Here is a 144,179-nt window from a genome sequence, read left to right on the forward strand (position 1 = left end):
AAAATTTCTACTTTGTACTCGTACTTGCTTTTTGTACTCCAGTGGTACTCGAGGCATTTTGGAAACCTATAGTATAGATACCAGTACAAGATTAAGTACACCTAATCACGCTTCTAAAGAGCCCTCTCCTCATTTTTATACGCATACCAAGGAAATTTCTACTTTGTACTCTTAATCGCGCTGATTTACAACATACTTTATAATTTCAAACAATATAAAACCACATTAATTCCTCAAACCATTAAAACCCCTTTTTTGATATTTTGTAATTTCATGCGTCATTCCGGGGAAAGTAGTAGTCTAACGCAACTATCTACTTTAAAATAATATTTTCGTATCTACTTAGTGAATAGCCCGTTCTGATAAACAAATATTACACTAATTTCAGTTCCTCCTTTATTTCCCCTTCAAAATTCTTTCCTCGGGAAAGTGGCAACTCTTCTTCATCCAACTCTGTAATTGACATGCGCCATGTAGCTCGGTAAAGCACATACTCATTATTTCTCTATTAGCACCGAAGTCGAAGATTTCCGAGATTACGAACCTCTGAGCATATTCTCGTCCTTTTCATTATTATTTGATAAAGCGACTGAACGCTTAAGTTCAACAACTTCCACTGACGGGAAATGAGAAACTATGAAAGTGTAGAGTGAGTTTGAAAAGTCCTGGATGATCACTGCAAGGCAGCATAGACTGAGATAGATATCAAATTAAAGTGAAAGTATACACTTTATTCCAAAAAGTGACAAGTCACTCTTTGAGAGTGTCTTAGTTGGTCACTTGGTCACTCTATACAAAAAAGTGAATTTCATTGTGATGAAAGAGTGGTTTTAATTGAAGAAGTATAGTGAAAATCGTTCAATCTGTAAAACTTACAGACTTTCTAAGAATTCACTCCGAGGGAAAGGTTGTTATTCTCTCCACGCAAAGAGTAATCGCTGTGGACACTCTCAAAGATGAATTCTCACTTTTTGAGAGTAAGGGTTGCATTACGGGTCAAACTTAACTAACAGTTTAACCCCTCCCCCGCCCCCGCCCCGCCCCCGCCCCCGCCCCCCGCCCCCCTCCAAAGTGAAATGAAAATTCAATTGAAGGCTCGTCTCATATTTCAACTTACGAATGTGCGTGTCATACTTCCGGTTAAGGTCACCGTGATACAAACGTTTAATTACATGTTACATTTCTAATAGCGTGTCGCGTCCCTATATGCATATGAACACAACAGATGCGATTTGAAATTATTATTTTTTCCCTTCTCGTCTTCAGGGAGTAATTTGGTTACTTTAATATCCCATTACATAGTGTCATAGAGACCCCCCGATGTATAAGTAACTTTATAGTAACTATAAAGTTATTTACTCCCGTATTTTTTGAATCACGGAAGATTGATTAGCGAACGTATTAAATACTTCAATGGTGGTAACAGACAAATTTCTTGTTTGTGTCACGCACGGTATAAATTGTGTACATCACATAGTCCAATGCGTGACACAGACTCCTTATGTCTATAAGCAAATACAAATTATCCTCTATTTGTGCTTTAAAGTAATGCTGCTTTCTTCACAAACCCACAGACGTCTTCATAGTGTAATGACATTGAACACTGCAGAATGGTGCTGTAATAAATTTCGCTTTTATTTCTAAGACCAAAAGCTGCACCTGTCAACAAAGCATGAAATATCCATATTGATATTACACTTGATTTAAAACAAAGAAGAAATTTGATATCATAGTCTACTTTTGTAAGTCCTCTTTAAATTTAGCCCTTCTTTTATTGAGTGACATCAAACAGACGAGTATTCCTTTAAGTTTAGTTAATAATTGCCGGTCAAGTGCTCGCAGAGAAGAATGGGATTAAAGTTTAATAAGACGTTATTAAAGATTCATAGAGAACAGGAGAAGAATATAAAGACCAAATTTAAGTCCAATTATGTGATAAAATAAAAATAAAAACTGTTTGATGGCAGGAAAACGGGTGAAAAAAAAGCTAAATCCTAAAAGCGATAGGCTTCATGATATAACTTGCTATAGTTTCTGAAAGTAAAATTCGAAAACCATGAAAGTATGTGTTATTATTGCGTACAAGGGCAATGTAGTTGCTTTAAGTACCATTAACACATATTAAGGCAGAACTTATTAGCAATTTTAATCGAGGAAGTTGATCGATCTAAAATATGCTGAAAATTTTCTGCATGTTTAGGTAAAAACCACAGCCTAGTATTTTCTTCCTTTTAAGTTGTGCGAACATATTCATTTGTCAACTTGGGTAAGATTTAGTGAATGCATCTGACGACCGCAGAGTAAATGACGTCACCACCAGTGGCGGAGCTAGGGGTGTTGGTCAGGGGGGGGGGCGAGAATGGTCTGTAGGGGCGCTTTCGGCACTATCTAAGCGGAGCGCCACTACAGGTTTGCGCGGAGCGTGCAGACATTTTTTGAGTTAAGATAGATCGCCGGAAATGACCCTTTCCGGGCCTTGCTAATTTGCAGATAAACGAAGAATAAATAGCTGTTAGAGCATTTTGTCAGACAATTACACCAACAAAATGTGACAAATGCCAATCGGTAGATGAGAGCGCAATAAAAAAAGGAAAAAAAAGTGGTAAAAAGCTGAAAAGGGCGCCAGCAGTCTATTTGAGTCCGTCAGGGGGGCATTCTGCCTGATTATATGGACGCTCCGCCACTGGTCATCACGGCAATTGAGCTGAAACTTGGTATGTGTTCCTTGATAATATTTAAATAATTGACAGCTAAGCAAACATTGCCAATAGTGTGTCACATTTCAAGGCTAAACTATAACATTTATTGCCTTATAATGGAAAATAATGCATTTAGAAGAATATCTACATTCATGACAATCACAGGCCACCTATACTGTGATCAAATTCCTGGACTATAAGAGGAGGTTTAGCCAGTCAAATTAAGTTAGACCTATCTGCAAATAACCATAGAGCCTTAACATCGAGCTATGAACACGATACTGGGATGGGACTTTCAACAAACAGGCCAGAAATACCAGTTCGCTTTAAGATAAACATTTTCTGTTACCGGAATATCTCTTTAGCCTTGTTGAATAGGTCAGTAAACCAGTCAGACGAAAAGCAGCTTAATTGAGTCTTGTGTGAACATCTCAACATAAGATTGTTATTTATCGAACCTGTCAAAAGCAAGCATATAGATACGATTCATGATGTTTTGGATATGTATCGAATTATTTTCCCTTCATTCCATTCTCAAAATCCGTCGCCCGGCAAGTTGTCATACTGTGTAGTTTCTCATGCACCTGGCAAATATAACATTTCTTACGTTTTTTTAAATTTTCGATATTATTTTCATTTTCATAATATCTTGGAGAATAGAGAAAGAATCGGAAACTAACGAAAAATGGGTAGCCTACTTAGTAAAACGTTACACGACTGCTAAAATTGCCTGCTTAAGGCTCCTTTCGTTGATTCTTAACAATATATACCTCTTCTTCTCGGAAACGGCCCCAAACCCTGCCGGCTTTATTCACACCTCCCATTATGTACCTCTCCCTACTTTTGGAAGCTTCTACCTGCCCCAGTTATGTTAGACATGCGCCATTTTAGTAAAAAAAAAAGATACAGCTGTTATACATTACCTGATTAACTTCTAATCGAAGGAAGAGACGAGCTCAAGGTCTCCTGAATGTTTATGTATATTTAAAATCGTGTGTGCAAAATATGTAGTTTTTATTCAGAGTAGTTGTACGAAAATTAGAAAATTAAATTGATACAGGTTGTCAGGCATGGAGTGACAAACTTCAACGTTGTCGATAGCTTCAGTAATATGTATCTATATATTCTCTTCCCCAACTCCCGGTTCCATTGGGTGCCGAGGCGTGACATGAATTAATGTCGTGGTTACAAGGAAGCCTAGGTTATATCTACTGTTTGAATAATTATTTTAAAATTTAAAATTCATAGTCCAATATTTGTGTGACTTTATTCACACCTCCCATTATGCACCTCTATACCTACTTTTGGAAGCTTCTACCTGCCTCAGTGATAGTGTTAGTTATAGTAATAGTAAAGAAAGATACAGCTGTTATACATGACCTCACTAACTTCTAATCGAAAGAAGAGACGAGCTCAATGACTCTAATGTTTATGTATATTTAAAATGGTGTGTAAAATGGTGTATAGTTTTTATTCAGAGCAGTTGCACGAAACTTAACAAGTTCAATTGACACAGGTTTTCAGGCATGGAGTGACAAACCCCAACTTTGTCGATAGCTCAAGTAAATATGTATATAGATTTGCTCTACCCCCCCCCCCCTTCTTCCATTGGGTGCCGAGGCGTGACTGAATGAATTAATTAATGTAGTGGTTTCAAGGAAGCCTAGGTTACATCTACCGTGTGAATAATTGATTTAAACTTTAAAATTCATAGGCCAAGGTTTCTGGGAAGAGGTATGCTAAGTAAACGTATGTCCTAGTTTAGCTAGTTCGAATTAACTCGTAAGCATGCCAGTAGCAGAACAGTAATAAACATTTTCTTTCTCACAGAGTCCATTTTTTAATTAAAAGCAGAGATGGAGGAGAGGGGCGGGGAGGGGGAGGTAAACGAAGTTCGTAATATGGAAATAAAATGTCGACTTGTTAGTCACAATACCGGTAGAAGATCATCATTTTTCATACTAGCCTTGTTTAGAAATTTCGTACTGATGTCAAGATGTAAAGAATTGTGTTTGCGATGGCCATGTGAAGTGAAAGGGACGGAGTGGATGGGAGAGGATGGGAGAGGATGGTGAGTCTCCAGTAACGTTTGATACGTAATAGTAAAAGCTTTAAGGAAACCAGCGATGATAGAGAATGATCTGTAGCCCTATACACACAGTCCTTCATCATTCTTCAGTAGGCCTGTAAATGTAAGGTAACATCCACCCCTCCGCACCCACCCACCCCCCTCCCCCGGTTATGATAGAGTCGTCAGTAGAGGCTAGTTATGATTTTAAACCGTTTTTTTTCATTTATTGTAAGGCTATGTTTAATAGATTGACAGTTCTTATACTATTCTTGACCAATTCACCCATGTCTTTTTGTTTCTTTTTCTCCTCAGAATAAACAATATACGTAGCCTTCGATTACCAGTCGTTCGCATTCAGACATGTCAAGTATAAAACAACATTAATAGCCGCCCTATCACGGGTATTTTCACAGCATTACTCTCATTACTGTATAACAGCTGGAACAACATGTGTTACCATGTTCATCCCATGCCAGCTAGTAATAACTGATGAATGACACAAAAACATAACCAGTTTCTACTGTTAATTACTCTATGGGATCCTGACAGCGGTTCTATAGGCTTATGCTTCACTGTAAATCCTTATCCGTGGTCATAGCTTTTCGTTCAAACGTATCCACATGTATAATAATCTTGCATATAATCAATAAATATAAATAATAGATATAACTGGTCGGTTCTGACATTTCAACCGAAGGCTCCGAAATGTGATCAAAGTAAACGTTTCTTTGGTAAAGAAGTAGTCTTGTCAAGAAAGTTGAAATAAGGCCTAAAGCTTGGAATCGATCGATAACTAGAACACCATTACGACCTTTTTCATATCGTATGTTTTTTAATTCGCAATATGGTTTAGTTTTCGTACTTAAGCATGAATGATTAATTATATTCCTTGCTGTAAGACATATTTTTATGCAATATCATTTTACTTTTTTAATGTTTTTCTGTGAAGGGAGTTGAGAAAATGATGAACGGAGGTGGGTGGGTTTTTTTTTTTTGGCCTCGGTTAAGTGCTCTCAAAGAACAACTGTGAACATCCATTTGTGGTACACTGTCGCAGAACTCGCTCTTTTGTATTAAAGGTACCAGTTATGCGAGAGTTTGTAACTTGCAACTTGAACAAAAGAGTGTACTTTGGGTACACAATCTAATAATCCAAGGACTCCATTCATGTACTTTGCAAAGGAATGGAATCTTGTAACAGAGGCAGTATACGAGCCGAAGGCTAGACCGCTCTGTCACTTCAGTCACTTCATGCTATGAAACAAACATGGCGGATCATGTCACGTGTTTCTGCGGTAGTATCATTACTCCTTGTAGGCTATGTACATTCTACTACCAACGAATAACACAATCGCTGAGCTAAGCGGAGCTAAATCTCAACCATTATTAGCTTCCAAACCTTAGCAATCAATCAAAAATGACTTATTGTCTGTGGCAGACACGTTGGTCCGGTATGTTGTATACTTATACGAAACGCCCATGATTTCAGAACTTATATGTACCGAAGGGTAAAATAACAGGTCAGTAGTACCGCAGTGCACATCACGTGAATGATTGCTATGTTACCGTGATAGGGCGACGTCCAGATTTTATAAACGTCCATGTATGACACACCTTGATCTTATCTACTCTGTATTATTTCCAGTTTAAATTTCACAGCTTGCATACTTCTCTGTATGTAGAATTTAATCTGCTGTTACCAGATGTATACCCCAAAATGTCACCAAATTTGACAAATTAATATTTTCCCATACAACAATTAGGATACATGGGATTTTCCAGTCAGTAATTATGTGAAGCAATTCGCTTTAGTATTTAGAAGATCCTGTGAACAGATGGGTAATATCTGTCACTATACAGTCAAGCAACCCATCTCTATGGAACGCAAAAAAAACCCGACAAAAATGCATTAATGTAAAAATGTAAAAATGATGTAAACCTGTAAGTCATTGTGTGAACACAGAGTTAATTTGTTTCTGCATTTTTGCGGTTTTGGCGTTCCATACATCTCTTCAGTTGTATTTTATATATGTACTCAGTGATTCATCTATGGTAGATGGATAGTATTAATGATGACAATGATCACTGTATTACGAAAGTAAAGCAGTCTTGACTAAAATCTGATCAACCCACTGTTGGAGATAACCCGTCCATCAAAGGTGACTTGAGTGGTAGATTTATCTTGGAAATACACAGCCAGCTTTAATATTCATAAAAGACCAAGTTTGAAGTATTATACGAATTGTCACGTATACAGTCAGGTGAATTGAGATGACGCGTCTTTTAAATTTTTAATTTGGCAATCTTTTTAATCTATAGTCGTGCGATTCGAAATGAAAGGTATCCCCCTGAAAGTAAAATCTGTTATCAATGACTAACTCGGAATGATATATATAAGTCATAAGATTCATAGGTGTTAAAATGAAAATGTAAAACATGATCTTAGAGTTGGGGGACATGAAATAGTTTTGTCATTCGCTAAGACCATAGCATTAGACAGTTGGGGTTGTATCTTCCCATATAAACATAAAGGTACAGAGTTGTGTCAAACTCTGGGTTTTTTTATTTTGTGTGTTTTTGTTGTTGTTGCTATAGTAGTGGATATTTGAACATGGCTGGAAAGGAAAAGTTCAGTATAAGGACGTTGTCACGGACATAAAATCGGGCAAAAAATCATTAGCCTTACAAAACCTGTCTAAAAACTTGTCAAATGCACAAAATCCGTGAGGAAATATTAAGAATAATTCATAATTGATGTGTTTATTCATTTATTTATTTGATTTTCATCTGTGTTTTTATTTTTTATTTTCTTATTTTTTTGCTATTGAAGTGGATATTTGAACATGGCTGGAAATGGACAAGTTCAGTATAAGGACGTTGTCATGGACATAAAATCGGGCAAAAAAAAATTACCCTGACAAAACCTGTCTAAAAACTTGTCAAATGCACGAAAACCGTGATGGAATAGTAATAATAATTCATAATTGATGTGTTTAATCATTTATTTTTCGTTTAAAAGGGTGACAGTTGAGATATAAGAGTAGTGGCGTAGCAAGCCCAAAGGCAGGGTGTACTATATGTGATAAATGTGAACCGAATCAATTATCCTTGCAAGTAACTTAATAGGAATAATATATAGAACTAACTTTCCATTACCAGCCCAGAGTAGGCTTGAGTGTGTGTGTGTTTGTTTTTCTATCTGACCGAGGACTTGAACAAAAGAATTCCAGGTCCTCGGTTGTGATTTCTAAAGAATCACCACGTCCTCGGAAGAATTTCTATTGTATGAGGTATTGTTAAGGTTAGGGTACGTGGATTTGAACAATGGAAAATACAATGGGGTCCTCGGTTGGAATGTAAAACCAACATGCGTGCGTGTGTGTGTGCGTGTATGTATGTATACCTTAAACATTTAAAAAACATTATAAGAAGTTTCTAACACGTCTCTAACATGTTTCAGTAATCCATTTAATGTAAAACTATTGAAAACTTCTTTGCCGTTCGTGAATTAAGCATCCATAAATCGAAATGAATTGGAGTGGTTTGCGATTAAATTACATTTTCTTGCAATTTATGATATCCCGTGCTCGATGAATCGTTCAATGTAATAAACCAGACTTTATCAAATTACGTGTTTATGAGACAGGTCCATTGCTTTGAACAATTACAGGATAAAGTACCGTAGTTGCACGTTCCACAGGCTATGCCGATACCTCATAATGTCTAATGTTTAAGTATTTATGGTATAACGCGGCGTGATCTCATCGTAATTGCTGTTGACTAAAAGACTGCCATGAAGCAACATTTTAGGCATTGACTGCACGAAATTGGATTTCATATTTCATTTGATTTGTTCTTGTAAATTGATGGTTTTAGATTAAATGTTCATTTACAAGATTTTGTTCAGACTTATAAAGTCTATATATATATATATATATATATATATTATATATATATATATATATATATATATATATATATATATATATATATATATATATATATATATATATATATATATATATATACATATCACAGTTAGATGGGTTTTCATCCAAGTGCAATTTCTTTCGCCGGCATATGAATTGACTTTCTAAACTGAAAAGATTCCAACATTGTGTTAAAAATTTTGAATTGGAAGTCACCTGACGTGAAAGTTCTAATCCATTAGCCCTTGCGGGCTTCTCCCACTTTCGTGGGCGCTTAAGCGTCGTAAAAAGTTACTGCTTGATTATTTTTGTTGTCATTATTATGAATTGTTAATTGGTAAGAACTATACTTAACCTTGAACTCATTCAACATTCAAATAAAATTAGGCTAGCTACATCCATTATGTGTAGTAGGTTAGGCTGTAAGCATTAGTGTATATTTACAAACGCAAGAATCAAGAACAAGAAATCCATATGCATACATGAGAATAGCACGAAAATGTTAGTCCAGAATTAAATCTGCACCATTTTTTATTACAATTAAATGAAAATCATTTATCATTGTATAACTGTATACATAACCTATGACGAGACCTTTCATCAACCAAGAAAAAAAAGGAAGAAGAACAGGTTCTATGACAGGGCTACTGACATCATGATCCATATAAATCGTTTACTTATAATAACGTGTTCAGGGGATATCATTGCGACTTCACAGGTATCACACCACAATTAAAGTAGTGCACGTCCGCTTGAGAGGTTAAAGTGGAATAATGTATGATTTGTGTGGCACTTTCGGAGTCAACACCATTCTTTTTTATGCTTGGATGTTGAAGAGGGTGAAATAAACCACTGATGGTCTAAAAATCTGGAGGATTGAAGGTGATTTATGGTATTGTAGAAAATCTTGAGTGAAACAAGAAAATTCCGCAGCGACAGCTGGCAGATGGGTTGGGGAGCACTATGATAAACATTGAGCTCTTCTAGCTCAAACTTTTAATTGTAATGGTGGCAAAAGATGAATGTTTTATGATAGCCCAAGCCATTAGCTGTCATATGATGGGTAGGACTTGTCAGTTGAAAACTTCTATCTATGATCTATTAGCCTTGGAAATTGACGAGTTTAGCGTGTAAGTCAATGGGAGCAATTAATTGTGGTGCGATACCTTCAGACAGACTTTATACAGAGTTTTACCTACCACGGCGTCACAGACGTAGCATATGGCAGCACAACTAAGAACCTTGTTAACTCAAATGTAATCGTATAGTATTTATCACGTGTACTGCAGTTGGTATATCATTGTGACGTGACAAAGGCGTTTGTACAGAGGATATCCTACCACGGCGTTACAGACGTAGCATATGGCAGCACAACTAAGAATCTTGTTTACTCAAAGTAATCGTATATGCTATATCACGTGCACTTATGGCATATCACTGTGACGTGACAAAGGCATTTGTACAGAGGATATCCTACCACGGCGTCACAGACGTATATTGCAGGAAAACTGAGTCTTAGTAGTAGTAGTAGTAAGTTGAGTCTCGTCTATCCGACATGCTCAGTGATTAACCTCCGCCACGTATCACGATCTTGCGCAAGGTTTATTGCTTCCGCGAAATTGTTAATGTTAACGTCCTTAAATTGCGACTTTATTTTTCTAAGCAAGGTAGTCACGTGCCTTCCTACTGGTTTAGCAGTATGTGCTTCTCTTAAAGTAACCTTTGCTGGAGCGTCCTCCTGCAGAGTCTTGCTACATGACCGAAAAATCTCAATCTTCTATGTGCGACTACGGATGACCAAGGTTTTTGGTTGGCTTCATTGTAGAGCTCATCGTTTGATAACCAATTGTTATTGGTCCATCTAATGTTGAGAATATTACGAAGTAGTCTCCTTTGAAAAGTGTCACTTTTGCGATCAAGATCCTTCGTTGTGCCCCACAGTTCGCAATTGTACAAAAAAATACTCTTTAATAAAGCCTCGAAAATCCTAAGCTTTATGTTTCGGCTAATGTTTTTGTTTGTTCAAATTTAATCGTAGGATTTATCACGTGTACAGTTGATACCATTGTGACGTGACAAAGGTGTTTGTACAGAGGGATATCCTTATACCGTAATGTTACAGCTAATTCTACAACTTGGAATGTGGTCACTGATTTTGATCCCAAGGTGTAGGGAGTCACTTTATTTTAAAGATCGAGTCTAGACATTACCATTTACCTCTTCTGACTCGAGTTGATCGAATCATTGAATCACATCACCGAATTAGACTCGTTAATTAAGGAGGAAATCGTTCAACTTGTTCGAGTTTACTTCAATTTTTGAAATTAAGTGATTCGAGTCCTGTCTCGTCATAACATAGTGTCACTCTTCTCAGTTAAAGAAATTAGGTGTCGACACTCTCTCTTTATCTGGTATATATTACAAAGTGTCTAAAAAAAATTGTACTTCCATTACACGTGAAATAATGTAAGCCTGTTAGGAAGCTGTTAATGTAAGTTGATGACAGATATTAATGCAACCCATCCATCAAGCACTGCAAAGAGAATCGAAAAAAAAGAGAAAAGTTTCCTTTTTTCTTTCTTTCTTCTCTTTGAAACCATATGGCAGAGTATTTGAATGTAAAACTGGATTTCAGTCGTAGTCTGTGCGGCCTTTTCTATATTTCTTCAAATTTTTGCTATTTTTGTATTAATTTTTTTAATTTTCAATCATGTAAGAAACATTAGTTCATTTCCATAAATGACATTAAAGATAATTGCATTCTTTAATCTTCCATTAATCTTTCACTAGTCTCTATTAATGAAATAAAAAAAAACATAAAATAATAATTTGATGTTACTCATGAGGTAATTTTGTCTGTCATAAATATATTTGTTTGCTTTAAACAATTTTTCTTAAGTGAAACGAGAATTGAGACAGTGAAGCATATTAATATTGATGGATGAATCAGGGATCAATGCCTTCCAGACTAACTTGAGCCATATTTACAATCAGGGGCGTACTTCCAGGTTTTTATCCCGCACCCCAAGAATAAAAGAAAGGGGCTCAGAACACCCCCTTCCTACCACCACCACGGGTGGACAGGAAAATTCAAAGAATTTTAATGTACAGTTCATAAATATACAATATGAATATAAACTGTACAACCTAAACAATTGAAAATTCGTCAATAATGTTTCAAAGTATAGCAAACTATGGCACCTTTTGCATCTAACCACCGTCCATTTTACAAACATTTCTCAAAGGGGTTAAGCTCTCTCTTCTGTTATACTCCTTCCTTGGACGATATAAAATCTTACCCTCCACCCCCCCCCCCTTTCCCCAAGTACAAAATGGTTGTTTCACCTCTGTTTACAAACGGAATCAGAAAATCAGAATTGTTTGGGGAAATATTTCAAGGTAAATGTAAATTTAGTTTCTTTAAGACTCTCTACATGACACCCTTTTTGAGTATATTAATCTTTTGAAATGTTGAATTTAACACAAAAATAAGGGTCTATAAAACAGCTTGTACAAGCAAACGTATATCACCTCAAGTCCAACAGCCTTTCGTTATAGGTGGAAGTTTACAATCAAAGTTTTGTTGAAATAATCCAAATCGATTGACCAGCGAATCGATTATAAACTTGACAAGAACTGTATTTCAGCTTTAAAGTTCCTGGTAATTTGCATATAATGTCTGTTGTTCGTCTTCATTCACATAACCTCTATAAGCGATACTGTACATATATTGAATTCATTAGTATAGCCTACCATATGAAATCTTAGATGGAGACTCGGCCTACATCTTTGCAAGGGAAGCACCAACTTCGACTTAACCACCATTTTAAAAATCTTGAGGGTTTAGGAACCTCGTGCCATCTACATTTAATGATACATCTAAATACTTGTTTAAAATATGGGTGTTTCGTAGCGTAAATCACAGGATTGATACAACTGTTAAACAGCATGAGCGAGGCTGTGTAGGGCATGGCTGGATCGCTGGCTTCAACCAATAGGCAGATGGCATAGGGTGTGACGCAGATGACGAAAGCGCTGACGACATAAAATAGATTCTTTGTGATCTCCACTTGCCGCTTTGATATGTTAGTTTGTATGTTACTGTGGGTGGAGCCTGTGTTTGGGCTGCGTTCGTCTGCAATTCCATCGACCGAATGGCTCGAGTCGGAGACGTGAACTTTTCTGAAACGAAGAAGAGAAAGAAAATGAAAATAATTATGGAGCATAAATATTATCAAGAATAACAGTGGTATAGACGTTTTGCATATACGATTATGGACATTTTTGCGCATTAAACATATATCGAATTACGATTCAGTCAATTAAGCATGAGTTTCTAAAATATGTGTGGTACTTAAGGCCCTAAAATGAAATGACGTTTTAAAAGGATTTGCTATTGGCTGAAGTTGATTGCTTAGCAAAATGACGGGAAACGTTCTAAATCTTAAGGCGAAAACTATACATTCTCTTAGCATCTTGTATTGCGAAGATATGAAATTTAAAAATTTAGCGGTATTTTGCATCTGGCAACAGCAGACTGGATGATGTCGTCGGTGCAAATCAGCTGCAAATATCTTTGTTTTTTTTATAATTTGTCAATCATATTTTCACAAATAAAAGAATATTTCTACAAGAAAGATACATTTTAATGAGATTATAAGTACAGAGAACTTTGACAGCTATGCAAACATTCCAAATGAATCAGGTTTGACGGATAAATCAACACGAGGATTAAAAGAGCCTATAAGTAAGATTTTGAAGAGCATTTGCCCAGATGACATCACAGACCCCCTACTGTGATTCGACTTCCTGGAGTAGTTGAAGGTTGAGCCAATCAAAAATAGGTTACATTCAATCAAACATATCTCGAGTTAGGGGTAAGATATTGAGATGGGGTTTCAACTAGCAATGATGTGGAATATTTTTCTAATATATAAGTTATATTTAAGTTTAAGTAACTTGAACTGAAATTCCGAAGCGATATACAAGTTTGGAAGAGGTGTCATTAAATCGAAAATAATGCAATAATTTTGAATGGCGTTTTCTGTTTGATCGTACGGGATATATTTAAAAGCGTGGCGGTGATTAGGTCCTTATACTGATATGTCTTAGCTATAGGCTAAGCACAAAGATGAGGAATCTCATAACACGATAAGCATATATTATTATAGCAATGGTATATAGTATCATTTAATGTGTGGTTTATTCAGAAAGATATGAAAGCATAACTTCGTTGTAGTATAATAAGTGAAAAGCATTTAAGCGCGCACTTCTGACTTGAATGCTAAAGTATTTTATTTTATACAAATGTCATCACCACGACCAGAAGTTATGACATAAAATATAAAAGTCACATGTCAAAAAAGGAATGTATTTTTTCTTCCGATCTTTGCTTAAGGTTTTTTTTCTTGCTTCAATGCTATAACCATACCAACACATCTCACGCCAGAGGTTAATATACTTTCGATCCCTAATGACATATTATATGCTGCATAAATAAATAATGTTTTGTTATATTCTAGTAAACGTGACCCAAGGAGAGATAAAATCATCAACGAACAAGCAGGGAAACATCATAATGAGCGCAACGGATGTACCAACTCGCATCTCGGCATCTGAGATGAAGTGCTTTTAAATATTACATCTCGCTGCCATGCCTCATCTCCCCATCCTCTATAACGTTCATCATCTGCTTGATGAGGTAATTTCCTCCGAGGTATATATGTATAACAGCCTAGTATAGATTTAATGACAACTCGGATCGTGCGTAGACAAAACAGCCATCGGTATCGCTCAAGTATGTTCCGTAGCATTCGCTATATTGCGATGACTTTACCGAAAACCTTGTAGGAGATGCTAAATCAGTTTTTTTTTCTTTCTTCTTAATGACAACTATGAAACTATAGGCAAAACAAATTCCCAAAATAACTAGACCTTTATGTATATATGTATATATATCGTGCTTTTTTGAGAAATCGAATATGAAATCGGTGAAAAGCATTTATTATTATATTTTCATTATTTAAGTTCATACAAACCTGTCCTAAAATGGCCTAAATATATATATATATATATATATATATATATATATATATATATATATATATATATATATATAGAAATGAAAATCGCAATGAGTTGGAAAATCAAGAACAGTGAAAAAACTTTAAGCCTCCACCGGGATTCGAACCACGGGCCTTCCGCTCTGTACGCGGACACCCTAACAACTAGGCTATGGACGCTGATTGTATGTCCAGAGGTTCGAAACCGGTAAGGATGGTCGCAATTCCACTGTAGGCGTTTGTCACCTGTATCGAACAATACTAGTTCTGTTTTTGGTGACATATTTTGCCTTACTCTAGAGATCATATATTTATATATATATATATATATATATATATATATATATATATATATATATATATATATATATATATATATATATATATATATTTCTGTCATACCATGCACATACGACACATTCATTGATGTACAGAAGGAAACTTCAATTAACCCTTGTAATTTGTTGTGATGAAAGTTTACCTGCCAGAGAAAATTGATTGGATTGTTCTAATGTGATTACATTTATGATTAACGGTAGACTGAGGGAAATACACTTCAATATTGTCATTCAAGAAAACATACAATAGGGAAAAAACCTAACCAAAAATATCAAGCGGTATAAAACTAAATAAAAAAAATAAAGCATTATTCCCGAGGTGAGTATAATATAAACGGAACACGTGATTGTATGTTAAGAGTATTACACGGGAGATTGACTGCAGCTATGAGGACATTCAATAATAATCATAATAATAACTTCGGAATCAATCCATAGGGATCTGAAATTTACCTTATTCTGTTCTAAAGAGTGTGCCATTGTCCTTGAAATGTAAATATATAGCGTCAAATAGACATTTATATAAGCAAATGAATATGTTCAAGATTTGCTGAAGTTGATTTATTTATTTGGTTTTTTTTTTCTCTCTTCGCAGGCACAAGTTGAACGACACTTGAAATTGAAAATTAGAAACTAAAATGAAGAAGGAGAAGAAAAATGTAGAAATGAAAGCAAAGAAAATGAAGGAAAGAAATAACTTCCCCTCGCTGGAATCCCAAAAATCAATGAATATCAAAAAAAATTGTTTATGCAACAACTGCAGGCGATAGAAATTTACCGTTTGTAATCAAGGTGTAATACATAAAAGAAATGATTTGAAATTTAAGAAAATTAATTAACTAAGAAAAGTTACCCAAAGTAGACATTTCTCCCTTTACATTATAATGCAGCTTGTTGAGTTTATTCGAAATTTTGCCCGACATAAGTCAGTTTTCTCAAAATCCTTCATTTCCCATGCATGCGATAACCAAACATTGTGCAATATATTTCCTAATGTAATATCAAATATTATTCTTTACGGAGAGGTTTTCTGCCAGTAAGAAGTGTTATAGCATATTACCTGTTCTTTTTGGTCTTTCCATATAGAAGACACTGATAGCCTATAATTGTATCATGCAAACTCAAATAAATCACTGAAGCAGGAAGAAATAAATTCCCCGTTGAGAAGGAATGTCGCGCATCTGGTCTTATAAGTGTCTTGTATATGTGTTATTGCTTAGATTACTCTTAATTTAAGGTATCACACCACAAATAGAGTAGTGCAAGTCCGCCTGAGAGGTTAACATTGTCGGGAAATGGTTTTGCATTTTCTGAGTCATCACCATTCTTTTTGATGTTGAAGAAGATGAAATAAACTACCGATGGTCTAAAAATCTGTAGTGTTGAAGGTGATTTAAGGTATTTTAGAAAATCTTGGGTGAAACAAGAAGATTCCGCAACGACAGCTGGTAGATTGGCTGGGGCCCAAACCATCAGCTATCATATGGTGGGTCTGAGGACATGTCAGTTCTATCTATGCTCTAGCGGCCTTAGGGTGGCATACTCCTATTAGAGTCTATATCAATCCGCTCGATTGTTCTCCTTTCTCAGGAAAAGTGCCAAAAAGCAGCAGGAGAACATCTTTTGTGACCTGATATCAATCATAATCTAGTTTTTTTGTGGCTTGCATGTTGAAGAGCATGAATGGAAGTACATGTGGTGAGAAAATTGGGTCAATTGAGGCAATTTTAGACCCCTTTAGGCCTCCCAGGAGCAGCGTAGGAAATTTGTTTACCACTGAGTGAAGAGGTTTGTTTACAAGTGACGAAAACTTCCGGCTCGGATAGCAAAAACTCTACATGGTCATGATACAAAACATTGATGGTGCCATGAAAGGCCAACTTGTCAGCTATCCGGTAATGGGTAGCGTTTAGCTAGTGAAAACTTCTATCTAGACTTAGAGACCACATTACTTTTGTGATTTAGTGTGTAGGTCAATGGGGCTTTTAATGGGCGTATGCTACCTTAAAAAGTGACGGGTTCAGTGTGATAGTCAATGGTAACAATTAAATGTAGTGCGATACCTAAACATGTAGGTTAGGTATTATCCTATATAGTACAGATAGTAAGATATAACTTGCATAGACCTTTGTCCTCCTGAATATAACTTAACAAAGTAACGCAGAGTCTCGTGCCTTCTCTTTCATTTTTCCTACATTCTTTTGTAATTCATTCAGTATCAGTAAACAAATACAGTTTACCACCCCCCCCCCCCTTTCCACCCAAAAAAGAGAACACAAGACAATAAAACAAAGCAAACTAAAAAAATATACTGTGGCAACTGAAACAGCAAATAAACAATGTTACCAAGGCAACGAGTCTTTGATTGTCAAATTAAATTAGATGTATACTATAATTCACAAAAGAGAAAGATTCAAGATTTTCAACAGATATTAAAGAAAAAAGAAGAAAAAAAGTTGGAGAATCATAATTGCTGTAATGAAGAAAGCAACGCCCCTTCAAGTATCCTTTTGAAAAGAAACACGCTATCATCTCGACATATCAATTTGACCAATTACATTCATTAGGGTGTCTGCGTCGCGGGAAAACTTAGTGCCATACGCTTGTCATATGTCTTAATATCAGGAATGTGCTATAACAGTAAACTATGCATTGAGGCTATATACATTCGTGTGACTGCAGGCGTTCCTCCGTATAGTAGCAGAGACGAGTTGGTATATAAAAAAAAAGTTGGAGAATCATAATTGCTATTATGAAGAAAACAACGCCCCTTCAAGTATCCTTTTGAAAAGCAGCACGCTATCACCTCGACATCTCAATTCGACCAATAACATTCATTAGGGTGTCTGCGTCGCGGTTGCCATACGCTTGTCATATGTGTTAATACCAGGAATGTGCTAACAGCGAACTATTCATAAATGCTATATATGTGTGCCTGCAGGCGTTCCTCAGTATAGGAGCAGAGACGAGTTTGTAATTAGCCTCAATAAGTTATACACATCAACATCATTATACGTGTTTACCACTGAACGAAATATGTTATCATCATTAAGTAAATATTGGCTGGCATTTTTTTTTAAGGAGATTCAGGTTTAAATATTTATAATTTATAGTCATTTTGTGCTTTTTATATCAATAATTGTATTCCTATTTATGATCATCACTGAATCTGAGTTTATGTCGTACGATGTATGAAATTGCAAATTAATGAAAGTTCAAAAATGTCTACTAGTCAAAACTGAAAAAACAAAATACAAAAAAAAGAGGATTGCAAGATTAACAACATATATAGCTTCTGAGTTGTAGATATAAAATAAATATTAAATACAAAACTATGACCTTGAACGGAACATTTTGATAAATAACCAGATAACCATATACAATACCAGATAAGAGTGACATGGGAAGGTATAAAAGTACCTAAATCCATCATTACGGACAGAAATGAAAAATATTAATATATTTATGCTTTGGGTTTTTTATAGCCTCGTTAAGTGTTCCAAACTATATATACTTAAACGAATCGAAGAACCAACAATACTGCCCGATAAGAGATCTTATCGAATGCTGCAGAGACTGAAATATTACTTAAGCTACTGACTATATCTAATGAACAAAACGACAGAAATTATTCAGGGAAGTTTTTTTTTTCTTGTCAAGAATGACATTCATATGAAAACATCGGAGTTCAATAACCGTGTATATTGTAACTATACTGTCATTTTCGATCAATCATCTGAGACATATTTCATGCCTATCTAACATAAATCTAAACAAATTCGCTGCGACGTGTATACCGACCGGTTTCCGTGAGTTATGATTCATTATAACAATATCGATCTGCTTTACGAATGAGATCCTCTAAGTCTGCGGTGAAGATCTTCATATTTCAAACATTTATTGACAAACGCGAGCGAATGCAAGAAATTATAACATCACCAATTTTTGGTGTTGTTGTAAAGAATTGTATGCAACTATCGTATGCATTCATTCAACATCTTTGAAATGTTCACCTTAATAAATATGTTGGGAACGGCATAGAACGAACACAGACTGAGTTTGAAACTTGCCAAAGAAGGTGTGGCATATAGCCTTCTATTGTATATTGAGATTAATTACTCTGTTCACCTATAGGAAATAGAAGCCTCAAAACCTTTAAAGGTACCCACGCGACAGATTAAAAGCTAAGTCTCAAAACTCCTCGTTTACTCCCAAGAGTGAAAATATGTGCAAACAAACTGATTGCTTGTCATCTAGTTTGCAACAAAACAATCTTATATTTGTCTTCCCTAACAGCTAACCTTTCGTCCGTAAGGACAAGTATACCTAACAGATGCCTCGCCTTTCTTAGTTTTTAAGATTTTTGAGAATTTAGATTTTTGAAGTTTCATTAGAACTCGACACGTATAGGAGGCCATGTGTTACATATCAGAAGGTTAACAGAACAGTTACTCGACTTTGGTTATTTTATCCCTGGATAGAGAAAAAACAACTTTAGCACTGAATACAATACTGTTTACGTTATATGCTGTTATATATTATACTACATATTGGTCATGTCAGCAGTTTTGTGACGCTCACCGAAAGAACAACATTTTCCCCCTTCTCATTCGAAAAAAGGCATATCGTTATTCTGTATTGTAAGTGGTATCTCCCACAGCTTGATTTAAATGTAATCAAATTTTGAAATTTATTTCCAAGAAATGTTTAAAAAAAAAAACCTGTTTATGTTCATTATAGATGTTATATATCTTCTTATTCCAAAGGCACGGCATAAGTGGATGAACTTCCATAATATAAACGAATTTAAACAGCAAATTTATAAAAAATAATGTACAGGTTCAAAATATTTACGAAAACGAATAATATTTTTACACGGTTGAAAAGCAGATGTTTATTGCACTTTCGACATATTGTTTACAAATACAGGTGTCTTTACAACAAGCGATGACAAGAAAGCAAGACTTTGTTTATTATTATTCTTATTAACTACTACAACAGTTTTACTCATGCGCGAAGGTATATCGGAAGCAGTGAGTTTAAAGGCATTGAAGACTCGCCCCAACCGCGTCCGGCCATCTGACATGCTGTTGCTTGCAAGTAACGTTTTGTTCGTGTCGCTACAAAATGCAGACAGTACAGTAATGAAACGTGATACCTTGTTATCTTAAGCTGGACCTGAGATGTCCATCGTTCTATCGTTTATACACTGCGCTGTGGGTATTGACCGCAGCTGTATGTACTTACTGTACACTGTGTCTAATTATCGACGGTAGCAAGCTGTGTCTGTATTTTCTGGGATAGATGGTGGTGTCTAACACTTCTGTTACACCTCATTCGAAACTAGGTCAGGTTATCGGCATTAGACGTTTCTTTTTTTGCGCGAGTCTTCACACCCTTTAAACGATGTATGTATCACGCACGAAGCTTTAATCCCAACCTTTAGCTGGGTAGGAATAGCCTTACATGATATATACTATTTATTGATTTATTGATACCGACAGCCACTAGTATGAATTATAAACGTTCCAATGTTATCTGAAACGTAGAAATTCAAGACATATTTCTAGTGTCATAGCCTCGGATACTCCATAATATGTTTAATCCATTCAGAGATGTTGCATGCCTTTATTGAACGTTTCTGTTATATTTCTTAGTTTTATTAACTGCTGGTGTTCCTGCATTGCATTCTTTTAGTTTGTTCCTTTATTGTCATCTTTTATAATATTCCTTGATATTATTCATTTTTATTATATTCCTTCATTGCATTATTTTCATCCTTCATTTGATTCATTTTATGTTTCATTGGATTGTTTTTATTTCATTATAATTATTTCCTGTCATCATTCAATGTTCTCTTTTCATTCTATTCATTTTTATTGTAACACTGCATTGAATGTATTCCTTTCTATTGTCATCTTTTATTGTATTACTGTATTGTATTCCCTTATATTGTCATCCTTTATTGTATTACTGTATTGTTTTCCTTTCTATTGTCATCCTTTGTTGTATTATTGTATTATTGTATTGTTGTATTGTTTTCCTTTCTATTGCCATCCTTTATTGTATTACTGTATTGTATTCCTTTCCATTGTCATCCTTTACATTGAATTCCTTGAGGTTGAAATCAAATTTACTGTTGTCCTTTTTTCCCCTTTAATTGTATGCCTTTTATTGTCATCCTTCAGTTGATATGCATTCCTTTGTACTTAAACCCTATACTTTGCATACAAGTTTCTCACTCATGTGATTAATAATGTTCAGCATCCCTATGTGTATCATAGTATGATGCATATCAGTTAAGCCGACCATCTATACCGTGTTACGCATCCTATGGGGATATGTATATAAAGAACAGCTGGTCGTTCAATTTAACGAATCAATTATCCAATTCATATAACCATGAGGACCTATCAATTATTTTCAAATTCGGAATTATATATATATAAATATTTTAGTTTCATCATATAAATTGTTAGATGTCACTTTCACGAAATTTCAGCACAACTGGATTCATCGTACCCTGACGAGTTGGACTGTAAATAACAATGTTTTTAGCATGAAATCAATTTATATTCGTTCAAATGGAATTCCGACATGTCTGTTGAGACCTTCAATGACTAAACTTTATCCATTTCATTACAGTGGAAGCTCAAAGGTTTGCATTCCAACGACATTTGGTAATATTTAATTGACCAGTTATGCGTAACATTGTTTACGCATGGTGATGAACACATCCTGGTGTATATGGCACGCATATGATGCTCACTGATTAAAGTGAAACCTCTAACATCAGTGGATATAATGGGATTATCGACCGAGAAATGGATTATCAATCGAGAAACCAGGTGTATCGACGGATAAACAATAGGTGTATAATAACCGACAAACCATTTGCGACGGATAAGCCTGCATTAAGTCTTATTACTGAGTCATAATGATAATAACAATCATGAAAATCATAATAGTCATAATTTGTGTTTATCGGTTGATAGGTAATAAACTCGTTGTGTTACTCCATAATCCATGGGCATTGGTATATCTACCAACTTTATCACTTTATATATAAACTATATTTACCTAATTTTTGCACATTTGGCCTGCCATATATCGTTCGATAAATCCAGTTTATCGAACTCTCATCCAGATTTACCTAATAACATGACCAGTTGGTTTATCAGATTTGTTTATGAAGCGCCTATGGACGTAATACGATCTTTGGAAATCACATAAATATTATCATTTCAATCTAAATTGTTTTGGTATAGCTGTCACAATGTAAACATCAACATAACCGTTATAGGAGTCATATTAGTGTTGTGAGGTAAAGCTATAATTTATGCAAAATGTCCGCCATTCTGTTGTACAAAACATACATAACTTGAATATGATCTAATACTGTCATCGGTAATAGCCAACACAAATTCCATGTCATTTGTTTCAAGTCGTAAAACTAAATTATGAAAATACGTCCGACTTTGTAGTTGAATAAAATAACGTAAACATCATTTCGTGTGATAAAATACACAATCGTTCCCCAGTGAACAATATATTCACGTGCTGAATTTACCTATATCTCTATACATACATACCGAATTTTTTACATCGCAACAGCGAAAGTTTCTCTTAATTTAAGGAGCACAACATATATTTGTGTTTACAAAGTAAGATTCACTGCTACATATGGCCTCGGGGTAATTAAAGAAAGACGTTTTTTTGCTGGTTTTAAAAATTATTTCCAGTAAATTGGACGATAAACTTGTTTGTAGATAAATCTTGGGACATGATTCATGCTCGACATGCATAATGCACCCAATGAGCTGTTTAATTATCAAGCTAACATGAAAGGAACATATACCGAAAGATGGACGCGTGTGAGATGTGAATAATAAGTTAAGCACCTTGCAACACGTTCACTTCAGTTAGGCATGAAATGCAGACAACACTAGACATTCGATCATTCCATGTGCACAATTATAAGTAAGCGTAGACAGAAAAAGTGAGTCATTACATAGTGGTATGTACTTGTACTCGATTTCGTGGCTTTCTGCTCGTGACGTAATCAGTATCCATATTTGGGGTCGTTTTGGAAAATCTGTGTAGATAAGTAAGTACTCGAACTAGTGCTTTGAGCCTTGTATTGGTACTCGTACTCATATAACAAGAATAAGTGTACTCGATACTCCGGTACCCATGTTTCTTGTACTCGGTAGATCAGATTAAATTATTGTATGATAGTCATTAACAGTATTATGTTCGGATAGATTATTAGTCAGAAAGTTATGGAATAGAGGGAAACAATAATGATATCTCTTATAGAGGGTATTATAGATATGGTAAATCTCTGATCATGATTTTAATACTAAACAGTCAAAAGCAAGCGGTTCCCTGTTGTTTAACCTTCTTTATCAAATAAAATCTGATCATTTGGTTCACATGCACATAAACACGGTGATAAAACGTGATGGCTGCCATATAGTTAAACGTATCTCTCTTTTTGAGAGCGTGGTGGTCAAGTGGCTAAGGCGTCGGACTTGTGACCCAAGGATGGCTGGTTCGATTCCTGCCTAGTTCATTACGTTGTTTCATTGGGTAAGATGCTTTATCTCACTTGCCTCTCTCCACCTAGGGGTTAAAGTGGTACCTGCGAGGTAACTTGTCATTAGGTGCAGTATATAACTGCTGCCGACTGGAGGGTTTGTCTCTGGGACAGGTTATCATTAACCAGGGGTAATAATACGCCCTTAAAGCACTTTGAAGCCGATCGCTGGTATAAAGCTATGTACATTGAGCATTTTTTTTTAAATGGCTATAACGGAGACATATGTAGGTACTGGAAAGGGCACGTGTAAAATATTCACTATAGCCTATACTTTCATATTCGTATTTGACGAGTTAGCAGTATGAATGTGCCTTATTGTGGCCACTCCTTTTCTTCATTATGTAAATTATATGATGCGTGAACCACAGCAAATTCTTAAGTTATGAATAATACATATGTTTTTTCATGCATACGTAATTACCTAAATACGGCTAGATTCCACTCGAATGTTTCAGTGCAATCTCTCTTGTAGTGCCTTAAATATATAATGAAAATGTAAACACATCACCCTTTTCCACCCCCCCTCTCGACTCCCTTCCCCTCCCCTTCCATAGACAAACGTCTGTCCTGCTCATATGGCGCATACACAGAAATACAAAATACAGCTCTAAAATTTAAAAAACCTGTACCATTCTCTCAAATTTAATTAAAACAATAAAGTCAACACCGCCTTCGGTTGTAATCCTTTCATGTTAATTAATGTGGCATAATAATGATAATAACTGAGCATGCGCAGTATATTAATCTGAAGCTTCCATACACTGTGCGTTTGGAATGTAGTCTCAGTTGATTATCGATACAAGAAACGATGTTATGAATCATGGCTAGTTCAGAGAAAATGGACCTGTCAGGTGATATAATGAAAGACATATAGAATAATACGTCAGACTAAAGAGATTGCCGATTTTCTTGTATCATTATAAGTTCTCGGTATTGAAGTTAATAATGAATAACCAATTCTCTATATTATGGTTGAATATGAATGAATATTTCACTAAGAAAAGAAGAGGGGCGGGAGGAGGGTGGGGAGAAATAAATATAAAAAACTAATGTAACGCATAAACTTCGAAAGTTCACTAAAGATGAACAAGTTTGTACAGAGTCTTCTCTCGTTCCGACGCTTTTATTATGATACATCAAAATCAAAATGGCGGATTATGTTTTCAACGTCAAATTAACATAATTAATAGGCAATATAATTATTCACATGCGTGTTTGGCACGTACAGCACTTGAAACTACCACGGAAGAAGAAGAAAAAGAAAATAACCGGGTTGATATTTGAGTTTGATGTAATCAAATCAGATCCCATCTAAGATTATGAATATCAAATATGTAATGAATTATTTGCCTTGAGAGCGTTGTGTTCAAGTGGTTAATGCAGTGTACTTGTGATCTAAGGCTTGTTGGGTCGAGTCCTCGCCAGATCGTTGCATTTTGTCCTTGTGCAAGGCACTTTATCTCCATTGCCTCTCTTCACCCAGGTGTATAAACGGGGGACATTTGAGATAAATTGTCAGTTGGGCGCTGTTTAGCTGCTGCCATGTGGAGGGTTTGTCTATATGTTTAACAGGTTATCGTTGACCAGGGTCAATATTGTTTCGCGGCTTCAGCACCGTTTACGTTATCGGTGGATATTTCTGCACTATATAAATCCTCATTATTATTACTAATATTAATATTTACCATACGTTATAACGTTGTATATTATCGCGAATACTCGATGAGCCTTTAAAGCATCCCTGCGTGTAAATAGTGGCTGGTACATATGCTTTCTGACATTTCAGAAAGTTATTGGAGCGAACGAAGCCCATCACAGCTGCCAATAGTATGTTGTGACGTAAATGCCTCTGCGGTAGACTTCTATAAAGGCATCTAGTTATCTCCCTATGAGGAGCCAAGATTGTAATTATTTACTACTGAAAGAGCAATTAAATTATCCGTGCATGAAATTTGAGAGTAGACAGTGTACAGTAAAACGTTGATCTTGACATTGGTAATGTTGTAGTTTTCCAAGAACCAAAACCCGTCGCAATTTATCAAGACATTATACAATACTTCATTTACTCCAATTAAAGGTCCGTCAGTGCTTTATTTATGTAGGTCTAAAATATTGTTAAAAACCAAACTGATGTATGATTAATCCAGTTTCATCTTTAGATCTCTACGCTTTTTAATGACGAGATATTTCACCCTTTGAAACTTCTCAGCTGAACAATTTTTGTGCCAACGTTAGAGAATCATCATTTTTTGGAAGAAAAGTTAAGTAGTTATTTCTGAGGTCAGTAGATGATTTATTGTCAAATTTGTCAGAGTCTAACAAACCTTTGATACTTAATTCTTGAGTTTTCTGAATGCGTCAATGAGCTATATAAAAACTGTGCTATAGTAACGGCGCGGATCGCAAACAGACTCAACTTGACCGTGGCAAAGTTGGTAATCGTGCATGGATAGATGAGTAGTGTGGTTATGCTTATAAGACTACACGACTGCCGAAGATTTTAGCCAGTTTTACGTTGCGTCGGTTTCAGTAAGTGAAAATCAACATGTCAAGTTCGCCGCTCACTGCCACGAATGAGCGCGACCCGACTCAAATCAGCTGTCAGGACCCAATTTTCGATGGCCGTGAAGACACATGCTTTTAACAATGACCCCCCCCCCCCCACACACACTGAACGACTTAAAGTGACTCAAAACTGCTAAAATCGTGATTTGTCGTGGTCTTAATCACACGCAAAACTATTCACGATTTTTTTTCTCCACGTAACGACGATCGAGGCGAGTCGTGATCGGTCGGGCAGTGTGGTCACGTGTTCTCGACTGACCAACGGCGATGGTCGTTCAATTTGTCAGATCACGACTAAAACGGCCCAGATTATAGAAAAATAAACAAACACTGGGTCATGACTATGAGACCTCATAACCAACACATATACAGTACATGAAGGTGTTTGAAGAAATAAGCCCCCCCCCCCCACTCGACAATTGGTCTGGTAATGGTAATGATAACGTTTGGCCTGGTTACATGAAGATCAACTGTCGTTAGTTTACGTTATGGATGGGGACATGTGAGGGTGCGAAGGGGGGGGGGGGGGCTCACCTACACGCGTGACAAATATCTATGTTTGTTATAAAGAACGATCCAAGAAGTATGAGAATTGTTTTAATTTCCTTGTACCAGGTATACTTGGCCTGGCGGTGGTCTGTGCAAAGAGGGAGGGGGAGACATACATGGCACAACCTCCACCATGAATTTAGTAGGCGGACTTTATTAACATTCAGTCGTGGAAGTATTAGACCACTGCTCCGGACACAGGACGCTCTTCCATATAGGTTCAATCCTTACCTAAATCAAGGGGATTTAGAATGTTCTCGCCTCCAACGCAACCCCCCCCCCCCCCTTGAAATCCTGTGCACATCAGTGTACCAATGGTTACTGAAAATTGTGTGTGTTATAAGTGAAGACCCATATCCAACTTAATCCACACCCGTCACATAAACCTTACCTATATCGCGCGCACTCCATCCCCACCCCCATCGAATTGACCACATCCCTGATTGAATTTAACCGAAAAATTAAATTCAACTTGGTCACATTTATAAGATCTAAAAGATTATATAAAAAAATCATCGATTTCAAGATGGATTTACTTCTCAAGGTAAAATTTCACTGATGGATGGGAATTCTTAACCGGAAAAATATCAAGGATATTAATTTATTATCTTCCCCCTATATTTTCAGTTATATCTAACGTTGTCAGCAATAAATCAAACTTGAGTTTGCTCATGTATGCGTGTCAACCTCTCTACTCTGAATATCTCTCTGTACGAAATGATTTGATTTCTGACGGCAGAGAGTCAGGGTATACCTGTCAAAACACGTTATCGATTAGGTAATACATTGGTCAAACAAACCGTGAAAATTTTATTTTTTTCGGTGGGGGAGGGAGGGATGTCTCTGCAGCAACTTCGTAGAGGAATATGTTATCATCAAAAATGTATATTTCTATGAAAATATTATAAGAAACACCTGATTTATTTATTATGCTGATTTGGAAGGAGTATGTCGTAAATAATATTAAATTTATTTGTTTACAATTCGACTAGTTGTTATCGTGATATTTATGTTTTCTTTTCGTTCTTATCAAACGTGTACAAGAATGTAATCTCACTGGACATTGAAAACTAAAATCTGCCGCCCTGAAATTACTTCTTTTTCATAGAATTTGTTTGATTGTCAAAGAAGTATTTTCTTTGAACAATCTTGTTTGACAAATCATTTTCTTGAAAATTCCCAAAGATCCATTGTCAAAGAATTTCTTCGAAAAATTCTGACAATTTGCCAAAGAATTTCCTTGAATTCTAAGGCAGGTCTAACTCAAGGAAAAGAATTATTAACACTCCAATAAAGACTGCTTGGAAAAAGTGGTTATACTTTCGAAGATGCGAGAACAATTCAACTATGAGCATAAAGCGAACTCATTATGCAAACTCAAATGCATTTTGGGTAATATTGCATTCTGGTATACTCTATACACCGATCGCAATGAAGAATGTCATTTTATGGCGTGAAATGGTTACAAAATGTCCAAGACGTTCATATCAGAAGTGGCAAAATATTCGTGTGCTCACATTTCCATAGGCCTATATCTTTCTTACAATCCTAGTAAAAACACCCATTTTTCATTTTTTTTTAACGAGATCACATTTACCTGGTGAACAAAATCATGAACATTGTTTAAAACTGAACATTATAAATATTCATCAACTTGTGAGCATGCGTATTGCCGACACGATGACGTATCAAAGGTTTTACATAATAACAGGAATTCGTTCTTTAAATGAGTGCTCTTTACGGTTTCGTATCAGCCTGTCTGTGGTCACGAAATATCATTATTCACGATCCTCGATACTTAATTAACCAACTATCCACATTTTGAAAATATTCATAGAAAATGTTCCTTTTTGAAGGATTTATGCGAAAGAAATGGACATTTTTACATTACTCCAGATACATTTCGTATGAGATGATTTAGATTTATTTTGCTGTAGCGTCAAAATCCTCCGTTGTCATGACAATGTTTTCAAACTGTCAGTTTTGTTGTTTCATGTGATGGTTATAGCGATGAACGATTCCCTAGTTTCATACAAATTTGTAGTAACACCTGCTGATTATATTATAACCTGTCTACGATAATCATACAGGGATCGATGCGTTATGTTTGTGGAACAGACAAGTAAAAACTACCGTATGGTAACTGGAAAGGTTATTTACATTATTTGCATATATACATCACAAGGGGACTGGGAATCTTCTCGCCACACTATTTAATGCTTTATGAATATTCATATATCATTATACCGTTCGCTTAGGTAGCATATATGACATGGAACCCCTATCTGTGTAAAACAGACATAAGTTCTCTGAAAGCATTCGTAGTGTACTTAAATGATAAATGATATGATTATAATATTATTAAATATTTTTAACATTTATTCATATAATATTTGTCTTGTGGTAGACATTTACTAGAGACTTTTCGGTAATTTTGTTCCCCTGCTATAAAATCACTTCCCAGATTCCCAACTTGTGTGTGCAAGAGGGAGAAAAACGTTTGATAAGTGAACCCCCCCCCCCCTCCCTCCTTTCTTTTTCCATATACTCACCGTTGGTTTCACATTTTTCGTGAAGCAAGTTATTTATTACTTGACACAGGTTTTCTTTACCGAAACTGCATACATAAGTCTGATTCTTGAACTATTGCAGCCGGAAAAGCATACAGAGCCCTACTTATAAAAACCATGGAGCTATTATGTAATAGCTCCATGGTTCGATCAACCACGGGATTCTGCAAACACACATTTACTTCACAAGTACAATGTTCCCTATATATATTCTACTAAAGTAACCTTACACTTAGCATCTTTCTTAGACCAAGTAACATATCTACACACACACAAACGCGCGCACACACATACTGTATATTGTAACCATTATGCATGTGATTATGGTTTGGCATGCTGTGTGTTAATTGCAACTATATTAGCATCGCTAGTAGTCTTTTGTTTTAGTTCAAGTTGTTTGCATGCGAGATGATAACACCCAATTATATTACACTTGCAGATACTGACATTACTCTGTGTGATCTAGATCTTAACATTTATTAAATCAATCAAATATCCCAACATTGAACAAATACGGATTTCCATTCAACGTTTCTACCAGAACAAAAACATAATGAATATCTCACTGTACTAGTATGAAGCAATATGCATCTTAGGACGGTAGAGTGCTCAGACCAAAGGCCTTTAAGAACCCGCGTACCTGATTAATGGCAGATCATGGGCCATTTCTGTTTCGCGAGGCAGATTAAATTCTTCCGCGGACCGGATTTCGCACCAGTGCCATCCCAATAAGACCCCCTGTGTAACATGTTTATGTACCGTCGTACACCGCACATACAATATTATCGTACTATATAATATTGAATACGTTTATTAATTACTTAAGACAAACTCACCGTGGACCCGTGTATTCCTCGTCTTTGTCATTTGCTGTTTGTGATTTATTCTCAGAGTCTCTCTTGATAACGCCCGCATTATGTTTCCTCACGTATATGTATATTCGAAGATAACAGATTACAATCAGTAACAAACTCACAGGGTAAAGCCCCACTGCTTGAGTGAGGTCGTATGCGTTGGATACATCAAGCTGTGCGCACACTCCATACTTGCTATTGTATCCTATTTCTCCTGCGCCTAACAGAGTGGGGATGGCTGTCTGTAAGAGGGGAAGCGCCCATAACATAACTACCCACGCTACAATGATACGGTCTGTAAAGATTCGTCCGTACCACATAGCCTTCGTGATTAGTATAAGTCTGTTAAACGCGATGGAAGCTAATGTATAGAGCGAACAACCGACACATGTAAACATTGTCCAGGCGGCGAGGGTGCATAGTTGAGATGGCCCGGGGTATCTTTCCATCCCTAAGAGGGCCATGACGTTAAAGGGTAAAGTCAAACCTGTGACCAAGTCAGCAAATGCTAGATTTAATACAAATGCATTAGTAGCTGTCCACAGTTTCTGCGATATCAACACCGATAATACTACTAATGAATTGCCGATTATCGATAACATCGCGATAACGATAAAAAACATTGCAACGACACACCGTTGTTCATAGGTAAATTCAAAAGCGTATTGTGTCTGGTTTTCCATTTTGAACCGCGATGTGGCATCGATTTTCTACTTCCAGGTGAAAGAGCGGTTGGAATTAAAACAGAAGACTAACGAACAAATCGATGGACAGTTTTCATTTGATTTTCTTCACCTTGGCCAAAAATTTCACAGTTATAGACAAATTTGTCTATTTCTTTATTCCAGCGATGATATTGATTTTGACCAAACCTTGTCCCGATCACAAAATCAAAATATTATGATGCGTTATTGATTAAATAATATATGTGGTCGACGTTATAACTGTATTATTATAAACTCAGCGAGACAACCGCACCACAATGGTCTTGTTTAGGAGCGTCTTTAAACGTTCGTTCCACATGAAGCTCTCGTGATAGGTAATGAATTCCAATCAGTGAAAGATGACAAGCTCATCCTTAAGACATCCCAATCATATAAACACCGTGATCACTGTAAATGATTTAAGAATCATAAAAAGAAACAATTCCCAACTATAGAGTTGAGTTTTTTAATACAAATATTCCATAATAAGACGTCACAGCTCTCTATCTTCCAGTAGGCATATTCAATAACATAACTTTCAAAAAACGAGAAATTTTTACTTGAATCTTGTCTTCAATTTTTGCTTAGATTTTCCAAATTTCCGGAGCAAATGTTATTGTATAAAATCATTTCTCACATCACGAGATATCACGACAATATAACATCCGTGTTTGGATATGATTTACAGTTATGCACCGATTCAAATCCAAAAACAACCCGTTGTAATAGTTGCAACTAAATATATAAAATTTAGAGGAAAGTAAAGAAAGCGAATTCTTTACAAAGAAAAACTTTTGATAAATAACTTATACTTTGATGTTTATCTCCCAGGAATTTACCTAAACCAAACTATGATCCTATTACATTCGTTCATCTTTTACTTAAATTACTAATATTTCAGGTGAAGATACGACCAGTAAAAATAGTTTTGGAAATTTGAGATGATTAAAAAAAAAACGGAGTTTTGTCTTTGAAGCATAAAGCTAGCTCACATTTTCATCATGGTTATGATTTATAGCCATAGATAGGTAATTACTGTAATGTAATACCATGGAGCTATATTGCCACTACACAGATACACTGTCAGTTTCAACTCCCGAAGGAATAAATCTTAATATCCACTCACGGTGGTAGAATGATAAATCACAAGTCTAGACTTGCCTGACTTACTTTCCGGTCCTTAGGTATTCATTTCCTTCCAAAACAAAATGTATCCCTTTGACTAAAATGTTCGGATATTATATTATGTTACCTATATGTTGATGCAAAAAGTCAAGAGGTAGCCCAGAGTGGGAGCTATACACGATACCAACTCCCCAATGAAAAATCCCAGTAAAGTCGTCAGTGTCTGTATAGCAACAACAAAAACTATAAACTTATCTTTTCCAGTTCGAAATGATCGTGTTCGTTATTTTCTTCTTCAAGAATAATTCACTAGAGTCTTCCTCAGTGTCATATTCAACTTGCTTTTATCTTTAAAATCAAGCTTCAAACAATTTTTTTCACTCGCTACAAAACCTGAATAGAAACAGAAAACCTTCGATTGGTCTTCAGACGATGTTTCTGTCAAAATATGAAAGATATCCCAGTTAAATTTTGCAGCTGATAGTATTATCCAGGGAGAGAACCTAAAATAACAAGCTTCAGTATAACCTTGTCTGATTTGCCGACCACTCCAATCACCATTAAACATCAGATAAACGGGTGGAAAAAGTCAGTCAAAATCTTCTTATATATCCCCGTAACCGGCGATTCCAAAAAAACACTTCACTCCTCACTGACAGATGTTGGTGAGTAAGTAAGCGTTATATATGCCGTAGAACAGCCGGCTTTTAGTAATAATCTTCTACAGAGAAACATCTCTTCACGACTCATTTGAAATTAAACACTGACCTCAAACAAAGATCTGCTTCTTACAGTGATATAGTTGTTACCATGCCTGGGCATGTGTAGTTAGCTCTATGGTTACCAAGAGATTTAAGTCGTCTGCTTAAACTTGCTTCAAGTCTGCGACCGATATTCATCCACAGTGGAAGATTAAATACTTATGTGTAAGTATAGTGTGTTATTTATGCGATAAGCTTAGAGCATGATGACTTCGTCTATATATGACTGGTACTTTAGGTATAATACGCGGGGAAAAGCACGATATGTTTTGAATAATTTATTTGAAGATGTAGGTTATGAAGTCAGAGAAGATATTAGTTCAAAATAATGATTAAGAACATATTTTATTTACAATATCACTAAAGAACCAAATATAAAAATGCAAATACTATTAAAATTTAATTTTAAAGTGCATGGCTTTTGCTATGAGTCTGACTGTCTCAAGATATGTATTAAATTTATTAACTTATGTAAAAAAATCTGTAAATTTTATTTCACTTATATCCGTTTTCGCATTGAGCTCTGATAAAGGCATACGTAACGCACTAGCTTATATTTTATTGAATATATTACGGAAAAATTAATGAGAAAAATTGAGTTTAATAACTATTCCATTTCTAAATGTGTCGTCTCTATAAACTATGTAAAATATAAGTTGTGAATGCGCTTTCCTTGTAAAATTGGAAATGACATCAGCTTGTCAGTTTAAAACTTAATAATTTATGTTAATTGCATGCATAATTGCACAAATGCGATACTAGAACAGATACCCAAAAAAATGTATAATCTACATTGATGGAGGTGTTTCGTTTTATAATGTCCTATATAAATTATCAAACTCATCTTGTGACTAATATCCTCCGTTTGGAGAACAACAACCAAATAAGACAAGATATTTAATAAATTGTTATCAAACTGTGCCCTACAGGATGCTTTCCTTGTAATGAATCTAACAGACATATGCAATAAGCAGTGTGAGGTGAGTTATGTCGGTGTTTCCTTTCATGTTTAGATAGCGATAACAAGCATACCTATATCTACATCAAATCCTATGCCTGATGTTTGCCATCGAGAGACTTTTAAAACAATGTGCTAATACGTCACAAATGTATACATGTGTTTGTGTAATTCAATGTTCAGATAATGATCCCTGATGAGAAATCGCGTTTAACTTTCCATAAAACATTTTAGTTCACTCTGAAAAGTGGAAACTTGATATGAACGGCATTGAATCATAACAAAACTTATACATGTATATTACTCGATTATACACATTTGAGAATCAAAAGAAATTTATAGTTTATTCATTAGTATTAGTAATCATTCATATTAATAATGCTGGTAAAATATTATCATTTTACGAACAGATAAACAACTGTACTGAAGACGACGAGAGATGTAACCTAATAATTTACACCAAAGATTTGCATAAGTTAAAGTTACTATGCGGACACCCATACAATTTGCGCCATATTAAGTACATTTGTTGTGTGTGATAATCTCATTGTAAATCTGTTGACATTTTTTGAAAAGTTCCTATCGTTTACATGATATGCACATTTGAAGTTTTGATAAATCTGGAGAAACTCATTTAATATATGCAAACTATGACGTAGAGTGTAGAGTTCATCAACTTTTCTTATTTCAGGCCCTTAATTAGTTAACCTATTATAAGAAAAGCCCACATATATCATTAGAATAATGTGATGTTCCTCTTTTCAAAGAAGACAATAAATATTTCCAAAATCGCCTTAGGCCACGAAACTGTGTTCAGTGTCCTTCAAACAAAGGTTGTGAAAACAAAGGAATAACTTAACAGAAAATTAAGCAGTCACTCCTTTCACATCATCAATGTGAATAATTAGCTAATGATTATTCATAAATATAACTTTAACTGAGAAAAGACTTGTATAATGGTCAATCTTAAATGGATTTTGATGGGCGTTGCAGCTATTTTCATGATTTCTAATAGAGTGATTAGGACAATGTCGTCCATAGGTGTCCGTAGACACTTCATGAAAGAACATATCACAACAGCATGATATCTACAACTGAACAAAATTTCTCTTATAGCTGTTTTTAGGTAGATTGTTTATGATGATAAAATATCATGATCGTGAAATTGATGAAAAAAAAACGTTTAAATTCCATTTTCAAATTCTTAGTTCCAATTCAACAACAACGACCTCACGAAATTGATTAATCTGTTACCATGCATAGCCACGAGTAGTTATCTCATATAAACCAAAGAATGTCGTCTGCCAAACTTGGTTCAAAGTTTACCAACTATATTCATCCACGGTGGATGAACAATACATGTAATGTGCTATTAGAATGCGAGATGAGAGAGTATAATGGCGTCGCACATATGTTTGGTTGTCCTTTAACTTATACGAGATAATAATTGGAATTTCTGATTAATTTTACATCAAACTACTGGAATAATGTTGTGACATCATGGCGACAACAAGTTCGTAAAAATATGCAATTTCGTTCTCTTTGTTTATTTCTTATTGTAACCCGTCGACGCAGCCAATATTTACTACCTCGTCATGCCAGTGAAATTTATTCTCTTCTAGCGCCACGTTGTTCCATTCCTAAGTTAACCATTTTAAAAATATCACTGTCGGTCATGTAGTTTTTAACGAGCTTCATAATTTTTCAAAATCAACGTTAAGAAAAAACAATTTTATGTCCTTCTGATAACGTCTGTATTATATGTATTTGTATGCGGTGTTGAATTTCACCGCTCAATTCAAGCTAAAATAAAATGTGAATAAAATCACTCAAACTATTACACACTGCAAGCTCGTTTACTTGAATAGAAAAGAAAAGAAACTGCTCAGAAAGATTTGAGATTAAGATATTAAATGATATCGCCTGAGGCAACATTTGGAAGGGGGGGGGGGAGAGATTTTTACGCACTGTGCCAGCCGCAAAAGTTACTCAAATTCTTTTATAAGGAGAGTTCGTCAACCGGATATTGTGTTTTATTCATATCATCTTCTGGTTTTTGAGCAGACTGTTGGGAATAAAGAAAAAAATCTTAAGTTGATCGGCAGTGTTTTCAGTAAAGTGGAAGTTTATTGAGCCGGGTTTAATGTAGTGTGATTCATAAACCAGTTAAGTGCACACAGAAATCGCCAGCACCAAGGCCGGATTACTTTAATCCTTTGAATAAAGAATAAAAGTAATAGAAGAATATCTATATAAGAGGACGTAGCTAAGAGTGATTCCAACTGTCCCTAAAAATAATAGAAACGTACAAAAATTCTTACACTTATCTAGCGTCATACTTTCATTGTGTTACATTTTGTACTTTTCATTCCATGGCACTGCCAAGTATTTCTGACAAAGGACCCAGGGGGGCCGAAAATTCCAATATATTTTCTAAAACAGTACTCCTTATTTGTCAATTATGAGTCATATCTTATTTTTCTGCTTTTGTCTTATAATATGATTTTGTTATGTCATCGCCCTTTTCCTTGTAACCCATAGTTTGATGTACGAGAGCTTCTGAGTTACTTTAAAGTCTTTCCAGTAAAATTAATTAACTATTTCTTCACCTACAGCAAAGGCCCAGAGGGAAGGGGAAGACTGAAGAGTCTAACCTGTAGATGATAGAAGGGTTACTCCGCTAGTAAGGAGGTTATTCGGTCCTCGTGTAAATATCTCGAAGAGGAGATGGGTTAGAGTCAAAACAATCAAATAGTACATCAAGGTTTAGCGGGAAATTTAATATGGAAAGCGAAAAATGAGGTCAATCGATTAACACCATAGGAAAAACTACGGAAAGATTCAGCGGACCACTAAAGAATACATTGATTGGTGAGATACAATAGGGTTACCCTAAGGGGATAAATGCAATCAAGACAATCAGAATAAAATCATTATTACCTTCAGCTATGAACTATAATATATAGCCTATATATTTATATATATATGTTTTCAATGAATATTGAAAAGATACCAGAAATATAGTTAACTCAAATGTCATATTGTATGTGTTATAGTTAAATGTCGAAAAATGACTGCAAAACTACAAATGGAAATGGAGAAGGAAGACACCAACGTTATCATACACACACCTATATATATATACACACCCATATATATATATATATATATATATATATATATATATATATATATATATATATATATATATATATATATAATATATATATATATATATATATATATATATATATATATATATATATATATATATATATATATATATAGATGGTGTGAGGTAATGTTATGTAACTTTTAATGATTTAAATACCATTTTTATGGTATCACGTCATAATCCTAATTATCCTAGTTACAAAACCTGTCCTCGACCGAATGAAAACTAAGGTGAATACAACGAATTGCTATTAAAACACACAAAAAAAACACTTTAATGGGAAAAAAATATGCTCCTCCTTCACCTCCCATTACGGTATGTTATTACTTTCTTTGAAATGTTGTTCACTTCTTATTTCATAGTAAAATGTAACCAAGAAATTGGTCATATTATAAGTAAGTTTACTGCTATTTCTGACATATTCATTTACTAATTAATTAATTTAAATAAATATAATAATACATCAATCACCAGATTACCAACTATTCGAAATTCTGAGAAATCTAATGATTTTATTTTTTTGCAATCTCCATCCATAGCACGCTGTTATAATAATCATTAACTTCACTTTCAGCTGTGACAGCGTATAAGCTTTCAAAAACGTGTTGTTGTTGCTGTAGCATGTATACGCGCTTATTCATCTTACGTAGATGAGCCACATGGACTTTGCTCACGTGACGAGCAACGTTATCACTTTCTTGATTTGACATATATCTATCATCTGTTCAAATTACTTCATGCTCGGTCTGTAGTTTACTCAGCTGCTTCCAGTTTCTCTTGGGGTGGATTAATAAGAGATTGGTGTCCCCACAGATATTAATACCATCTACCTTAATGTCATTCGGCACGTTATAAATGCGATAACAATCACCCTCTATAGTGTATATGTATGTCATGTTAAAGCAGTATGATCAACGTGTTTGTACAGCATGCAGGAATAACTGATTATCCCGAGTAGTTAGAACAAGCCTAAGTGTCGCACTTGCAAATGTTAAGTCAGTGGCGTTCCCGAAGGTGGATCCAGCTGGCCATGCCATTACTCCCCACCTCCCACCGTTGGTTGGGAGAAAATGATTCTGGCAGGGTGTGGGAACTTTTTTGCATTCAGCCCAGTACTACACTTTAGAATACATCATTTGTCTAAACTTTCTTCTTTCTTCTGGAGAAGAACTACTACAACCCCTACACGGGAGTTGCCTTCAAGACCCCTACTTTATGAAAATCCTTGCTTCACCTCTGGTGCTCCTATGAACGTTCAGTCCTCTATCTAAATCAGTCGGGTGATTTTAAATTCATTTTTGTTTACTGCAACAACCTTGTGTGTAGAATTACCTTTAGATGTAATTTACATATTTAACTTGTACATAGCTTATAGGCTATATGTATGCCTTAGAATGCCCCAAATTGATGTCGAGTTTTAGATAGAGGACCTCCAGACACGTTTAGATGGGATTCGAGTTCAATGACCACTCCTTTTTAACATCCTTTTTTTGCCTATCGTCCTTCCATGAAGGTTCACACCTCTAACCTAAATTAGTCAGGGAGTCATTTATAATTCTGCGTACGCCACTGAGTAAAACTTATATTTTATTGGTAGTAGCAGAATCTTCTGTAGTGTTACAAAATAGTTCTTAATTGTCTGTATAGCTTTATGTAATCTTATTCATTAATACATTGACGTATAATACGACGATGTAAAACTATTATTCCGTTATTAGTTGAACATTGAACAAACTGGATAAGGACTAATTTGTTTGTATTGATATGTGTCATCATGACATCACATCGTTACAGATCACCCATCCCCTCCCCTCCTCCCCTCCCTTCCCCTCACACCCACCCCCCCCCCTTCACACACATTTAAAAGCATATTCCGGTTGCAGACATACCGTAATTAAGACATTTTTTATAGAAGAGAAACAGTCTTCCACAGTGAGTTTAAAAAACTAATCTCAATATCTTGTCCCCAACTCTAGATATGTTTCTGTTGATGTTAACTATTTCACAAGATAAACCCTTCCCTTACTCCAGGATTTAGATTATATAGTATGACGTTGTGTGACGTCATCATCACAGATGTTCTTCGAAAACGTTACTTTCCTACTATACTATTGTCGTTGATGTATCCTTGAGGATAGGATAAATTATTTTTCTTATCGTCATTAAGAATTTCATAATCATGCACTTGATTCGTCAAATTAATATTTTCCTTAGTAGAGAAAAGATTCTTGTTGCATTAAGAGAAAACCACTTACAGCTCATCTACCACGACAACGTCACCGTTGCGATAGACGCATTCGTAAAAATTTCAGCAAACTTTACAAATCTCGACGATCATATAAAATGCTTCTAGGATGAGATTTTCGACCAAAGGATGAAGAAGACAAATTTCAGCAAAACAATTCAGCCAACGGAACATCCCTCTCACATACCTCATGAAATTTAAACATCTTTCCATTTCATACCACACCTTCCAGAGACGAGACGTTGGAAAACAAGAACAGTCGTAGCCTTCTAGCAATCAGTCCTTATGTTTAACATATCTTGGTTATTACCTGGCAATTTTGAACACCTGTATATACCCCAACCAAACCACGGTTCCCTTTAGGCCGAAATGATTTATACCTTATACATGCCTTTACTTGGAATATTAAGAACAGGGACTTATTCTTCGAGGAAATGTAAGTTTTAATCAATATGTGTCTCTAAGTGCTAGATTCGCGTCGGAAGACATTTTTCATCCCCTCAGGGCTTATCGCTACAAATGTAAGAGCTTAAAAGGGAATGCACTTATAACTAATGTGTTAAATGTGATTTTAGGTGGGACACGTATTTAAATTATTTAAAAGAGAAAATAGTAATATATAAGAAAGCCATACGTGGTCTCATGTCTTGTTTTCCTACAGTGATGAAAAACAAGGTAACCGGAGGGAAGACATTTAAAAGATGCAGAAATTAGCGAGACAAACCGTTCTTGTTTAACAATCATTTCCTTCCTCGCGTGCATATATATATATATATACATTCGTTCATTGAACACTAGTTTTCCTACTAGATTCATATAATGAATAAAACATTAATCCAATTTTAAATCAACATAAATTTATATTTTAAAATAGATAAATGCCGTCCATTTTAAAGATAACGTAAAAGCGACAAGCAAAATAACATGTAAATGTTATTCAGGCAATGAATACCTGAAGACCGTTTTCGCACCTTTGTTGTTTTTATATATATTTTTTTATTGTATTTATTGATGGAATTTGTGATAAATTAAACACAAAGATTGATATCAACAAGTCCAAACATAAGCTGTCAACGCTCTGCCTCCCCATCAGAAGCTCCTGAGGGAGATTTATGCAGAACAGTCAGAGAGGACAGGAGTTGTCGGTCAGTAACAAAGAATGGAGGCTGCCTTTGTAGATCTCACACCAAAGAAATGGTCACACATGCTCTACAAATTACCATATCTTTGGGGATTTTGAAAAGAAAGTAATATTAGTTAACAGTATAAAGACGGACGTATTATCTGCTGATCAATTTGTCTTAAAGCTACACAGTATAGTGTGCAGAATGATATATTTCCGTCACTGCGCTGTGTACACAGTTATAATACATATATAGGCATACAGCGCATGTGTGACATACGGTACCCTGTACGTAACTTTCACTGTGCGATGTTATCGATTTAATGCCTTCACAGAAAACTTCGATCAAAGTAGATCATATAATACTAGTGTGCCCACTGATATGTCTAAACCAATTCCAAACATATCTTCATACATTTCCGAAAAGGTTCGGGTAACTTTTTGAAATGGAATATCTTAGTTGCAACGAATGGATGCAGACATTTTGGTAACCTCGAAGTGAAGGTATCTATGGTGATGACATAACTTTTCCGACCAATCATGAGCGACTATTTACATACAATTGCAAACCTGCCTGGGGAAGAAAATTCCCGAACCGGGCTGGCTTGTGTTACTTATGTGTCAATGTGATGAAGTTTGTGCACAGTTTGCCTTGAATGAAGATATCCCATCCAGTCTATTAACTTGGCGATCCATGAGACCCGTCAACTCTCCCGGTTTTACCGGGAGACTCCCGGTTTTTACCCGAATCTCCGGCCTCCCGGTTTCATATTCGATTCTCCCGGTTTTTTAGGTCTCATCACTTGCGACATTTCTGAAAATAGCCAACAATTAGTCCTATGCTCAGTAATTTCTCACAGTAACGCTGAACAGGAAAGGCTATTCAGTGTAGTTCACAAGAACAAGACAGACAGTCGGTCAAGTCTCAAGCTTGATGGGACTCTATCTAGCATACTAGCCATGAAGTCACAGTACCCAGAGACCACTGTTCCCTGTTTCAAATGGAAGCCTACTAAAGACACCCTGTAGAAAGCGAAGCGAGCTGCTGTAAACCACAACAAGAAACACTGAATGGATGATTCTCTCATTGTATTGCATAAGTAGACTATACTTATTTAGGAGTATTTATATCATTTCAGTTGAAAATTACCAACCTCCTATTTTCCCCTTGTTCTCCCTATTTTTTGGCCCTGAAAAATGTTATTCTACCTATTTTGGGGTCAAACAGGTTGACAGGTCTGATGTACTAACCAATAACGGGGCTTCTTCACATTCGTAATTCAGATATCAGGTATAATGCAGGTCAATTCTCCGCACTTTCGATGATTCACTCCAAAATTAAGTAAAATGAGAGCAAGCATCGCTTTCCTATTTCTTTATTTTTTTATCCACAGAACACCGAATCCGATATTTTATATATACACAGTAATTTCGTTAAATTGGAAAGATAAAACCTACGATTTACCTAATTTATACTGCTAACTGGAAAACAAAGACCTAATTCAATTTGTAAGCAAATATCTTTGGAAGAAAAACAACCAAAAATATTTACCGACCAGAAGCCAAAAAAATTGCTTTATCCTAAACAAAATACGTATACGTTTTCATCAGCGTGGTTCTAATTTGAAATAGTGGCGCACTGCCAGAATAGTAAGTGCACCTGATGTTGCCACATGGGGAATCTACCAGTGATGTATGGATGTACGTTCGTTAGGGATTCGATTTAACCATCATGATGGAGTATAAAATGTAAAGAAATTCTCAGTTATTTCACCAAAATCAATGACTTTAGTCGAGTCGAAGAAATCTCTCGAAAATTATTGGACATAATTGGACCTTAAAATAAAGTAACTCGTTAGAACTCTGAATAGCAACTGTCTTGATTACAATACACAGAACAGGCTTTCTGTAAACTCAATTTCTTTCTTCGACAGTTTGTTAATGCATTGGAGCAAGCAATTGCAACACGAATGTAAATAAGGGCGAACATGCGCAACACAATTTGATTTAGTTGATCCCAAATTGCGTTGCTAGAATTCTTGGAACCAAAGCAATTAAATTATCCGTTAAATAACATCATACCGCTAGCGCATCTAAGCCTCATATTGAACCAATCTCTCGAGATTTCAGTGTATTGGTTCCTCATTTCTTTGGCCTATTTTCACATATTTAATGTTGTTACCTACATTATCATTACAAACATTTGTCGTAATGGACGTGGTTTACAGAAAGGTGGCACTATGTCCTTAATGTAACAATAACTTATTGTCGGTGTACATTAGATGGCGCTATTAATGATTATACGGTGTCTGTTGCCGATTTGCGTAACCATAAAATAAATTACATTAAAACATTTAATCTCGGAATACTGTATTAATCTATGTATTCATGTCTTAGCTTTTTTTGGTAATTTCCAGACAAAAGATATGAACCTCACAACTATAGCAATCAATGTAAGGTCGGTTGGATGAAATTAATTTCATTTCTCAATGACAGAAAATATTTGACGTTAAAAATTGAATGCTCGTTCTTAAAACTTTGAACATAGGTGACAATTATTTGTTATTGTAGTGAATTTGGTTAAAATATTTATTAACCTTTAATCCATATATTCGAAGCACACTCATGCATTATTTCATTTTCTATTGTTCCCTCAATCCATCGAGCGCCTGTCCGCGGGATATTACGACTAGATTTAATTTACCTCCAAATATTTCGGACATATCTCTGTCTGTTCATTTGACCGATGATCCATCTTCACGGTCTGTTACCTTGCACGGTCAATTAACATGTAATGTGTATTAAATAATAACAATTGCCTGATTCCGTCATAAATTTTAATTAAAAAGTGGAGGCATTCACTGGTGTCTTCAGTATACAGTTATTAATTCACGGTTGTATATGAAAAGTGATGAATTGGTCCAGGCGTATATTGAAGATGACATAGCAAGTATACTAACACAAATACATAGGTAACTACCATTTACACTTAAGCTTGACTAGATCAGTTGGTCAATTGCACCCAAATTTTATTCCTGTTATTTAACCATCTGATCCAGTTTATATGCAGTAGACCCTTGAGTCTTTACACGGGATAATTACATTAAAATGTAAGCATCAATAGTTGAAATGTGAAATAATCCATTTCCAAACCTGTCTGTAAAGCTAGGATTTGTAAGAGAGTTGACATGTGGTAACAACAATTAAGGAATTATATCGCTTGCGTGATAGGCATATGTCCAGTCATTGAACAACAACAACAACAAAAAACCCGCTTGATTCCAAATTTAAACAAGATTTAATCCTTTTCATGTATTAGTACATTACTATTACAGTTTTTTGTTATTAGCAACTCTCACCAATAATTAATAAAAGGAAAAGATTTAATTTGAGAGGAAATTACTTTAGAAGATGTATATCTCGGTTTTGAAATGCTGCTGTCATGCGTGTCAATTCTAGTATTACCGTTGAGCATGCCAGTTATACTGTTTCAATATACTGCCCTCTATTTTGCCATGTTCAAACCAACGCCATACCGGAGATCTTGGGTCAACACCGTAACGACTAGACTAGTTGACGAATGTAATTACTGTCTGTTAGGTATTCGTTTACGGCCATGTTGTGTCTAGTTTATCACAATATCTGCAGGGCATATATCAGTTACAACATTTTTTCTCTCAGTGATTTATAAAGTGGGTTGGATGATCTCATCCTTTTCCATGTTACAATAGTGAGCAGCAATAACATCTGATTCATGTTGTGTGAATGTCAGTGTGCCATGCAAACGCACTGCTGTATGTGTATGTACGCATTTGTTGTGTTTTGCCACTGAGAACTTGAACAAAGGAATCCCAAGTCCTCAGATGTCATTTGCAAAGAATCACCATGTCCTCTGAAGAATTATATTGTTAATGGGTATTGTTAAGGTTAGGGTTCGTGGATTTTGAACAATGGAAAAGAAGAGAATGGGGTCCTCAATCTGAACGTTAAACACACCAGTGCGTGTGTGTGGTTGTGGGGGTGTTTAACTTGTTTTTCGTTCGTTCGTCCAAGTTATGCGCGTTATTTGTTACATATTTCAAACTGACCCCAAACAACCTCTAACCAGGATCATGTTTCGCATGTATTCCGTAAATAAGATAGTCATGTGACCTCACTTGGGGTATGACATCATCATGATCACATGACTATTTCGTGGCCAGGCTCTTCCTTGGATTTTTTTTCTTAGAAATATCAAATAACAAAGGATTACAGAACAACATAGAGCAGGAAATGGATAAATTGACCAATCATCTTGATCGCCAGATAACGTAGATGTACTACGTAATAGTAGCACGATGAATATTCATGTAACTGATTACCAATTCAGCCAGTTGGAACAATTTCCTAATGCTAATACCTCTCTAAACTGTCCGCTCATATCATGCTTCAAAGCACTCGTATTGACAGTACAAACAGTTCCTAACATTTATCTGATTGAAACATGATATTCATACTGCTCATACTACTCTGAAAAAGCGGGACATGACAGTACAGTATAGTAAACATTGTCCCAACTGGGTGACCAATTATCCACACCCTTGGTAGGACATTTCCATTAGATATAATATTCCTTGCAAAGGATATGTGCGATTACCATGTATTTGGTTAAATTTTTACTGTGATAAAAAGATGGCCGTGAAATATTATTTTCAACAGCCCGAGTACAATGTTACAGGTTGTAGTTGCATTGCATATCAATGCAACTTAGATTTTCTCTGTCAAAAACAAAGAGCAAAAAATGTTGACGTTATGTTCCTCACGTTTTCTGTCGGCAGGGTATATCATTTAGTCTGATTATTTATATGTACTACGTGCGTGTTTATTTTTCCGAGAATGCACAGCCAAGGGAGTTCAACCCGTAAGGTTCGTTGTAGTGCACTGAATGTAACGGTAACATGTATACTCATTATGCATGCGTACAGTCACTGTCTTGTTCCCTACGCTTGATATATAGTCAAGTGTATATATAGTATTACTTTCACACTGAGATATTTCATATAAATGTGATGTTGTGTCAAAGTTTCCGTACTACTTAGAGATTTCAAAAATGAATTATTTTGTGAAATTGAGATAATTTTTGGGGAAATTTGTCTTTTGTTTTGTAGCACTCCCTAAGGAAGCTTTGCAGAGTCACCAATTTACATTAAATAAACCCTATGAGATCTACACGGTAAGTACCTTTATCATTTGCACTATCACTTAGGGATACCATTAACCTCAAAGTTTCGCAGTAAATCTTTCCTCCAGTTGAAATAATCTTCCAATTTGTTAAAACGTTGCTCTATTTGATTTGATTCTTTACATAGCTACGTTAAAATACATTTATTGGTTTCATACTAAAAGGTTTACCTCAGAGATTTAAGTTATATTAACTATAACGTAATGTTCTTCTGGCTATTTACGTCCTGTCATTCGATAGCTAATTATGACGGAAACTTTAAAGTGCCATTCAGTGGTAAAATGTTGACACGATTTATAGCAGCGACTTTCTGTGTAAAGCCACTAACTTAAAACTGTTGAATATAATTACCTCTTGAATCAAGTTAGACTTCACTTTGAACATAATGCAATTAAATGATGATCGATTTCATAACTTGCCACGTTCTTGTAATGCAGCAATTTTGTGTAAAAAGTACTTATTTCGCTCATTTACAAAATTGAAGTCTCACCTTTTGTGAAAGAAATATTGGTCGATTGACTATTTTTCAATCGGCCAATTTAACATATTTTTATTCGCAAAATGGTGAATCACAGAAGTGAGTATTTAACATTTTGTTGCAAATTGTTCATAGAAAATCTCCACTATATGGTTAAAAAACTTATTGATTATTGTACTCAAAATTTTCAATTGCGAAAAGAAATAACTTAGTCATATTTTAAGTAATGATTTGTTAATCACTACAAAATATACGGAAATGAAAAATAATTTGTGCATAAAGGGAACGGTAGGCTATATTATGTGAAAAAAATAGTTTTTTGTTGAAATTTTTTCGATTTTATTTTCCAGAGAGATCTTAACATTTTCAGGGCACCTTAACGTTTCCATACATCGTCAGTCATGTCCCGAAGTCCCTATTCACTCTTTCAAATTTTAGTAGAAAAGTGAATTCTTGGCTATGGTCACTTTTCTTGGCATTCACTTTTTCTTTATTCTTTTATCTCGGCATATTGCCAATTCTGAAACCTAACATAATAACACACACGAAAAAAAAACCTGATTCAGTCAAACCTTGGGATGAAAACATTTTGTTATTATAACTGCACAGCTGATTAATCTAATTGTCAAAATAATGTTTGATTAAACCCCCTCGCATAGATTCTTGAAGCACACTTCAAATGCTTACACGTCACTTAAGGCTATTAAGATAGTTTATGTATGCTTTTAAAAGCACGTTCTGGGGTTAATGTTGACCCTTACCACATACAATTTACGTGATCGAAAGATAAATTCTTACAATTTGTGAAAGTAATTTTCTAAAAATGTGACTTAGAATTCTTTAATATGTTTATCGAATATCGTTTGTTTTTTCTTACGTTGAATTGATAAACAAATACTTAAGACGTCAATGTATAATAAATAAATTACTTTTGTTTACTTTCAATAAAAAAGACGCCAAATACTACAGACGTCAAAAAGTATAATAAATAATTCCCTTTTTTCTAGAGAAGAAAAAGAAAAACATCTCTAGCGGTTTCAAAGAACTGTCTAATTTTACACCTACTTCACAAAATGACTAAAGCCAACACTGCGAACTGCAATGCGATGATTTATTATAATTGTCCTTAACGAACGTATCTGGCAACAACAAAGCGCGCGAGTGACGTCATCACAAGAAAAAAGGTGACAAAATAACTAAGTAAATTACTTTGAAATGAACAGATTGTGAGATTTCTTAGGAATCAACGGTCTCAGGGGAAGAACACCTAATGGAAAGAAAGTGTCCATTTCTTTGAAATGTACTCGTTACGCTTAAATATGTTTACAGTTAACATTACAATGGTATAAGTATAGTTATAAATTTAGCACATATCACTATACTTAGGAAGGAAGAATGACATAAACATAAACAAACATTTCTTCTTTCACGTTTTGAATTGATTTGTTTCCTTTTACAACTAAGACTCCACAAAATACTTCAATTTTTGATTGCTCTGGTCAACGTGGATCTGTCGATATTTTATCTTAAATGAAAAAAAAAAACATGTTTTGAAAACTCTCGTTTTGAAAATTCTTAAACAAATTTACAAGTGATATGAGTTGAGGAAGTTTTTAAACTTTCAGCAACGTTATATTTAATGTATTAGTCTTATAAACATCTTGTTTCCACCAGACTCAAATATAACCAAATATAAAAATTAACTAATAATTAATTAATCGAGAATATACATTCGCTTCCCAACCCTTCCCCTCCCCAACACCATTTAATCAAATACTTCCCCAACCTCCCCCCTCCCCTCCTCCAAATCATATCCACATTGGGGTCTTCAGGATCCACTATTATTTATCTTCATAAGATTTTATAAAGAAACTCAAAATTTCATAAACAGAGATACAGTAAATATCTGTGTTTAAATGTTATCTGTATTAACCCCAAACAAATGTTATAGAAATCAAGCAATTATCACTCGCGGTGGGTTTTTTTTCATCCCAAGAGCGATCTACGGTTTTCCCATCTGAAATGACTTTCTAAATTGAAAAGATTCCAAATTTGAATTAAAATGTTGAATTGGAAGTCACCCGACGTGTAAGTTGTAATCAATAAGCCCTTGCGGGTTTCTCCCACATTAGTGGTCGCTTAAGCGTGGTAACATTAACTGTTGATTATACCGCCCTCAAATTGTCGTTCCTCACTGAAACATGTATTTGTCCAAGTTAACACTCTTCAATTGTCAGGAAGATGTAGAGCTAAATCACGAGGAAATTATTTCTTGAAAACTTTTAACCAATGAACAGAAAGTGACTTAAGTGCTTTTTGATTCCACTTATTTAGAAACTTCAGCCAATTTAATTCCCCGAAATTTAACTTTCCAATCTAAATGATTGATTGATCGATTTAGCGATTGATTGTGGTATAACGCCAAGTCCTTTTTATATTTTATTATTAAGCTCCTTCAATCGAAAGAATAACTTAGACGGTTTCGTTTCTTTTAAATGTTAAAATATAACGAAGAATGATTTTACATCTGCGCAACGGGAAGTGTAATCTAGTTTAATACTAACAATAATTCTTATGTTTTTCAGTGCTGTTTCTCTAGAGCAGCAAGTTAACCAAATTTCCTACAGGCAAACGGCGATCGTTCAAGTTTGCCATTAGAAACAGAATGAAAAAAGGGGAAAACAGGGGGTAGGCCCGATCTAGTCTAGCAAAAAAATGAAAAAAAGAACAATCTAGCTGTCATGAAGAAAAAAATGTGGATCGGTTCATTAATGGTTAAATAGAGAGGGAGATTAAACGACCAACTCATTTAGGAGCGGAAATGTCCGTTGAAAGTTTTATGAACCTTAAGAGTCTGGTCAATTGACAGTTTGAAGTATTCCTAGGGTATTCTCTGTTTTATTCGTTCGGCAATTGTTCCAGGCCTATAGTCAAAAGTATTATTCAAAATGAGCTTACTATATCGATCAATATAAGCAATCCTTTCCCTTTGTACACAATTGGCGATAAAACAAATAAATGAATTAAAAAAAATCCTTCAAATGAATATCGATAAAGGAAGTGAACAATACATTCGATTTAATTCATTTCTTTGTTTTATCGGAATTGTTTTGATCCTCGATACAAAGTAATGGAGGGGTGGAGGTGGGGGTGGGTGGGTATGGGGGTGGGGTGGGGACGGAACGTTTAGTTATAATGTGAAAAGATCCATGATGGTTGATTATTCAAATGCATTGTTATGAGAATTTGGTATCGATTTGATCCTCAACATTCCGTCGCCTGGACACTTATTTATATCAGCATAATCAAATACAAAGTAATGGAGGGGTGGAGGTGGGGGTGGATGGGTGAAGGGGTGGGGGAAGGGGTTCGTAGTTATTATGTGAAAAGATGCATAGTTGATTATTCAAATTCATTGTTATGAGAATTTGGTATCGAATAGCATCGAAACATTGATAATACAATTTTTTCACTTAAAAAGGGATATTCTCAAATGCGTGTCTTTATTGTAAAAGTTCCTTTCACTACATTTCAACTACATTTCACGCAGACATAATATATAACAAACTGCTTAACTTTTATTCGTAATCATCCTTATTTCGCAGTGTGGTAAACTGAAATAACCATTGTGATGTTCTTTGATCACTAGTTAAGATGAATCTTGCAACAGAAAAATAATATGACAATGTGTCACAATATAACTAATTATAATATCTTGGATAATGGTACATTTTAAGACCAGTCACACAAGAGAGAGAGCCTGGGTTTATGACAAGCAAATAACTTAACCTCACTCTGAACCCTAGTCACCTTTCATAGAAGCTGTAACTGAGTGTCTGATCACGATAAGGTCGACAGTCTCAGAACACATATCCTAATTTTCGATAAATGTAGTATCTCCCCCCCCCCCCCCATGACATAATATCGTTTTGAATGGGCTTGTAGTACAGACTTTGCTTCATAATTATGACAAATGCCCTTCAGCTCTTATACTGTTATCTCATTACTATGATTAAACAAACCTATTTCTTTCCGTTAATTAGCATTATTATAATGATTAAGCAACCCCATTTGTGGTTCCTTAACTTCATTTTCTTTGTGATTAGGTTTTATTTTTGTTCAATATTAAAAATTGAACAATAGAAGCATAGGATCCGTTTGTTTCATTATTATTATTAATTACACAATGCATTCTACGTTTTCTCATTATTATACGTTATTTCTTCGCAATGAGATGTTAGTTAGTACAATTACCATATAGGATGGAAACGAGATTCGTCTTGAGTTTTCCACGCCTTATACCCGTTATGTATAAGGCGTGGATACGGGTTTATGTAAAAGTGTTACAGATCAACTTTAGGTTATAGAATTGACTCCAAAGAACTAGCCCTATCATTTAATGATAAAAGCAACTTTCGCCTTAGTGTTCCATGCAAACTCATTAAAGCTAGGCGTGGATACGTCTGTATGGGAAAGTGTTACTGGTCAACGTTAGGCTATAGAACTAACTCCAAACATATAGCCCAATTATTTTAATGATAATAGCACCATTTCGCCTTGAGGTTTCAATGCATGTACATCAAGGTTAGGCCTGTGTAAGTCTGTATCTTGGAAGTGTTACATAGTAATGTTAGGCTGGGAACACATCAGAGTAATGAACCGGAATATAACGTTAACTCACATTTTAAAAACTTTAAGCGTCTTTCATTACACGTATATACAGCTAAGCCTATACCTGATGATATGTAGTATTATGCGTTAGTGTGTCTGCGAGAGGAGAGAACTTTAAACTTAAACACAACTATAATAGCGTAGTTAATATTCTGAAAATGGTTCTCGAAACCGAAATTTGAAACTTTTCAGAAGTCATTTGTATATCCATTTACTGAAATTCTTTCAACAAAAGACGTTATTCTGTTGCTGAATTTATGTCCCATTACTCATTTCTCTGATTAAATACAAACAAACACATCGACATTTTTTAAAACAAACGCGAGTTCCCATTTTGCACAGCAAATGCATGACGTAAGCAAACGTTAACTTGGCTCATTCTTTATTCTTTCTAAGTATATGAGGTGCTTTCTGCCCAAGGAAGTTCACGCTCTGTGTGTGGATAATGCTTTCCCGTCTTAAAGCTTTCTATAAAATTAAAACAGTAACCAATTCCATTATTTTGACAGGTGAATTAACACCGCCAACGCATTTGTCTTTATTTTTAGGTTTGTTTTTTTGAATATTTAATGCATGCGCCTGACCGGCGATTCGACTGGCTAAACAGATTAGTAAATTAACCGGAAATATTTGTATTGGTAATTCTAAACGTGTTTGTAAAAAGACTATTAGCTTGAAATGATAATATATTGACTGATAAACAAGGCTTAAAACGGAGTTTGTGGTGTAATATGTTTTGAAAGTTCTTAAAGGAGGACATTAGTTTGTCATCCGCCTATACACGTAGCTTAATATTTCATAAAGCGATTTAGGAGAAGAACCGAAAGATGAAATAAATCCCTTTAGGCTTAATTGACGGGTATTTGTAGTATTTATATATGATTCCAAAATTAGCATATTTAACGGAAAATATGTAAATATCACATTTCGGTGTATTTTTTTTTTATGTCAATGAGAGCTTATAATAGCTAGAGCTTATTACATTTGTTCGTAGTCGATACTCGTGGTGTCGCCTTGACAACAAATACCCAAACCAAAAGAAATGGTTTGTTTGGCAAAAGTCAGATTCTACACAACACACTTCCCGAACTTGTATTGTTGAATAATGATCAAACAACTGAAGACTTGCTTTTCCCCGATAAAAAATACGCAAACTAAAATTACTGCCAGTTCCCGGGGAACATAATTGTTAGAATATGAGGGAGGTGAAAGGTTAATCAGATGCCCAATACACAGTGTCGGATATGGAATATCGTTGTTGCTTCGTGGATATAGGTCTATAATCACTGAATTATCATTATTTTATGTGGATCTGTTTACAATGATGGAATGTCAAACATACACCTCAATAATTTTCTACTCCCCTGATTAGAATGTCGAACTAGAATTCCTTACTGTTGACTTCAAGTTGACATTTGAAGGACGCTCTGATTGAATATACAATTACGCACAGGGTCGTAGCCAGAAATATGAAGGGGGGGGGGAGCAGAATTTTAAAGGGGGCACTTCTTACAAAGTAACATAATTACATTTAACGGAGCGCCATGATGAACAAAGAATTGTTTTGCCCAAAATGCCTCCCACGTTGCAGTAAATAAATAATAATAAGAGTATTATATTAGCCCTCTTATTTTAATGATAATATCAACATTGAGGTTTCCATGCATGTACATCAAGGTTAGGCCTGCATAAGTCTGTACTTGGAAGTGTTACATAGTAATGTTAGGCTGGGAACACATCGGAGTAATGAGCCGGAATATAAAGTTAACGAAAGTGATGTAGGAGAAAAACCGAAAGATGAAATAAATCTCTTTAGGCTTAATTGACGGGTATTTGTAGTACTTATATATGATTCCAGAATTAGCATATTTAACGGAAAATATGTAAATATCACATTTCGGTGTATTGTTTTATTAATGTCAAAGAGATCTTATAATAGCTAGAGCTAATAACATTTGTTCGTAGTCGATACTCGTGGTGTCGCCTTGACAACAAATACCAAAACCACAAGAAATGGTTTGTTTGTCAAAAGTCAGATTCTACACAACACACTTCCCGAACCTGTATTGTTGAATAATGATCAAACAACTGAATACTTGTTGCCTTTCCCCGATAAAAAATACGCAAACTAAAATTACTGCCAGTTCCCTGGGAACATAATTGTTAGAATATGAGGGATGTCAAAGGTTAATCAGATGCCCAATATACAGTGTCCGATATGGAATATCGTCGTTGCTTCGTGCAGATATAGCGCTATACTCACTGAATTATCATTAATATAATGTATCTGCTTACAATGATGGAATGTCAAACCTACACCTCAATAATTGTCTACTCCCCTGATTAGAATGTCGAACTAGAATTCCTTACTGTTGACTTGACGCTGACATTTGAAGGACGCTCTGATTGAATATACAATTACGCACAGGAACGAAGCCAGAAATTTGAAAGGGGGGGGGAGAAGAATTTTAAAGGGGCACATACAAACGAAGCTTAATTACACTTAACGGAGCGCCATGATGCCTCCCACGTTGCAGGAAATAAACAATATAAAGAGTATTATATTACGTAGCAAACGAACTTTCAGGGGAAAGATTGAGATGGGTCGCTTTGCTTCCTTCAACCTGAAAGAGCGCTTTAATGATATTTTCTGCTTTTAGTTAATCTTTATTTTTCGGGATACTCAAGGGGGTGGGTGGGGGCGATCGCTCCTATTGCCCTCCCCCCTTGCTACGTCCCTGCTTACGTATACAGAAGTATGCCTATATTATGAGAATCCATATATTTCTCGCTAAACTGATACTATCAGGGGCGGATGCAGGATTTTTGACAGGGGGGGGGGTCTGACTGGTCCAGCCGCGCCTGATCGAAAGACTATCTAAGCGGAGCGGCACCATCGGTTGGCGCGGAGCGTACCAGAAATTTTTTGGCTTTACAAACCCCCCCAGATGGCCGGAAACGGCACTTCCCGAGAATTCTAAGCTGCATGTACCTAGCCTGAAAATACGGATCTCATGTCTGCAATTTCTCAATTGATGAGAAAAAAACAATCTATGAAATATGGTAATACATATCAGATGATTTGAGATGATACAAAAATCATAATGCCTTTAGCCACCAATCCCCCTTCCGTTCCGTCACCACTGTTTGATGCAGGGCCGGATCCAGGATTCTGGAAGGGTGAGGGGTTTGGCCTCCAGTGATCCTAGGGTCTAAGGGGAGTGGGTTTCCCTCTATCCATTGTGAAATTCTTGGATATTTAAGTACAACAGGGAACCCCCTTCAATTTAGCCATTCAAAGCACCTACAAAAACTCACTCGAAATGTATCTGCATCAGTACGAGTTAGCTAGTTTTATTGATGATCTATTCATGGTAGATTGGAGAGAACAAACGCCGTGGATGTTTCTCAGTGAACTTTCGGACCACTTTGTCAGTGTCGATAGGAGTGTTATAATACGTGTTCATGAGAACAAGAGCTGTGAGACGTTCCTTGCCCATTGTTGATCGGAGAACAGTTTTATGCCTTCTCACCGCAGAAAACGATCTCTCATGAAGAATTCGTCGGCGCATCCTATGCAGCCTACCGCTCTGCCACCTCACCGCCCAAAACAATTCGAACACCACCTCAATTTTGAAACTTTTCGGTCTGAAAATTGAGATTTTTAGGCATTTTTTGCACGTGTCGCACGCGTGCACACTAAAATTCATTTGACGGAAAAGATACACCTGGCTGACTTGTAAGGATAACCGCCTTCTGACGTCCTACATGTTTAAAATTGGCATTTAATTTAATTATTTTTTCTCTCTCTCTTTTTTTCTCTCTTTTTTTCCCCTTTTTTTTCTCTTTTTTTTTTGGGCAAAGAGCAGGGGGGGTCCGGACCCCCTGGACCCCCTGGATCCGCGCCTGACTATACATTTATCTGTTATAAATCTCTGCAACTTAACTATAGGCATACCACATGTTACATACCGTATCCGACGAACCTATTCCTTTGTTATAAATGCATTGCACTTCTCTGCGGTGTGTTATGCTTCATTGACTTCCGTGACTCTAATGAGGTTATGTCACATGAAATTGACTGACATATTTCAAATGTTGACATGCGATATCAAACATTAATCTAGGTTACCATGTAACGACTCATAAATAAACATTAATCAACTGTGTTAATTAACAAAGGACAAGTCATAACGTGAGTCGCAATAACAGAATTATGTTTGACTTTATAGGTTTCAAACAGTACATAACCTTAAGTCCAAAGTTTTTACCTCTTTTGTTCTGATGATAAAAACCAGTTAGTTATGGATTGAATGTGCGTACTAATAAAAGATTAAGGAATTGAGATAATTTACTGTTAAGAACTCTCTGGGTTGTTTACGTTAATTTTGTCATTTTCAATCATCCGGAACGGCTGTTCCCGAGACTAATTTTCCTTGGCTGTGTATGGAAAGTATCAAATACTGAATAGAAACGAAACCGTCAGAAATAGGAGAAAATTAAATCAGCACATTCACTTAAGTAGATGAAAGCCTTCTACTATTTATACAATAATGAACCTGTACTCCAAATCCCTTGTCCCTTAGACTTTTCCCTCCGAAACCTACTTTTGATTTGATTGAGTATTCTCCTAAGGCCTATTACTATACCGGATTGCGGAATAACAAGTTTGAAATTTATGGTACAGGAAATTTAAAACTCCGCTTTGTAAGTGACATTTTGAGTGCGGTAATATGTGATTCGGTCGGTATAAGGGTGCATTTGTGTGACAAAATTGATTGATTCATTGAAACATGTCGAATGACAACCGAGTACGCAATGCTAATTCGATGGCGGTTGGAGTAAGACATACGATTTCATCAGCAGCGCTGTCCCCGCCGGTTACAGTTGTATGCATCGGTAGGCTTAACGTTATCACCATAACGGAAACTACAGTTCATTGCCAAAAAAAAAAAAAAAACTGGCGTTTCAACCATAAGTTATTTACTCTTCACAAGGGCGTAGGAACCGGGGGGGCTGGGGGGGGCGCCAGCCCCCCAGTGAAAAATGTGGAGGGGCGGAAGTATCATTCCGCCCCCCGGTTCGCAAGTCAGAAAACCCCTTTTTCATTTCCAAATGAGAAAAAAAATCTCATTTGGAGCACCAAATTGCATCTAAGGCCAGGTGAAAATACGAAATTAAGTTTACAAAATGGAGTGGGTGTTGAAGTGTGCTATATTGCACCAAATTGCATCTGTGGCCACCTGGAAATGCAAAAAAATTCCAAAGGGGAGGGGGACACCCCCTCCCCTTAGACCCCTCCCCCATGCCGGCTGTCAGTCTTCAGCCCCCCCCCCACTCAAAAGTACCTTCCTACGCCACTGACTCTTCATATACCTTTCAAGCCGATGAAAGTTCTTTCTCATGTCAAGAATTTAACATAAAGCTACATTATTCAATCACAAACTGCGAAAAGCTCGTAAGAAATTTTCGGCGAAACTCATTTCAATGAATTTCGACTTAATCATGGGTACATACATCAGTTAAACACCCCGCGGTCATTTTTATGAAGTGTTACATTGCTCCTCGTGTTCATGGCTGAACTAATTAGATTAAAGTGACAATATGACTGGTGCTTACATATGGTATATATATATATATATAGCCTATATATATATATATATATATGTATAGCCTATATATATATATATATATATATATATATATATATATATATATATATATATATATATACCCCTCATAAGACACCCACATCATGTAAGACCCTATATCATGAGAATTAACGTTCACATTGTATACTTATAAGAAAGATCTAGAAAGAGATAAGTACCGTACTAATATTATAGAAAGATGTTTTATAGCTTAACAATAACAGCATAAATGCACAAACGACCGCTAATTAACTTTATTAACTATAGAAACTAAGTAGTAGTAATACGTTATAAACATCTGTTATAATGTGTTAGTAATTATCGTATTTGAAATGAAAACCAAAAGGCGCACACCCACGCAAAATGCTGCGCTGAGTTACAAGCTAGCTTCCAGTTTCCCTTTGCATATATTATATTGTAGCCTCATTTTGACCTACATATATACATACGAGAACCTATTGGTGATTCAACCAGCTATGAATAATAATAATATAATAACGCTATAAACTCTCGTAGAATGAGGAGACGGTGTAGAAGTAGCAATTGTGAAAGTATCAGCTGACAGTATCAGATTTTGATGTTAATGGCTGACACGTCGTGAGCCTAAACAAAAATCTCTCCATCACGGTGAACCAAATCGATAATTCTTGACCCTCTAAACAATTGTTAACTATATATTACACTATATAGAGAGACTGTATAAATACAAACGGGTACATCCGTAAAGAGAGAAACGGCTTTGAAACAAAACCTTTGCAAAGAAAAATCAAGAATCTAAAGAAGATAAGATATTGAAGATATATATGTATAGATGTATGGAGGTGTCGGTGTGGATTGTACGCCGGTGATGTAATATGGTATAGGTATTACAAACTGACACGCAATTCACTAATGTTCTATATGCGTATACTTGTGTTTGGTGGATAACATGTTACCTACATGTATATCTTATAAGCCCATACACCGACAAGCAATCTATCAGTTTTCTACGCATATTACGTTGCCTAGAGTCAGAGTCATTTGGCTTCGTGGATGTGCCGTTATAGTTTCACTAACAAATAGCTCTCCCCCCCCCCCCCCAATCACCCACCGACACCGTTCAATAGAAGAGGCATACATAGACTATGGGGCATGTGGCCAAAACAGCTTTGTAAATTAATTCTTGCAGTCATCTCCTGGGGACTACATGAAATGTGGCTTAAAATGTAGGTATTGTGTGTCCTTTCAATATCCCAACAGTTCCCACTCCCAGAAATGGGGCACTTTTGAGTAAATCCTGCCTAAAAACAAAACACTAAAAAACAAGAATTCCTTTAAAAAGGACTGCGTGTCATGCAAGTGAAATATGGTATTACACTGTTTGTTCAGGGATTTGACATCCTGCAATGACCCATATTGTTTTTTATAAGTAATGATATTGGAATTGGCATCTAATAAGGACGTGCATTCCATGAAGTGTTGAAACGAAACACCGTATAGTTGATGAAATTTCCCCAAAATAACAGATTTTTGCCATTTTATCACTTTATTATGACAAAAATGCATGTTTTTCTTTATAATTTGCAAGAATATTTTGCTTGTATCTCAGTTTATGCATGGCCGACCTTATTGTTTCTTTTGATATGACGGATCACATTTGACCAAATAGCAATTAGCATGATTAAAGAACCTTAGAATGATTCTTCATCTTCAAGGTGGCATACTCCTATTAGAGTCTATATCAATCCGCTCGATTGTTCTCCTTCAGGAAAAGTGCCAAAAAGCAGCGGGAGAACATCTTTTGTGACCTGTTATCAATCATAGTCTAGTTTTTGTGGCTTGCATGTTGAAGAGCATGAATGGAAGTACATGTGGTGAGAAAATTGGGTCAATTGAGGCAATTTTAGACCCCTTTAGGCCTCCCGGGAGCAGCGTAGGAAATTTGTTTACCACTGAGTGAAGAGGTTTGTTTACAAGTGACGAAAACTTCTGGCTCGGATAGCAAAAAATCTACATGGTCATGGTACAAAAAATTGATGGTGCCATGAAAGTCTAACTTGTCAGCTATCCGGTGATGGGTAGCGTTTAGCTAGTGAAAACTTCTATCTAGACTTAGAGACCACATTACTTTTAAGATTTAGTGTGTAAGTCAATGAGGCTTTTTACCTAAAAGTTCTCTTTATGCTACCTCGTATGCTACCTCGTATGCTACCTAATAGTATGCTACCTCGTATGCTCGTATGCTTTTTACCTCGTATGCTACCTAAAAGTTCTCTTCATCATCATGGAATTCAGCATCGTCATTGTCTTGCTCGTCATCATGCTCGTCATCATCTTCCTCATCACCTTCAGGCTCAGTGGCTGGCTCTTCATCTGGTATGGGCATGTTGGCACAGTTCTTACATCCACATAGTTCGGTACAGCGCAAACCCAAAGCTGCACAGCATCCTTCATCTGTACCTTGGCACTTTGACTTGTTGCAGGTGCATCGAGTTAATTCCATGATGCTTTGTTGAGCAGGCTGCAGGTCCATCCAATCTATCGCAAGGTTACCCTCTACTAATTTCCAACCATGGCCAACTGGTGATGGTATGTCAGGATGGCTTTCAAAACCACGTTTCCAAATAGCTGCCTGGTAATTTGCACGTTGTGAATGCTTTAGTAGTGCATCTCTGTTGGGGGGCATGATATCCTCTTGCCTGGTAGCCATGGAAAATAAGGCGTACCTGGCATCATTCACACTGCTGTGCTCTTGCATATTGTAAAGCTTGCACACAAAGTCCTCCAATGTTGAGATGACGTCATCTGTAAGCGTGAATGCTTCACCCAGGGCTTGAAAAGCCTGTCTATACCTTTCATTGTCTAGAATTAGCTTCAATGGTCTTGTCTTCCCTTTTCCGTAGAAGGAACTTGTTGAATCACAGCCAGTGAAACAGTGCAGGCCTATCATAACTTTTGTGGTTTCCTCTCCCAGGTCAAGTTGGATGGCCTGTAGGCTGATGGTGCGGTTCTTTTCTTCTTTCCCTGTGTTGAAATATAGCTTTGAGCTCTCAAGTTTTGGTGACATAGCAATACCAATGATGAACACATCCGTGTCAGGACTCTTGATGACAATATCTTTACTTCCCATGTCGCTGGCGTACTTAGCATGGAGCAACATCCTGGTGTCGGCTTCCTCGTGTGTACAATGGAGTTCTGGAACTTCTTGAATATTTGTTGTCCCATTGCTTGCTGTAATTAGATGACACTGCTCTGCGTGTGCAATGTACACAGATATTCCCTTCAAATCCTCCTCCCCATAAGTACTCCAAGAGTCAAACAGGAAATTGACAAGTTGCTCCTTGTTGAATCCATTAGCCAGGTATTTCTTCCACTGTTTGGGCACGGGTTGGTCTGGCTTGGTGATCTTGATCCTTTGCGATCCACTTGCTGCACGCCGCTTCCTCTCTGCACCTTTGATGCTCATAGCTGGATATGTGTCTGTCACAAAGTGTATGATGTTTGATCCAGTGCTTCTTGCCAAGTAAACCAGGTCTCTCAGTATTTTCTTTGCCAATTGTCCTATGGTGTCAGGCATCGTCTTTGAGTTCAACTGTTGAAGCTTGGCCATTCCGTCGACAATCCAAACACATTCCTTTGGTAACTCGACAGTCGGAGATGCTTCTGGTGACTTCTCTAGGTGGTGCAACAGACTGGCTTTGTTCGTCTTCACCAAACATCCATTAAGTTTGGCCAGGGCTGGAGGATATAGACTCAATGAGAAAGTCAACATGTTCCGCTGATCTACCTTACGTACTCTGCCAATAATAATTAGCCTCGCCAGCAACTCTCTATCACTTTTCAAAGCCACCTCTTTCCCATTCATGTTCACAGTTGCTTTGCCTACATCTGCAAATGTCTTCAACTTCATCTTGGACAGAGTTTTGTTGAGGTATATGTCTCCTTGCAGACGGGTCTTGGAGAAATTGATGAAGGCTTCGTCACCCTTTGTATATGCATTCATAAGATCAGAGCATACATCAGCTGAAGCAATGACCCCTGATGATAGGTGCACAAGTTCTGCAGTATCTGCTTCTGGATCACTATCAAAAGGATTGGTCATACTCATTATGGTGCTCATGATGTTGTTGATGTCATTCTGATCTCTCGTCATACGACTCTTTGTTAAATCTGCACGTCTTGAAACTTTTTCTCCCTTGCCAGCCATTTCCTCACACTGTCTCGTTATCAGTGCTCTTTCATGGTGGCCTCTGATCCATCGATTGGTGGCACCTTGGTTGTTTGAGAAGCCTTTAACACCCCCTCTCGTTTTCGAATCTCTATTGGCAGTTTGCTCAATTGTCATGTCGCAAGCTACTCCTGCAAAACCGTGTGTGTCCTGACGCTGAACTGCAAAGTGGCCCTTGACTAGTTCATCATGGATAAATGGATTAGTGATTGGGAGTTTGTTCATTTCAAGCCAGTATACCGGAAGGTAGCGTGAGTAGTTTGTCCTATCATAGGCAAACATCCATGGTAGCAAAACTCTGACTGTAGCAAGATGCAGTTTCCAGTCTCCTTCCCTGGTAGCTCTAATGAAGAGGAGAATATTGCCAATCATTTCTAGGTAAGAGCACCAGAAAGCGAAAGTAGCGTTGTTCTTTCCTTCTTTAATGAAGTCTCCATACCTTGCCATCATAGCCTTGTAAGCACTTCCTTCCAGCTGGGTGTCAAACTCTCTTGGATAAGATGCCTGTAGGGATGACACTACTTTCTTGAACTGTTGTCTTTTCTGTTCCTCCAGAGTACTCAAGAAACTTTGCCATCGAAGGCGGTGCAGTGCTTCAGCCATAAGCTTATGACAGCGAACACTTCGATTGTAGTTGTGGCCATTCATCACACCAGTCACTGACCCTGTTGCTACTACACCTGCCTCAATCAGGACATCTTGAAACCCTGCATCCTGGAACCTCTTCCCAATGCATGCTAATGCTGTCATTGTGGTATGGAAAGCTCCAAGACGAATAACTATTCTCTCCTGGAAAATTGGAGTCTGCCATCTGATTGTCTGAGCTTTACAATAAATCGCTTGGTCTACTACTACCACAATTGATGGAAGTTCCAACTGATCGGCTATTTCCAGGCTTCTGTGAAGTACAGTGTTGACAGTATTTAAATCCGTCGGGCTAGCATCTACAACTGGCAAGTATGCAATGGTTGCTTTAGGTGGAATGTTGGATGAAAGCAGTTGGTTGAATCCAGTCCAAGAGGGAAGAAGGCGGGCCTCAGAAAATTTTGAGACATAAAATGCATCTTCTTTTTCTCTGTATGGATGCAGGACAACATTATAATGCTCAACTTCCAGCTGTACACTGTCATCAAATGCCTGAGGGGATGACTTCTTCAAACCACCAAATCTCACCATCTCTGAAGCAGGTGCTGGCAGGGATCGCTTCCTTGACTTTCTGATATGTTGACGCAATTGAGACCCTGAAGATGTAGAATCTAACTTCACATGTTGGACAGCTATTCCGTTGGTGTTGTGGGTAGTGCCTTTACCTGATAGGGTGCATTCTCCAAAATCGTTGTTGTCCCACACAAGGGTGGTGTAGATGGACTTGTTGAGACTGGATGGAAGAACATTGCCTCTATCAATTTCCTGCTGCCCTAATGCTGTATCGTGCTCCAAGACATTAGTGTGTGACACAGAATGTCCAAAACCATTCAGTAAACCAATGAGCTGGGCTGATCCACTAAGATGACGAATCGCCATTGACAGTGATGCATGCTTGGGCATCATCTTCCTTCCCTTTGTTGCCAGGTAGATGATGTCCTGCCCAATGGCAAGGATGCGACGATCTTCTGCATCTTGAATCTTTACTTTCTGCTCATCTGTTGGCTCATCGGACACACCAACAATCCATGCTATAAAATTGTAGAGCTTGGTGGGGACTATCTTGCGTGCTGCATCAAGGGTTAAATCGTCAGATGTTGGAGGCCATGGAAGATTGGTTTTTTTCATGGCTTGCATGATTTCTTCTTTTAAATCCAATGCAGTAGAGTAGCAATCCCTTAGTGACGACATTTGAGGCTTGGATTGTCCACTGTTTGGTATGCCCTTTGGTCGCTTTCTGGGTGGTTCTTGTTCCTCCTCAGCATCTGTGTTGTCAGTATCTGTGGTGGTGTCAGTGTCATCTGCTTCAGAACCAACAGCTTCAGGCACAAGATCTTCGGCCGATAGTGTCTCAACATAAACCATCTCACTGGAACACCTCTTCTTGGGCTGAAGAAAGCACAGCTGTGGAAACCTTCGTTTGAGACGCTGCTTCAGGCTGTAAGTTCTGTAGTTGGAGGCATCTTTCATTTCAACATCTTTCACAGCTTTGCCAAAATACCGCCTTAGTGATGTCATTCTGTAAATCTGTTTCTCTCGAAGAATCTTGTGTTCGATGTAGTACTTGCAAAAAGCATCAAATGCTGTGGCATAGAGCTGTTCTTTTGGCTCAACATACTTCCTGGTTTGGTACCCTGTGTAGCTCCTGTAGCAACTTCTATGATAACGCAATTCGATTGCCACACAGTCACGATCACGAATTTGGAGAAGTATGCGGTCGTCCTTCTTGTCTTTAGCAGCTGCGGCTACCTTGCCTCCATCAGGCTGTTCACAAAGCATCAACTGTTCTTTTCTTTTTCTCCTCTGAGCGTCTGTATATGATTTTTCATAGCGGCAACAGAAGATGCAAATCTTTGGCAGGATGTGGGAAGGGACAGATGGCTCCTTCGTTACACCCGCAAGAGCTGAGCTAGATCGTAACACCCTCGGGGCTTGTTGTGGATTTGTTGCTTCATCACCAGTATCAATACTTGAAGTTGAAGGCTCCAATTCTGTAATGGCACAAAAGAAAGAAAGAAAAATATATGTGTGAATTTTCATTTTGTATTCTGTGTATAGGGAGATGATGGATATTTCAATGTAGCAATGAAAATAATAAAAATATGTACACTAAAACACCTGAAAATCGGGCATAGCTCTGCCATCAACAGCTATTTAGAAAATGCCATATAAAATTAAAGATATATTTAAATATACAATTTTCAAGCCATTATAAAATTTAAGTTTGTATAATTTACACCAAGACACCTGAAAAATTGGGCATAGATCCAACATGCAATTTGTTAGGGCCTACAACTTTAAGTAGAGTTTGCACTTTATAAAATTTAAGTTTGTATAATTTACACCAAAACACATAAAAAAATGTGCATACATATAGCTCCACGTGTGACAGGTTTTTCAACAAAATCTTGTCTGAAACTACCATGGTGACATCTTTTTAGACAAAAACCATCAGAAAACTAAATATGAATATATACATTTTATCAATGTAGCTATATCTTTAACCTTTACACCAAAAAAATTGGGCATTGCTCTGCCGTGCGTTGACTCTTTAAATGCAACATGATTTTTATGACCCAATAAAAAGACCTCAAAAATTGGGTATACATGTAGATCTGCTTTGCTTTAGCTTTTTTGAAGATGCAATATTGTTGTAACCCGAATAAAAACATGGGCCTAGGTCAGCCGTGTCGGCTTTTTAGACAAAATAAAGCAGTCAGAAAACTAAGAAGAATATATTATTTCAATGTAGCAATAAATAATATCTGTACACAAAAAACAAAACAAATGGGCATACATGTAGCTCCGCCGTGCGTTGGCTTTTTAGATGCAACATATTTAATTTTAAATTATTTTTATGACCCAATATAAAAAGATCTGAAAAATTGGGCATAGGTCTGCCGTGCGACAGCTTTTTAGACACAAACCGTCAGAAAACCAAGTCTAAGTAGAATTATATTATAATAATTTCAATGTAGCACTAAATATATCAATTAATATTTACAACAAAACATCTGAAAAATTGGGCATAGCTCTGACATGCATGATCATGCATTGGCTTTATATAATTTATGCAACATGATTTTTATGACCGACCCAATATAAGGATCTAACCTAACAATATTTTACACCAAAACACATAAAGAAGTGGGATATATAGGTCTGCTAATTTATATTGGGTCATTATGACAGTATTTTTTTTTTAATTTAATGACATTAGCATTGCCATAGGCTAGCATGGGGTACCGTTATTTTCCGCACACATTACTTTCCGCTGAAACAAAACGGTGTTTTCCGCTGACAAATTTGTCAGCGGAAAACAACTTTTTTTTCAGCGGAAAGTACCATTTTTTTGGGAGGAACAGAATGACTTACTGAAATGATTAGGCACATGGAAGGATTTGGGAGGATGGAGAAGAAAGGATTTGACTGTAACAGGGTAAAATGTGAGACTAAAATGTGAGACTAGATTATTATTAGGATAGCTAAGGTTGTCATAATTCTTAAGAATCCCTAATTACAAACACCCCAAGCCTCCTGTAAATTAAAAGCTGCTTTAACTTTTCTGACATGAACTCAGTCTAACCATCCTTTATCAACGTTCTTTGATACTTTCTCATGTTATTTTAATCATCCAGCCTGAATTTGGTATCCTAAAATTGAGGAAAAATATAGTGTACAGGTAAGTGAAAAAAAAGTGTTTTCCGCACAAGAATTTTTTCAGCGGAATGTAATCTGCGGAAAGTAACGTATGCGGAAAACAACTGAACCCGCTAGCATGCACCACCAATACAACACAGTTGAACACACCATACAGCCAGTGCATTTCACCCTAGCCTAAGTGTGAGCAGTGAGTGAGTGAGTGAAATTTCTCTGTAAATGTCCATGTTTATATGACAAAAATAAAGAACCTACCTGATGTACGACTTGATTTGGCAGCTAGTAGTTGCTTCTCTTTGCTTATCTTTCCTCTCTTCTGCTTCGATGAGTCGGTAAAATACCGATAACAAGTGTTATGACATCCACCAAATTCTGGAATTGGCAAGCTTAATACACACGTACTCCTATGCTCTCGCAAAAAAGCTGTTGCTATATCGGCTTGATTTCCGACCAAATCCTTCCAAATGTCCACACTTTTCAAGAATGTGGTCCACCTTGCTGTTGTAAAAGGTTTAATATCTTCTAAAACATCAGCGCAGTGAGCAAAACACCTGTTTTTGGACGAATTCAGCGACTTTCCCGCATTGCAATCCATGTTTATGTCATGTTTTGCGGCAAGCGAAGCGTCTGTGTGTACCAGCTGAGACGTAAAATAGCCGAACCGAAGCACGCTAAAACAGCGACTCTGATTCGTCGATCGGCATAATTTTGATGTACAGGCAAATTATCGGACCAATCGCGTCAATGACAAGTCTTAGCAACCAGTGTCAAATGAAACTTGCGATCTGATTGGATATTTTCGTTTCTACAATCGGGTAATTTTAACAGAAATATATTTGCCGTTTTAATTAATTTCTCAATAACGCCCCAATTCCCAGCGTGGGAAAACACAAAATTATTTTTTTTAAATAATATATCTAATTTTAAGATCATTTTCATGTAGTCCCAAAGTGATGACAACGAGACAACCGTCCAGAACGGCTCGCCCCACCGTCTAACAACGTGCAGGTTTTTTTTAAATAGTTATCAGTATTTCCACCAAATATGCTAGAAATATGCTAGAAAGTAAAATAATGGTCACCCATTCTAAAATTTCGAGAAGCTTTATTTTGCATGCCAACTTTATAAAGAGAGTTTTTATCTCCTGGAAAAAAGTTAATTGTCCAAATGGACTCTCACCTACATTCTGGGAATATCTCCGTCGGGAAATGTTTTTTTTATATAAATTTTTAGCAAGTAAAAGCATTCTAAAAATGGGCACCAATGCCGATGACTTTTAATTTACTTCTTTTCTCTCGAGTAGAACAAAAAGAGAGATACAGAGAGCGAGTAAACAATGAATCCTTTGTCACATCATTATCTTATCTGCTTTACATCCTTTGTTTTTCACATTTCCTAAAATTTCAATCAATATGACAATTAAAAAAGAAATTTAAAAAATCATACGGTCGAAAGTAAATTAAGATCCGTTTTCAAATAAATATGATATTTTACAATAAGACTTGATAAACGATTTGCTTTTTTGCAGCGTAGCATTTAAATATTGCATATTGAGGTTGTTTGTACTTTCACGTCACTCTCTCAAGACAAACCAAGAAAAAAATATTCCTCGTTGTAACAGAATGGTACTCATTTCTTGGTAATTTATTCAGAAAACTAGTGCCATTACGTAAGTGCAGTCTCTATTCATTATCAGAATCAACTCTCAAAAGGACCGTGACAATCAACAAACTGAATGCGCTGCACGATGTGAGCAGTGACGCAATAGTTTTTGTATGGAGTCACTTCCCAAAATTTGATAAGAAACACGCCCAATCCTGAAAAAACAAAGAACGTTCCTTTAATTTGTACTTTTTGACAAATTTAAATGCATCTTCCATGTATGTCAGACCTAGACTAGATTCAAAACTTTTACCCATCCACGGAAAGCGAGCGATAATGAAAAATTACCCCCCCCCCCACCCGGGCATGCACATACAGGGCATAGACCTAGCACCAAGCCCCACCATGCATGATTTCAGGTGGGGTCAGGCAAATATTGTTGTTGTTGTTTTTTAACCCAGATGTCAATTTCAGATTTGTTTTGTTTTTACTGTCTCGACAGCGTGAAATGTTCATAGGAACCACCATGTGTGGTTGCATCTGGGGCAGGAAAATGTTGAGTTATTTTTATCCAGATGGCTTTCCAGATGACATTTTCAGACTTGTTTTCACTGTTTCGACAACGTAAACATTTTGTTTTTGTTTTGGCGTTTGTTTACCAACCCTATTATTTTCGTGGATTCCCTGCGGAACCCTCTTTGCCCTCACGAAACCTCATGAACTTATTTTCACGGACCTCTAGGGGTTCGAAGATCCCATACTTATCGTGGTAAGAAGGGTATATAAGTGGTACGAAATGCTTTTACTACTGTTGTCAAACAGTTTTAACATCTGAATATCTTGTTGATCCTTCACGCGATTGCCTATATATAATCAACCCTAAGGAAAGGGAATTTTCTGTAGCACAAGTTTGATTATTCACAATCTGCGTAAAGATCATCAGTATATACTGACTCCAAATTATGCTAGAAATAAAGATAGGCATAATGGTCACTCGGACTCCAACATTAACAAAGAGTTTTTACTACCAGAGAGACTGAATTTTAAAACTCAACACTTTACAGTGTCTGTAAATAAATTGTTAATTCATAACCAACAGTTTGCAAACCTTTGAGCACATTTTAACATGCTATTATTTGGGGACAATATATTGATGATCTTTAATAGCCTACCTATTTTCAACATTGTCCTCTAAGCTTAAAAATATTCTTTAAACTAAATTACACTAATCTTTAAACTAAATTATACGTTAAGAGCAGGCGGGTATGTCCAAAATGAAGACCTCTAAAGCGGAGATCGAAGACAGAAAACTGGTGAAATCTCTAAAACGAAGACATCTAAAACGAAGACCGAAAGTAGAAGACTGGAAAAATCGAAAACAAATAAAGAAGTCTTCGTTTTTCGAGATTCGCAGTATAGGCAAATCTCGAAAAGGAAGACAAAAAAAAAACGAAGACCTTCATTAATAATACTTTAAAACCGATTCAATCGTCATGAAACTCTTCGAGTAGATCATACAAGGTTTATTGGCCGTGTCAGACCTGGGGACGGGGAGTGGGGATTATGCAACCATTAGTTCGTGGTAAGGAACAGTCATTAAAGCTTATGGGCATCCGTACAACTGTGAGCTACTGTGATCACAAGGTAACTTCCCTGTAAGATTAGTTATCCTTCTTAAATTAAAAGAGGTTTTAAATACATCGCTTTTTTTTGTTGAAGAGGTCATAATCATTTAGAAAAGTACATTGAAATCTAAAAACAAAATGTGTATATATATATAGAGAGAGATTTCTAAAAATTGACTCGGGAGCATGTTGCACTTTCTTGATATCATGTCCAGGAGTTTCTTTATTTATTACTATCACGCATACATGGAGCTATATGTTAGTAGCTCTTGTTTAAAGTGATTTGTGTATTGTTGTATTTCTTACTTTTATGGAATATGTCTAAATTTGATAATGCATTTAAAATGTCAGTTTTTATAGTTTTATTATCTGTTTCATCATGATTGAGTGAATTAGGATTATCAGCCTCAGATATCTTGATAATAAATCACCAAATAAATAAATCGATAAATAAATCGACAAGTCAGAACTGTTCTGTGGTGACGTCACTGGTAGTAGATAATATCTGTAACTGACCCCATGCATTAAAGTATATGCATTACAGTATATACCATAATGTATACACATACGTGGCACGTTGGTAACGTCCAGAAATATGATTGGACGGGGGTAAGTTGGAAGTGGGGGAGTCAAGATGAGTTTTGGGAATTGACCTTTAACTGGTGTGAAATTAAGTTAGTGACATCAACATACGCAAACACACTGCTGTTATTGGAGCATATATCCGTCTGCAACCATGTACAGATCCGAGTGCATTTGAAACAGTAGAATCTATATACAAACATTGTTACATACGCCATAGGGACGGTGGCTATAGTTACGTCGCACATTATTTCGACGAAAATCACAAACGGTGACCCTAAACACTCCTTCACTTTTGTTCAGGTGAGTTTAGAAACATTGATTACAGCTGTTCAAGTGACCCCACCCCCCCATCATCCCCAACCTCACATTTCATTGCAACGATATACTAAGTAGCATTATCTTTCAATTTTAATATTACAGAAAAGATGACAAGAGTTAACATATTTGAACAATCTCACACTCTCTGTTTTCACTCAAATTAATTTCTAAAAAGGTGAGTCATTTATCAGCACTCGACTGAGGATTCAGTTCAATCAACCGTTGAACCACATTAGATTACTGACAAGCAGACTCGAAACACTATACCGCAACGATAAGTCCAATCTTTGGAGAAGTTAAGCATGGTTGCCGCCAAATTTATCCGGGTTTGTTGTTGTTGGTGGGGGGGGGGGGAATCTTACACTGCTTACATACCGTGTTAAATCAGACCAGTTGATAACGTTTTGATAATTTCACGGATCGTCAGTTGCCCGTATGGAAGCTCATACATAATTGATTCAGGCAGGATTGAGAAAATATTTTCCTTGGCAAGACATTTACACTATATAGATCACATTAATAGTTCAACACAGTTATACATTCACAGTGGCGTCGTCAGATATTTACAACGAATGGGCACAGAATACGGGTAATGCAAACTGGCTACGACGATGCCATATTGGAGTCTATAGGGACCTGGTGGGCGGGGATGGGGGGGGGGGGCCCTAAGCTTTGCGATTTTCATCATTACCAGAACTAAAATCAGCTTGAGATTTGCAGACTGTTAGTGGTAGACGAAAGTAAATGATAGTCAGTAGAAGTCAAAGAGTTGCGTGTCTTCCTGCCTAAGGATTTGTGTTTTGTGATATGGCATATAGTTCATGGGGTGGGGAGGGGTAGGGGATGTACCAGGGGAAACCGACCATGGAGGGAGTATCGGATACCGTAATAATATTGTAGTGACATCCCCTTTTGACCGGGCTAAGGGTATGCTAAGGTAACATGAATATGTTTATTCAGCTATTCTGATACCAGCCAATCCTCATGTGACAGTATTTCTCAAGAGAACCGTCTTATATCAGTTAAATATGTCGAGCAATGTCATTATGCATTATACAGCCCAATATGAATGACGTATCTTGTGGATCTGGAAAACCCTATGGTTAAGGTTAACCTCTAGGGTAAACCCTAACCCGAGAAATACTGCATCACATGTAGTATCATGCAATACCGTACTTCTTGAGGCAATGCAGCTTACTTATGCAATGTCACATTATAACTTGTCTTGAGAGATGAAAAAAACTTGAGGTCTTGGTGACTGATACAATGAGACAGATAATTACCGCCAGAGATGGTTTGATCCACGCCAAGTATATAAATCGTTAGACCAAACAGTCATACATTTAGGTTAACATGTACAAATATCTACAATGACTAACTGTAGTCTAAAGAATACTTTACTGCTACGTAGACTGTAGGGTATAGTAAGAACTCTTCGGGCACGCTATTCAAGAAACAAGCAATATTGTACGCGCACATATACAGATGGTTAAAACAGAAAGATATCCGCTGTCATAGTCATGTTATAGATGAGACCACAAGAATAATCATGTAACCAATGCCAATAATTATAAAATATATATAAATTCAAACGGTGAGGTTTTTCTTTCCAGCTTTTTCTCCAAAAAGGCCTCTGACATGGAAGATACACCGAACTATACATAACAATTCAGTACAATTTTCACATAACTGGAAACTGGATATCAATATTCATTATCCATATTGTCGCATCATGTAAAACCAACCATTGTTCTTAGCTATTCGTGGCATGCATTCTTATTTTTAAATAAAAAATTCAAAAACTTCTCAGTGTTCCAAATAATTTCAAAAAGTGACTCAAATCACTTTTCTTTGCAGTAATCTGAATCGGCAATTATCATAATGAATATTTTCAGATTTGAAGAAGAAACCAAAAAATCTACAGCCTGAAGACAAAAATGGAATTTCAATAATTGTGAAAGAAAATGAAATAAGGTAAGATGAAGATTTGAAAGATCCCTAAAGCTATCTCAAAGAAAAACCCGAGAAAGTTGTTCATGAAAATTCATCCTACGTTTTAACCCAAATGCATTTTGTGTTATCTGACTTATGCATGAACACAAAAAAATGTTATCAAATATATGTGAAGTCTACGGTAAGCCAAAACTACGCTTGAAAGAATACGGTATTATTATGCAAACAGAACACACCATTACTTTAAAAGCACAGGACCGTTCCTTTAATAGGAATCAATTTTTAAATTTCTTATTAGTTGTACCGTAATCTTAGCCTGCAGTCAAGTAGAATTTCATATTTTTACGAAATAAAAAACAAAACATAAAGAAGACGACAGAAGCTTATTTTCGAAGTTTTCTTATTTTAAGGGGGGGGGGTGGAATGATTTAATCTCGATTTGGGTATCAACTCGTCTTATAAATTTTCCTTTTACTGGGGTGATTTAAGTGATATTTGAATTCAATTAGCCTCATTATTAACTGAATACAACTACATATACATGTAGAATATTTAGTCAATAATGAAATCAAGTTTTCCAGACACTTGGATTTCGAGCCCGTTGTTATCAATTTCCTTTTAGTCAATTTAGATAACATCATAAAATATGTCATATTCAATCATTTTGATCTGATGAAGGTGTCGTTGCCATGCAAGAGATTTGGTGATAAAGTTGTAAAAGAACTAGAAAATAAGTCTTGTGAACTTGGTAATGATATGACGAATTATGCATCCATTACAAAGAGAAAGTTAATCTTAGTCATAACTCATTTGTAACGGATATATATCTTGCATAGTACTCTATGTCCGGTCTGTTGATCGCTTAACGCGTGAAACTCTGAGTAACAACTATACTAGTGTTCCACTAATCTCAACTAATTCTTACCTTTATATATAGATATATATTAATATAATATATATATATTAATAAAATATATATATTATATTAATAATATATATATTATATTAATATATATATATATATATATATTTATTTATTTAGATATTTGAAGGACACATTCAATTATTTTTTATTAAATTATCTTCAGGAGATGGAGAAAACCCTTCCCCTAACGGGCATCATGTTTCCATGGTAACGTATAGCTCTCTCACATAATAATCAACCATTTGATTCGGCAAGTTTCTTTATTGTCTGTGTTTTGAATTAAGGTAACACAAAGCGGACATTGTCACAATGCATCAATACCTTCCTTGAATATTTCATTAGAAAAAGTACCTCTCAGTCCCTGATATTAATATTTAAAATACTCAGCCCATTATCTGCCTCTCTCTCCACCTCTCTCTCCCTCCACCACCCCCCCCCCCCTCTCTCTATCTCTCTCTGTTTATATATATATCTATATGTATCTCTTGAAGTTGAAGAATGACAGATGATGAAGCACGCAACATCAATTTCGAATTTGATGAATCGAATGAAAAGTGACATTTAGACGAGATCTGCAGGATTCATGAATGGGAAATGAGGTGGTTTATATACTGATGGGGCAAAATGATTAGTTTGTATCAAATTGATAAGTGTGAATCTTTGACAGTGACTGTATAAAAATACAGATCAAGTGAGCGAGTCTTTAGTGAATGCGACTCATACTGCAGGTACATTCTTTTTAACACAATGGGACATGTACTATGTTATCATATATCTTCAGAATGCAACTCATTTGCTACTCTCACCTAAAGCGCATGCGTTTTCTGCAAATTCCCTAGACATATTATGTAACTTTGAATATCATTCTGGCTATTTCCCTTAACCCCCCCCCCCTACTTCCCCTTCAGCCTCCCCTATCCCTTAACTTCCATCTCCGCCTCACTTATCCTCCCTTTAGACAAAAATAAATAAATGAATAACTAATCAAGGTGATTTTTTTATGTATTCGGGTAATGTCAGAGTGTATATATACGTTACATAATGCTTTACGTCATCGGAGATTCAGATTTATATTCAGTGTTTTGCCATATTACTTTCACTCTCAACAAAAGAGCAAGTTTTATGTCCACCGAATGTGTTTCATTTGGGCCTGGCGAAAAGAGGGTAGGTAGGTTACAGTCCTTTTGGCCCGGGGTAATCCATTTCAGGAGAAATATAAGATAAATAATAACGTAACCTCATTTTCACAACGTTAAGAAAAATAAATATTAAAGAAAAAGGAGATCATTGTGACATGAATGTTCCTCGTGCTCTAACCTGACTCTTTGAAGCAATCGGATTTGAAATAATCATATTTTTCCAGATCACAACAAGTTTTTCTGACGTAAATTAGACAGTGTAAGGTGTCGTGCGGCGAACGCTACGAATTGCTTCCCGCCCAAAGTAATTCCACTTAATTGTGACGTCATCAGTTCAGTAACGGATGACAATTTCCACACGATTCGCAACAAGTACAAACTATCATTTAAAATACTAAAATTATTTTAGTAAATGGCTGGATAGTTCAGATGGGTGAGCACCCGACATGTACGTGCTCCTATAGCTACCTGACAGACAGGTCCAACCCCGTTTCACCCCCCCCCCCCACCTCCCCTCACAAAAACATTCCTTATCAAATTTGACTATATTATCTCTTACGTTATAGTTCGCTTCAAGTTCATTGCCATTGAACCTTAAATGATAGCCTACCTATATATGACGTCAACGGCCGACAGGCCCTATATAAATAAAGACTAATATAGTTAAAACCTCTTTAAGCTGTATATAATATTCATGAGTAACTTATCATAAAACAGATGTATGATACAGGCAAAACTCGAATGATTTCTCCGTATATATCATTGCACCATATGTTACCACCTGATCGGCATCGTGTCATGACATAATAGAGTAATAAAGCCAGCCTTCGAACAAATTGAATAAATCTCTTCATCATTACCGTATATCGGCGTCAATTGCGGAAGGACGCTGGTGACAAATGCAGGGAAATGTGTGACATTATAGAGTACATAAGGAACATCATGAATCAGAGTAACCTGGTAACCGCATTCGTATACTGTTTCGAAGTGTTACTTGAAGGTAGACATATATGTCATATTATAGAAGGGACAGGTTTAATTACATGTGTGTTACTGTCATTAATATGATATGCAGCTTACGTATATGCCTAAATATGCTATTTGCTATATGTTATATTTCATTTCATTTCACTTATTTGTTACTTCGTAACATACAATGATAACAATATTTAAACATAATGTGCATTAAGGTGGCATACTCCTATTAGAGTCTATATTAATCCGCCCGGATGTTCTCCTATCTCAGGAGAAGTCCCAAAATGCAGTAGGAAAACATCTTTTTTCACGTGTTATCAATCAGGATATGCTTTTTTGTGGCTTGCATGTTGAAGGACATGAATGGAAGTATACATGTGGTTAAATTGAGGCAATTTTTAGACCCATTTAGGCTTCCCAGGAGCAGCAAGGATTATTTCGATGCTCATGAATGGTTGCATTATTTCTATATTTGTGTCAATTACACTGAAAAAAAATCCTCCATTTTCAAAATCATCGATTTTTGCCATTACTTTGCAATAAAACCTTATAGTAATCTTTTATTTCAATAAATTTCGCTATCGAGAAGCATCGTATAACTGTCGAAGTTCAACATAAAAAACGTGTCTTTGACATATATGGATTTACACTGTCAATGACAAAGATTGAACACAGACTCATATCTGCATGCCTATGTACATCTATAATCAAACATATATCATAGGTCTATAGTCATATCTAATGACATATTATAAATAGATATTGCAAAAGTCATATATATATATATATATATATATATATATATATATATATATATATATATATATATATATATATATATAATATCTGTCACCTTTGGAAGCAATTAACTAATGGAAAAACAGCCCCTCACAATACTGGATCCAATAAAAAATGAGTTTCTTTTGATGATGACTGTCGCTGCATGAAACAATATAGTTAAAGCTATAGTTGTGTAATACTAACAAACGCCAAGTAAATTGGGGCAGGCAATCCGGGTTAGAAACTTCTATGGAACGCCACCGCGTCACTTTATATAGGCTTTTATCGTCGTATAAACCTTTGCAGTATAATCATGATGCACTTGTGGTGCCGTTTGGCGTTTTGCTCTTGCGCCAAATGGACCATGGCACTTCATCACCTTTTCTGGAACGACAGAAAGGACAATAAGTGATAGCCTATATTATCATCGTGCATATTTACCTTATTATCGTTTATTTTTACATCTTCATGGTGTATTTTCAAATCATCATCGTGTATGTTTATAATATCATCATGTATTTTTTTATATTATCATCGTGTGCTTTTATATTATCATCGTGTACTTAAACATAATCATCACTTATCGTTTATATTATCTTTACGTACTTACACATTATCATCATTTACTCTAACATCATCATCGTTTAATTATACATTATTATCATGTATGTTTATATTATCATCATGTATTTTATATTATCATCATTGTATTTTATATTATCACTGTGTACTTTATCTTATCATCGTGTACTTTTATAATTATCATCACGTTACTTGTATGTTATATTCGTGTACATGTTTATATATAATCATAATGTAGTTTATATTATCATCATGTATTTTATATTATCATCACTTAACTTTTATAATATCATCACTTTACTTTTATATTATCATCACTTTACTTTTATGTTATCTTCGTGTACTTAAACATTATCATCATGTATTTTATATTATCATTGCGTATTTTATATTATCATCATTTACTTTAACATTAACATGTATCAAATATTGCACCTATCTCCGCGTACCTTTATATAGTATCATCACGTACTAATGCATTATCGTCGTGTAAATTATACATCATTATTACCAGTGGCGTAGGAAGGTACTTTTGAGTGGGGGGCTGAAAACTGATGGCCGGCCTGGGGGAGGGGTCTAGGGAGGGGGTGTGCCCCTCCCCTTTGGAATTTTTTGCATTTCCAGGTGGCCACAGATGCAAGTTGGTGCAATATAGCACACTTCAACACCCACTCCAATTTGTAGACTTAATTTTGTATTTTCACCTGGCCTTAGATGCAATTTGGTGCTCCAAATGAGATTTTTTTTCTCATTTGAAAATGAAAAAGGGGTTTTCTGACTTGCGAACCGGGGGGCGGAATGATATTTCCGCCCCTCCACATTTTTCACTGGGGGGGCTGGCGCCCCCAGCCCCCCCGGTTCCTACGCCCTTGATTATTACCATCCCTGGTGTTCCTTTTGCTGTTCAATACAAATTGCATGGCTGACACTCAAGGAGCTGGAGACAAAATTAAATCATTAGGTAACTTTAGCCAATTATGTTGTAGATAGTTTATGGTTATGATCAAACAGTTCCTTAAAGTAAGAGTTGATTTGTTCCCCCCCCCCCCCTCTTTTAAAGGCTGCAGACCCTTCCTATAAGAATGTATATACACTCTCAAGACATCCATGCACCTTTGCACTTTTTTACATTTTAAACAGAAAGCTGTCGCCTGTAACACAACTCCACAATTAATTCATTGTCTTTTCCCGTGAGATTTGCCAAATCGGATTTTAAAGTGGGTCATTCCTTGTACAGTCACGTACCGAGACCAGGCTGATTGAACCAATGGGTAGAATTGATGAATAATATTCATGAGACGAAAAAAGTAATTCATGGTCAATATTAAAACCTTGTTACAACAAAACGAAAGGTATCGATTTTTCTAGAGGGTATGGTTATGTTAAATCTTTTTCAAATCTCTGCATTGCTTTTTAGAGGTAAAAATCGGGGGAAAACCAATTAGGATATTAGAAGCGCATGTTAACGTTAATGACTCGTAGGCTGGGAAACAGAGTAAAACAATATCAAACAAATAGGGGAAATAGTTTATGATTCTAGAATTTATATACAATTATAAAAAGAGAGATGACTCTCGTATCGTCAGAAGAAGGAATTGAAATCTTTACATCAATAAGCAATTAATGTTTTTCCATTAGTTTTTGTTTATATGTAAGTGTTATTTGTATTGCCAGAAGCGTTCGATCGTATACTGTATACGGTAGAAATTATGTGTGTGTGTGTATATTGTACTAGATTAACTTAGGATAAGACAGATTCCTCTGCTATTTGTCTTAGCAGCAGTGAACATTTAAAACGTATATAGTCTAAAGCACAACATTATAAATTCCATTTTATGTGAACCTTAAGGCATTGTTCTTTAGAGGGAAAATGTTATTATTAAATGAACTCATGTGTGTGAACCTTAAGGCAGGATAGTCTAAAGGGGGAACATTATCACTGAACTTGATGTGAACCTTATGGATGCATTTCTCAAACTTGTTCTTTCTTCCTTTCTTTCTTTCTTTATATATATATATATATATATATATATATATATATATATGTATGTATATATATATATATATACATATATATATATATATATATATATATATATATATATATATATATATATATATATATATATATATATATATATATATATATATATGTATATATATATATATATATATGTGTGCGAATCCTTTCTTTACAACTCGACAGAAATTCTCGACTTCGAGGAAATATTAGCAAATGTATACAATATGTAAATACCAAAGGACCGAAATTGATAAATCTTATTAAAAATATTAATTAAATATTAAAAAAATTAAAGATAAGTATTTCGATAAATAGCTTGCGACCCATCGTATTTTCCCCTTTCTTTCTGGCGTACTAGTCTTGGATCGTGTCCCACCCTTTTGGGACTAATGCCTTGAAGACCTGATATTATGACAGATGGTGAAGTTTGGTGTAATGGACTAAATTGATACCATGTTAATGCTATGGACCCTGCAGGGATACATTTGAATATATCTATAGATGTTGCCATATGAGGAATCAATCGCCTGCAACTGACTATACCCAATCCAGCACATAGCTCCCTATAAGCCAGACTAGTTGATTAGATACCGTTTATAGATTCGATTATTTCCGATTAAAATTGATCCGTCTACAATTTAAATTAATGCTTGAAGAAGCGTATGGTATTAAATATTCATTCTTACAATTGCCTATATCGCTTGTGTAAATCAACAAAGGATACAGAAAAAGACGATTTTTTCAACTTTTCAAATAATGGATTAACGTTAACAGTTAGGCCTGAATTGAGGAACTGACGTCATCATTAATTGATATTAAAGGAGTATGTTTTAAGGAGAATAACTAAGGCTGAAGAAAGATATCTCTCCTCTCGCTTTTCTCGGTGGCGCCTTCCGTCCCTTACAACCCTGCCACAATATGAACCCATCACTACGTGCTTGACTATTTTCATTAATAGTAAAGTGTCACTCTCACTTTCTTATGTGCTTTCTTTTCCTTATGGTCACGATTTTCCCCTTCTCTTTTCTCTAATTTACGAATTCTTTTAGCTTCCAGCTTTTCGCCTTTCTTTACCATAATACTTCGTTCTAATTTCAGATCGGACTTCGAGATAAACTGTAGTCCAAATTTAAAGCCAAAATTGGTCTTTTACGACAGGCGCCATTCTTTAGTCTAACACTAATCACAGATTTTTCTTACTAGTCTCCATGGCAACGTAGACATGTAAATTGACTCCAACAAGAATTCTACTACACAACTGCCCCATTTAACGAATGCATAAAACAGATTTTTCTTTTTTAATGGTTAGGTTTTCCCATTCTTGTTTACATTCGTCATTACGAGGGACGGTTTGCCACACAATTCGAAGTTTTATCCGAAAATGATTGAAATTTTATCTTGAAATCCGTTGTATGTCAGCACGTGTATAGGCGAGATGTTACGGTGGCCTATAAGGCCGATTGAAAAGTCGAATTCTCGAGTGACAATTGTGATTAGGAGATGAATATCTTGTCATTTAGAGGTAATGAGTATCTTTTAAGAATGTCTTTGGTAAACTAAAGCATTGATCTTACGAATTCATACTAAAGCAAGAATTTATTCCTTGCCATTGGCATTTGAACTTTATATACTTCTTTAAACAAAATCTGATATGCGCGTCCCATGTAATTATGGCTCCAAGTTACAAATCTATGCTATACAGCAAGGTCTATGTTACATTTGCAAGAAATAAAAAGTAATAATAACAAATAATAAAAAAGAAAAAAAGAAAAAAAAAGGAGAATCACTGGTGAAAAGTCATTAACAAGAATGATTTGTATATGATTGTAAACTATAATGTAAGTTTGACATTTTGATATTTTCAAACCAAATACGAAAGAAGAAATGAAATATACAGAAGGATATTGCAAATATGATCCCATTCTTGGAGTGAATTTAAATGAGAATGAATTTAAATGTCAAACCGCAATATAGCTTATAAAAAGTGTAATAATATTGAGTCAAAGCAGCAATATATATATATTTATATATATATATATATATATATATATATGTATATATATATATATATGTATATATATGTATATGTATATATATGTATATATATATATATATACACATATATATATATATATACATATATATATATATATATATATATATATATATATATATATATATATATATATATATATATATATATATATTTATATATTTATTGCTGCTTCCTTATCCTTATCCACAATATAAGATGAAAATAATAACTTACCCGTTGTCTGGATCGAGATGGTTGTCAGCGGACGAGAGTGGTTGGTCAACAGGATTCATTTGTGCCATTTTGGATGCATGCCTTGCAAGTAATACATATACCCGCCAGTAGCATACTACAATGGTCACGTAAGGAATGGGACACATCCCTATGCTCAGTATTTTATCGTAAGTCTTCGGTTCCGACATTTGTGTACAAACTCTAAATTTCGGGTTGTAACCAACACTCCCTAATCCGAGAGCAATAGGCACCACGGTAATAGCGAGTGGAATAGCCCATAGGCCAATCACGATCAAGACCAGTTTTCCTTTGGTAAACAAATATTGATAAGCTGGATGTCTTGACAACAACAACACCCTATTGACTCCTATGACAGCCAGAGTGTACATACTGCACCCTACACAGACCACCACAAGTACCGCGACGGTGTCGCATATTAACTTTGGATACGGTGGCATATCACAATTAGAACTCAGCATAGCGGCGCTGTGCCATGGCACCATAACACACGCGAGAAGATCGGCGACAGCCAAGTTTGCTATCAACAGTCCAGTTGGATTCCATAATTTTTGGGAGACACTCACTCCGAGAATGACGAAAATATTTCCAATAAATCCTACGATTGCAGTAACGACGAAGATAAGAGCGACAATTGTGAGTCTGTTCGGCGAAACAGAATTTTCTGAAACACAGACTGTAATGGTTAAACTATCAGTTGTTTCCATTGTGTTTTAATAAAATATAATCTGTGAAATTACGATCGATCGTTCTATGGCTGGGAGATTCTCATCCGTCTATTACTCAAGATTTTGATCACTGTCCCTTTTTCTGACAGCGTTGATGGTTTTAATTGCGATAACATTGCTCGCAAAACTCTTTGGTATTTCGTTTATATACGCTTGTCTCCTTGTTCCATCAATAACTTTCTCCTTCGTGCTCTCTGCGGCAAATCACGCAATCTTATTGGTTGTGCTGCTACGTGAATATTCATATCGGAAAGGTGTGATATCCTTATTGTCAAATGCTTGCCAAAATTAGTTAATAACATGAAACTCGGGAAGTGCTTCAAAGTGGATGATACATTTTATAGATAAAGGTAAACTAAATTAATTTTATAACCAGAGTTGGGGTTATCTTTAAATAATTATGGGTCTTTTACACGCACAGGGTTTCGCTGACTAAGTCAATTATGTATCGATATAGCCTATATTAACAACGCAATTAAAAGATTATTTATATATATATATATATATATATATATATATATATATATATATATATCACACAAGGAAGCAAATCAATATCAGCAGAGAGTGTCCAATACTGGAGTAGAGCAATGGTACCAAACGGTGTGCAAGTAACACGCATGTTTGCTACCCTCATGTCTTTTAACTTGTATTGTAACGAACAGGAAAACATCAGATAATATAAATGCATATCATAAAAAATTAATACTTAATGCTTTCTGCATGACAAGTAAAAAGCTGTTTCCATGGCAGAGATTCATGTGTACGTGATATTAACAGCATCGATTGGTTGTTGTTTACTCGTCTAATATATGACGACTATACATTATAAACTGACTTTGTTTTGCTATTGCGCTAATACCACTCTACACTGTACCTTTTTTTTCGACATGCTTTATAGCACTCGTACTGACAGTATAAACAGTTCCTAAATATAAAGCAGTTCCATTGTGATGAATTCCTAAATACAGAGTATATTGACACCCGTGAGCTAATATTCCAAACTGTATCACATTTCAATGATAAACCAACCCCAAAATGTTATAATTATAGGAAAGGAGAACTTTTGAAGAACATAATTTATGACGATGGTATCACGGACCCCCCCCCCCCCCTTACTGCGATCCACATTCTAGAATAACCGTTTATAGCCAATCAAAGTATAGGTTCCATTTAATCAACTAGATTTGGAGTTTGGAAAAAGATTTCAATTATAACAGTGTGGAATAATTTACTATTTCAGATAAGTGTTATATTTTTTTCGCCATCAGAATATCCCTTTAAGAGTAGAAAGTCTGCACCGCACCTGAAGCAGGGTACTGTAATTAAGGCAGCTCGTCACGATATCATTAGATATCATTGTTTGATGATATACCGACTCTCAGTTACAATATTGAAATGCCTTTCCTCTGACATTCACGTATATGCAAGGGAAAGCTTCTTGGTATAAAAACTCAGATCACATTTCGTAGTGAATTAAATCCTCCAGGGAAAATTGTATATCATGCGTGTCTATAAAGAATGATAAGTGTAGGGCCTATACATCTCCCCGCACGTAGACCGAATCCATCATGTGCAGTATGCTACCCTATATACATTTCGTTTGACTTGCAAATTATAACCAGTGAAGACAAAGCTGACGCTGAAGGATCTTAAAGGAATTGCCCGATGAGAGAATCAAAATATTCTTCTGACAAATTTTTAACATATTCTGGCAGCAATTTTCCTAGATCATCATCATAAATAATAACCGTACCGACAATATAGTCCTGATGTGATACCCTTACGCGTGTCACCGTTGGCAATTTCTTTGTGATTTTCTGGCTGACGTTACAATTATTATAGTCACCACCGCCGCCTCTGTCACCACCATATCACCCCCTCCCCTTACCCCAACCCCAGGGATTATGGGAAATGACACAGTGTAGATGTGGGCAGCTCGTTAGCTCTGTTAAATATGAATCGTCGGGTGTCTGGGAACAAACGGTATTTACATTCAAATATAAAGAGAAATGTCAGCAGTGTGTTACGTCAATTTAACATACCCAACCAATGAGAGCAACACATTCACTCCTTCGATTCTTGTCTGCAATGCAAAGCAAACCTTCGTATTTTCACTGCAGCGTTTTAGATCCTGTCCCGGTCTTGTTCTCCACTCGCAAACAAGTCCATCCCATCAAGACTGCAAAGGTCTAAATATATCTACAACAACCACATCAATTTTGGGTTCATGTTGCCGCCAAATCCTAAATTGAGTAGCACCAAATTGATTACGTGTGCAGCAAAGTTTCTACAGAAGTCGGTATCAGTCTCGACCGTCTGACATTTTGCCTGCCAGAGTAAATATATCACCATTGTTCTACCTTCTAGTTATATGTAATTCTGCCTGGGTCAACAAGTACATCATTCGCGACTGCAACAAAAAAAAAACCAAACAACAAAGGCTGTGCGTTTCATAATAAAACTGCTCCTCTCCTTCTTTTGTTTTTAAAGTAATCATCTTTAAGTTAAACTCAACATCCTCAATATTTATGATATCAATACTCATCAAACTGCAACAATTACTTTCATGTTCCATTTTGGGCAAATGAAGATCTATACCTATAAGCGTGGTTTCAATTTCTGTTGTTTTTTTTATCGCTAATCGTTTTCCGTTCACAACCACAACACTGCAGTCAGCAAATTCTCTCAGTAGTCATGTGACTTGTTTGAATTCCACTCAGCATTATCTCTGTCTCAAAGGTCCTAAGATCTGGAAACTCTAAGAGAGACCGTCTCATGTCGTATGTACATACCATTGCTGACTTAAGAACTCGTTACGCAAGATCTTTTGTTCTTTAACATTCCTTAAGTTTCTTGCCGTTTATCCCGTCTTATTATTCTAGTTCACTGTAACCTGGTTCGTAGTGATGTGGGTACATGATGGGGTGGGCGAGGGTGTGGGCGCATGGGTCTCCTTTGCATTCTTAGTATATGTCAGTTCTTATTCCATCCTTTTTCTTAGTTTCCTTGCCCTTCGGGGACTTCTATAATACCTTTAATATATATATATATATATATATATATATATATATATATATATATATATATATATATATATATATATATATATATATATGAGGTATATTTATACGCTGCCAATTAGATCTATAATTGTGTCTACACGCAAGGTTGTTAGAAATAACTACTATTTATTATTATTTGGGGGGGAGGGGGATTGAGAAGGAGGGGGTACACACAACTGGATCCGAGCCTGGTACTTTAGCCTGGATCCGCACCTGATACTTTAGCGGGAAAAAAGTGTTGATACTTTGTTTGCCAAATTCAGTTAATGGTGGTATTTAATGTCACCACATACGTTTACAATCCCGCAAAACAAAAACAGACACAACTATTTAATTTTACAATTCAATTCAGTTTTGATTCAATAAATTATCGTAACAATCAAACCTTACTAAGATATCAGAATGCAATGGGTTTTTTTTATGGAGGACACCCTCCTGCCCCCCCCCGCCCCTCAGACCCACGAACATGGGCGTCAGCTTCATGAACATACCGTCTCTTTCTTTTCTTTTTAATTCTGGATCCGACCCTGCCTGCTGCAAAGCAACTCTTGTACGTTTTCTATAAAAAACAGAACCAAAATGAAGCATCATCATATATTTTTTTTTTGCAGTTATATAATATGCATGACTAAACTGTGATTAAAAGGAAAGCGAAACTGATAAATGGATCTATTCCCTGGCATACGAGACAGATAAATCAAATTTATTACATAAATTTCCAAATAATATTAGAGGCGGAAGTCATTACCCACGAACTGTTTGATTCCCAGTCAAGACCTTATGTATCTTCTCTGCTGTCAACCCTAATCAGTAATCCGCAAAACAAAGTGCCATCTGCTGTGGTTTATTGGCAAGTTGTGTTTTCAATAGGTGTAAACAAACGACTATGCAGTTTTATAACTGGGATACTTAAGATTCACAATCTCCATGTGGCGGAAGAATAAAGTATACAGTCCGGGGTGGGGGTAGGGGGTGGCTGAAACTTCGATGGGTACGTGACATTCATTTGAGGTCGAAAACCACAAAATTATATCTCAAAACTTTTCCGACAAAATAGATCCTCTGCGCATTCCGAACCCCTATTCCAGAATTTTAATGTTTCCTAACAAAATAGGTCACTTCTTTATTTACTTTAACGTTATTTTCAACAATATGAAACTTTCTATAAAAATGATTTTATTAAATTTTTCAATAAAGTAAAGTTTCAAACAACAATACAGAAAAGGGAACTTTATAAATAACGACCAACCTTGAAAAGGCAACGTTCTACTAATAAAAAAGAGCACTTCTTATATATATATGTAATGGAGCACTCTTGATGTTTTATCCCCACAGAACTGGGGACACCTGCACCCCTCCCCTCCCGGTTCCGCCGCTCCTGACAATATATCGCACCCCGTTTCATCAACTGACTATTAAGGTAGCATACGTCCATTAAAAGCCCCATTGACTTACACACTAAATCACAAAAGTAATGTGGTCTCTTAGTCTAGATAGAAGTTTTCACTAGCTACACGCTACCCATCACCGGATAGCTGACAAGTTGGCCTTTAATGGCACCATCAATTTTTTGTACCATGACCGCACAGATTTTTTGCTATTTTCGTCACTTGTAAACAAATCTCTTCACTCAGTAGTAAACAATTTTCCTACGCTGCTCCTGGGAGGCCTATAAAGGGGTCTAAACTGGTCTCAATTGACCCAATTTTCTCACCACATGTACTTCCATTCATGTTCTTCAACATGCAAGCCACAAAAAACTAGATCATGATTGATAACAAGTCAAAAAAAGATGTTCTCCTGCTGCTTTTTGGCACTTTTCCTGAGATAGGAGAACAATCGAGCGGATGGATATAGACTCTAATAGGAGTATGCCACCTTTACGTATATCTAATTGTGATCAATTGGCTTGCCATAGATGGATGCAATGAACGATTGTCCCCGGTTTGTAAACCCTATTCTACGGAAGCGTGCAGGAGACAGAAAATGACGAAGATTATCAAGGCTCTATTTAACACGTTCCAAAATCACGACAAGACTTTGAAAGTCATAAAGTAAAGTATGATATCGACTTATCCCTTTTTTTCTTATTCTATAGCTCCTTTCTTGTATATATTCGATGTCACCGCTATGGTAAATGCAACTTCGCAAAGTTAACCTTATAGAAACTTGTCAAAACAGAAACGTATAAATAAATCATCTCGCAGATTCATAATCTTTGACAATTTTATAAAGTTATTATTTTTACAGAAATATTACCAAATATCACCAACTAGATATGTTTATACATATTTAATTCCCCAGCGTTTCAGTGTTTTAAGCATGCGGTGATCTCAGTTAATACCGGAAATATCAGTTAAATCGATAGTAAGGTCTAAGACCTTCCGCGATCTGAATTTAAAGGTGCTATATACTCGGGTATATTGTACCCGTCTACCTCACTCACCCCCCCCCCCTCTCCCCTTAGCTTGCAATTAAGGCCCATAGACACAAAGCTATACCACGATTCAACATGTGAGTTACACAATTAAAGCTTCTTAAAAATTTCCTTGCGGCAAAATCTTTGTAAATTATTAGATTTCGTCAGTTTGACAATAACATTTAAACATTCGGCGGCGTTCAGTCTTCGGAGTATCATAAATGTTTCTTCATCTTATTGAAAATATGTCAACATACATCTTCGCCTCGCAATTTGAACTAATTTATGTAGTCCCAGCTGCTTGAAGATTTCATATGACCTTCGCTTATTAAAAAAACCCCACCCATCTGTAACAATTTAGTTGACTTTCCTATTGTAAGAGCATACAATAATACAACAACAAATCCAAATTAACAAGGGAACCGATTTATTATGAAGGTCTACGCTTTGTAAAACCGAATAAAAAATAGGTAAGAAGAAAAACTGTAGAATGAATTTATAAACAATTTACTTTATATAAACACTGCTAAAAATATGGAAACTGGCAATCAATTGCACTAATAGTTAAAGTGGCATTCTTGATACTTGTTATCGATAAATTTAGGTGAAAAAGTTGATTTCAGACGAGATTTTACTTGATAAGTTATTGCTTTTTCTTGGTGAAGCAATTTCCTAATATGGTGAAATGTCAACAGTAATGTGACCGATCCTAAATGTCGGAGAAGAGAGAAGAGCCCGACACACAAAAGTATCGACAGATACTGAAATAAGTACCACAGGCAAAACGGTTAAGGTACGGAAGAAAAACAATAAAGAACCATTGGTAAAATCTATGGAATACCCGTGCAAAGGGAGCCAAATTTTTACACTCTACACATTTGGCGCAAATTTATATTTGCAGTTAGTTTTTCTTCATTTTGCCAAAAGAGGCACATTCTAAGGACGGGGAGCCCATGTTGAAGTGGACTAGGAGGTAGGGGGGGGGGTGGGTGGGGATGAGGTAAAGAGAAGGGGTGGAGGGAGAAAGAAAACCGATTTCCAATTTGGGTATCTGTGGATAGTGTGTAAGTCAATGTAGAAAAGTATGATCATAATATTATACTGTAGTGTAAAGTGTTCTCCTAAACCACCTAAACTTTCAAGACCTAACTAGTTCAGGACGGTTCTATCACAGTCATATCCAAAATGATGCTTCTAGACTTGGTGAATGACAAGGGGACGGGGGAGGGTGGGGTGGTGAGGGAGGGAGGGATGCTGTAGGATGGAAACCACAACCAACATTACAGACACAAAGTGGTGACATCTGAGAATAAAAATTTAATAATTTGTTATTTAAAACAAAGAAAATTAAAGCAAGGGCATGACAAGTGAGAAGGAGAGAACAATTGTGATATCAACAATTTTTTTATTAGATTTTCATAAATAACTCATAATAGCACATACACAGGAGAGAAAGAGATACAGACAGTGTTTGAAAAACAAGTAAGCTAGATTCTGCACATTGTATCCAACCGATATTTTATTTTATACTCACATCTAAGAGGAAGAATGAGCCAAAACGCAGAGATGTTGCATCTTACAATGGCATGGCCATTCATATTTCATTGGTAGTAGTTCTTATGTTCAAATAACCAGTTTATAACTCCAAGTTGTCATGAAACCATGGAAATCTAACAAGTATAACCCACTCACAAATGTTTGTGATAACTATTGTACAAACTAAACCCCAAAACACTTCCATATTTTGTCTTCTTCGACATGGTTTTTTTTCTCTTTAAGTCTATATTCTCTGTAACACAACTGTTTTACTATTTCACTGTCAACTACAAAATGAGAATAATTTTGTGATCAATACAACCATACTAACCACCTGGATGCAGGGCAAACTATCAACCATTAACATAGAAGTACTGATTGTGATTCACGCAATACTGAGCACACCCACCCCCTGCAACTTTTGTAACCATAGCAACTGTTGACCGCTGCAGCGCTTCAGAGAGTTACATCCACCACAGATGTTAACACTTCACTCTGTTCCCACATTGTGAGAGTACCCCCTCACCAGAGTGTTTGTCCACACAAGCACTTCCTGACAGTCTTTCAAAATCATTCAGACATCCTCTTGCAACTTATATTCAGAATTTTCCTAAGTCATGAATATTCAAATGCTACCCCCACTCCGAGGGAATCCTTTCATCGTGTCGTGAGAAGAAATGATCCGCCTTGAGGATCCTCCACAGCTTGGATCCGACTCTGGGATCTTTCCACATCCTGCCTGAGTTTTTCCTGGTCAGAACACATCAGTTTTTTTAATGATGATTTCTTCACCCCAAATTCAGGACACTTCTAAATTGGCCCTTCTGAGTGAAAGAAGACCGGACACCGTGTCTGATGGAAGGATCCTCAGCTGGGCAAACTCTTGAGGGTTTGAGAAATGTAGCTTGGTTTGAGGATCTGTGTACTTTGCCTTGATAAAGAAATCAAAATTGACAGGAGAGCAAAATATGTCAAATCCCCTTTTCAATAGGGAAGATGCTCAGTGATATTTATTCAGTTTAACTACTGATGAACCTCAGCTGTTTTATAGTATAATTTCTCAAAACGATAGAAAGTGTTATAGCAAATACAAGCTAGACTGATAATAATGTTAACAGCTTACAACATATCCAAATTAATTTTGTGTATTCCTCAAGAAGTTTCCCAAATGTCATTTCAAGGGAACTTTGCAACATTTATCTGTAATTAATTTACCTTCTACTTACCTCAAACCCAGACAAGTCTGAATATTTCTTAGCTGGCTTAAAAGATGGTGGTGCATCTATAGTTCCATCTGAAAAATTAAATAATTTCAAAATATTATAAAAACAAACCGTAGTTGGTCTTGAAAATCTTTGTTACATAAACAACCTCTGTTTGCTGTAAGTTTACACTGCAGTTTATTTCAATATCTGTTTATATATTGTTAGAGGTCACTTTAATTACTCCTCTTTTACAAATGCACTGTTCTGGATGAATCTAACCACTGCAAATGTTTTAAAAAATGGTGTTATTCCCTCAATTCAACCTATTTAACCCTCCAATGCACAGAAAAGGGTCTAATGCTAAGGCTACAGACAACTACAATAACATCTTTCATGTCAATTTGTCACGCATTTGACAGAAAGATAAGATTTTCACCAAATTTCCTCCATGAATATTGTCAATGAAATACACAGATTGTGCCCGAAGTAAATGTTGCATTACCACTCTCCCACCTCCCATCCCTCCTCCCCCCCCCCCCCCCCCCACACACACACACCCATCATATAAAACATTGTGACTATATGAAGATATTTATTTTATTTTATTTATTTATTTTTATTTTATATTTTCTGATTTTTTTTATTTTTTTACAATATGAAGATCTAAACTCACATGTGATATGGTCAGTATTGAGATTTGAAGTTCTCTCTGTTGTTAGGATCTGCTTCAAGGATTTCCAACTCTTGGTCTTCTTTGCCGAGTGACTTCTACCAAGGTGCTTCAAAGAAAATGGCAAAACATTGTAAGAAGGAATACTGTAATTTACAAATGGCTAGATTTAACCGCCTGATTTGATAATGTAGTTTGCTACCATAGTAGACTCTGCAATCTGTGAAACATTGTAAGAAGGTATGTATGGAGTTAAATTTAACCCCCTGAGTTGGTAATGTAGTATGATTCTGTTGTAGACTCTAGAATCTGTGAAGCATTGTAAGAAGGTACTGTATGTATGTAGTTAAATTTAACCACCTGAGTCGGTAATGTAGTTTGCTACCATAGCAGATTCTAGAATCTGTGAAGCATTGTAAGAAGGTATGATGTAGTTAATTTAACCTCCTGAGTTGGTAATGTCATTTGCTACCCTAGTAGACTCTAAAACCTGCAAAACATTGTAAGAGGGTATATACAGTGAAACCTGTGTTATCTAGACATGTCAGTGTCCAAAGCTGTCCACATATAAAAAAATACCCTGAATAATCCAGGATTCTGACAATAGAAGTCAGGATAATCCCATGCTGTCTTATAGTACACTAAAAGCAAAACTACTTCATGGTTTCATTTCAATTGTCCAATCCTCTTGAAGTTCAACATTATTCATAACATCCAATGCACAGTAAACACCAATGGTGCCTATTAGTAGACTTCAAAGGCCTTGTTCGTGAAAAACTTGACACTGAAGAGTATTGGCAAGATACAAGGTTCCCTGAACCCAAACCGACTCATTACAGTTGTACACTTTACAGTTTAATGATAGTTTTATTAATAATAATTATGAATAAAATTATCTTTCATTCAACACTTGTTATCAAGCTTCATGGAAGCAGACTTTGGATACCAGCATTTAAAACTTACCGTAAACTGTGGATTCTTAAAAGGAAAGGATTTCTTTGATTGTGGCTGGATGTCTTGAGGCATTCCATCGACAGACGACGGCACTGTCACAGTGGAGTTTCCATTGGACTCTTCTACGGATTGTTCGGGAGTGTCTGGAATGCTGGTAGTTGGTGGCACTTTACTCTGTACCACAGGTGATTCAATGGTGTTACTTTGTTCAGGAACATCCTCTGAAGTTGAAACAGATGAAGGCTTCGCTGGCTTTGCATCTTTTGCACTCTCTTTGTTACCCTGAATAGCAAACCATATTGAAAAATGACATTTCCCTTCTTTTTTTGAATCCCTTGAATTTACCTGAATGCAAGTTTTTTTTCTAAACAAATTGATGTCGCAGTTGCAATCTGTTGTATCTTCTTCATATAAGATATTAACGAGGTAATAATAACATCCAGGGTCAAAAATATCAACTACTATAATTAGGTTAAGCAGATGTGTTTATGAAACTGTCTTTGAGCAACTGACATAATGTGCTATGGTGATATAGAACAAAGAACCATACGATTATAATCGTATGGTTCTTCTATAAATATGTATTCAGTTACTCATCATAAGTTATATCTATAGAATGGTACTACATGCTATTGAACTATGAATGAACTAGTGTAGCCTAAGTTAGGAAGCTAGTTAAGTCAGGGACTGTTATTTCACTTTAGTACCAACAAATGTGGGTCCAACTTAGCCTAAGCCTAATATTGGTTTTAGGGCGCCAACCGAAGGCCTAACTTAGTCTAGGTTGGTACTACCGAAGTAACGTTTTGGCTTAGCATAAGCCTATTTGTAAGTTGTTTGTAGCGTAACTAGAAATACTATACCTACCCCTCCACCCCTCTTCTTTCTAGCGTTCGATAGGAATTCAAGTACTGGACTAGATGGCCTTTTGTTTCTTTTCGATGACCTTGTTGCTGGTTTTGGCTGATCTGTTGATGACATTATGTTTTTTATTGAGGTGATCATAAACCAAGCAAACGTTGTGGGACAAGGAATAAACAGTGTACAACTTTAACCGAGGGTGTATAGTAATGTTACAGAACATCTGCGTTCGCAATGAAAAGCCATGACGTCTGATTCGTGTGCTGGCATTGGGAAATTGACAGCTAGGCTAGCCTATGACCTAAAAGTTAAAAAAAAGGGGTTGTGAAGATCCGACATGTCAAAATGGTTTAGGGTATTGTGTGTGCTAAATGAAATAAAACAACTACAGAAGAGTTACAAGACAATTCGGTTAGTTTCTCATAATCTTCACGACGTCAACATGGCGAACCCTTCAACACTTGCGGGTATTAACAAGACTCCCGATATTTCTGAAGAAGAAAGCAATGAAACAAAGAGAACACCCTTTGGAACTAGGTATCTTAATGATCCTGGAAAGGTTTTCGAGCATAATGCCTGGTGAGAAGAACTGAATCGATAGGGTGAACAATATGTCACTTGTTGTCCATAAAGAAAATTCATTACCGCTAATAGATGGTACTGTGAGTAGTACTTTCGCGAAATGTGTGTACATGTGATAATGATAGTGTGTACTTGGGAGTTGGGGTCTACTGTGCACTACTGCGTTTGACATCATCAAAACTGTAACAGTATGGCTTGTAAGCAGGTGTTTGAAATTTGCATTTTCACTGTTTATGTCAAAGACACAGTGGTACCTTTAAGAAGTCACTCAAGAAGAACCTTGGCTCGAAACCAAACTGCTTAACTGATACACTCTCAACCCTGCAGTTCCCTTGGAGACTGGTCACTGTGTGATCATTGTCAAATGTGTAAAACAAAACCCCTAGAAAGGGAATAGATACTACACATGTTCTTAGCAAATGGTAGTTTGAAATTGTTGAGCCCGTAGTGGACCCACATAGGCCTAGGCTAAACTTCGTAAAGCATTCCATGTTTTTTTTCATTGCACATTACATTTTATGTACAGTATGTAGTTTAAACTACTGTAATGCCCTTTTTGTACATACAGTAGACTAGTTGTGCAATTTGTTCAGTATCAATGTGAAACACGATATTTGAAAAGCTGTTCAAAGATTGTACTTGCAATAATACCACATGTATTTGTATATGGAATTTTAAGTACTGGACAACAAGGAAGAAACATGAGCAGTATTCTTCAATTACTGCTTAAACAGGTTTACGAAAGGATGGATTTAGGATAACCTACGATCTGGATGAAAGAGGTCTGGATGTAATGGAGACTTTCCCATAATGCTAATTGATTTAAGTTCATATTTACCCTTAAAATTACTAACTTGCTGGTTTACATTGGTAAAATAATCTTGTTTGCTTCTCCAGGGATAACATGACATGGACAGAGGAGCAAATATCTGATGCTCAGAGGAAGATTGCAGAAAATTCACAAACACTCATAGATGATGATAAGCAAGGTACTGTTGATAGTGTCAGTTAGTTACTTATCATTGTAAGCTGTATTTTCATTTTCGAAATCATTAAATGGTTCATGTATTTACATACTGCAGTTTCTGTTATTTGCCTGTCCTTAGAAAGTTTCGTGATCATCCTTACAATCAGCCTTTTCATGACTGATTTTGGTAACTATTTTAATTATTCCCGAAGCTTGATCCCTGGTGATGATATAAGTTCCATCAGATATTAAATTATAAGTTTTGCTTTGTGTATTTATCAGTCAGTCTAGGCAAAACCTTGTCTCTTCCACAGAGGTGTATGAAAACGATGCTGACAAATTCTGGGACGAATTCTACTCGAAACATCAGAACAGATTTTTTAAAGACAGGCACTGGTTGTTCAAGGAATTTCCTGAACTTTCAACCAAACCTTTATCAGCTGAGTCAGATGATAGCCAGGATGCTGCATCCAGGGAGCAAGAGAAAACAGAAAATGAATCGAGTAGGAAACAAAGAGATGAAGAGAGGAATCAAACCACATCAGGAGCAGAAGAAGGGACAGAGGTAGCATGCTCGGGTGATTCCATTAATACCAAGTCTTTCCCAGGGTCTCATTGTACAAGGAGGTATCTAGAGGTTGGATGTGGTGTAGGAAACACTGTGTTTCCAATTCTTCAGACAAACAAGTGGGTATTTTCCATAACTTTGGTGCTATTCCATTTGAGCATTTGGTTGAAAACTCATCTGTATACATTGTTGTAACAAGTCATGACAGGAGTACTGTAGCCAGATTTGGAAGGTGATTTGACTCAAGCATGTTTGTCATGTTTTCTCTATCATAGAGATAATACCAAAACTTGAGTCACCAAAATTACTGGGAATGACTCTGCTTGACCTTGAAACTAGAGTGTCTTGTTACATTTCTGTTTGTATTACTCCCACAGTTTAGTGTAGTGTGCTAAAATTGTAAGAAAAAGTAAATTACAAGGATGCATTAAACCTTCAAATTGTCTGGCAATACTGCAAGTGAACAATTTTCATGCTGGAAAATTGTAAAGAGTATTCAGAATAATGTTAAAGAAAGTCAAATTTTAATTGACACAATACAGTCTTTGGGTAGAAATAACAGCTTTGTAGAATTCTGACCATAGGTGATCAACTTGTCTAGCTTATTGTTTGCAGATGTACTGTCCTCTATTTATAGCATATAACTATTCAAGTACAGTATTCCATCGCCCACAGAATCTTCAGTGAAATATCTCTATTTTACTCCTCGTTAACAGCGATCCTGATCTATTTGTGTATTGCTGCGATTTTTCTCCTGTTGCGATTGACTTGGTCAAGTCTAATCCTGACTACAACCTGTCCAGGTGTTATGGCTTTGTGTTTGACATCACAGATCCCGAAGCTGAATTACCGTTTCCCGAGGGCAGTCTTGACATGATCATTCTCATTTTTGTGCTGTCAGCTGTCCATCCTGACAAGTAAGTCACTGACAAAGTATTGTTTGGTCAAACCAATAAAAAAAATGTGACCAGAGGTGAACCAAAAAAAGTACTGGGCAACTAATCTAGAAACTTGTGTCCACAAATTTGAAGATTATATTCATGATTAGGGTTTTTTACTATACTGTCAACATTTTCAACAATTTATTATGGTGAGCCTTGCACAGAGTGGTAACTTAAATTAACATTATAACACATTATATCAGTCAGCCATGGAAATACCATATCACTGTTGTTTCTCTACCTGTACAATTTGTTAAACCATTTGTTCAACCAATCTCAAATTAAAGGGATATGAATATCTTATCTTGTTGGATTACTAATCTCTTATATCAAGGAGGAATTTAGGGGTCAAAATATCGCCTAAATGTTGTACTGCAAATTGGCCATCCACGATGATATTACAGCATCTAATTTAATTAAAGTGGACCTACAAAAACAGCGAAGGTGCCAGGATCATAAGTTATTCACTATAGCTCTTTGTCATTTGGGGGTTGGGTGGGGAGGGGGGGTGCAGGAGGGGAAGAGGGACTTTTCCATCAGTTTTATGCGCAATAAAGCATTGCTTTTAGATCCTTGCTAAATGAGATGTACTTTGACAGATTGTCGACATCTTCTTACAAGCAACCAAACTTTATTTCAAGGAAGGGTTAATTTTCTTCTTCATCAGACTTCTTTTCTTGGATTTGTAACAGAATAACCTGTAGTCTTTTTTTCGTGTTTTCTCTTTAGGATGCAGTATGCTATAACCAGGTTAGCCAGCTTTCTCAAACCAGGAGGGATGATTCTACTGAGGGATTATGGGAAATATGATCTAGCTCAGCTAAGGTTTAAACCAGGTGGGTACTTGTATCCAAGACACTCTTTCAAATGATATAAATATATAATTTACCTGTAAGACAGCCACTACTCAGAAATTCATACAATTCAAAAATTTATTAATTCAAATTCATAATTTCAAAAATTCAAAAAACAAACTAAAAAAATATTAAATTTAAATTCATAAAAATTCAAACAAATTAAAAAAAAACATCAAAATTCATAAAACTTCATAAAAATAAAAAATTCATTAAAATTCATAACAATTCATACAATTCAAAAATACATATATACAAACATAAAATTCATACATTGATGTATTGATGTATTGATGAATTGATGATATATGTATCTTTTTAAAGGTGAGAAAGATGCTATATTGTTTTGACTGTTGATAGTTTTGAGTAAACCTGATTTTGACATGTGCTTCAAAAGAAGATATCCCCCAATTAAACTGATCACAGATGACATGAAAATATGTATGTAAATGAGTGACTGACATATTCATGATTTAAAAATTTCATCTTTCAACAATGGTCAAACCAGGGATGTATTTTAACGCATGTAACACATTGGTTCTATCAGAAATGTTCAGTTGTCTTAAAAGGCTAGGCTAGGGGAAATTTTTATTCTGAACCCTGATGAAAAAAGGAACATATTCTAATCCTCGTGAAATTTTCTCACAGTTCCTAGTGTACATAGCGTTTGCACGATATTAATAGCTCTGAAATTGTCACAGTTTTAGTACAAAATTTGCCAACTTCAACTGTTGCTATCTCAAATGATATTTTGGAATTGAATGCAAAAGGCAGGAGGATTCCTAAAATATGTCCCTCTTTCATCAGTCAAATCTAACATTTGCACCTGGACTAGCCCCCTTTTTGGAACATGAGAAATATTCAATAATTGCTGTATGGGTAATTTGATGCAACCTAATTGGCTGTTTCAAATTAGCATAAATTCTTAAAAGTTTAGTATCAGCAGAAGGCTTTAAGTTGAATGCTGAATGCTTAGGGATACGGGATCATTAAGGCCATAACCTAAACATTGATCTTCATGTTATGATCACTGATGTATTCAATATTTAAATCTTTCACAATCTTTTCAAATTTACCAGGACGTTGTTTATCTGAAAACTTTTATGTCAGAGGGGATGGGACAAGAGTCTACTTCTTCACTCAAGGTAGTATGCATCTTTTACATGAATATTCAGTGATATGCCTCATAACTCTGTATTAATCATGTGGGTTCATCATGAAAGTGTTTTTTAAGGTACACAGTGATTTAGCTGATAGTATAACCAGTCTGATCACGCTAGTTACAGAAACAGGTAGAAAATTTTGCTTTGCCACTTCAGTAATCCGGAATAAAATTAAATTTGTGGGGACATTTTTGTGCTAGTTTCCCACCCCTTTAACCAAGTATGGGGCTAGTTACCGCTGTCAGTTACTTCATAGCTTTGGATGTCATAATGTGTGTAAGGGAATTAAAAGCATATCACAGATATGAAATGGATTTTCTGGTTTTTGGAAATGATCGGTTAGCAATATTTCTGGAAATTTTCTACATCCTCATAGCATTTTGTATCCCAAATATATGAATTTGATGAAATTTGGTGATATTTTTCTTTATGTATCTGGCAACAACTGAGTGGATGACATCATCAGGGCAATTGAATTGAAAGTAACTTTGTTTTTTTCATTTTCTTTATAATATATGCATACCTTGAGTTACAGAGACTAGATACTGAGAATACGTTGATATTGTGATAGTTATAGTTTATACTTGAATTCTGCTTCTTTTAAGGTTGACTGTATTCTGTTATAATTTGTAAATAAATCTCTCTTTTTTTTTAATGTTTATCACAAGTGCTTTCCTCGTTTGTCATCCTAGCAGTCTCTGTTCTCTGCTCTCCATTTTACAGATGAACTGAAGAACATGTTCACCGCAGCAGGCTTAATGGAAGAACAGAACTTAATCGACCGTAGACTACAAGTCAACAGAGGGCGACAGATCACAATGTATAGGGTTTGGATTCAGTGCAAGTATCGCAAACCAGACAAACCAGCAACATGACCCGACCAATCAAGACTGGGAACAAGGCAGTGTATCTACACGGAAGAGTGAACTGATTATGTTAGTTCTCTCGTGAAATTGAGCGTGTAGCGTCGATCCTCCTGATGCATCTCCCAGATCATATGGTTTAAGACTAGCCATGTGTGCATCATTAACCTTATTTGTTTGTAAACCAACCAGCAGTGGAACCAGATTTGTTGGCAATGAATGCCAAGTTGTTATGAGGCCTTACGGGTCAATGGTATTGTTCATTCAACGAGGCAAAAGAAACCAACTCTGTTTTGATGGTATTTGCATATGGGTCATAGTCTAAGAGAGCTTAGCAGTGTGTGGTGCTCACAAAAGAGGCAAGTGGCTAGGTCCCCCCCCCCCCATGTCAAGGGGATGCAATGAGCACTTTCAGACAACACATGCCAACTTCTTTATATTTCCAGAATTTTACTAGCATAATTTAATAAAAGTGGGGTGGGTGTGGGGGAATAGAAGCATATGGTGCTTAATTTGGGACTGAGATTATGTTTATCTGGAACTGGGGATTAATGTGTTTAATCAGGAGTGGAGCGAAGGAGAGAATATACCTTCTGCATTCTCAACTGACATATATTACATTATTTACACCCTCCTTGGTTTGGGATGTATTGCTTAGCAAAAAGTAACCAATGCAGGTGTGGCTGTGTGTGTGTGTATGTGTGTGTATGTGTGTGACATGTGAATTGTTCGTTATGATTTGAAGGTCTCAATTATATTTAAAAGGTGGTGGTCAGAGGTCAGCATTGTTCAAGAATTGTTCTTTGAGATAGTTTGCACAACAAATCTACAGTTTATGGTGGACATCAAAGGTCATTAGAGGTCAAAACCTGCAGCCTAATATCTCAAGAATTTTGTCTTGGACAAATTCTGTTTGCGCATTGTGGATTACTTTGATTATGTGCAAAAATAGTTATCTAATGAAGCTGATAAACTGCATTGTAATCAAAATTTAAATCTTGTGCTTTTATAATGTTGATAAAGAAAGTAAGCAATATGGCAAGTAACCAGTTGGTGGGGGGGGGGGGGGGGAGTCATGTCTCTGTGGTTATTTATTTGTAGTAGAACACCTATCTTCCTTGCTGTCTGTTTAACATGATGAAGATCATGTATTAAGCTCTTGTAAACCGATGAATAAATATCAATAAATGGGCAACTTTTCCAGATTCCTTATTGATATCTTATTCTTCATTTATACTACTTCATGAACAATCTTTAAGCTTGAAATAAAGATAGATCGGTGTCCAATCCTGCTACCCCCCCCCCCCCGTCCCTAGGACACCGTGGCCTAGGGATTTACTGGCTTGTGACTACTGCACTGCTGTGTCGAAGGTGATGGAGCCCTAATATACGATCCAGGGAAAGGAAATGTTAGTTCCTTCTAAAGGCTCCTCCTGTTTTAGCGATACCGGCTCGGATCATTAAGCTGGTAGCACTTTACTGTGCCTCAGTCCTCCCCTGCCTCTCCAACACACTGGGAAACCATTTTCCTTATATCAAAGGTGGATTTTAGATGTTCTTTCTGCACCATATCATCCTCATTTGAATACTAAGCTGAAAAAAATTATTGCGGTTCACTTTGAGCGACAAGCAAGGAGCTTTCCGTAACGACAAAATAAGTTTCCGCGTCGGCAACCCAAGTTTCCGCGACGGTAACCAAAACTATGGTACAAACAGCGCGCCATATATCTCATTATGATGTGAATACCAATGGGAATCCTGTTCTGGATAGATCTTGTCATATCTTCAAATCGATTCTCGTAAGATTTAAATATGGCGGCGAAGGAGAGAAAGAACGGTAGGCACAACAGAAACAAACCAACACATTTTTCTTCCGTTGGTGTATCTACGGAACCACTTCGTCCAGAAAGAACTACCCAACATGGCAATGGAAGACATGGCTCGAAAATAGGGAATCCTTCCGTCTTAAACATGTGGAATGTTTCGTTTGTATTATTCGGTAAGGCTAGGCGGGGTTGTTTCGACATTAGGTTTCCACGATAACAGTTATTTGGATTAGTTACGCGAGAATTGTAAATTTGACATCAGCGACCAAATGAGACCCTAATAAGAAATATTATAAGAATAGCAATGGTCGCAATTAATACAATGTGTCATTCCTTCTCAGGGCAGCGGGATGAATACGCACTCCTTATGTTCTCACTAGACCAATTGGTTGGCCTACCTTGCAAATAAGATTGGGAGTTATGTTATTCTTATTGTATGTTAATAATATTAGCTGTGCCTGTTTGTCCGGCAACTAATGGCGGAATGTGACACACACACGCCGAATTATTAATATAGCAGCCGGAAAAATAAGGTGTAGTGCCCTCAGCATTCATCCAGCAGCTGGGCAAATAAGTGAACGCATCACGAAATAGTAATATCATTCATACTAGAATCATAGTCATGGCTATTTGCCCAGCAACCGTGCGAATAGCAATGTACAGTACTGTATTACACCACTAGGCTACTGTAGTCCTCCTGCAGTTAATTCAATTCTTAGGGTAGGAAACGCCAAGGGAGGATTCAATGCGATTAAATTAGGTTGAGATTAAATCTTTGATATTAGGATTCACAAATAAGAGGTAGCCTAGTCTAGCTCTTTTAAGAAATTATATACTGTAGAATGTTCTTTCCAACACAACACTTGGCATGTTGTGGGAGATACATAGTAAGATTAACCATAACCACAATTTAAAACAGTATATTTTGAGAATTGACTTTCACTTTTTGTAATGCCCTTTGTACATGTATACCACCTCTTTTGATAACCCCTCTTCTGCAGGTGAAGGATAACATTTTGACAACACTGTAAGATTTGCTTTTAATTAGACTTAGCCTAGTATTGTTCATGTGGCTTTCAATTGGGATTCTATCTTTCTCTAGCAGCCTGGTGGATAAGGGACCAAGTCATGTTATAACACCTTTTTTTAGTCTTGCTATTTTAACCAGCTTTAATGTCTCATACCCTCACCACTACTTCATTATGTAATGGACTTATTTAGGCTACCTCTTCTAAGTTGTGCAACCTATATCATTACTTGTAAAGAAATGAACAGAAGCAGAGGCCACTTGCTACCAAAATGTAAATTTTCATAATTTTTTTCAATTTAATACTTGTACCCTTTTTCTTTCTTTCCCTCCTATCCACAGCTGTTGCATTTGGTGTCCTTCAATAGTGAGTTACATATCATGTTTATATTTAGTTCTTTTCTGGATAATACTGTTCCTTGCTTGAAATTGCATGCCCCCCATCTGGCATTCATAATAGCATAGAATTTTCAGAGCAGTATAGTGGGACAATATCTGGTAAATTGTAACTTACTTCTCTTTCTTCAAGTAATGATCTACAGGTATTGTCATAGAGAAAAAAAAATTACTGGCTAGAACAGGACATGAACCAGTGATGCATGGTGAAAATTCCTTTGCTATTACAACTTAACTTAATAACTAAAAAGCAAAAACGAAGAGCAGCCTACAGTATCTCCTAGAAGTAGAACATCTTACCCAGAGTTGAAGCCGCGCTATTTAGTAATTTGTAAATTCTGAGAACTTTTTAAGATAACAAATTCCAGTTGCAAAAACAGCAATTTAAATGAAAATGTGAAAAAAAAAAGTGAAATGAGGTTTACAGTCTGCTGTTACTGTTTTTATTTTTTAATGTCTCAATTTCTTAAAACTTTTGTTATTTCAAGTCAATAAAACTGTCCCATTTCTTTGCAATTCATGACAGCTGTGATTAGCTGTTTTGGTATTACACATTTTCATTTTGCTTTGGTATTGTTTCCTTGCAGCTACCATGTTTCCACCATGTTTGAATACGACCGATTTTTCTCGCATCTGTCTGATTTGGAGAGGGAAATGACATTCCGTTCAGAAATGGTAAATCAAAAGATATTCATATTCTCAAAGTCCTTTGCTCACAGGTCAAGCTGGAGAAGTAAGAGACTGAGACTTGTTACAGTGTAATTTAAAGTTAGCCAGCCATTAGCTGATGAGGACTGGGTCTGGAACTTCTACTGTACACACAGCAGTCACTTGAAAAGTGAGAAATGACTGAGTGTACAAATATCATTGTGCATGTACTGTTTATCTGTCCATAATTCCTAATTAGTCCCAGCAAGTTCCAAACGACAGCAATAACTATCAAATTTAACATCATTCCTAAGGCTATATATAGTTCATTAACTAACCCTAACCCTAACCCCTTCCCACACCCTCCATTGGCAGCAGTGTCTATGCTACCTTTGAGGAAGGGAGTATTTTAATACGACAAACTACGACTTTCATCTTATGTTTTCTTTAATATTGTAATATTTATTCTCTCTTCAGGGGTTCTACTTTTCATATTATAAAGAAATGACTGCTGCCCGGAGCATAGGAGATGGATTCTCCTCGGCCATACTGGATAAAACTGTGGAGTACCCTAAAACAGTGAATGCTCTGAAAAGGTTTAACATTTATCCAGAGGTAAGTTAAAGGGAAAGGTGTTGGTGGATGTAGCCGTTGTCGGTTTGGGGAAGGGGAAGGGGGTAGGGTGGGAGGGATGGGGGAAATAGAACAAGGGTTTATTGCTGAATCATAAGAGCATGCTATCATCTTAATCAAACATTTTTGCTTAAATTTGAAAATGTCACTAAAACTTCTATTCTGTGACAGATGTTCCTTGGAATACTGAAGCGAGGTTATGAGTCTTTCATGAATTCCATTAATCAACCCACCAGAATGTGTTACAACGTCAGGAGGGGCCGTGGATTGTCTGACGTGCAGAGTTGTGAAGGTATTCACGTATTGAAACATCTGGTTCAGTTTGAAATGTAGATATCTAATAGCCGAGCCAATCTTTGGTACGAAGTGTTTTCTACATGGGGATATTTTGTTGCATCAAAAGCACAACAGATGCTTCAAACAGAACACGTAATTTGCATATAAGAGTTGGGAAAATTGAGACTTGTTTTAAACAGTATCCATTTAGCTAGTTATCAGCTAATGTAACTTTTTCAATTGTAAAAAAAGTGTAATTTTTTTTTGCAGACATACAGTACAGGCTTCTGCACTTCTGAGTGAATCTAGTGGGTTGTGATATAGTTTGATAATTTTAGGAATAAAAAAAATAAAAAAAACCTGCTTTCTATGCTGACATTAATGAACAAGGAACAGAAGCCAACTATGCATTTTCATTTGTTATTGTTGTTCTTCCAGATGATGTAAACAATTTTGCATATTGGAGGGATCATGGGAGTAGTAAAAGCTCCCTGTAATTGGACATTTTTATCTGGAAATGTGATCTTAGTATGGAAATGGAAAAGTTTCTTTCTAAATAGAACAACTGTCTTGACACACATTTTAATGTGTAACTACTACAAGAGAACATTGAATTCTCCTTTGAGTGTGCAAAATAAAACTAAAGTTTCTATAAAAAAAATTGAGCATGGGAACCTCTAAGCTTTGTTGCATTCTTCTTTCCTCTGTCTCTTTTGCAGGAATGGGAGATATCGCAATATTTTACGTTAATTCTATCTTCTTTTGGAATGGGTGTATGATGAGTGCGTTCTTCAGTCTAGCTGTTCTCTTCAGCGGCTCTCTCTTCGGCGGGTTCATCGCTGTCGCTGCTTTCTTCTATAACCACGGCGAGGTAAATTAACGTCCAGGTCCCACCTGGGAGATAAAGAATTTTTGTTAATACTTCACTGTTCAACTTGAAGAAATTATCTTCAAACTCTACAGCTGAGTTAATACTTGTTCAATCGTATTGATCATTAAAGTTTAATTGGACAAATTTAATTGGAGTTTTAATTGGACAAATGTGACTAATGTCCACTGCAAAGAAATTTAAAAATTCTTTATAGAGTAATAAGGCAGTCCGCAATAGTTGCATCGCAGCTTTTTTTAAATTTAAAGATCTACAGTAGTTCATAAACTAATTAAAGAATGACTGAATTCATGCAATTTCCCTACGCATACATCACAACGTGACATTTACCCTTCCCGCAGTGTACCCGTGTGCAGTGGACACCACCTCTGAGAGAGAGTATGGGGTACCCGTTTTTCATTCTGCAGCTACTTGCCATCACTTACACATTAAGGTATGTTCTAACACAACTTTAAAAGTTCCATACAAATCTGTGATGGTGCCTTTGAAAAGTATTTTAGTGACAAAACATTGTCAAACTCATTTTAGCAGGTATACATATCGTACATGCTGTATTCCTGAGTTTTTGTTGTTGTCTATATTTCCACTTTTCGAAAGATGAACCTAAGAACAGAAATCAAACCATTCTTATCTGATTAAATCACCATTGCATATGTTAAACACAATAAATGGGTTGAGATCAAATTTAAAAAAAAATTGTATAGCGCAAATGCTTTCCAAATTACTGTAGTCAGTATTAACAATACAATTTTTTAACATTAATGTTCAATCTATTTCTTTGCCTTTTTTGTTTTACCCCAGCATTCCCAGGCCAAGATGGCTTCACAGTGCATTCATCTTCATACCCTCTTTGTTTTTCATGCTTTGCTGGCAGTTTGCCCAGTTCACATTACTTACACAGGTAATTAACACACATTTGAGCAACTTTTGTTCAATTCTGCGCTATATAAGAATAATTATTATTATGATTATAATTATCAGAAGAAGAAAAAACAGTTTCTACAAAATATGACTTTAAGCAACTTTTTCCAAATGATTTTGAAACTTGTTTTGCAATCTGGTAATAAAAATCCAAATCCAATACAACAAAAATAATTCATTATCTTGGCTTAGTCAAGTGTCATTTCAAATAAAACTATGAAACTTTTCCAGTTGGGTTCTTTGCAAAGCAGTTAATAGTGATGTGAAAAATTGTCATTGTGACAAATTGTTTTGGATCGAATCAAGGTTCGTTTAATACTTGTTTAATAACATCATTTGATGTCGAAATCTAGTAGGTTGTCTTACGTTGCAATCTGTTTTTAGTCAGTAAGTTTTCTGTATTATGTGCATGCATGAATAGTACTTATCCTATCAATTTTGAGTGTTTCTTTCTTATATTTTACAAAATTATTTTATATTTTCTTACAGATGTTGTCTATTTTTGCCACTTTTATGCTTGGCTATATCAGATTGAGTACTCTTAGATGTGTACTGCAAGGACAAAGTGTAAGTCAGAGCGGACGTTATTATAATACAGATATTCTTTCGCAAACATTGTAGCGCTCACATTAAAAGTATTACAGACACCTAGCCAATTTGCTCCACATTCAGTACATTTGTTGTGTGTAATAATATCATTCAAAATCTGTTGAAATTTTTCGAAAAGCACTTTTATTGTCCAAGATATACACATTTGAAGTTTTGATAAATCTGGTAAACTCATTAAATATGTGCAAACTATGATGCTGAGTGTTGCGCTCATAAAATTTCTTATTTAAGCCCCTAAAACGTTAACCCCTAATTACAAGCCCCACATATATCATTTGAATAATGTGATGTTGTTCTTTTCAAAGGAGACAAAATATTGGCCACAAACCTGTGTTCAATATTCCAAAATATTGGCCACAAACCTGTGTTCAATATTCCAAAATATTGGCCACAAACCTGTGTTCAGTGTCCTTGAAACAAAAGTTGTATAAACAAAGGACTAACATAACAGAAAATTGGGAAGTCACTACCGTTACATCATCAATGTGAATCAATAGCTAAATTTTATTCATACCATATATAAAACTAGAATTTAGAAAAGACTTGTGAAATGGTAAACTTTTGATGGGTTTTGATGGGAATTGCAGCTATTTTCATGATTTCAAATACCTGAGAGTGATAAGGGCAATCTTGTTCATATGTGTGCGTACACCTTTAATGAGAAAAATATTCCACACTACTAGTTACAAACCCATCTCATGAACCTGCCCCCAAATATATGTAAATATGTATGTAAATATAATCCAGATATCAACACAGGTAGTTTATGACTTTAAAAGTCAACAATCTTTACTCTTTTTGCTGGAATATTGTTGCCTTTATTGTGTGTCATGTTTAAGTAGTCATGGTATGGTCAGACGCAGCCAAAAATGATAATGATATGGAAGTGTGCATATTTAATTACAGGCCGAGAGGTTTACACTTTTTAACCACTTGATAAAAACTGCAGTGTTTACAAATATCTACTGGCTCACTGGCATTTTCCTGAATTATAACACAAATCATTTTACTTTACAGGCTTTTTGAGAACAGTCCAATAATATATGCTGACAATAACTAGCATTACAGGCCATATATTAGGTATGATAAGCATAACAATTCTTTGACTGAGAATTCTTCACAGACTTATCCTTTGTTTATATTCCAAAAGTCTACTGGCAAAATGCCAATTTCTTTTTCTACTGGCATATGGCAAAATTCACTAGCATTGATCCAGTAACTAATTACCTGAATTTTGAGACCTGTATTATTAGTGAAAAAAATTGCATCAGTAATCATTAGGAGGAGGGTGGTCAAGTTTACAGAGCTCAAGCACAGCTGAAGAGTATTACTATTTTCTCAGAATTTACTTTTTTTTCAGGTCGCCTTGGTCACTGCCTACATTCTTCTCTTTGGTAACGAACTGTTGCTTACGTCTTATTACCCTGCCTGCCTTATCACTCTCTGGGTACGTCTTCTTTTGCTTCATGTCGCCAGTGTTCTTCATAAGTGACAAGGTTTTATTTCATCTTTTAGAAAGGAGATCAGGAAAACCTTTGAAGCCAGAAGAGTATTAAATCTGTATGAAATGGTTTCAAATATGAAATAGTTTCAACGAAAGACCCGAAAATTGCGTTTTTGTTTTCAGATTAGAATAGATGTGTTGATTTTATGAACTAATATAAAGTCATAGGTGACTGTGTGTTTCTCTCGATTATTTCCAAGTAATTTGACAGTTTTCCGAATGTTTTAAAAGCTTTCAAATTGGTAATAAAACATCAGCCAATCACATTTCATTTACAAAGGTTCGTATTTGATTTTGATGATAAAGGGATCCGAAAGAAAAGAAAACCTGCAGTACAATACTGCTTCCTGTATTTCCTGTATTATTCCTGTATTATTCCTGTATTATTCCTGTATGTCCTGAACAAACTGATCTTGTCACATAACTGCGATGGGATATGTCCATATGAAAAGCAGATCTCTTGTGCAGTTCTCTATGTATAATAAAGATTATCCGTATTTCTCCAGAAAGCTGTTAAAACTAAAGGAATGAATTTTACAAGAAGTAATTTTGATTTAGTTGTCAACAGTTTAGAAATATAATTTCTATCAGTTGCATTTCTGTACCATTTTTGAAGTTTTAAGAAATGAACATGTACAGAGCAGACATTCACCAATAAATGTGGCTACTCTACTTCTAGGCTAATACACAAACAATTAAAATAGTTCCTCAGGTACAAAACCCAACAGGAACCAGCCAGACTTTTATGGCCTTTATGTTTATAGTGCTTTACATATTTGTCAAGAACAAAATGGGTGTTGGTTATATCAACCAAGGGTGCTCTTGTTGTCCCAACAGAAATTAAAAAGAACATGCACCGGTGTTGTTTGCGTTAGTGGATTTTGTAAAACAATGGATTATCATTATCATCAAGGCCTGAACTGAAAAGCTGACATCGTTATCAATGTACTAATTAAGTGAAGGATCTTTCCGGGGGTTTATCATATTTTTTCAAAGGTGAAGTAACCTTGGAAACCTAAAATAGTTGGACTTTGACATATCGATTACTAAAACTCTTCCTAAAGTCATCTTTCTCCTTTCACAGGTCATTGTGTGCTTAGAGCCTGTCTTTCAAGTCCATTCCAGTCGCATAGCATTATGGGTAAGAAGTTATCCCTATCAGTTGGGACTTTGTCTTTGCCCTCGTCAGACACTTAGTACATCAATCGTCGATTTTATATCACTATTTGTATAAATATTAGACTACTTATAGCTGTGGTAAATTATACTTATTAATTGAGACTTCTTATAAAAGGAAAAGTTGTAAAAAGAGGGAAATGAAAAGATTAGTATGTCAGTGTTTCACAGGTTCGAAATTTAAAATTTAGAGAAAAATCTTTCTACTGATAACAATAAATTTCAAAAAAAGAGGTTTAGACAGATTTGCTGTCGGAAATAATTTCTGTCTCTTATCACCTCACATTTGCTGGTAATAGTGATTTTTTTTTTTTTTTTAAATTTTGTTAACTTTGTTTACACTTAAAAAATAGTAAACTTACATAGCTAGAAATATCCTGATATTCACTAGGTGTCATTCAAAATTACCAGTAGAATTGTGTTGCATGTAATTAACATTACTACATAAAATTCTCTCTGCAACAAACCTTATAGTTGAACAGAATCTTAAATTAAACTCTCGGTAACCTTTATTTGGCTGAAACTTTTCAGCTGGATGACTCACTGTTATAGACTTACAAAACAGTTATGTTATAAACACTCACCAGACTTGGCCCAAAAAATGATGACCAAATACAAAAATCAGCTAGAAACTGGATAAAAATGTCAATTTATGCAGCTCCTTTAATTTGTTTTAAATGTTTTAACTTTCTATTTACTTTGATAGTTATGATAGTTTTTGATTTCATGTTAATACAGATTCTCCAAAGTGTGATCCTGGTTGCTGGTACTGCTAGCTTCAAGTTTCTCATCTCTAGCCTTCTGCATGTGGCAGACGACGTAAGTAGATCTCGATGTAATTTGTCGGTCTATCATCGAATTACAAATCCGCGAAGAATCCGCGTCGTTGGTTTTTCCATATACGATGATATTATTCTGGAATGATGTGAAACTTAACACAGTTGTTTGCAGATACAACATAAACTTCTCGCCACGTACGTACATCTAAAATGCGAACTTCCTGACACGTGAATGATTGGTTCAAATCTGAAGCAATAAAGTTTCATGTTGTTTTACAAATGTGGCTTTTAAAAGATTATCCTGTCCACTGTTTCTCGTCTTCTTATTACCAGATTGAACCATCTTCTGTTTACGTAGAAAGTAATCGTAAGCCTAGTTAGTAGGTTCCACTTTATAAAGTCTGGCAAAGTAATGACTGTACCTCATGAAATTGCAACAAACTTTTACTTTCCCCAACCTTTCTGCTTCAAACAAATATTGGGGAGTAAAATATTGTTTGACTTCATTTTGTGTCATTTCAGTTTTATTTCCATAATTTTTTTATTCCAGATCATTTCATTTTGGTTCAATTCATTTCAGTCCATTCCATAATATTTTTTTTTTTTTTTCATTTATTGTTAATTTTCCTTTTCTTGTTCTTTTTATTCTTATTTTCATCTATTTTTTTTGGGTAGGCTCACATTGGAAACTTATTGATGAGCAAGATATCTGACTACAAAGACTTTCATACTCTTCTTTACATCTGTTCAAAGGAGTTTGATTTCATAGAAACTGAGGTAAGATTTGCATGGAGAATTGTTACATATATGTCTCAGTTTTTTATTCAAATTTTTGACTTTTGTCAAATGCAACAGATATACATGTAATATATATATGTGTGTAAGAGACCTCTTAGCTTGTAAAACATATATATAAAATAATAAGAAACATGATTCCTTTGTGATTATTAAAATCCCTGACAAGTTTTGACTGAGATTCATTGAATGTATCTCAGGTCTCATTAAGGTGTTCACTACTCCCAAGTCTCTGAGGACTATGGTAAGGATTTATAGACTTCGGCGATTGATGCAACTCCTAAATATTTTGGATACGGGTAACTTGCTGCTCTAGGAGACACTACGCCGTTTACAAAATACGAAAATTGTCATTTGTTGCATTTGTCGCCAGTTTTGACTATAATTTAGCTGTTGGTTTAATAAAGAACTGACTTTGCTTAACGATTGGTTTTGGTTGGTTTAATTGATTAAATGATTGGTTGAAACATTGGTTTAATACGGCACATAAATATGCCGGTGATAGGTTGAATGTGAGATACTTAAAAAAAAATCCTTTTTTGTTTTTTTCCGGTCTGATTATTTTTATTATTTTCAGACCATTTTCAGGTTCCTCTATTCTTTGCTATTGCCGAGTGCCTTGGCTGCTTTACTCATGGTCATGTATAATGTAAGTTTGAACATGAATGTGTTTAAAGCATTTCTTGGTATTTATGATAATAATTCATTTCAAGAAACTTTGCTTCTAATTCCATTAAAGTAAATTTATGTTCTAGATAGATGATTAAGGATATTATATTTTTGAAATCACTATCCACAACACCCTTTCCCCATTGTCCCAGTCCCCCTCCCCCCCCCCCCCCCACGTTTAATATTCATTAAACATGGTTCACCTAGGGCTTAACTAAATAAGTTTCTACAATAATTTCTTACTGCAGCAATGACACTACTCCCACCTCCCCTTCCCACAAAATCGACTCAGTACCTCTTGGGGATAATCTCCCCCATTTGGAACCCCTGGATTGGATTGCTAGACCCACCTCTTTCCTGGGAAGCTCATCTCTATTGCCTTTGAACTTTAACAACCTGCTTAAATTTCCACTATACATACATTTCCCAAAAGTATTCTATGGCAGGTTCTGACAATGTTCATACTCTGATAAAGTTCAAATTACAAAAAAATATTTCAGTTAAATCACACATACTCTGCTAAAGTTGAAATTACAAAAAAATATTCCAGTTAAAACGTAAGCATTCTAGAATGTACAAGGTTGGTTATTTTAATCAGAAAACTGATCTTTCTAGCATATCAAGGGAAACTCTGATTCACTTTTTTCAATTTCTTCATAATATGGGATATACAAGAATTTGCAAGCCATTTCAGTGTGCAGCTTAATATCAGTGAGTGGGCTTTTATTCTGCTTTGCCTTGATTGACTTTATCTTTGACATAAATGTCTTCATAGCTTTTAAAGGGCGAATACAACCGATGGTCTAGGCAAGGAGATGCTGGGATCAAGAACAAGATAGACCTGTAAGTAATTCTGAAAAATAGATACTGGCTTTGAAATTCCCTTTTTTTCTGTTAACAGCAATGTTTACTTCTACCTTGTAATGGGGGGGGAGGGGGAGTGGGGGGACGTGAAAGATTTTACATCTGAATTGCACAATGACAGGATTTTTCGATTAATTTCCTGTGCAAGGCCAGAGATTCAGAGAGAGTTAAAATATTCTTTCTTTGCAAACAAACTTGTTTGCTTGGTTAGCAAACAAGCCTTAAGCCTTAATTAAGGGGTTCACATACCAAATTTAATAATGCAAAATAGTGAGCCAAATTTTGTTCACAGGTTGGAAAGAAATCTTTTGTGGGCTGGAATTAGCCAGCTGGCTGCCTATTGAGAACCCCTGAACTTGGGGTCACACATTCAACAACATGGTAGCCATGAGAAATGTCATTACAAACCGGACATCTGATGCAGCTTAGCATTTATTTCTCAGCATTTTCCGGCAGTTTTGTTTTTCATGTGCCCAGCATTTTACTTAGGATGACCGATAATTTTGTTTTATTGAAGTAAATATCAAAAAATTTGGAATAAAATTATACTCATAACAACTGATAATCGATATAATTTTCATAGAGTTAGTGTCGACTCTTGAAAAGGAGTTTTGGGATGCGACAGAGTGATTAACTGAAGTACTTTTATGTTTATCATCAGACAAGAGACAATTTGTGTGTGTTTCACAATTTTAGTTTTACAATGTTTCCTTTTCTTTTAGGCAAACAAATCCCAAGGAAGGAGCTGAGGTAAGAAGGGTTTTTTTTGGGTGGGAGGGCCTTTTCTGTCTTAACTTTTGTTTTGTTGTTATTTGATGTTGTTGTTGTGGGATATGAATTGACATGTTTACATTCATATGTTACAGAGTACTTAGTAAAGACTGGACTGGCATTTAATACACAAAAACATGTTCTCATCATTGGTTATTTCCCTCAAACAAATTTCGCACACTGGATTTGACAAAGGCTGAACAACCTGTATTCTTGTATGTTCAGACTTTCTTCTAGGAAAATTCTAGTGTGTGACATAGGGTGAAAACCAACGTGTGTCAATTTCCACAAAACTCAACCATTTTCATGCAAATATAATACAATTTCCTGAGATTATCACAGCTTTTGTTCTTCGTGCTAATTTTTAGAACCAGTGACACAGGTTCCCAGATGGGGGTTGTAAGCAGTTCTTCATCCCTCCCCTGCTTCATCTTTCTCCCACCCCTCGGCTACCGCAATCTCTAACAATCTCTTTTTTTTCCTCTTTTTTTTTGCATTTCAGTTTGTCTACCACATCTTTCAGACTTGTGCCTTTGTCATCATGGCTGGTTTGATTATGAGACTGAAGCTCTTTCTCACTCCTCAACTCTGTTTACTGAGCTCTTTGCTGGCATCTCGTAAGGTGAGTACACCCACTCAGGTCAAGTAAAGACCAGCCAAGGGTCTGGAATTTGTAAGAGATTCTACTATTAAACAGGAAACTTTGACCAGTGACATGAAGATACACAACTACAAGTAGGCCTGACAAGAGGGTTGGAGAGGGGCGGGGGGGGGGGGTGGAGGATATAGCCATTAAACCTGGGGTCAATGTGGGGTCCTGGGGAAATATGGGATAAAGAGTAATGTCTTCTCATATTTAGTAATACATTTAAGGAAAAAAATATTTCAAAAAGTGGTCCAGTGATATAATTGCCCCCGGGGGTTAGACCTAGCTCTAAATGCCTCTGCCTACAAGATGATCAGGTATATCACTTGCTAGGCATGCTATATTTCATGTAACTTATTACAGGATTGATAGAGCACTCATTATATTGGTGAGTCCTCGTCTCAGACATTAAAGATATGGTTTTGTGGTTACATCATGGAGACATAATAAAATTTGTGCTAGGTGTGACACTTTAGCCATGAGGTCCCTGACTCTAACTATTTCTGATTTGATTACAGTAAGTAGAGCACTACATCCTTAGATAACCAGTTTGGTGTCACACATGTCAGAGAGGTAGGATGATTTCCCCAGGGCATTAAGTATTGAGTTAATCTATGTGTACATGATAGCAGAGAGAGATTTCATGTCCACAAGGCATTAAATCTTAAAACAACCTGGTTATAAATTTGGGTTGTTCATTATTCTGCAGGACAGATATCTCAATATCTGAATTGTTGAAGTAGTTTTTGCTGGAATGCTATTTTCAAATATTAGATTTTTCCCCAGGGCCCAATTATATCACCCCTTCCCTTTCTAAATTCTTGATTTTTGCCCAAGTATGTAATGAATATTAGAACACATTACTCTTTATCTCATATTTCCCCTTGCTCCTGGGGGGAACCCTCCCACCCCTCCCCCATGAGGGTTATGGCCACTATTCAAGTAGGAGAGGTAATCTTTCTTTTCCAGGTACAGTATCTGACAACAATCCATTCCCTTCAGACATAGGCTGCTTTTACTGCAGGTTTGGCAAGTAACCACTGAGAGAGCCATCACTCTTTCTTGAAGCTTTGTAGCCATTAACACAAATCTGCAATTTTCTTGTCAATGCATAATATCTTCGATATTGATGAAAAATGTCAGTATCTCATTTCACTTCATAATATCCTAATAACAAACAATGTTTTATCGCATTAATTTTTGGCCTAGTTGATACCATTTCCATCCTCTCGTATTTATCCGATCTTCTCGGTTGTTCTTCATTTTTTCGCCCAGGTTTTTCATTTCATCAAAGAACCCGTCACCCATCGAGCACTCGTGGTAGCTCTCATAGCAGTCATGACCGTTAAAGGAGTCGATAACATTCGGGAGCAAAGAGGCCACGTGGGTGACTTTGAGAACGGACGATTAGAAGACGCCTTAGAATGGATCAAATCAAATACTCCAAAAGGTGAAGGACATATTATTCAGAGTTTTTAAATTGCACGAAAATGCCTTTCGACGACTACGGAGTGTTTCCAACCTCCCTATGAGAATGAAGAGTAGTTGTTTTGATTGGAGTGTTGTTTTATACTTAAATGTGCATTCTGCAGAGGATTTGCCAATTGCTAGTAGACTATACTCACACCTTAAAGAGATATTCTGGTGGATGTGGTTGTTAGCGTTAAACCAAAGTTGTTGGAAATTTTCTGCATCTTTAGGTCAAAACACAACATCCTTATATCATTTTATATTGGTGAAGATAGAAATTTTGTCAAATTTGTCTATAATTTGTGAATGCATCTAGTAAGGAATTCAATGTGTGGGAGAACTTTACAAATTTATTCGGGTCACTTGACTTTTAAAACTTTCGTGATGTGAGCCACGACTCTTTTACAACCCTGGTTAATGGAAAGCTGAGGTACGTAATCTGGTAGACTGCCTCTCTACTCCACCGAAATAGCCCTATGAACCATACAAAGTAGATACTTCAAAGGTTGCGGATTGCAATAATTGAAGCATTACGCTAAACTTGTGGGACACCAGACTTTCTGTTATGAAAAAAACCGTTAATGAATTGAGAAACCAGGAGTACCCAAAAGGTCGTAAGAACATAGATTTCTCTTAATTGGAACTTTATTGATGATTACATTATCTTGTTCCAAAATGATGACCTTACACTTCAAATGAAAATCGGTTTCAGTGGTGGAAATGGTCCCATTTCGATGACCTCAAAATTCTGTATGGTACACATTTGTTTACTGAAGAGAACAATATTATGTTAAATATGTTTGGTGTTTATAGTCTGAATGTGAAGTACTGCAAGTAAAGTAATGCTGCCCTATTAAACACTGTCTCTCTTTAATTCTCTAAATAGAAAAAGACAAGGCCACTGGTGAGTGTAAACTCTCTATTGCTGTTATCTCTGTGGTTAGGCTATGCATGTGTCATGTAGCAGCATCTATGGATGTATTGTTCAGCTCAATAATTGATGCTGATAATGATGATGGAATATAATTTCCTAACTTTTGATTGTTTTAACAGATGCTGTATTTGCCGGGGCGATGCCAACCACGTCAGCTGTCAAACTATCAACAGGTCGGCCTATCGTGAACCACCCTCACTATGAAGACACAGAAATGAGGTATAAAGACTAAAGGGAAAAAACAATATTTGACATAGTTGTCACCACTCACCACCCAGTTGGGATAATTTTTTCTATACTGTAGTGTTATGTCCCGCTTCAGAGCACTCGTATTGTCAGTACGAGCAATATGAATATCATGTTTCTATCAGATCAAGGTTAGGAACTGACAATACCAGTGCTTTGAGAGCATGATATTGGAGTACAGTTTTAGAGAGGTATTAGCATTAGGAAATTGTCCCAACTGGCTGGAAGTTTAAGTTTCCTCATCTTTATTTATTGTTTCTGGCTGCCTCCTCACCCAGTTGGGACAATTTTTCTATACTGTATTGTCATGCCCCGCTTCAGAGCACTCATATTGCCGGTACGAGCAGTATGAATATCATGTTTCTATTAGATCAAGGTTAGGAACTGTTTGTACTGACAATACCAGTGCTTCGAGAGCATGATAATGGAGTATAGTTTAGAGAGGTATTAGCATTAGGAAATTGTCCCAACTGGCTGTTGTCACGAATATCCCTTTGAATATTCATTATATTGATGGGTAGCTTTTGTTTTTAGCAAGAGAGAGGGATAATGAGATGGTCTCTCTTTGTAGGACTGTCTGAATATACTACAATATGATCTTGGAAATGTAAAATCTGAATTTCCAAGATATAATAATTTCTATTCATATGAATTTAGTATTACCGAAAGGAAAACAAAACTAAAAAAAGAAAAAACATTCATAAGTTAGCAACAATGTGGAAACGAATTGCCAGATATGGATCTTGAAATGTTTTTATCGAATAGGTATTCTTTTTAAGTTGCAATAGCTTTGTAAATGTTTTGCTTTTTGGGTTTGTAGTAAAATGGGCATTAAAGATGATAAAAGCTTTTTAGTTTCTGTTTTCATTTGACTTAATATTCTGGCAACAAGACACAAATCGCTGCATTTCTCTGACAATGTTTTAATGTTCATGTTGATTCAATATTATGGTGGTTCACTGCATGACGTGAGATCATCATTTATCTTATTACTGGCCTGCCTAAAGGAACCATAAGCTTCACTCCTGTCAACTTTATATCAATTCTCTCTTAATCATTCATCAATGTTGCATTCTTAAAAAGAAGTTACAAGCTTTAGTTTCAGTGTTCATTTTACTTGTTAGTGACTTTGCTAATTAGTTAAACAGAACTTTGTGTTTCAAAAACTAATATCTCACTCGAGATCCAGCCTTTCTCTAAATGCAGCATAGTTGTTTAACAGTTTTTCCGTTATTCCTATATATATATATATTTATATTTATATAAATATATATATATATATATACATATACATATATATATATATATATTTATATATATATATATTTATATATATATATATATATATATATAATTGATAGATATATATAGATATATGCATATATATTATACATTTATCACTCTGGCAACAAGACACAAGTTGCTGCATATTTCTCTGATAACGTTTAAATGTTCATTCTTATTCATTAATTACCATGGCAGTTCACTGCATGACGAGAGAGCTGGCGTGTTTTTCATCATTTATCATTTATTTAATTACTGGCCTGCCTCAAGGAACTATAACTCTCACTCCTGTCAAAATTATTCAATTTTCTCATAATTATTCATCAATTTTGCCTTCTTACAAGAAACTGAACAATGGAAATTTTGCAATTTCCTTCCCAAAAAAAATTCTGTTAAATTTTAAGGGATATCAACTATGGTTCGCTAGAATTAGCAGACGTTAATATATTGTACCGACTCGCAATAAGACTTTAAGAAGATATCGGTTTTCATCGTAGCTTCCTCGGACGGAATTATGTTTTGTATAAGGCAGCGTAGTTGAGTACTTTTCGATTGGCTAATTCTACTCATTATGCAATGGTTTGAAATTTAAATATATTTTCCTCTTTTGCATAATTAAAATTTGTGGTTCAGTTTCTGAAGACCTTGACCAAGATTTGTATTTTTTTGTCTGTAAAGAGACCACAGAATGTTTTTTTTTTGTGTTCTGTTGTAGTATTAAGCACTATATAAATATGTTGTAGTTACTTTTCTTGTTGTTTATTCAGTTTTGGTCTTTCATAGTAATATTCCATAAAAGTACAGTACGCACCATGAATTCATCTTAACGATTTCCATTTCATGTACTCCATTAATATATATGCTTTCTGCTCTCACAAATCTAATATTCGTTTTGGCTTATACCTGTTTCCCCACTTACAATCGAAAATGTCGTTAATCAATGAGCCATGAATGTTTTAGTAGGTCATAAAGTTCTCCGGTTATGACCGTAAAATTTTGACTTAGCTTTAGACGGCCGGTAAATCTCTTTATCGTTTTAAGTGGTAGCACACATGCTCTGGATATATATCCATCTCTCAAAAGTCCAAACAAACTCTGGGATTGATTTACTACGTCTTCGATGTCTCCTCTCTCCGCAGGGAAAGAACCTTAAAGGTCTACAGCATATACAGTAGAAAGCCTGTCAGAGAGGTGTACAGCACTCTGAGAGACATGCGTGTTCAGTATGTGATTTTAGAGTACTCTTGGTGTGTACGTAGGTACAGGTGAGTCCAACAACAACATTCACCCAGTGTTTGAACTCCCATGAGCTGGCGTAATGAGAGAGGAGGGGAGGGGAGGGGAGGGGGGCCAGGGAGGTCAGAGAGATATAGCCCCAGGGGTTCAGAGTCAATTTGGGAGCTCAGGAACATATGAACATGGTCCAGGGAAAATTAAGGATGGTGTACACACATTTTTATAATATACTTAAGGAGAAACAAGGATTGCAAAAAGGGAGACCTGGTGACATAGCTCTCCCTGGTCCTGACCTCTGACCTCTCTCTGATGCCTCCGTCCATGAGTGGACAAAGGTTGCCTCCAGATATTTGGTATGTCTTGGTATCTTTAAAGAAGGTCAGGTTTCACTGCAGCACAGTAAATGTAGTCCATGTGCAACTCACCCTCATATTAAAGTTTTTTTTTTCATTTCATTTATTCACGATTATTAAACATGTGTATGGTACATTGATAATATTTAGAGTTACGATAACAACATTAGGTATGTCATCTGAATGATACAAAGGAATTATTTACAAAATGCGAAAATTGATTCTGAATTGAGTATTTCTTCTTCTTCTTCTCTTATACCGAAATATATGTATACATATCCAGAAAAACTAACCTTCAGTGAATACAAAACTCACGCTTACACACGCGCAAAAAAAGTACACATACTTACACATACAAATACCCACACACACACCTACATCTCTTAAGGAGCAAACTGCTTATCTACTGCAAAGAGCATGCATGCGTTGGTAGAGTTACAGTGTGTGACATTATTCCAGGATAATCTTCAAAAGCAACCTGGAGAAAAAATAGACTACAAAGGTCACATTGATGAAAAAAAATTGACAGATATGTCTAAATTGGATCATTGAACAAAGAACACAGAAAGAAAAATTGGACAGAACAAGTAAAAAAAAAAAATGCCAGAAAAAAATTACTTTTATTACACCATGAAGTACTCCATGTCATGCTTGTATGTAGTATCATAGAGAGTAAAGTTTGTTTAGTGGAATAGTTGGAATATTATTGTTCCATACCGAACAAAGAGATAAAAATGACAATTTTAATGGTATTTTTGATGTGCAGCTATTAAAAACAAGTCTTAGTGGGAGGGATAACGTTGTGGGTTTTTAAAATTTAAAAAAAAAAATTTAATCCTTTTTTCTCTTGTATGGTAAGAAACTCTAAATTTTGATGACAATGATCGTGATAATGCAATACAGTACCATGTAAGAAATGTCTGAAACCTTCGAGGAAGAAGGAGACGAAAAGTTCCTTCATCCTCCCCCACCCCCCCACCCCCTCCCCCAACCTCTCTAGATGGTCTAGGTTTTAACTCCATTATGTGAGATATTCCTTTTCTGTCACAGAGAATGTGATAAATTACTTTCATTTTTAATACATTTAGAACGTCAGAAAAACAAAATCTTTTGAGATAAATCTGGGTAGATGTCTGAGGTCCAGGCCTTTTACAATCATCATCAAACTGCAGACTCTTGTTTGGTTTTGTGACTTCCGTCATTTCGTGTCAAATGCTCCATTTCAGTCACACTGTCACAGACAATATTGATTGCATTGCAGTTGTGTATCTGAGTATCTCCCTCCCCCCTTCCTTTGTGTATCTGAGTATACCCCTCCACCCCCCCCCCCCGCCTTTATACCCACCAAGTGCAACGAAACACACAAGCATATAACTCGTCCTTCTTCTTTCCATCATACAGGCCGGGTTGTTCGCTTCCCGAGATATGGGATGTAGAAGACGCTGAGAACCGAGGAAAAGAACCGACCTGTATGAGGTTAAAGCGGAACGCAGGTCCCTTCTTCAAGGAAGTCTTCAAGAATTCGGAATATACGATTCTGAAACTGAACAAAGTCTCACAGAAGATCAATTCACAGAGAATTGAGGTCAGTGCTACAGAGTGAAGAAAAGTGGAAATGGTCTCTCTGTAAATCCGGCGCGTAATCAGTTTGTTAACGAAGGAAGCAAACCGATATGTTATCATATGTGATGATAAGTTGTTTATGATTTACTATATTCCCCCCTGTCTCTCTCTCTCTCTCCCCCCCCCCCATAAAAAAAAGGAACAGGAGATAGAAAAAAAATTGTTCCGATTCCCAAAAGAGTTCTACAGTCGTGCTTTTATGGTGTCTGTTCAATGAACTGTGTGATTTCATAGTGCCTGTGCTTATACTCTTGCTGTGTTGATTTATTTCTCAGTGCATATTTTTCGTGGAGAACATTAAACAGTTTTGTCAGTGTCAACAATGCCAGTATTTGAAAATGTCCAAAAAAAATTGTATATTATAAAACATTTTCTCAAAGGCTGCACTGTTTGTATTTCAAAATCGTATCAGAAACCTGAAAATGGTGGCCAAAAAATTACTCTCATGAATGTCTTCTCAAATTTGTCTGGTTTTGATAACGGTGGAATTTTTTGGAATAAGTCAGTTACACAAAAAATGTTTACTGTATGGGATAAAAATTAAATGGTTGCTAACGGTATTCTGTCAATACCCATTAACAACCTAGGACGACACTTTACTCTATTATCTGCATTTCAACTTCTGAAAGAAGTAAGATAGCTACTGTATCCTCTAAAACTTTTTCTTTATATCTTTCGGCAATTCTTTTTCATAATTTGTTGCGAAAGTTGAAGGCCCTCTGCAAAAACTTGTCTAAACCTTAAATGTCTGTAGTACTTAGTGCTTACTGGAAGTTGCAACCGTTCAAGCAACTTTTCACAGAGAGGGAGAGAGAGAGGTGGGTGGGTGGGTGGGTGGGTGGGGGAGAGAGAGGTGGAGAGAGAGACAAACAATAGTAAATGAATTATCTGGTGTATGGATATAGTCCTATTATCATCACCTTCTCATGAAGCAGTTCCCTGAAGATATTAATTTCCTGTATCTTAAAGGAAATTTTACTGACTGCAAGTATAAAAGTGATATAAAAACATTTGTATAACAAAAATATTGATGTAGTTATGGGACTTATCTTGTTAAAGGCAACTGACAAACGACATTCCAATAATCTCAAATGCTATTAATAACATAAGTTAATTCCTTCCATCCTTCCCTTTCTCATGATTTATTTGCTTCCTTACTTATTCTCCCCTTTTATTTCTTTGGCTTATATAGTTGGAAAATTTCTTTCAAATTATATATATATTTTTGTTTGTAAAATTAACAATGCAGCTGCCATTTTTATGTACTAACAGTCACTCAAGGTGTTGTTTCCAGTGAGTTCATTTTGACCACTTCAAAATGTGTGTGTGTTTTTTTTTTTCCTTTTAATATTCTTACACAGTCAACTAGTTATATGCTGACCCCTATTTTGATGATGTTAAATTCTGTATATTGAGTTCAATTCCCACGAACTGATTTTCTATTTCAAAAAGTTCAAAAAAGGTTAAAGTTAACAAATATGGAAACATATTCTGACTCCTATTCATGTACCTGTTTAGGTTGAAACAGTACTACCGTATACTATGTTGTGATATGCTACCAGCCTACCATGGCAACCCAACACGAAATGCTTAGTTGTTAAAGGGGTTGTGACTTTAGATGGAAAAAAAATCATTTTGAAATGCACCCAATGTTGCATTTCATATTTAGGTTTTGAGATACAAATCGACCCTTTAAACCTTCAGAAGCTCATCTCTCAAATGGCTAACTTAGATCTTGGACTGTTAAATTTCTCTCCTCAGAATAAAAAGAGAAAAAAACACAATGTTTTTTTTTAACAAGCCTTGTTTGTATTTACAGATGACATGGTTTGGATGCATTGCAAATTTGTCAAGGATAAATGGTGTTAGATTTGATCCTTGTGAGGTTCTGTTGTTTGAAAGAGGGTTTTGCATGAAGCTCAGTAACATTGTATAAACAGATTTATTGGCTTCTTCTGTAAGACCCTGAACTTAGGAGTTGCTGTCATCATCGAATTTGCATGATAGGATCATTCCAGACATTTTAACTAACTGAAAAGGTGAATAATTCTGAAACTGGAATTGAGGAGAGAGAGATAGAGAAAGATGCTAGTAATTTGTTTTACCAACTGCAATAAACCCTGTGTAGGTAAAATGCATGATTTTCGACACTAGCAGTCTAGTGATCGTCATTCAGTGTCAGACGTAGGACTGAAAACAGAGGGTAAATTTAGTTAATTAAGAGACCGAAAAATGACTAGCATTCCATCCTATTGAGTTATATATTAGATTTATGGTGTCACAGTGGTACAAAGAACTTTGTTTTATGGTGTTAATAAATCACATGATATTTTCTTGTTTTGTTTCTACAATGGTTGTTTTATAGTTGTATCAATTTACATTTTTTATTATGCATGGTGATATTAAAAATAAGCTTGGTGTGTGTTGTTAGTACAATGCCTCGTTTGGTTGACGTTCTAATTGTTTATTTTAATGGTGGTTTCACGAGGCTTTGTGTATTTTTTGTGAAGAAAGTGGATTTGTCTAGCAGGTTTTGCTTAATAGTGGTATAAATAAAATGTGTCTTATGGTGGTTCAAAGAGACTTAATTGATGGTACAATCATTTTTAAGATACTTTGTTCTGTGTTGGTCATTAAAAGCTCAAAAGGTGGTATAATTTTTCTTTTTTGTGGTGGTTATGAAAGACTCAGTTGTTGTATAACATTTGTGTTTTGTAATGACTCTAAGAGGTTTTGAATGGTGGTATTAAAAATAATTTTTATGGTGGATTAAAGAGCCTGTGAAAGGTGGTATTAAAACTAACTTTATGTTGGTTCAATAAGAGGCTGTTAATTGTGGTATTAAGTGTAAATTTATGGTTCTAAGAGGCTGTGTATGGTGGTATGTTTTAAAAATAATTTTATGTTGGTTCTATAAGAGGCTGTTAATGGTGGTATTAAATGTAAATTTATGTTGGTTCTAAGAGGTTTTAATCGGTGGTATTAAAAATACTTGTTTCGCAGTAGACTGTAAGACTATTGAACTAAGCTGAATCTTTTCTTATATGATGGTGCTAAGATTTTTTTTTTGCGGTGGTGTTTCAATAACCATTAATCTTTCTGCTGCTTCAAAGATTTGGTGTTATATTAAAGATTAATATGAATATTAAAATGTTAGTTATATATATTTTTTTATTTTTAATAGTTTAATTTTTTCACCTGTTTAACTTTCAACATGTTTTGCTTATTAATGCAATAACTGCTCCTTGTGTAAAACAACATTTCTTTCCCATCTTCTCTTTGTCAATATGATAAGTAAATAATTCCATCCAAGTATATATATGCATATGTGGTCAAAAAGTGAAAAAAAGTATTGACACATTAATGAGGCTGAAATTTAATTTTTATATCATTTTCTTCTTGTTTACTAAACAGATCATTTTCAATGTCTTTTTTGTTGTTGTTGTATCAGTTGTTGCTTTTTATCTAGTAGTCATAGTAACATTATAGTTTTATTTGTAAAATTTACTAAAATCTACTAATATCTTTCGTTGGCAGGAGCAGTGATTATCTTCTTTGCATTTATTACCCTTCTAACTTTTTTCTTTATCCAAAGTGCCAGATTTAAAGGTTGCAGGAATTTTCGTTGCTATTTTACCTCTAATACATTGAGTAAAATGGGAGTGCCTATTAAGTGTCTGCAAAACAAATTAGTTTTGTGTCTGTAAATATATCGATGTCTCTGTCATGCGAACTAGTTTTTCTTTCATACAAAGATTACATTATCTTGAGAGATTATTATTACTATGTAAAGGTGTTTTTACAGATACTAAGGAGTAAAGATTCACTTCAAGATAAGCAGTTATCAGTTATTTTCGTGACTCTATAATCACGGTTTTATTTTAATATGGAAAGAACTTCACATATTAGAGTACCTTGTGTGTCGGGTTGGAGAAACGGTAACGAAATTCATGTCTCATAACGGCAATACCACCCAGTTGGTGCAGTTGGGACAATTTTTTCTATACTGTAGTGTCATGTCCCGCTTCGGAGCACTTGTATTGTCAGTACGAGCAGTATGAATATCAGGTTTCTATCAGAGCAATGTTAGGAACTGTTTGTACTGTCAATACCAGTGCTTTGAGAGCATGATATTGGAGTACAGTGTAGAGAGGTATTATCATTAGGAAATTGCCCAAACTGGCTGGGCAATACATATTAAACCTGTGTGAGCATTAAAACACTACTGTATACGTACACCGAGCCAAGTTGTTATGTTATTCATATAGATGTCCGTAGACCTTTAATCAAACATTACAATGTTCTTCATTACATATATCGAAGTATTATCTCAGTGTGGATTTACAGAACTGCCATGGCCATGTTATCATATTAAACATTGCAAGTAAGATGTTATATTACAATTTTTTGTCATAAATTTGTTTAACGTGCAAAAAATTATTTTTTGAAATTAATCCAGAATTTGTTTCTTTTCAGTACTGCAACTTTGTAATTTGTCTACATCTGTTTAAGACTTTGTCGTGTGTGATGTATTAATAGCGTCTAGTATGACGTCACTACCAGTCACGTGCTGAAGAACACTATAGAAACCTCCATAATGGTGACTTTAGGCAAAAAGTTTAGTCTTGATATTTCGTCATTTTCCAATAGGGAAAAAAATAACAAAAACTTACTGCTAGTATCAATTTTATAACTATTCCAGTTTTCAATATATCCACCTTTAAAATATTCGAAAAAACTTTAGGAGTGCTCCTTTAAAGCTGTATCGGTGATTACCTCGGCTTCTCAGTTAACTCTGCTTTTCGCTTGATAAACTGAGTTTATTGCGAAAAACACGGTTATCCAGTCGAAAAACTCAGTTTATCGATCGACAAACAGAGTTTAACGGCGATAAACTCGGTTTATCGAATTATTGCACATATGGCTTGCCATAACCCCGGCTTCTCAGTTCATGCCAAAATATCAAAGCCAATCAAATGTTAGATTCTACAAACTCAGTCAAATTTATGTTCTTCTTTTGAGCTTCTTATCATCCTTGACCGATCATCCTTGACAGATCAACCTTGGGTGCCTTTTCATACTATTTTTCATTTTACAAATTTCCCTAATGCAATGTAAACATGGTTAATTGAGGCCGAACATGGTTATTTGAGGCCGGAAAATTCTTGTTTAACCTACCGTGCTTTGTATTGCACCCGCTGCAGGAACTGGCCTAATAGTCAGTGATAGACTAAGTAGTGCAGCCGCTTTAACTATTGAGCATCGGATGTTTTAAAACAAAAGTCGTTTCTCAACATGATAAGATGTATACAAATACCGTCTGGACTGATAGCAGTGATTTTTAATTGATATCAAATTTAATTTTGTTGCCTAAAGTCATCACATCCTCTAAAGAATCAGACGACCTATACACTACTGTACAAATGGGTGACAATCAAACATAAATTCCAATTACTAAAATTTGTAACAAAAAGTTGGTGATATATTAAAAAAAAACATAACAGCAATCAGGCAACGTCTTACCGTATGCTAATATAAATATAAAATAATTCATTTCTTCAATTTTTACTTCCAAATATTCCATATCATTGTATTTTCTCACAAAAGGATTAATATCAAAGACTCCAGTGTTGAATACTACAAAAGAAACTGCCACGTTATTTGAATATGTGCAATCAGCGCCAGGAACTGTAGTGTGGAAAAAAGTATGGGCAATTTTTGTTTATATGGGAACATATTCTAAGCAGCTTGGTGAAATTTGCGGCCAATTTCTGTGTATCGTTTTCGAGTTATTGATAATTGAAATTGTCAGTCGGTAGCAAACAGATCATATGGGGTAATTGAATAATATGTCAAGCCCCACTCCTTATCTGCGTGTGAAGCATTTAAACAGTTCTATTATAATTTAATATTTGGTTATTAGTTGGGATACGTGTGTAAATAAAATTAAAAGTTGAGTTGCTCGCTTGTTATGTAGCTTTGATCGTCACGACTTTTCTCAAGATACTAAATGTGGGTAAAAGTGATACTACCAGGATCCCCCCCACATGGTGTTGGGAGGGCGGCCGAGGGGCAGCGTTTAAGTATAGGTATAGCAAAACGCATTAACAATAAGGTTTATGTTTAATTTTCGATATGCTGTAATTTTCATCGATGTTTTTTTTTTTTTAAGATTCTCAAGCGTGTATCTAACCCCATTTCCTTTATTAAATCGGTTTGTACTTATCCTATCATGATACTGTCCAATCAGGGATAGAGAGAGAGAAGCAGCTCCCTGATCCAATACTGTCCAATTTTGTAGTTTTATTTCATTTTAGCGTTTGATAGAGCCTGTATGTTGAATAATAAAAATCCAGCCAGCGTGTGTGTTGTTGTTTGCACCCCATGCAACAAGGAGGTTCACTTAAATTACTTTCGTCTTGTTAATGCTTTCAAAGGAGTCAACCACTCTACATTTACTGACTTTCTACTATTTCTTATTAAATTTAGTTGGATTGTTGCATTTTGTTGGTGAAATTACATTTAATCAAGTAATTCTTCATGTTTTTCGTCTTCATTTACAACTTTTCATTAGTTTGATGATTATTACTCCGTATTGTAAACTAGGAAAATAAAGGTATTTCTTAAAACGAGGGCGCTGCGTCCGATCTCTCACGTGACTGAACAGTTGCGAAACCTAAGCTATTAACATATTTAATGTTCCAACATATTTTTTCTTAAATTATCTGAGTTCCTTCACCCAAACGTAAGTTGACTACTTTTCGAAAGCGGTACATCCCCCCTCCCCACCCACCCACCCACCCACCCACCCACCCACCCACAAGAGCGGTGAGTTCCAACTCGTTCTATCAACTCCATGTGTGCACAGAGCGTTTTATAGCGATTAGGTTGTCATTAAGGAGGTGAAATTAAGGTACTAAAGACTAGGAAATTGATTCCCAAAGAATAGTGGTACCCCCAGTGGCTAGGATGGAGTGGTGTTGTACCATCTGGATCTGGTAATAAACAGTATTGCGGAAGGTTCCATCCTGGAGTGGTAAATGTATCTATACCTCCAGTAAGTTCATTGGCTAGCTATTGAATATGCAGTCGACTAAATCGCCTAAAATATGAGAAAAATTCATTATTCTTCATTTCTCTTGTTTTTCTCGGTCTTAAAGGAGTTGGTCATTGATATATTTTTTAAGGCCTCCTATCATACTGATGCATGAACATGTAAGGTTTGTCAACAAATTAGTGAGGAACCCTATGCCCCTCCCCCCCCCCACACGTCTCAGAGTATGTAGGGTTGAAAAACTAAAAGAAAACAGACAAAGCAATTTTCGACGTCGTCCAGCTTCTAAGATATTTCTGAAATTTGACTTGTTTGAATGATTGAACAGCTTGGAGCAAACCTTGTTACGACAAGGAAAATCATTTGTCGTATATGATGAAGACCTAATGAACAAAAATTACGATTAGCTTGGAAGTGGGTGACTAGCAAGGTTATAAACATGTGCATGTATAACATATGCCTTTAATAGGCATGCAAGTCCAGTTATAGTAATAACGTTGTTTGAGGTAAAGAAAACGGTCCTAGGCTGGGTAAATAATAGATCATGATTGCCATGATTACATTGCTGGTTAATTACTCACACGCCAGAAATCTATAGCAGTACTTCCGCTGTTCATTGATTTTTTATCTCGTTTATTATTTGAGAGTAGGCAGCTGTATTGTGAGTTGATTTCACTATATCTTCTAGTGATACCATATACATCCATCGTTAAATAAAATATTATAGGCTAAGGTACATGAGAAAATAGTCTTTACTTTTATGTGCGACCAAGACAAAAGTCAACGAGGAAAGGCATCAAATTCAAAGGTGTAAGATATGAATGCGTTTCAGGAAATTTACAAGCTTTCTACAATCTTTACCATCATCTTCCTTATCATCACCATCATCATCATGACCATCATCACCACCACCATCATCGTTATCATCATCATCATCATCATCATTATAACCATCATCATCATCGTCACCACCACCGTCATCGTTATCGTCATCACTATCATCATCACCACCATCACCATCATCATCATCGTCATCATCGTCATCATCATCATCATCATCATCATCATCATCATCATCATCATCATCATCATCATCATCATCATCATCATCATCATCATCATCATCATCATCATCATCATCATCATCATCATCATCATCATCATCATCATCATCATCATCATCATCATCATCATCATCATCATCATCATCATCATCATCATCATCATCATCATCATCATCATCATCATCATCATCATCATCATCATCATCATCATCATCATCATCATCATCATCATCATCATCATCATCATCATCATCATCATCATCAAAACCATGATTAACAAAAAGTCGAAATATAATATTATATCCTTCATTCGCGTCTAAAAGATAAACAATAATGTGAGAAAAGACTTGTATATCCTCTCCTACAGACTCGCCTCACCCCCCCCCCCCCCGTTCCCCAATCACTCCTACGCTTTGCAACGCAATTGATATTGTGATGAGGTATCACCCGAAAAAATAATATTTTTCTCGTTCGATGTATCTCTTTTTATTTCTTTCTTTCTTTAGATACCCTTTTTGTAAACGAATGACAACACTGATAATTTGTTACACGTTAGCTTTTCAGCTCCATATATAATTGGCAGGAACAAGAACCTTAAGCATAATCTAATATCTTTGAAAACTATTTGCCAATGTTTCTCCATTCCACGATTAACCTTAACAATATTGGTCGGTATTTTCTTTTATGATTCAAAATGGAAAAAAAAAATTATCACGTAAACTGAACACGTTTCACTCTAAAATATAATTTGACGTTGCCATGGGAACTTATTGGTTTATTAGGTCCTATGCTTTTCCCAGTTTTTCATAATTAGTTTAAAGCTTTGTATTGCTATTTTACTAATTTCGAGTTTCTTTTCTATCTCTCATTGCAGAAATTGTAACGAAAAATTCTCCAAGGAATTATTACTGACATAATTAAAGTTTTCTGCTCAAGAAATGGAGATTTTTTTTCTATATCAATCTCACGGTTAGATCTAACTTGAAATTTCGAACTGTATATATAGTTCAATACAGCACAAAACGAATATATTTTTAGGACTTTACGTCATTATTACTTCATCTTTGTTTGATATTTCACTAATCTCGATTCTCTTTTCTATTTCTAGTTGCGGAAAATAGAACGAAAAATTCTCTAAGGAATTATTGCTGGCATGATTAAGTTTTCTGTTCGAGCAAAGGAGATTTTCTGTGGGTATATAAATCTCATGTTATATCTAACTGCATGGAGGCCTATATAGTTAAATGCAGCACAAAATGAATATATTTTTAAGACCATTCGTCATTATTACTTTATATTCGGTTGGTGATACTAAATTAGTTCCTCGGTTGTATACCTATGTTTGGTCACTTTCGTTCTTCGCTGAGGTGGTCGCCTCTGTCAGTAACCATGGCAACAAGAAAATGTACATAATGACGAAGTAAGCATTTAAACATGTATGTGTGGTTGCGTAATATGAGAAACAGTTACATTAATGGTGGTGTAACCGGGCGTTTGATGGGGGAGGGGAAGGGTCAATTGTGAGGTGGGAGAAGGGTAAACAGTATTCTCGTGGGCACAGTATTGACATGTATATAATCGGAGGTGCACTATAGAGATAATTTGATTATGGAACGCCAAAAGGCTCAATAATTGTAGTAACAACTGAATTACTACTGATGGTATAATGCTGTTTTGTTCTGTGTTCACGTTCACGACAGGATTCACGTACACAATTCTCATATCACTGAGTTTACCATTTGGCATTTTATTTACATAGAGTTCATCATATACAACATCCTATTTGGTTTACATATTGTGTCTTTCTGTATATAAGCGCGCTAAAAGTTCACTCTTAAATTTATCAAGCTTGTAAGATATTACCTTTAGTGAGCACCATTTAAATTTATAACAATCAAAAAACATATATATTAATATCAGCATATAGTGTCAGTTTACAACACGGAAAACTACATTCATATATTTCAGGAACTCGACACGCCTTTCAGATTATTATAATATACTTGGTGAACATTTGGCGTTCTATATTTAGGCAACCGAAGCTCAGAAATTTACGACGGACAACTTTCTCCTCTAAGAAGCACTTTGGAAATCAATCAAATCTCATAACTTCAACGTTTCATATGACTCTAAAATTTCCCTCACTTTCTTTCTTCTGGTTTCGTTAACTTGCACACCTATATACAAAATATCAACCATTTTTCATTCTCGAAAGGACTTATTGTCAAAAATTCTATATCCAAATGTCAAAATAGGATCAAATGTTAATTTATAAGCCGACTGTGGAGATAAAATAAAAGATTTGAGAGGATTTGCATGATTTTGTTTTTCATATTCTCCTAACGACACAGCGAGGCTATGGGAATGGCTAAGCGTTCATTGAACCTATATAGTTGTGCATAAGTTCACTGCTTGGAAGAACTATTGCTTTGACTATTTTATTATACCTATATCAAAAGAAGGAGAAAGTCACTGACTGGCAAACGAATGGAATTGATGGCAAACGACCATCGTCCAATAAACTGGAAAATTCGAACTTGTATCCGATTCCCAGTGGTAATGTTAAATATTTGCGAGTAAATGGTAATTTCAGAGACTCAGCTGCCAATCGACTGTAAAGTATGGGATAAAATTTATGTTTTGTACCTGAATACCTGAATGTTGGTATCCGGTAGAATCTTGCAAATAGTCCGTTTAGTATTGCACGCTATAAATCTTGGTTAAAAGAAGAGTTGTTGCTCACAGCATGCAGCACTGAGCACTTGGAATTAAAGTTGGAGAGTATATTGCCTCGTTTAGATTCATTTGACGCTTCGATGCAAATTCGTGTCTTTCAGAGAGGGATTTATGGCCATTCAGTGTCAGACATCTCCCCTGGGTGGGGAGTATCAGATGGTATTATATGGGAACGGGAGCATTCTTTATTGGGTTTCAAACAGCGCCGTCGATATAGCATTCGGTATAATAAAAGATGGGTGTATGCATGTAAATGGGCAACCGATTGTTTAGAGCGAGTAACGAATTAGTTGCGCAGTATTACGTCCATAGCGTTTGTATTGACCTCTGTGTTTACACTGTTGCCATGGTGAGACTGACAAAATCAGTCTTTCATTAAAGTTTGATACCACCAAGAGATGCACTACCGGTACATTGTCGTTTTTTAATCTTTAACATGGATTTGAAAATTAGAGAATCGCTTTTGATAATTTAAAATATATGCATGTCCAGTGCACCATTATGTAAATAGCAAAGTTGCAACTATAAGCTTAATTGTATGTTGTGATCATCACACTCCAGTGTACTTTTATATTCGTGTATACTTTTACCGTACAAAACGTGTATCATAAAGGCAGGGGCGGACTGGGTCTTAAAACCGGCCCGGGCATTTTTTTCACCTAGACCGGCCCATTATTCATTGATATGTTACTTACATAGTGATCGCCGTCCTGGGGGAGGGGTTTAAGGGGAGGGGGAATTCCACTGAGATTTTTTAAGTTAAGGAATGTCTAGATGCAAAATGGTGCAGCTATATTTCTCAATTTAGTAGGTTACAATAATCCTATAAAAAGACCCAAAATTATTTTCCAGAAGCAACACTTGATTAAACTGAGAAATTTAGGAACGTAAACAAAAATATATGTTTTAGACTGGATTTTATTTAGTTTACCTAGCATTTTGTGACAACTCGCTTGAAAAAAAGTTGAAAAACCTTAATAAAATCCACTAAAACATATATGTACAATAACACGAGCAAATGTCATGTCTACGAGAGAAGTAGCCTACGCAGTTCGCTGCTTCTGGCAGTCACACCATCAATGATATTTTTAGTGTCAAGTTTGGCCAAGATCCTTTTAGTTCCACGGACATCAACATGAACGCCTCAAGATGTTCTTGTGTCATTGTACAAACACCCTACTGTATGTGGGTCATTTTTATTCATACATAATCTCAGGGGACTTAGCTACTAAGTGATATCCAAATAATATTTTACCTTTTTTTACTTCGCTTTCTGGGGGACGAGATGCAGATTAATAAAGTCTGTATTCTCTGCCAATGCTATGTAAATGACAGAATGCATTGGTCACCGTAGTTGTATATCTTATCGTAAAAATATAAGCACGGACGGGTTGCCAATAGCACGTTGTTACGAACTATAGCCGACTAACTAACGTCGTGATTTCATGAGCTGATTCCCACAGTTAAAAATATATTTTTACACAGCCCGTTTGTATTCTATTAACTACTGTGAAAAATGGGCTGTACTTTTTACCAGGCTCACCGGGCCACCGGGCATTGCCCAAATGCCCATGTGGCCAGTCCGCCACTGCTATACTCCATAATGGTCGCATTCAATACGATTGACAGCTCAGCCGCGATGAGATGAGAGAACTGACAAGCTCCTTGCGATATCCTGAGCGGATGGGTCAATACAGGGGGGCGAAATGAGGTATAAACTTATACCGGTTTAGTGATCTAACCGGCGGTGAGGGGAGCCTTAAACCAACCGTGGTGCATTTAGGCGCCTCGGACTCGGACTCTAGCAGCTTTAGCGGCCAAGAGGAAATAACCGCCTTCGGCACCTCAACCTTGCGGTGCACTAATCCTGCGCCTCGGACCTAGCTGTATATTGGTCCGGAGCTACACATCCTGCGACCCATCCTCCCCCTCCCCCACCACCACCACCACCATCAGGTCTAGATGAGAAGCTGACTAATTTAGTATCCCTGCTATAACATGAGTAGGGAACAGTCAGACACCCCCCCCCCCTCCGCTCCATATCCTTCCCTGATATGATAATGCCTTACATTTCCTTTCTTCGCTCTTCTAGTATATTACAAAATGATGTTTAGTATTATTTTTTTCTGTGTTACAATTCTGTAACATGTCGTAGAATAAGATTGATATATTTTATACAATTTTTGTTACTATGAAATTTTGCTTACCAGAATAGATTAAAATATGTATTAAAAAGGTACAATAGTTATTTTCGAAACTGGATGGGCGAGACTGATATGTATTAAATTAAGTCAACTAACTAGAGGGCATTCACTACATATAGAAACAAAAATGGGGAAACTGGGAAATTACTCAAATCCGTGGTAATTTTTTTGTCAAAATATATCTATATCAAAATGATATCTAATGTAGGAATCTGTTTTGCCAACGAACATATACTGTTACGACAAGTTGAATAAATTTCATCGTTATTTGGGACATTTTAATATATTGGTATCGCGAATTGATAACGTGAATACCCCTAAGACACAAAAATTTATCTTCTTTATTAAATGCATCTTCTTTATGACACCCCCCCCCTACAGATTTAAAGCACACTCATTATTCAAACATAAGGTTGTGATGGACTTCATATGCACAAAAAACGACTGGAGCGTGTTTTGATGGCACAGGCCATTCTTTTAATTCTTCGTTTAAGATCTTATTTCAATTTTGAGAGTGTCCGCAAGAACCTGGAGTAATTTTGTCCTCTTTCCTGCAGAATTATTTTTTTCTTTGCAATCTTAGGTCTTATATATAGAGTGCTTGGAAACACTCGTTTGCTTTTGAACTACCTTGACGTGAAATCACTCTATCATATAAGAGTAAATTTCACTCCTATGAAGTGTCATTATCCTGGACACTCCAAAAAAAAAAATCTCACACTTTGGAATCGCCAATGCATACAGAGGACCTCCCTGGTGACTTAAGTACGCAGGGTAGCCTAACGGATACACTCATACACTAATTATACATCCTAACCTTATCAATGTTGTGATACTTTTGCCAGTGACTGGAAAGATTTAAATCATTGATATTTCGAAGAAGGCCATGATGTTGAAATAACTAGTATTCTCATTCCCAAATTGTTATAAGAAGTGTTATAGAAAAACCAAAGATTTTCAAAAATAATTTTCGGTAGTTAAAACGATTACATGTTTCAGATAGGTTCAAAATCTCTTCGAAGATTGCATCGAAATAGTTGTTGAAATTTTCTAAGCTTCGGCAACTATACTTAACACTATTCTAGAATATTTCAGGAGGGGGTTAGAGAGGGGTGCACGTAATGCGGTTGATCTTTTGAAGCAACCTGACATACATTTGCCACTTAAAGGTGCGCTGGAGGTATCATAACAGAAAATAATGAGTCTGAGGTTTGCAAAAGTGTGTCGAGGTGATAGCATACTTGATCGGGGTATCATTAGCAAACTGGATGAGTATACAATCCACTTTCCATAAGATCTGCATCGATCTACATTGCAAGCTTCGTCCAGTCCACTTACGCATGCTAAGTTAGACGTGTTAATTCACTCGAATAAGCCTTGATGTTTTCTCCATACATCTAAAATCAACATTCAACTTGCGTCACTTGCGTGTCAATCAATTGAGCGAACAGGCATATATTCCCAAAAGGCATACGTCAGTCTTTCGTGCTAATATTAGTCGCTTGTAGTAGTTACCTTCACCTATATACTGCCTACTACAGTCCACTGTGCCACACGATCCTCGCCTCCCCCCCTCCCCTGCCCCCTTCAAGTACCAATATTATATTATATAAAGAACAAAGAAGTGTTTCTTAAAATGGAGTGGAACGATTCATTCTTAATTATGACAGAAGTTACTGTATCACAATGTTCCTATTTGCATCTTAACGACCAAATCAACTTTTTCAATATAAAATCTTGAAAATGTCATACTTTAAATCAGATGACTGTACGACAAAGAAATTAAATTTCCAATTCTGGAATAATATTTATTTTGCTTATAAAAAACTAACAAAATGAAATTTTGGTAAGTTTTCAGAATATTTCGAAAATTAAAATCGCAATCCATCAAATATGTCATTAATTCATTTCATAACCATCAAAGTGGAGCTAGCAATTCGATTTTTATAAAATATAATTCTCATCAGTAAATTATGATAAGAAATAATCACAGAATACAACAAAGCTTTACATAAGTTATACACATTTAATAAAACTTAATTACCCTTTTTTCATGTGAATTTATTTTAAAATTGTTTTGTTTGAACTTTTACCTCCATGGTTTAAACAAATAAAATCAATGCTGAAAACATATTCAACTACATGAAAGTACAAAAAGCTAGCACTAGGTAAAGTTAAATGTGTTTGTGTTGGGGGGGGGGGGATGCCTTCACCGGAGCCTCATCGAGTCAAGTGGGAAAAAATTGAACATTTTACACAACAGTGAATATTTACAGGCTTTGTATACGGCATATTAAGTAATTCTGCAACAGGCACGGCCAATATGTAACACATGTCATAAATCAATACGGGTATGAAGTGTTCAAGGCTAAAACAAGTGGTTTGATGAAGCTATCTTCTATAATTCGTTTGCTATTTTTCTCTTCCCTTTGTCTAATTAGCGATTCAGTAGCAGGAACTGTTACTTCGTGAGCAAGTTTTAAAAAGTGATATATACCCACTCAGAGAAAATATGAATTGTAAATGGCTTGGTTCAGTCCAACAATTATGCTTTTTTTATGTGCACATAGGCTACGATTGGAAGACAATTTGAGATTCAATTATTTCAGTATGAGTATAATATGCAGCAGAAAACTACTACTCGATAACGTGGTAGCTGAGGGCTTAGAGCCAAGAATGGTTGTATGGTGTTTTGAGGTGAACCTATATAAAGCGGACGTTTTGTGATATGGTGGATTGTAGTCGATAACATGATTGTAGTGGAAATTGTATAGTAAACGGGGCGGACGAATGTGGTGCCTGATGAAGGGGGGGGGGGGGGGGTATTGTGGGTAGGTACGATGGATGGCTCTGGATGGGAAGCATTCGGATAAGGTGGGTGGGTGAGTGGCAGGTTACCTGGACATGTTGGCGTGTTTGGATTGGGGTACATCAGGTACATGGGGTGGATATTGGAGGTGTTTGGATTGGGGTACACAGTACGTGTGTAGATGACTTGGATAGGTGCAAAAGGTGGAACTGATTGGGGTGCATAAGGTAGATCTGTTTAGATGAGTTGTACAGTGTAGGATGAATGATGTCATAATCAAACTCCTCTTTCGTGCCAATAATACCGTGAATAAATGACATATGATCCTTGGATAAAAACTGAAACAAAAAACAATAAATTCAGCAAATTCAAGTGATCGATATAGCCTAATTATAATTATAATTATAATTAGTTATAAATATTTGACTAAACAACTGCATCCTTGTCGAAAGAGATGCCTCTTGTTTCATTCTTTCTGTAAACAAAATATTTGTCGCAATACAAACATCAAGAGTTATGTTTCTATTCCAATTTCAAAATTTACCAAAGGTATAACTTAAAATCAACCAAATGAATCATTGGTTGTTCTATAAACAAGGCTGCACTTTCAAACCCCATCAAAGTTGCTTCTAGCGTGTACATACTTTATTAATAACTGTAATGCTTAGGTTTCACGGGATCTTTTGAAAGATGCTCCAAGGCCGCTCTAAATATCATTTTCCTAAATATTCAATACATAAATGTGTGCTTTTCTTATGCCATGTTATCCATCAGTATGGAGCTTATAAGCGTTTTTCGTAATACCAATTATTAATGTTCACATTAGCATATGTTTTCTGGCAAATGCTGTTGAAAGTACAAATAACCCCGACATAAACAGAACCATTATGTGTAAACCACTTAACAACTCTAACAGTTCAATCATAGTTCAATTTCTTTGCTTCTGTTTTCTTTTGTTCTGTTCAGTCATGTTTTGTCTTGTCTTGTCTTGTGATGTCTTGATATACCTAGCCATGTTTTGCTTTGCTTTCTTTCCTTTGTTTCCTATATGTTTGCGTTGCTTTTGTCTTTTCTTTGTCATGTCGTGTCTTGTTTTGTCTTGCCTTGTGATGTCTTGATATACCTAGCCATGTTTTGCTTTGCTTTCTTTCCTTTGTTTCCTGTATGTTTGCGTTGCTTTTGTCTTTTCTTTGTCATGTCGTGTCTTGTTTTGTCTTGTCTTGTGATGTCTTGATATACCTAGCCATGTTTTGCTTTGCTTTCTTTCCTTTGTTTCCTATATGTTTGCGTTGCTTTTGTCTTTTCTTTGTCATGTCGTGTCTTGTTTTGTCTTGTCTTGTGATGTCTTGATATACCTAGCCATGTTTTGCTTTGCTTTCTTTCCTTTGTTTCCTATATGTTTGCGTTGCTTTTGTCTTTTCTTTGTCATGTCGTGTCTTGTTTCGTCTTGTCTTGTGATGTCTTGATATACCTAGCCATGTTTTGCTTTGCTTTCTTTCCTTTGTTTCCTATATGTTTGCGTTGCTTTTGTCTTTTCTTTGTCATGTCGTGTCTTGTTTCGTCTTGTCTTGTGATGTCTTGATATACCTAGCCATGTTTTGCTTTGCTTTCTTTCCTTTGTTTCCTATATGTTTGCGTTGCTTTGTCTTTTCTTTGTCATGTCGTGTCTTGTTTTGTCTTGTCTTGTGATGTCTTGATATACCTAGCCATGTTTTGCTTTGCTTTCTTTCCTTTGTTTCCTATATGTTTGCGTTGCTTTTGTCTTTTCTTTGTCATGTCGTGTCTTGTTTTGTCTTGTCTTGTGATGTCTTGATATACCTAGCCATGTTTTGCTTTGCTTTCTTTCCTTTGTTTCCTGTATGTTTGCGTTGCTTTTGTCTTTTCTTTGTCATGTCGTGTCTAGTTTCGTCTTGTCTTGTGATGTCTTGATATACCTAGCCATGTTTTGCTTTGCTTTCTTTCCTTTGTTTCCTATATGTTTGCGTTGCTTTTGTCTTTTCTTTGTCATGTCGTGTCTTGTTTTGTCTTGTCTTGTGATGTCTTGATATACCTAGCCATGTTTTGCTTTGCTTTCTTTCCTTTGTTTCCTATATGTTTGCGTTGCTTTTGTCTTTTCTTTGTCATGTCGTGTCTTGTCTTGTCTTGTCTTGTGATGTCTTGATATACCTAGCCATGTTTTGCTTTGCTTTCTTTCCTTTGTTTCCTATATGTTTGCGTTGCTTTTGTCTTTTCTTTGTCATGTCGTGTCTTGTTTTGTCTTGTGATGTCTTGATATACCTAGCCATGTTTTGCTTTGCTTTCTTTCCTTTGTTTCCTATATGTTTGCGTTGCTTTTGTCTTTTCTTTGTCATGTCGTGTCTTGTTTTGTCTTGTGATGTCTTGATATACCTAGCCATGTTTTGCTTTGCTTTCTTTCCTTTGTTTCCTATATGTTTGCGTTGCTTTTGTCTTTTCTTTGTCATGTCGTGTCTTGTTTTGTCTTGTCTTGTGATGTCTTGATATACCTAGCCATGTTTTGCTTTGCTTTCTTTCCTTTGTTTCCTATATGTTTGCGTTGCTTTTGTCTTTTCTTTGTCATGTCGTGTTTTGTCTTGTCTTGTCTTGTGATGTCTTGATATACCTAGCCATGTTTTGCTTTGCTTTCTTTCCTTTGTTTCCTATATGTTTGCGTTGCTTTTGTCTTTTCTTTGTCATGTCGTGTCTTGTTTTGTCTTGTCTTGTGATGTCTTGATATACCTAGCCATGTTTTGCTTTGCTTTCTTTCCTTTGTTTCCTATATGTTTGCGTTGCTTTTGTCTTTTCTTTGTCATGTCGTGTCTTGTTTTGTCTTGTCTTGTGATGTCTTGATATACCTAGCCATGTTTTGCTTTGCTTTCTTTCCTTTGTTTCCTATATGTTTGCGTTGCTTTTGTCTTTTCTTGTCTTGTCTTGCCATGCCGTGCCTTCTCTTTTCTTGTCGAACTTGGACGTAACAAATTCATAACTGTAGTTCAAAAACAGTTCAAAACATAGAGTCCGTGTAATGTTTGTTTTGTCTTCACTCACTTGAATGAACATGTGTATATAACCGAAACCACAACAAGAAAAAAAATATATATAATAAGTTCGGGTTGTTTGCTTAGAGCTGATGTTCCGTAGAAATAACCTACAAACAGCACTTGTTCAACTCATGTACATAAATTATGAGGATATTTAAATTTTAAATTAGGCTCTTCGAGCTTACAGTGGTAATCATGGGAATTCTATACTCACTGGATAAAGGTTACAAACGCGCATAAACGTGCAACTTTATAGCACGGGGAAATTAAAACCAAATATGGGTTAATTCGCAAATACGGATCTACGAACTTTGGCCTACATACTAGCTTGTATAAAAGCCTCTATGGTATCTCGCTTTCTATATACGGTAGTGTATATTCTGATTTGAAGTACGTTTTGTATATGTCGAAGTTGCATATTGTGGAATAAACTCGCCGAAGATTATAGGTAGATCAGTCAACCATTGCTTATGCAAGTAAAAGAGTCCGCGGTCAGGTTAAAGTAGGGGGGGGGGGCTCACGGTTACATACATTTTGTAGTTCATGTCAGTGTGTTTTGCATTATAAATAAAAGTTACAAACAAAACATCTTGGAGAACGTGCCCCCTTCCCCTCCCCCCCCTCCCCGGAGTTCTGTGAATAAAACATCAAAATTGTCTCTTGTCATCAATTGCCCCTGTGTTGCCATAAATAAACCAGTTTTTCTACATTAGTAATGAAAAAGTACCCGACCTTTAAAACAGAGCAACACATATAGTCAATTTACTTCAGACCGTGAGATATATGCACTTACTTATACTGTTTAGCTCACTGAGTAGAGCACATGCAAACACTTCACAATACAAATGTACGTACTGTTTTGTTGAAGAACATTCAGATAATTGATAAAATTGCACAACTAGACCAACTTGTCGGGCCATTTTGAGATGGTTTTTTTATTACCCTCCTCAAGTTTATAGTCACATACGTCCCACTGCGTGTCGTTCGAATTTTGTACCCACCCACCCCTTCCCCTCCTCCCTTCCCTAAGATTGCACCCCGCTCTCGTTCATCTGACTTTCTTCTCAATATCCTTCTGTAACAGGGAAAATTTGTCCCTCCTATATAGTGCTTTCTTCTAATCCTGCCTGTATGCTTCTCTTCGTCGCCATAAAAGGTAAGTACACACAGTGATAAATTATTGTGAAAACTATAACCAACACGTCGGCTGTAAAAGCTATCGGTAACAGATATGGCCTCTCTCTAAAGATGGTGATCATTTATAAGAAATCAACAGTAAAAAATTACGTCAATTAAAGGTCTTTTAAGGACGCCCGCCGGAAACAGAACCACGAAATATCGTAATCGACCGGCAGAAAACAGCTTAGGGAGGAAAATCACCAGGAGAAGTCATTTTACTGACGTTAATTTTGATTGAAAAATGTAATAAAGTGTAGTGAAACCAATGTAATCACTCAAGATTATGTTAGGTTCGTGTTTGCTTGGGGGGAATTACTGCTGACGTTTTTCAATCGGTGGCAATGTATCATTAGTTGCTATGGAAACAAGAAGCATATCACATTGTTTTAAATATTAAGTAAATGTTGGACTTAAATATCTTCGGACATTAATCAGTCATTTAAAATTGAAAAGGAAAGTATAGATAAGCTTATGTCAACGCAGATAATTCAACGAAAAAGAAAAAGAATAATTTATTGCAAAAAAAATCACTGCATATGTTTTTCGAAGTATAGACTTTTTGTAGGAGCATAAAGAAGCTACAAAGAGCACAAGAAAACCTGTATTTATCAGAGGTGTGTTAGAAAAACAGTTAAAGGCAAACAGTAGTATAAAACAGGCATTGTAGCTATAATAACCTGTGTATTATGACTCCGATGTGAAGGGGGAAAGGGATGGGAGGGTCGAATAAGGTACGGATAAAGGCGTAGAAATTTGAGTTTCCCATTTGTTAAGTTTCTTTTCATTTGTAAAGTTTCAACTGCACTCAATCACAGCAATACAGTGAAGATGAACTATGGTGTCAGTTACATATAGAGTGGTTACGGTTCAATTTTGGTATGCCATAGTGAGAGCTATGTGCAATCAAGTAACGTATCTTGATTAAGGGGAGTTGGGGGGTTGGGGGTTGGGGGAGGGATGTCGGGGGAGGGCGGTTGAGGAGGGGGAGAAACTTATTGCAATAGAAACGAGAGTATAAGAACACTTTTCATCACTATCCTGTTGTACTGAAACTTTGTGGTAGTGTGTAAGAAAACACACATGACTCAACATTGGAATTGTTTGTAATGAAAAAATATAGAAATACAACAACGGTCCTCCTTTAAGATACTTCATATTATATTTATTACACTAAAAGCATTAAATATCTATTTCCATCCGGTTTCCATCTAGATTCGAGCCCAGGCCGCAGGCCGATTTGTTAACAAATGATAAAAATGGGCCTCTCAGTTATTAAATATTTTACTTGCTGTGACATTACAGACGTCTCCAACAAAACAACAACGTGATTGTAAACTGTCAAGCAGTTGGCTGAAGTTTTTTCCTTTCTTCTCGCCGTCGGTCCGGCCGGCGTGACAACCAACAACTTATGAAGTTAGGATTACAAGTTAGGATTACAATGTCTTATAGTACACTTATGGCGCGGTGAGAGAAAAAAGGCCCCGCCCCTTTTTATTACCCCGGGAGCAAGACTAACATGTTTACATCTTTCAAATACAGACGAAATATGAAATCCTTTTCTAATATTCAACACTCTGACATTGAATTTTGCAAGTTGAAGATTTTACGGTGCCTCTCAACCAATCCGATACGATACTTAGGGGGTGACTTTGGGGGGTTTTAATATTACATGCAAAATGAGGACTTAAGTGACTTTCATTGGCGCAGAACGGAGTACATCCCAACGATATAGAACTTCAGAGACGCGGGAACTTACTTTGCTGTATAGAGGAACATTTCACTTTGATGTTGTTCTATTGATCAAAGTTTGTTTAACACGCTCTTTTTGGGCTTAAACATCCCTCTAATCCCATAAATTTTTAATACATGTAAATTTCACAAATGCCCCCTTGGTCAAAAAAATAAATACAATTTATAAATGATGAGATAGGGCAGGGGTAGAAGAGGGGAGGCGGAAGGGCTTAGCCTGATCAATTCCTATCTCATGCTGAGCACCATTCTGTTGACTTTGTTAAGGGTTACCGTCGGGACATTAACGATCCCGTCAACAAAGACGGTACATATTTTTTTCAAGTTATTTTGCTGGGGGAAGGTTTGTTTTCAAATTCGTAGCTTAAGTATACGGTTACAATCAAGTTGTAAGTGAAATACCATTGCCGGCTTACTAAGTTTTATTTTGCATCGCTCTATTAATTAGTATACTTTCCTTTTAATGTCTTGTTCTTTGTTTTCTTCCTTTCCTATTCGATTCTTATATTGAGAATTTTGTATGTTGCATTCTGTTTTTGTTATAATGTATTTTATTGTCATTTCCCTTTAGTCTTTTAACAGGATACCCTCCTGTAGACTAGACCCCCCTTTTTCGGCCCTTTTAGACCTACAGTGAAACAATTTGCGCGTGTTCCCCTAAGTGGATGGTTCCCATGCCACTTACAGCAACATGCTTCAGTGCAACATTTACCTTGGTAAATATCCCACGGAACCCCTCATCTGGGGCCAAATATTGACAGAACACTCAAAGTAACTCGACGAAACAATCTTCGCAAAGTGTTCTCTCAGGTAAATCGATGCTCGGCGACAAGTTTGGCGAAGAGCAACTTGTGCCGAATCCAAGCAATACCTTGTCAGCTATGTAAATTTTATAGAAAAAAAATGTTCCCTTTGCTTTCAAAATATAAAGTGCCTAGACGTTCCAAAATCTCACCGGCTACTCAATTGCAGTCGATTACCAGAGAAGGGCATAAGTGACCTAAATCTAGCGAAGTAAGAAATATTATTTCCGAAGGTTAAGGGAAGATCCTGAAAATAAAATCTGCGAAAGATTGATGAATGTAATAATAAAAACCTGATTTCTCACTTTATATTTGTACAGCTAGCGGGAGCAAATGAAATGACAACACCGGAAAGTTGACGGGTTATAATCGAGAAAATATCAGTATTATTTATATCAATGTGTTTTTCTTGTTTTCCTTCTCCAGGTTATTTCTCTCACTCTTTTGTCTTTTCTCGTTTTATGAGGTAATCAACTTTACTTAGATAAAACACAGGGGATGGAGAGGGGGAGGGGGTGTTATTGGGCCTACGGCGATTCCGTTTTCTGTTTACATAAAATTGAGTTCATACACTGTACTTATGTGTTACTCTGCCAGTACACTTAACTCACAATAGATACAGCGTGCAGCGATTGGTTGCACACGCTATCGTATCTATCAAAGGCAAAAGTATACAGGACCAAATGTAAATTACTTTGGTGTTTTACAGTTATTCTATTTGAAAGTTGGCATCTCACCCCCAGGATGGGGGTCCGTCCTGAGGGATGGGCAGAGACCTTGAAGGGCAGTAAAACATGTGACTTTAATTTGAAGGACGGGCCACAAAGTTACCTTTGAATATATGATAAAGAGTGGCAGGTTCCAAGAGCAATTACGAGTAGTTTACCTTATACTAGTATCAATACTATATAGTTCAAACACATCTTCCAAGGCTTACAAATGAAACAAAAGACATCGCATAAATTTTGTTTTAACTTTCTATATTGCATTAAACGGCTAACAACTCGTTATCTACAGGAGTTACATGGTTTTATCCACGTAGATGTGGTATTCAGATAGTCGCTGTGAGAATAAAGCGACGTTTGGTCAAAATGAAGCAAAAACAGCTAATATTGCCTCAGACTATACTCCTATATATACATGTTCATGTCATTTAGTCGAATAATCACCAGGGACAGTTTGTCGTCAAATTGACGCTGGAAATGTTGCAACCATGAAGTTTTTGGTCGTTCACGGAAATGACAGTTCTAGGCAAAATTTCAGCATTTGGCGAGAATATCTGGCAGTTTGGAAGGCCTCTAATCCCAATCTATACATGTGTCTTTTTATGTCACCACCACCATGCAGCAGATACAGTAGATAATGTTATTGGATGAAGCAATGCATTTAGGACATGGGGGGCCGTCTTAGGTAAACCGAGGTCACTTTAAATGTGTGAGTAAGTTTGTAACAGCAGAAAGAGATTGATTTTAACGAAAGTAGTCATCTATATATCGAACAGCAGACATATATTGCTTCTATTGAAGAACCGTTCGTACTATACATACTGTCAGATATAAATGGAGAAGTTAGAGTGATACTAACATATACCAGATAACTATCCAAATTGGTAATTGGGGAGGGTTTTCCTGTAGCGTAATTACAACCGAAGGCTTCAGAGGCAGATCGTGAGTGGATACAAACTAAACTGAAAAAAAAAAACGAAATCTGAGAGTTTAGGAGTATATAATACAGCTCATGTGAAAGAAAACAGATTGGTATAACTAATTATAGCTTTATTCCGTTGATGAGATATAAAATATTGCAGGTTATAATACAGTTAAGGGCTCCTCTGGAAAGCAGTGCTTCTGCACTGAGCATGACTACCCTCATTAAAGATGACAATAATAATAATAATAATAATAATTAAAAAAAAAAGTAAGCGCATTGTACGATTACATGTGAACGTCGTACACACACCAAGATCTGCACCAAGAAAAGTTTTTGTTTTCTTTATCTCTAGCTAGTCTTAAAGATTTCATCAAATTAAAAGCAGTGATATTAAATGTGGCGGGATGGTAACTGCTTCCTTGCAAAACGTAGAAAACTTGAAATATTGTAATGTGTTGTCCACAAATTATTGTAATTCAATACAATCGAACGTTATGCAATGCAATGCAATATAACATACTAAAACATATTTTTGCAATGAGAATCGATGAAAATCTGAAAATATTTCCAACCTTCACTGGATCATAAAACCTGGGCAGTTTTTATGGCGTCCGCGAATAAAAAAAAAATAAAAAAAATTAGTGTAAGATTGGAAGCTCCATAATATCCTTTCATATGAATATTATTTGATTTAAGTTCAGAGAATTATGCATACGTGTGCAACCACTTTTGTCACACACATCACCCACTTTTGTCACACACATCACCCACTTTTGTCACACACATCACCCACTTTTGTCACACACATCGCCACTTTTGTCTCACACATCACCCACTTTTGTCACACACATCACCCACTTTTGTCACAATGGAGGTCACAAGCTTTGTCGCAAGTTCGTCTATTTTTGTCACAAATTTACAGTTCACCACTTGTGTTGTGACAATACTCGTAAGCCCCATTGTGACAAAAGTGGTCGATGTGCATCATGTGACAAAAGTGGGCGTTGTGACCACTGAAAAAAAAAATTGGTTACAACATACGTGTACATGCTTCACGCGTGTGGACTAGGTCAAATGCCTATAAATACTGCATGATACCAGTACTTATAACGTTTCGAGTAGCGTTAAGGATTGTTAAACTTTACTTAAGTAACACCGTTCAAGGTGAACAACCTGGTGAAACTTTGCTGGTAGTATTATATTAAGAAATATGGAACTCAACTCAGCGAGTGATTGGGTTTATTCAACGTATACAGCATAAGAGATGTATATTAACCTGTGTGTA

At 36.0% G+C, this 144,179-nt stretch overlaps 5 protein-coding genes across 8 annotated transcripts; 2 read left to right on the plus strand and 3 right to left on the minus strand.

Annotated features, from left to right (window-relative positions):
• Window positions 1–11,546: 11,546 nt before the first annotated feature.
• Window positions 11,547–80,673, minus strand: LOC139958828 (alpha-1D adrenergic receptor-like). 3 transcript variants are annotated; one of them, XM_071956202.1, is made up of 3 exons: window positions 32,114–32,899; window positions 30,222–31,351; window positions 11,547–12,881 (listed from the first exon to the last, which is right to left on the minus strand). In XM_071956202.1, exons 2-3 carry the CDS (start codon window positions 30,920–30,922, stop codon window positions 12,464–12,466), a joined length of 1,119 nt encoding a protein of 372 aa, XP_071812303.1. In that variant the 5' UTR covers window positions 30,923–31,351; window positions 32,114–32,899; the 3' UTR covers window positions 11,547–12,463. The 3 variants fall into 3 exon arrangements, with proteins under 3 accessions (XP_071812303.1, XP_071812301.1, XP_071812302.1); XM_071956200.1 differs by lacking the exons at window positions 30,222–31,351; window positions 32,114–32,899 and adding an exon at window positions 79,640–80,673; XM_071956201.1 differs by having other exon boundaries at window positions 30,222–32,899.
• On the minus strand, window positions 57,471–65,854 carry LOC139958972 (uncharacterized). The gene is made up of 2 exons (XM_071956435.1): window positions 65,119–65,854; window positions 57,471–63,194 (listed from the first exon to the last, which is right to left on the minus strand). The coding sequence occupies exons 1-2, from the start codon at window positions 65,456–65,458 to the stop codon at window positions 58,594–58,596; spliced, it is 4,941 nt and encodes a 1,646-aa protein (XP_071812536.1). The 5' UTR covers window positions 65,459–65,854; the 3' UTR covers window positions 57,471–58,593.
• A 6,566-nt stretch (window positions 80,674–87,239) lies between the features above and the next one.
• LOC139958723 (uncharacterized) lies at window positions 87,240–91,239 on the minus strand. Its single transcript, XM_071956019.1, has 5 exons — window positions 91,102–91,239; window positions 90,244–90,516; window positions 89,284–89,389; window positions 88,632–88,699; window positions 87,240–88,336 (listed from the first exon to the last, which is right to left on the minus strand). Exons 1-5 carry the CDS (start codon window positions 91,237–91,239, stop codon window positions 88,205–88,207), a joined length of 717 nt encoding a protein of 238 aa, XP_071812120.1. The 3' UTR covers window positions 87,240–88,204.
• A 193-nt stretch (window positions 91,240–91,432) lies between these two features.
• On the plus strand, window positions 91,433–98,230 carry LOC139958722 (tRNA N(3)-cytidine methyltransferase METTL2-like). Of its 2 annotated transcripts, none has more exons than XM_071956017.1 (7): window positions 91,433–91,674; window positions 92,575–92,666; window positions 92,959–93,331; window positions 93,929–94,129; window positions 94,883–94,989; window positions 96,087–96,152; window positions 96,894–98,228. In XM_071956017.1, exons 1-7 carry the CDS (start codon window positions 91,433–91,435, stop codon window positions 97,043–97,045), a joined length of 1,233 nt encoding a protein of 410 aa, XP_071812118.1. In that variant the 3' UTR covers window positions 97,046–98,228. The 2 variants fall into 2 exon arrangements, with proteins under 2 accessions (XP_071812118.1, XP_071812119.1); XM_071956018.1 differs by lacking the exon at window positions 91,433–91,674 and adding an exon at window positions 91,817–91,874 and having other exon boundaries at window positions 96,894–98,230.
• Window positions 98,231–98,815: 585 nt separating this feature from the next.
• LOC139958346 (protein C-mannosyl-transferase DPY19L1-like) lies at window positions 98,816–118,730 on the plus strand. Its single transcript, XM_071955348.1, has 21 exons — window positions 98,816–99,032; window positions 100,229–100,253; window positions 100,870–100,957; window positions 101,408–101,545; window positions 101,735–101,855; window positions 102,559–102,710; window positions 103,070–103,161; window positions 103,530–103,629; window positions 104,139–104,216; window positions 105,619–105,705; window positions 106,847–106,903; window positions 107,677–107,757; window positions 108,393–108,494; window positions 109,090–109,161; window positions 109,957–110,024; window positions 110,768–110,795; window positions 111,319–111,438; window positions 112,738–112,912; window positions 113,986–114,085; window positions 116,536–116,661; window positions 118,387–118,730. The coding sequence occupies exons 1-21, from the start codon at window positions 98,846–98,848 to the stop codon at window positions 118,586–118,588; spliced, it is 2,199 nt and encodes a 732-aa protein (XP_071811449.1). The 5' UTR covers window positions 98,816–98,845; the 3' UTR covers window positions 118,589–118,730.
• Window positions 118,731–144,179: the final 25,449 nt, after the last annotated feature.

The sequence above is a fragment of the Apostichopus japonicus genome, chromosome 18 (assembly GCF_037975245.1).
Source record: "Apostichopus japonicus isolate 1M-3 chromosome 18, ASM3797524v1, whole genome shotgun sequence".
NCBI lineage: Eukaryota > Metazoa > Echinodermata > Holothuroidea > Aspidochirotida > Stichopodidae > Apostichopus > Apostichopus japonicus.

What these genes read in the sequence shown, in the direction of transcription:
- LOC139958723 (XM_071956019.1), bottom strand. Translation starts at nt 91,239, where the DNA reads ATGATCACCTCAATAAAAAACATAATGTCATCAACAGATCAGCCAAAA. An exon ending in CAATACTGACCATATCACAT is followed by an intron (nt 88,700 to 89,283) that starts GTGAGTTTAGAT and finishes TTAATTTTTCAG; the next exon opens with ATGGAACTATAGATGCACCA. An exon ending in CAGACTTGTCTGGGTTTGAG is followed by an intron (nt 88,337 to 88,631) that starts GTAAGTAGAAGG and finishes TTCTTTATCAAG; the next exon opens with GCAAAGTACACAGATCCTCA.
- LOC139958828 (XM_071956200.1), bottom strand. Translation starts at nt 80,364, where the DNA reads ATGGAAACAACTGATAGTTTAACCATTACAGTCTGTGTTTCAGAAAAT. An exon ending in CATCTCGATCCAGACAACGG is followed by an intron (nt 12,882 to 79,639) that starts GTAAGTTATTAT and finishes TCTTCGTTTCAG; the next exon opens with AAAAGTTCACGTCTCCGACT.
- LOC139958722 (XM_071956017.1), top strand. Translation starts at nt 91,433, where the DNA reads ATGTCAAAATGGTTTAGGGTATTGTGTGTGCTAAATGAAATAAAACAA. An exon ending in GTTTTCGAGCATAATGCCTG is followed by an intron (nt 91,675 to 92,574) that starts GTGAGAAGAACT and finishes TTGCTTCTCCAG; the next exon opens with GGATAACATGACATGGACAG. An exon ending in AGTCTACTTCTTCACTCAAG is followed by an intron (nt 96,153 to 96,893) that starts GTAGTATGCATC and finishes TCCATTTTACAG; the next exon opens with ATGAACTGAAGAACATGTTC.
- LOC139958972 (XM_071956435.1), bottom strand. Translation starts at nt 65,458, where the DNA reads ATGGATTGCAATGCGGGAAAGTCGCTGAATTCGTCCAAAAACAGGTGT. An exon ending in CAAATCAAGTCGTACATCAG is followed by an intron (nt 63,195 to 65,118) that starts GTAGGTTCTTTA and finishes GTGCCATTACAG; the next exon opens with AATTGGAGCCTTCAACTTCA.
- LOC139958346 (XM_071955348.1), top strand. Translation starts at nt 98,846, where the DNA reads ATGGCGGCGAAGGAGAGAAAGAACGGTAGGCACAACAGAAACAAACCA. An exon ending in GCCATCACTTACACATTAAG is followed by an intron (nt 103,162 to 103,529) that starts GTATGTTCTAAC and finishes GTTTTACCCCAG; the next exon opens with CATTCCCAGGCCAAGATGGC. An exon ending in AGTTCACATTACTTACACAG is followed by an intron (nt 103,630 to 104,138) that starts GTAATTAACACA and finishes ATTTTCTTACAG; the next exon opens with ATGTTGTCTATTTTTGCCAC.